At 48.3% G+C, this 120,777-nt stretch overlaps 3 protein-coding genes across 7 annotated transcripts; 2 read left to right on the forward strand and 1 right to left on the reverse strand.

Moving 5' to 3' along the window:
• Window positions 1–2,403: 2,403 nt before the first annotated feature.
• Window positions 2,404–94,338, forward strand: GABRA3 (gamma-aminobutyric acid type A receptor subunit alpha3). 5 transcript variants are annotated; one of them, XM_048959592.1, is made up of 10 exons: window positions 2,404–2,431; window positions 37,450–37,572; window positions 40,492–40,613; window positions 58,995–59,062; window positions 61,654–61,874; window positions 69,974–70,056; window positions 81,260–81,403; window positions 82,558–82,710; window positions 84,953–85,164; window positions 92,836–94,338. In XM_048959592.1, the coding sequence occupies exons 2-10, from the start codon at window positions 37,490–37,492 to the stop codon at window positions 93,163–93,165; spliced, it is 1,416 nt and encodes a 471-aa protein (XP_048815549.1). In that variant the 5' UTR covers window positions 2,404–2,431; window positions 37,450–37,489; the 3' UTR covers window positions 93,166–94,338. The 5 variants fall into 5 exon arrangements, with proteins under 5 accessions (XP_048815549.1, XP_048815550.1, XP_048815551.1 ...); XM_048959593.1 differs by lacking the exon at window positions 2,404–2,431 and adding an exon at window positions 17,432–17,452; XM_048959594.1 differs by lacking the exons at window positions 2,404–2,431; window positions 92,836–94,338 and adding exons at window positions 29,658–29,798; window positions 86,025–87,907.
• LOC125699746 (heat shock transcription factor, Y-linked-like) lies at window positions 75,118–76,624 on the reverse strand. The gene has a single exon (XM_048959595.1). It carries the CDS (start codon window positions 76,079–76,081, stop codon window positions 75,329–75,331), a length of 753 nt encoding a protein of 250 aa, XP_048815552.1. The 5' UTR covers window positions 76,082–76,624; the 3' UTR covers window positions 75,118–75,328.
• A 13,247-nt stretch (window positions 94,339–107,585) lies between the features above and the next one.
• LOC125699927 (heat shock transcription factor, Y-linked-like) lies at window positions 107,586–108,697 on the forward strand. The gene is made up of 2 exons (XM_048959973.1): window positions 107,586–108,227; window positions 108,440–108,697. Exons 1-2 carry the CDS (start codon window positions 107,721–107,723, stop codon window positions 108,695–108,697), a joined length of 765 nt encoding a protein of 254 aa, XP_048815930.1. The 5' UTR covers window positions 107,586–107,720.
• The last annotated feature ends 12,080 nt before the right edge of the window (window positions 108,698–120,777 follow it).

The following is a 120,777-nucleotide window of genomic DNA, read 5'->3' on the forward strand; positions in this document are numbered from 1 at the left end:
CTAGGGAGCATCCAAAATGAATCTCTACCAGTACCACTTAGCTGTGTCACCTCTGGCCCTGAGGAGCTGTTGTGGCAGGGGGAACAAAGAGCTCTTTCCCTTGCCATCACAGTTATCAGCTAAGTGCCACTCCTCCCCAGGGTTTGCCATCAAGGTGGAAAATCTTACTGGTCTCCATGCACTGCTGACAGGATGGGACAGGGCTGGTCCTTCTGTCAAACCAGCAGCTCCCCACAGAACATGGTTATTCTCCCAAAGCAGAAAAAAATAATCATCAACAACAGCAATAAAAAAAACCAAACCCAGTCAATGACAACAACAACAACAAAACAAGAATCAAAACAAGAGAAGAGAAAACAAAGCAAATTGGACACAGAACCAGAAGTGCTACTGATCTTCTTGCACAGAAGACGAAAAACACCCTGCAAATACATGAAGTATACTTCATGATGTGGAAATAGGGAAGGGCAGAGGTAAGGGAATGTTTCCTGCCTTGTGTAGGACATGGCCTTTTCTTCCTGCATTTGCTGCAGCTGCACCTAGGCCTGGTCTCAACAAGACAGAAACCTTTGGCTGTTACATCTTGTGGGTTCCTAGCAGAAGAGGTTTTCTTCAAGCCCTTCCACAGGACAAAGTTTCTACCAGCAATTATAGTGCCACGTAATCACCTTTGTATGTCGGCCCTGGATGAGAAGACCACCAGTACTGATGTTGCTGACAGAATCAACAACTGCTCAAACAGCTGGGAGCATCATTTTTTGGCAACTATGTGTCCTTTAAGCCACAAATCCCAGCTCACATCAGCCCCAAGAGTGTGCACACACCATATGCTAGATGCTGTATATTTCTAAGGAAATATCCCAAAGGCTTAGTATATATCCAGGGTTCCCCATCTTTGCTGAGTTAAAGATCCTTCATCTTGCACTTCTGCAAGATAGTGCAGAATTCTCAAGAGCGAGCGGAAATGTTTGCTATTTTTAGGAACTGTGAATGGGTGAACTGGTGAGCTGAGCTTTGCATGCAGCAGTGCATCTTGCCTGTGCTCAACTCTCTTTTACCAGAGGATGGAAACTGTGGTGGGAAGGCAGGATGAATTCTCAATGGAGGGGAGTTCACACACTGCCTTCCATTTCAGCTGTCCTTTATTACAAGCCTGCAGACCAGTCTAGTTTGAAAAATGGTACAACCAAAGGGAGGTCCTTCAATTCTGGTTGACAAAGTGCTGGGATAGTTGTAGTTATTGAGAAGCTTTAGCTGCTACATCTATGATGAAAGAACAGCCCTACGCATGGCAGACTGCCTATGCCACAGCCTCTCCTGCCATGCCTGCTCCATGGTAAAGGCCTACTCAGGTTTGAACTTAGCAAATCAAAGGCTCCACGTTTAATTTCTCTCACGTTTCCACAACTGCAATTAGGCACAGGAGTGATGCCCTTTGGGACTGGCATTTCTGATTGTATTACAACTGGCAGTGTAAAGGGCCCAAGGCAAGGACAAGGAGCTCCAGCCCATGCAGACAGTTGAGTGCAAAAAAAACCCAAACATCTCCAAACTGATTATTGCTAAGGGTGGAGATCTGTGAGTGTCTCTCGTGAGGCTCCCCAGTTTCGGGTCCTGTGGCACCCCTCAGTGCTATGGATGTTTCTTCCCATTTAAGCTGACAGACAATTCCCCTTCAGAATCAAGCCTCCTAGAGAGACAGCAGAAGGTGCTGAGACCAGTGGTGAAGAGGACTGCAAGGAGCCCTCAATAAACTTTCTGATGACACCATGCTGGGAGAAAGTGTTGATCTGCCTGAGGGTGGTGGAGTCATATCCCTGGAGGTGATCAAGAAAGGGGTAGATGTGACACTGAGGGACATGGTATAGTGGGCATGGTGGGGATGAGTTGACAGTTGGACTAGATGATCTTAGTGGTCTTTTCTAACCTTAATAACTCTATGATTCCAAGATCTAGATTTAAAAAGTGCCTTTGAACTCCATAGAGAGAGCTGGATGGCTTCAGCAACTTTTTCCACCTCTATCCATGCAAATTTCTTGCTTTAAGGTCAGTTGAGAACAATCACCAAGGAGGAAGGAAAAGACAATAAATCCAGAACCTGGGCCCCATTGGCCACAGAAGCAGGGAGTTTCTAGAGCAAACCTTGAAGCTGTCTCCTCCAACTTAAATGTTGATGGGCTGAAGCCAATGCAATAGTAGAGATCGTTCCTGCCCGTTGCAGTTGTAGTGGAAATGCAAAGTCACTGAATTAGTGACTGAGCACCTGGTGGGAAGGCAGGGCCAACCCAGAGGAGCTCAGGTGCATGCAATGTACCTCAGTGACCAGAAAGGTGGAGCCAGGATCCAACCCTTCCCAATCCTCATTTAAGGGTTGGCAATGGAGGTAAGCATTTCTTGTTGGTGATCTCTCTGTTTCTGAGGCTTTCTGAAGGTAAGCAGCTTCTTCCCTTTATTTTTGTGCTCATGACTGTTGTATTTGAACAAACTGTTGCTTGCTGCAGCCTAGGACTTTGCTGTTCTGCTGTCACTGCTGTGCTTTCCATCGTGTTATAGCAGGGTACCCATTTCTACCATTAGCCTGATGTTGATCAAGTCCACATCTGCTTCAGCCTAGGCACTCTGTATTTTATCCCAAGACAAAGCTCACAGTGGTCTCCTTCATGGGCTGGAACCACCTCAGCCAGGAGATCCTGTTTATTTCTGCACCTATGAAATGCTCTCCAGCTCTTATGTTTTCAGTCATTTCTTATGCTAGAGCCCAGCATGGAGCTCAGGCCCCAGCAAGGGCTAACTGGACCCCAAGCTTGAAGTTTGTTTGTAAACAGTGACCATACATACAGGGCCTGTAAGGGTCATCTAGGCTCAATCATGTTCTGGAAATAACAGAAAAAGATGACCTTTACTGTCTCAGTGTGGAGGACAATGGTGAGTGATAATATCAAAGAGGGCATGCACAGGAGGTGTCTGAGTAAGAGCATTACTAAAGGGAGGATCACAAAGACTGAGAGCTTCAGAATGACAGCCAAATTCATAAAGTCTCCTGGCTGGAAGATGACAGACACTGGTGTTACACACATCAAGGTGCTCATCTTGCCTTTCTAATCTGAGTAGAGATAAGGAGATAATATAAAACTGCTTTCAAACTTTCCAAGATTGTAGAAGGAACAACCCTACTCCTTTGTGTGTCATAAATTTCTGTTTTTATTTTTCAAGTGGGAAATTGAGGCAGATATGTGCTTCTTCCATGACTGCTCCTGACTGGAATGGGGACTTTGTAAAATGTTCTCACTGGGCACATGATGTGTGCTCCTCGTTAACTCAGTGTTTTATGTGAGATAATATTCATACGTGCTTTCCCATGGCCTTCAGCCACTCTAGTGGTTCCAAAGGGCTTTATCTGATGGTTCTAAAACAGGTGGCTGAGACTGAGTGACTTTTACAACCTGAGAAGGGTGATAATGGTGCCAGAACTTGCTCTCAGGAGTGTTATATTGCTGTCATGAAATGCAATTTGTACATTATAGAATGGAAGACAGTGCAACATGTATCTTGGTCCTGAAATAGGACTGACAGTCCATCAGTCTGCTGACAGCTAATAAGCTCTGGTCATGCCTCAACTTCTAAGTCATTCAAGCATTCACTTTGCAAGCATGAGAGCAAAACACCTGTGTAAGCCCCATATTTGTGTGCTAGGCATACCTCTGCCATGGAAAACAACTTAGATGGGTTCTGTGTTCCCTCTTGCACTGGTGAGAAACAGCCCTGAGTAGAACTAGATTATTCTGGATTTGAACCAGGCAGAGCAAACAGTGGCAGCTGGGGCACCTCACTGTCTTGGCTGCACCAATCCAATGTCTATGAGGTTCCTCTCTGGATAAGCAAGAGGAGAATTCCCTGTATATGCACTTCATTTTGGAGATTGAAAGTGAGATGTGTGTGACGCTGTGTTGCCTGGCAACAGGCTGGGAGCGATGGAGCACAGGGCAGATCTTACTGGGGGCTGTGCTGGAGGGAAGCATCTGGTGCATATGGCAGAGGGAAGGGGTGAGTGCTCCAGCAGAGAGGAATGTGCTTGGAGCAAGGTGGAGACACGAAAGTGTGGGAAGGACCATGGGGGAGATGGAAGTACAATTGAGGAGGAAAAGAGAGAAGATAGAGAGTCACCTTTGGTGGGGAGTGGAAGGTGGAAGAGGTGCTGAGCTGTGAGAACTCATGGCCATCGCCTTCCAGGGAGTGGCTGAGATCTCTCTTCAGATGTGTTGTGGCTTCAATCCAAAGAACAGCAGAAAGAGGCAGTTTTCCTCTGAATTGTGTCTGTTCTCCTGTAAGGAAGTCACATACTCCTGATGCTCTTGTGATCCCTGGATACTCTATGCAGGTTTCAAAGTTGATTGCAGTGACTTTTTCTGAGTGACAAGAATCCACACAAGGCTTCACTGGGAATAACAGCACCTCTCTGACTAATCCCAAAAGGGTCCCAGTCCAGCTGTCCTGAGGGACCACACTCAACTGGTCAGTTTGGTCAACACGGCAAGAATCTGTCCTTCATTTCCTTCACTTTAATTGCTTTCAAATTGCAATTGGGGGAAAAAAAAGAGTTATGTAGGATTGGAGGAAACAGATGTGAAAAGCAATTAGTTTCCATCCACAAGAAATGTTCTTGGTCTGGGTATCCCCCCTCAAAGTCACAGGTCTCCCTGGACCTCTGTCCTCCCATTTGCATCCACAAGGACTTTTGGCTGTGTTCTCTGCACAAAGAAAGGAGGGGATTCTGTGCCCTGGCTTGGTTGCAGGTGAGGGAGGCATGCAGGGCACCAGCAGCCCTTGGGGAAGACTCCAGGGAGACCACTTCCCCCACTGTTGGAGCAGTGCCAGCTCCTCTCTCATTGGGAATCCTTTCTGGGAGGTCCCTCCTGCATTACTACTGACCCCGCCAGGCAGAGGACTCCCCTATCTGGAGCATGGCACATTGAGTCCTGCCTGCAGACCTCCACCCCCAAAGAAATTCTTGGGGATGCTGTATTGTCCTATGCATGAGTCTTCCTTATTTCCTGCTTTTATTTTAGTCCATGTGCAGCACTGATTTGGGCAGGTGATAGAGCTCAGCCTTCTGCATCTGTCCCAGCTGCCATGCAGGAGTGTCTCTAAACACAAGGATGTCAGCCGACGTTCTGGCTGCTTGCTGTCTTCCCCCTTTTGCTTTTTCCAATAAGCACACCACCTCACGGTGTTCTCAGGAGGAGGCAATCATCCACTCTGCCTCTGGGACACATAAAACAAGCTATCATGTTTGCTCTGACACAGCAAGCCAGTAGCAGCGATGCAATGGACTGTGGTTTCCCTGTACTCTGGTCTACAGTCTTAATAATTAAGATAAACCTTTTAGGTCAGTTCTTTCCATCTTGATACTTCTCCATCTTGACTGAAAGCAGCTTTGTAACAGGACTGCCACCTGGCAGAGAATTCCAAAACTTGTCCTTGATTTATCCCAACTTAGGAAGAAGAGCAAAAATACTTTTCCAGACCACAGCTACTTCTGAGATGTGCAGGATAAAGTTTTGTTTTGCCTTTCTTGTCATTTCCAATATCATATGATACTATATTTAAAATGACAGGGACTGTGACACTTATCAGAACAAAATCTATCCATGTCCCCTATGCAGGGCACAACATGGAGGAGCTGTGAATCCTTTCTAAGCCTTCCTCCTGCCAGGCCTTTCACTCCATTGCTCTTTTCTTAGGCAGGAAAATCTCTTCCTGGGAAGAACTGTATATCATGGCAGCAATAGCAGAAATACTTGATTTCCACCAGCCAAAACCTCCTGCTGCAGCTCACACCAGCTTAAGGTGTGTGCAAAGGCAACACTTGAGTAGTGTGTTAACCTTGCTTTATGCTGGTGCCAGCTGCTGCAGAAGGTAGCATAAAGTGAGTTGAAGCTAGCACAAGAGCTTTGGGAAAGCTATTGACTTAAATTCAGGCTGTATCTGGCATGTTTTGAACAAAGCCATGGTAGAGGGGCACAAGTTTTTTCAGTTTACACCCATTCTTTCTCCACCAAGGGAGAGAAAGAATTATTATGGAAAGGATTATTTTTATTCATGTTCCCAATTGAAGCTTTCTTTGCTCACCAAATCTATTGGGGAGAAATGTTTTCATGTAAAGGAAGCCCAAGGCGAAAATTAAGTTTTCCAAGGAAACTGCAGAGAAGCAGGAAAAACAAAGCAGCTGGAAATTCATGTGATGCTGTTGGAGTACAAACCTCCACTGGGAGGAAAGGCAGTTTCCAATGTGAATGGGAAGAGCAGTGGCCACAGTGCTCAGCATCTTTGTCCATGCAGGCAAGGAGCAGCCCAAGTGAGCACGACTGCAGGCTGTGCTGTGCTGGGACCATACCGGGCTCTGGCTGGTTGGTGCTCCCATAAGCTGATGTTTGAACGTGAGCTCCCTGTTCCTGGGAACTTCACCTTTCTGTGCTGTTTCCTTATGACCCTCATTTGAAAATCGAAGGGCTGTAGGAGGTGGCCTAGGCTCACAAATCCTACCAGGTTCAGAGCTGAAACAGAACCCAGACCTTCCTTTCTTCCCTCCTTCCCTTTCCCCTTTCACTCCTGCTGCCAGCTTGCTGCACCTATTTGCATCTCCAGTGCACCATTTCTCTTCTCTGCCAATTTGGTGCACCCTTCCCTCCTCCATCCCTGAGACTTCTTCAGAGCCAGCAGCCCAGCACTGTCCACACTGAGGTGATGTAACCTGTATTTCTGCTACTTCTTTCTTCCAAACTCTGCTGCCTAAAGCCAGGGCCACTTTTCTTCCACATTTGGAGAGAGCAATGCACTTTGCTAATGTAACCTTAAATGACATCTGAGCTGGATGTGTGTCCCCAAGGCACAGAGGGCTTGGCCAGTAAATTATCTAGTCTGCCAACCCACTCCCACCATGCCTGCTAACCTGTGTTCCCCTGTGCCACATCTGTTTCCTGAACACCTCCAGGGACACTTGCCTCCACCACCTTCCTGAGCAGCCTGTTCCAATGCTTTACCATTCTTTCAGAGAGAAAAAAATTTCCTAATATCCAATCTGAATATCCCTTGGTGCAACTTCAGGCCATCACCTCTTTGTTCTATTGCTAGTTACCTGCGGAAAGAGACAACCCTCACCTCGCTACAACCTCCTTTCAGGTAGTTGTACAGAGCAATAAGGTCTCCCCTGAACACTGCTTACAAGGGAGCTCTGGAGATCACATTGTCCAACCTCCCATTCCCTTGCAAGTAATCCATACCTTGTAACAATCACAGCCCTGATCTAAGGGGATTCACATTTTCTCAGATAAATGCTGTCTGCCAGCGTGCTCTCAATTTCTCTTCCATTGTAAGTCCTACAACCCCTCCCCAAATTGTCACAAGGACATTTCTCCCTCCAGGGAGGACAGCCTGGAATGTGCTGGGGACTAGATGACAGCCACTGCTTTCCCCCCTCCTCAGCTCCTTGGGGGGAGGATGCTATCTCCTGATGCAGGCTCAGATCTACAGCTGCAATCCTCTTACCAGCATCTTCAACCTGATGGAGAGAAGCAAAGATCATCAAACTTTGTTTCCTGTGTGGCCCTGCAGGACGTCTGCTTGACAAGTTTTAAACGCACTCTAAAAGAACCCATGCTGGCACAGGGCCCCTCAGCTGCCCTGCACTGTAGGTTCGCTCCAGCCCTGCATGCTCCCTTCAGCTCTGCCTGCTCCACAACAGCAGTGCGAGCAGGGAGGTGGTGTGATGTTGCAGGGAGCGAAGAATTGTTTGCTTTGCTGTATCTGATTCACAATGGAAGTGCAGGGGTCAGGAGAAGGCTGTTTATCATGAGAAGGTGTCCTGATTAAGTCAAGCAATGATGATGGCATCTTAAAGGAGCAGATGAGAGGTAGATCATCGCCTGGGACTGGAAGATCCAGGGAAAAAACAACCCCAAAATCCCCTGGTGAGGGGTCAGCATCAGTTGGGCATGTTGCCAGCCTGTGGTCCCCAGGAAAGCAGAGCATTCTTTCACTATGCGGGGATGACAGCCTCTGTTGGCATGGCAACATGGGATGCTGCAGTGGGGATGGCCGGGCAGGAGTTTGCAGTCGGCAGAACGGGGAAATGTTTGATAGATTAAAAATCCACCAGCCGCACGCCATCGTCCTCCCTCACTCGCTCCACCTTGTGCTGCCAAGTTGAATAACTATGTTGTTATGGTGGGAGAAAAACAGCATAATCTGAGCCCAGGCTGTCAGGGAGGAAGGAGCGAGAGCGTTTTCTGCTGATATCCTCTCATTTCCCTCTTTTCCTTCCCAGCACTTCTTTTGGGGAAGCAAAGCCAAGCAGTGAACAAGTGGGAGACCCAGGCACTGTTTGGGCTGTGGTATCCCACAGATCTCATCATCACCCTGCACAGCTTTAACATCCTCACTGCAGGTTGCACTCTAAATTAGATTAAAAAAAAAAACAGCAACAACAAGGTTCAAGCATGAGGTAATTCTTGTTCACTTAGAAAGCCTGAGGAAACAAAAGAGTGAAGAAGTAGAGGGGTTAAAAAGCACATCTGCTTGCATGGCCAAACCTTCACTGTTTCCATGCAGAATCTCTGAAGTACTGGTGAGGATACCAGGGTTTTCTGTGCAATTGGCAGTTGCAGAGCTCCCTGCTCCCACTCTGGATGTGATGTGACTCACAGGGGTTTGCCCATGCACCCTGAGCAGGAAGGTGTGTGTGAACCTCAGGCACATAATTTAGGATAATTTCAATTATTTTGGATGATACCAGGCTAAATATTTTGCTGTCTTTTATTCAAGTATCTCAAAGGGATGTTCTGCTTTCTCCCTGGCTGGGTCCTCAGATTGGTCCTGGTTGCACTTCAGGTCTCTTGTGAGGGTTCAGTGAGGTTTCCCCCCATCTTCTGAGCACCACCCAACTTTCTGAACAGCTCTGCAAGGCTTTTATTTCACACCTGCACTTTGCATACTGCTGCTTCCTGAACCACAATAGCATAAACCAAGAGATGACAAAAGGAAAAGTCACCTGTGACAGCAAAAAAAACCACAACCTCAGGACAGAGCAGCCTCTGGGGAGTTTTGTCTCATGATGTGGCAGCTGTGCCAGGATCACGAGTGCACCACCAGACACTGACTGCCCCAGCCTGCTTCACCTGGGGCATCCTCCACACACTCACACCACCCATTGGGCCATGGCTCCATTTAAGCTTAGGCTCATGCACCCACCCTTTGCTTTGGGCTATGCTGTAGCTATCTCTGAACGTATCTCTTAGATGGTACCTAGATGTGCTTTGCAATCTTGTCTCTGGCTGGGCATTCTGGTTCTCATTTGTGACAATAGGTAGGACGGTGCTCAGGTACAATGGAGCTGTACACCCTGGTCTCTTTGGTTCTGGCCTTATCCCTTCGTGTGAGGCAGTTCTGCTCTTGCTTCCTCCTTGATACGGAGTGGGGCAGCCTGCTGAGAACCCTTGTGTAGCCTGCATCCAAGAAAGTCAGGTACCAGAAGTATAAGGAGGTGCTTAGCTGAGTTCCCTACATCCCATTTTCTCTTTGTAGTTGGGCAGAGCCTTTCATGGGGCTAGACAGCAGGAGATCATTTCCTAAACAACCCTTAAGGTAATAAATTAAGGGCTTTCACTTAAAATGAGGTGCTACACAAGGAGCAGGGGTCCCAAGGTCACTCAGGAAGTCTGTCAGAGAAAATCAGTGATTAGTTGTTAAGATTCAACTTGAATCTAGATAGGGTTTTAGACTGTAAATTTTGCACTCTGGTGTGGTGCAGCACGATCATGAATGCGTGTGTGGTGTCACAGCTCCTTTTTAAAATGAGGAAAGCCATAAGGGCTGGGCTGTGGGAAGCACAAAGAACAGCGTTTGCGTCTCCGGATCTGCTTTGCTCGCCCCTGCTGTGCATGCAGGAGCACGGCGCCTTTGCAAGGCTGCTTGGCGCTGGCTGGGGCTGTCCTAACAGCTGCAGGATGGGATGCGTTGGTTCTCGCTGAAGGCTGAGCGCCCAGCACGGAACGGGGAGAGAATGCCGCTTCTCTGGAAGGGAAAGTCGGGGGTGAGGCTGCTGTTAACCGTGCATACAGGGAGAGCTCCGCTTCAGCATCTTTTCGCCGGCAGTGGGTGGCGGAGGGAATCCCTATACAGGAGGAGCACGGCTGAGCCCAGCTCCTGGCAGGGAACCTCCCCAGGGCCCGGTGAGCTGCGCCCTGCCGAGCCCTCTCCGAAGGAGTCTTTGAGCATCCGCTCCTCTGTTCTTTTCCATCTCCCCCAGCACATCCACCTCCCTCTCCTGCATTTCTTCTGCCTCGCTCCACACCGCTCTGCAGCTTTCTCTGCTCAAAATAATTTCTGCTCAGGGAATTCCTCTCCCTCCCTCTTCGCTCTCCTGCAGTATTTCTCTCTGGCCTTTGCCCCGGGATATGTAGCTGAGCATTAGCACAAACATCATCTCTCGCTGGTGATCTGGAGCAGACAAGATGACTTTAAAGCCCAACGAAAAAGCCTTCCTGTGAAAACATCTTGTTGCAAAAGCAGGGCATTAGCGAGGAAGGCACTGCTCTCCAGGTGGGGTGTTTGCTGAGGAATTATTCTAAGCACTCATCGTCTCGGCGAAGTGCTGCGTTCACCCAGGGCGCTCACAGCCTGAGCAGGAACAAACCCCCGGCCTGGCAGCGGCAGCCCTGGGCGCTGCTGCCAGCATCCATCTCCTGTGCTGCCACCGGGAGGTGCCACCTCCAGCAGCGCGCCGTGATGGTGGGGGGCAGCCCCGCAGCCACCCCCAGACTGCAGCAAAATCTGCACTTAATCGCCGGCTGATCTCAATCGGGGCACTTACCGATTGTAAACGCTGTGTTTTTGTGGGAGGTCTCACAGGTTGGATTTGTTTTGTCTTTGTGGTGGGGCTGCGGGGTAGAGAGGAGACCTGGGTCCGTTGGTCTGTCTGCAGCCTGTTCTCATTCGGTGCTGTTCCCTGTTTCAGCTTTTCATTTCAGACTTCTTCCTTCTGCACTTCCATCTGCTGATGCTTTGTGGTTCCCCTGCTAAATGCTGAGGGGACCTGAGCAATTACTGCCTTATGGCACACGTTATGTCTGTGGTAAACCTATTTCTTCACCAAGCCTTACAGGCACAACTGTTAGGGCGCTGTGCGTGCCACAGTGTGTTTGCAGCAGTTGCTGATCAGAAATTTCTTGAAGAGAAGAAAGCTGTGCCTGTAACCTTCCTTTTAAAATAGAACAGTCTAACCTGAGTGTGTGATGGGGTTAGAGGGGCTATTTTTAGCAAAGTGCTTCAGGTGAGTTGGAACTTTCCCTTTTGCCTGTGTCTTCAAAACACTGCTTCCAGCCTGGAGAAACAAGGCCAATAAGGTTCTATTGCTTTTCAGCTCTCCTCGTGCTGAGTTTACCGTCTGATATGCTGCTGAAAATTTGGGCATGGTCTTTCAGCTGCAGCCTGAATTGCTCTGTGTCACAGTGTTAAGTAATAAAATGAAGAGAATTATCGTGGGTATGCAAGGTTTGCCAACCTTGTGGTCTTTCCTTGAAAACAAGCTAGGATGTGTTAGCAGCTGCTCGTCAAGGTTTCTAAGGAGAGTGACCTGCATGAGTTTAATATATTGCAAAAGGAGGTGATGTTAACACTGTAGCCAACAGGAAGATGCAAAGTGTGCCCTTATCCTGCTGGGGTAAAGCATGGAGGGCTGGGGGTGCCATCTGCCCAGCTGGTGCTCCCAGCCATGGGGAGAAGCTGTGCTGGTAAAGGACCATGATTTCAAAATGCATTAGGCAGCACTGAGAGTTGTGTAGCTTTTTCTAAAAAATGCTTTCCCCCGCTGACTGACAGACCAGTTCCTTGGGGAAAGTCCCATCTAACCCAGTTCTATACCCTGCACTTAACACAATGGATCTCCTTGCTTTCCCAAAAACTCCTCACTTACAGCAAGCTCAATTGGCACATTCCTGGGTCAGACATATCTTTTTTTTTTCTTTTTTTTTTTTCCCCAAAAAGTCGTGCTGTCATGCCTTCACTGGGCTGCTCTTAAAGCTGGCACAGATAGCAGCACGGAGAAGAGCTGCCATGAAGTTTGCATTCAGTTAGTAAATATTCATGCTGACTTTCTTAAGGTGAGTGGCTTAGCAGCTCAACCCTCAATAAGAGTGCAAGGCTTCAGCTCTTGGAGCTTGAGGCTAGAAAGGCTGATTAAATAAGGTCTGTATAGGGGGTCCTTACATTTTGGATGACTGACACTCCTCATCTGATGAGCCCAATAACTTTATGTGGATGAAGGCAGAGTATGTTTGGCAAGGCCAGCTTGTTACAGCAGCTGCTTTGATTTGCAGATATCTTGTCAACAGAAGCTCCCATGCAACCAGCTAAATTAGGAATGCAGTTGCAGGGAATGTAATATTTAATTATCCTTGCCATTAAAAGTGTTGTATTTGATTTCTTTTCTTGGCTATTTCAAACCACGAAGGTCACTATTTTTTGGCAGAAATGAGGCAAGCAAATCTTGTTTAGCCATGGGGAGAACAAGGGGTGAAACTAAGTCAACTTTTTACTGCTGAATGTAGAGCTTTGTATTTGAAGCTTGGCAAAGGTGAGTGCTTGTGGTCCAGCACAGTGCCAGGTGTAGGAGTTGCTTAGCTGGGAGAGCGGGTCTGTAACTCACGGAAGTGTTTATTTGGCATTTAAGCTCTCCTCACTGGTAGCTGATAAGGATGTCCTGTGTTGGACCTGAAGTCCAGGGGATTACAAATGATCCTGAGGGAGACTGAGGGTGAATGCCAAGTAGTCTGTGCTGTCAGTGTGATGGGATATTACAAATGCAGCTTATCCTCACTCTGACTGTCTGGGGCATGATGGGTCAGGTAAGCACAAAGGGGCTGAGGAAATCTGTAGCTAAAGCTTTAACCAGAAGGCAGATGCTAACTGTCAGGGCTGCCACAGAAGCAGGTCCTGACCTGTACCAATTCTGGGACCTGTTTGCAGTGTCCTTGTCCCAGCTGGGCTAGTTCTGTTCTGCCAGAGCCTCCTGGGGCTGCAAAGTAAGGCAGGAGGTACTGCTTATGTTAAAGGCAGCCCCTCAGCACTGCCTGCTGGGGTGCAACAAAGCTCTCTGAGCTGGTCTCTGCACCAGGGCAAAAGTGATGCTTCTTGGAGCTTTCCTTAGCCAAGCACCAGGCTCCTACATGAGCACTACAGCATCTCCCTTCTGTATGCCATTACTATAAATGTATGCTTATTCAAGGCTTGCCTGCTGTTCTGCCTGAATGCAGTGGTTAGAGCACTGAGACAATGTGCTACCTGTCATGCCTTGTGTCAGCATATGGTTTTGAAGGGTCACTTAAAATATAGCTTCAGTTCATCTTATTGTGCTGGCTGTTCTGTGCCAGGGAATGTTGGGGGGCTGCACGCCTCCCAAGAGTCATCAAGTCAAATCTTCAGTCTTTCTGGTGCACTGATGTTTGGATGCCAGACCGCCAGATTGTGGTGTAAATTGTGGTGTAAAGCTTCTCCAGCTCACCAGCAAAGTATTGCCATTGAGGTAAGGATCCTGGACCAGTAGGGTTGTAGGAGACTCCTTCTGAAAGCACTGTTGCTCTGCAACATGTCTGTGGGATGCTTCTGCAGGAGACAGGACAGGAGATCAAGTAGGACTTCTGGAACATGGAATGGAAAAGACTAAGATAGCTGGGAACTGGATAAGAAAAGGCTTTCCTTTATCAGACCAACTTCTGCTTTCTTCTTTCCTCCCTCCTGTTCAGCTGAGAGCGCACTAGCATCTGGTGAGACACTGTTGTGACTCCTATAGAAAGGCATGTAATGAACACAATTTATATACCACTATCACACCTGGTAACATATAAAGACATTTAACACAGGAGAAACCGCCCACTCCATGGGGATTGAGGACTGTGTTTGGCAAAGTAAGCACTCTGCCATAAAATGAAGAGATCAGCTATGCTTGCTGGAGCCAGCAATCCTCTGTTCTGTTTAACCCAGCAGTTTTCACACTGTGAGAGTAAGTATGCTCTTTATATCTCATTTCTGAGCTGGATGCCCTGTTGCACTACAGCTGTGACAGAGGTGATATGTTTCCCATTAACACCTTTACAGGCTGCTTAGTGCATCCAGGGCTCCTAAAGGGTGGGAGAGAGGGAGATAGCAAAAGCCACTCTGGAACCTGAAGCTGCTGGCCATGGCTTATAACCAAGCTCTTCTCCCAACCCTGGTGGCCTGACATCTTTCCAGCTCTGCAGGTAGTGCAGAAGAGTCAACATGTTGAGTTCACTCTTGGTCTTTGGGAGTGTGGCAAGGCACTATAAGAAGGAGAGGAAGAGGCACAGGCTGCACAGAGAGGTGGGGGAGTCACTGTCCCTGGAGGTGTTCAGGAAACATGTGGATGTGGCACTGAGGGACATGGTTTAGTGGGTATGTGGCAATGGGTTGGTAGCTGAGCTTGGTGATCTTAGTGATCTTTTCCAATCCTAAGTGGAAGCTGCCAGGGAAGTGTGAGCAGACCTGGAGCGTGGAGACTTGCTGGTGGCTGCTGCAGCTGCCTGTATGGTGTTGAGCAGCACAGGAGATTGGGCATCACTCCCTGCTCCTTCATCCCTAGGGCATAGCAGGTTCAGAGCAGACATGGAGGGAGAGGTAAGGCAGTAGGGTCTGGAAGTCCCTGTGAATGGGGTGCTGCCCAGATGCATGCTGCAAACAACATTGTGTGTCTTGGCTGACAAGGAATTGCTATTTGAGAAATGAATTTGGGGCATGGGGTGAACATGGGGGAAATGCTGGCAGTTTCATTTCAGGTTAATGAAAATATGATTAACAGTTGTAATTAACTGATGAAACAGTGGCTAGTTCTCTGCCCCCTCCTGATGATTTATGAGATGCAGAGGTTACCTGTGCCCATGGTTTCTGCTTATGGCAGCACTTTGCAACATCTCAAACTTTCTGCCTTAAAATCCACTCCAGGCACAAGTTGCTGTGGCTTTAACTCCTGAGATGCGTGTGGGGATGTGCTGCACACCCAGCATAACTGCCTCTGATCCCAGTCCTGTTGTTGGGAGGCTCAACAGCAGAGCCAGAGGCTATGGGTGTGCTGAGAGAAGAGTTGAGAAAGGGTTACAATCTGAAAGAGTAGCTGCTCCACAGCAAAGCTGTGGGGAAACTCAGCCTTGATCTCAGATGGCTGAGAGCTGAGCACCTGGGAGAAGTGGGTGCTTTCTAGACACAGGAGATGCCTTTCAGCCTTAAGTATATATTTAAATATCTAGGTGGACTTGTACAAATGTGAGATCTTAACTTAGGGGAGAAAGAAGCAGAAAAGCACTGTGTGCACAACATCCTACTGTGAACAGGACAACTGCATGAGTAACAGACAACTTCCTTTGGCGTATTCCAGTATGAGGGCAGCATTTGTCCCTATGATGGAGACAGATGGCACTTCTGGTGTGTGTGCCCAAGGCAGACAAGAAAGCAATCCTCTGTCCCATCTGATCAGCTTCTGCTTTCTTTGGAGTCATTTTTAGGGATGTGCTTTTGGCTGTAGGGAAGAACAGGTGAGCTTTGCCTTGTTTGTCTGATTGCATATGCGTGATCTAAAAAAAGTGACTCCATTTCTCTAAGGATACCTGATGAGCATTAAAAATACAATTGCAAGAATAATCAGGTCAGACTTCAAACAAATGCAAGGAAGCAGATCTGTTGAAGAAAGAGATACCTTGTTATGTCATTTTCTCTGAGCAGTTCTTAAAGGCTGATCTTTCTCTTGGAGATCAAACTAAGGTTCTTCAGCCCAGGGTTGGAACGCAGTACTCTTGCCTACAAGCTGTGGGCAGATAAGAAGTCCCAACGTGAAAGATTAAAAAATGAAACAAACAAACAAACAAAAACAACAGAGAGGGATCTCTCCGGGGTTCGCAGCAGTGTAGGACATGGCAGGAGTAGACTTCTAGGGATGGCCTGTGCCTCTATGGTCTGTGTGTGTGCAGACGTGGTTGGGAAGCACAGTGCACTGGGAGAAGTACCCTGAGGTCAGTGAATTGATCTGCTGGACATGGGGCTCTGCCAGCTTTGGGGGACACCTGGTTTGTGGCAATTTGAAGCCCTTGGAGAGGCATGAGGCTGTTGCTGTGAGCCCACGGTATCACAGAACCACAGAATGTCAGGGATTGGAAGGGACCTCAAAAGATCATCTAGTCCATCCCCCCTGCCAGAGCAGGAACACCTTGGTCAGGTCACACAGGAATGCGTCCAGGTGGGTTTTCAATGTCTCCAGAGAAAGAGACCCCACAACCTCTCTGGGCAGCCTGTTTCAGTGTTCTGTTACCCTCACTGTCAACAAGTTTTTTCTCATTTATGTGGAACCTCCTATGTTCCAGCTTGTATCCCTTGCCCTAGAAAATGTTCCATTCCCTTAATTATATTGGTGGCTCTGTGCTGGACTCTCTCAAGCAGATTCCTGTCCTTCTTGAACTGAGGGGGCTAGAACTGGACACAGTATTCCCCATGCAGTCATACCAGGGCAAAGCCTCTCTACCCTCTAAACACACCCTCTCTCATACACCCCAGAATGCTCTTATCCTTCTTGGCCACAAGAGCACAGTGCTATAGTGGTTCCTGGGGTTGTACTTGCCCCTGTTGTTTTTCATTATATTTGCCCTTGCCCAACTCTCCAGCCTGTCCAGGTCTCACTGGATGGCAGCACATCCTTCTAGCAGCCATTCCCCCCAGTTTTATGTCATCAGCAAACTTGTTGACAGTGCACCCTATTCCCTCATCCAAGTTGTTGATGAATATATTGAATAGTACTGGTCCCAGTAGTGACCCTCAAGGAACTCCACTAGATGCAGGCCTCCAACTAGACTCTGTCCCATTGACCACAGCTCTCTGGCTTCTTTTCTTCAGCCAGTTCACAGTCCACCTCACTACCCAACTCTTATCCTTGATGTGCCTAGAGACAGAGCCATGGATAAGTTGTTCCATCACCTTTCCAGGAATGGAAGTGAGGCTGAGTGATCTATAGTTACCTGGGTCCTCCTTCTTGCCCTTTTTGAAGACTGAAATGACATTTGCTTTCCTCCAGTCCTCAGGCACCTCTCCCATTCCCCTTGACAGTACGTCTATACTGGTATAGTTGGAAAAAATCTAGTGTTAAATTGCTGTTTGGTTGCAGCGGAAATGCTGAGTCATGGCTTGAAGCAGTGATTGAGCACCTGGTGGGAAGGCAGGGCCAATCCTGGGGAGCTCAGGTGCATGCAGTGTATGTGAATGACCAGAAAGGGTGCAGCCAGGATCCACCCCTTCCCAAACCTCATTTATGGGTTGGCAGTGGAGGTGAGGGTATCTTGCTGGAGATCCCTGCCTACCTGAGAAACCCATGATTTCCCAGATGTCCTGAGATATTGAGAGCAGTGTAAGCAAGGAACTTCTGCAGGTCTGTGGTTGCTGGGTTAAGAGGGCTGGCCAGAGTTTCTGTTGGCTTTGGCCCTAATGCTGATAGGTAGCTTGACAGTCTGAGGTCTACTCTACCTGGGTTAATGGAGCCTATAGTTGAATCCCTGAGTCTCCCTGTAGGAGGGAAAAACAACTTGAACAGCTAACCATAGCTCAGTTTTTGTTGTTGTTTTGTTTTTGTTTTTTTAAGTCTGGATGCAAAAGTATCATCTCATGGTCACTTCACCTACCAGAGGGATGCTTTCATGCATCCATCAATGGGATGCTAACGCTTGAATAAGCCTGTGTTTAAAGTGGAAGTTCATCTGAGAGAGCTGTCTCCCACGGATGTTTCCAGCTATGAGAAATGCACTCGCTGACCTGAATGGCCGTGACATGTGTGCAGGTGATATTATTTGTCTACAGCCTCCCTTAGCACACGTGCAACCTTAGAAAAGCACTCAGAAGCATGTGTTAACGGCTGCCAGAGGTGCTGTGTGTGAAGGGTGGAGTGGTCTCTGAAGACAAGACGCTCCGTCTAACTCAGGGCTTGGGTTTTGCTGGAGACCGGAGAGCAAGCACTTCTCAAACCGTTCTCCTTCCTCAACAATCGGTGGCCAGCGATTCCCAGTGGGCGCTCGTTCCTACGAAGGAGCGTCCTGAAGGCTTCTCTGCGGCCGCAGCTGCGGCGCTTCCTTCGCACGGCTGGCAGAGGGCAGCAGAAGCCACGGAACCGGCGGCGGAGGCGGGGCGAACGCGGCGGCTCTTCCCGCGGCTGTGGTGCCCGGGGCAGGGGGGCTTTTCCTCCGCGGGAGCGCGGGGCTCATTCAGACACTGAGCTCGGCAGCATCTGTTGCGGTTTGCCCGGCCGCTTTGCGGAGTTCCTTCACTGTGTTCGTGTTGTGCGTCCGTCCAGGCTCCTTCCCTAGGCAAGCCTGCAGGCAGCGCTGCGGCTTTAAGGGCGTGGGCATAGGTTGCTAGTTAGAGCGGCTGTGGCTGAAGCCCGAGCAAAGGAGGGAGGAGAGCGGAAGGCAGATGAACGGGAAGAACTTGCTGCTGCGGTGAAGGGATTTGGAATCTCCCCCGATGAACCGCTCCCTCCCCATGAGCCGTTTGGGGCTCTGGGACACCCCTTCTTGGCCCCAGGGTGGTGCACAAACGGAGCCCCGGGCTTGGCTTTGCACAGAGCTTTTTCTCTCCAGAGAAGTGGAGTCCAGCCTCGCATTGATTTCCATTTGAGTCAGGCACTTCTTAAAAGCCCCAGGGGGAGCTTGCACAGCATCTGTGTCTCTGACGTTTCCAGAGAGAGCATCTTGCCAAGTATCTCGGTGTGTCAATAGCTGAGGGAATCCCTTGGTAACCTCCTTCCTGAGAATGCTTCTCTCCAGGTCCTCTGAAACAGGGCACTCTGGTGCCAGACGTTCCCACAGGAACTGCAGCCCTGTTTGGAAAGAGGCCGTGATGAACACACTCCATGGCCGCTCTGGATGTGGCTCTCCTTCCCTTTGCATTTTAGGAAGGCTCTTTGCAAGCAGGCGTAACCTCATGATATCTGAGTGACTTACACAGGTGTTTAACCCCCTGTAGAGCTCCTTCTGCAGACAGTGTTGTTCTCTGACCCCATCCTGGGTGGCACCAGGGTTGCTCCTTGCAGTGCATCCATCTGCATGCAGCACTGCCTCCTTCTTGGGGCTCGGAGCTTTCTGTGAGGGTGAAGGCAGCTTTGCCATCTCCACACAGCGCATGACTTAATTCTGTAATGTTTTACAGTGATGTGATTATCAGCCCAAGTTAAAAATATTTTTACCAGCAAGCACTAAGCCCTCTTCTTTAGGGGAATGTCTTGGCAGAGGAGTTGAAGCAGTTTTAAATAGGTGGCTTCTAGGTGAGAAATAACCTTTCCCTGAATTGTCTCATCTGTTTTCACCTGACAAAACTTTCTTTGTTCTGGTTTATTATTATTATTATTTTCTCTTGGGGAAGCTTACCAGGCCTTATCAGCTTCCCCAGCAATGGAAAGCCCACATTGCTTTTCGAGGTAAAATGAGAGTGGAGAAAGAGATTAAGGCAGAAGCTACTGAAAAATATTCTGACTTCTTTCTGATTCAGGTGGGGATGGAAAGATGAAAAGGAAGCAAATTTCCCTCTGAAAATTTCTTACTGTTCTATCTGGAAGAGAGCTTGAAGTAGGAATGCAAGTCCTTAAACAAAAATTCGTGTTCTTAAAAACGTATATTTCTGAAGTCACTGAGGTGCCACTTCTTCTAAAAGGTGATCTATTTTGATCTCAACAGGCTGCCACAACCCGTCCTTGTATCTGGTTCCTGCTAGCAGGGCAGTGCTGGAGCCCGGTGCAGCTGATGCACAGTGAGGTCTGTTTGGTTCCTGACCAGTGGCGCCATCCTATGGCTGCAAACAGCTGCCCAGTGTCTGTGGTGAGAGCTGAAGGGCGTTTCCATGGTAGGGAGGTTTAGCAGTGCTTGGTGAGCATGTCTTGGATGGCTTTTAGGATGACTGGAGTCTGACAGCTCCACTTTCATGTATGTTTTCCTACCGAGGGATAGAAACCTCTCCCCTGCTCCCTCCCCTTTCTCTCTTACTACTGTATATGTGGTACAGTGCTGTGTTCTTTCACAGCTTTCCTTCACAGCTGCAGTGTTTAGTGAATGAAGTACTGTCTCTTCAAACAGCCTTCTTGAGAAGCCATGCTTCTTTGTGAGCAGCCAAGCTATTTTGCAAGCCTGGTCAACTCTATCTTGATTTCACTGGTCTGTCTTCCCGGCCCAGTTTTTTTTCCTTGGCTTCATTTCTAACTTTCTTTGAGCAAGGCTTCGGTATTTTGCATGCTGATGTTAATGAAATGTTCAGGCAAAGAAGCCTAATCTTTAGGAGCTGGAGGAAGAAAATGAAACCCACATCTCCTTACCTTATCCTCTCCCCTGTACTGTGCATTTGCATCAATATATTGCAATTATCCGACCTCCCCATAGATCTCCTCTGAAGCACCTCTGCCTCACTGAATGCATGTGATATCTGGTGCTTGCATTCAGTGTGGCTCTTCAGTCTTTCTTCTTTTGCCCATTGTAGGATCTGCTCCTTTGCCTATTCAGGTGCTGCACAGTAGTACTCACCACCATTGTATCTGACTGATTCACACATGGTAATGAACTTAATTTCACACCACCACTACAGGGAGTCAGGTTATTTTTATCTTACATTAGTGAAAATTGGCATGCAGTTCTTCAAGAAAAAAAAGCAGTGAATAGTTTTGGCTGTCAAACTGAAGATATATAGGGTCGTGATTTTGGAATACTTTACTCCCAGAGGTCCCTGCAGTGAAGCTTCTCCTGGGTAATAGTGGCTGCCCAGCACACCTGTAAGGCAAACTCAGGACATCTGTAAAGCAGGATCTGCTGTGCTTCATTGTGCTAATTCAGTCTGGCTGTGAGGTGGAAAAGAAGTTGCTGCAGTGACTTTTTCTGCTGCAGCTTCTGGCACTTCGGCTGGCATCAGATCTGCAGTCCACTGAACAAGGTCTGCTGGGCTGCTGGCAAAGCACATGGCCATGCACCATGTGTGTAAGCTGACTGCAGCCTCCTGGAATTAGCAAAGCTTTCATTTCTTACCTTTCTGATCACCTCTGCAACTGGAAATTATCAGGTCTTCATCAAAATCTTGGTGCTTTGGATGTGGAGAAATTTCTGCTTATGGATGAAAATGTCCTTTTGGAATCCTCTGATTGGAGACCTTTCAGACTTGCTCCAGAACATGTGCTTTTCTAAACCCCACCTCCACATCCTCCCTCCAGCCAAGGGGAGCTGTCTGGTGGTTGCATATGCGATGCCCAATGCTACCCCTTTTGTCTAAGAAATTAAAACAAAGTAACCTGATTAACTAGGATGGAGGGAATTAAGCCTGTGTTTGTGGAGATGAGGATCAACAAGGTAACAAGGTCTCTTAACAACACTTGTTACTCTGGGCTTCCTTTGATTGGCATATCAGCAGCTACATGCCATAAATTACCCGGATGGATTCTCCTGTGCATCTGAATGCAGAAGTGAGGCAAAGTGTTATTTTAATTAATATCTGGTGCGTGGTTTTCCAGGTGCTGTGCAGCTCCTATCTTGACTTGTAAGCTCTGTTCTTTCAATTCTAAAGTCCTATCTGTGCTAACAGTACTGCATGCCATCCTTGAACCTGCTCCTGGCTTTCTGTTGCTCCCGTGTCCCTTGACAGAGACCTTTCCTTAAAGTGAGTATGTTTGTGGTGCCTTGAGGAGATAGGAGGGGCTTAGGGACTGAGTGACATGATCTCTTGGCAGGTTCTAGGAGTTCTCCCAGGTGATGGGCTGGAGCTGCTGGCATGGATTCTGGAGTGAATTAGTTTGAGAAGTGTTCCTGGATGCCTGTGGGTCCACAGCAGAAATCTTGGTGTTCCCACTGTATTCCATTAGCAGCAAAGTGTGAGGTTGCATACCTTGGATTAGAAAGCACTTGAGGATGTCATTTACTCGGGCAGATTTCCCAGCTGACTGAGCATTCCTATTCCACTAATTATGAACCAAGAGGGTGTTGTATGCAGTGGCACCCAGACAAGAGGAGCTTTCCTCTCTAATGGGGGCAGGTTGGGAAAAAGCATAATGGATATGCTAATTGTTATCCTCTCCCATTATGTGCAATCAGTTGGAACAAAGTAAAGCTTCCTTTGGTAGCTCCTGAGAAATGTGGCGCTCAGATGCTGCAGCTGGCTCCTTCCAACAGCTGGCATCCGAGTCAGCACTGTTGATGAAGTGTATCAGGAAGGGATAGCTCAGAGCCAGGACTTGCTGGAACTGGCAGGTTTTCTGAAGTCACCTGGAATAGCCAATGCAGGACTGTGTTGTTTTGTTTCTAGCTGGTGTGGGTCACAGGAAGATGAAGTTGCTTTTTCAAATTTCCCAGAACTGAAGTTTGGAAAGTGTAGGGCTGAGAGGAAGCAGTGACCTCAAAATCCTACCAACCTCTGGCTTCCCTCTGCGTAGGGCTGCTCTCTGTCAGGTGGTTTGATCTCACTCCTGCAGCTTTGGGGCAGTTTACAGCATCCCTCTTCTCAACTCGAGTGTCCTTTAAATCCCCAGGCCCGTGTTTTCCTATTTGGCATTGCCAGAAGCTGTGCATCCCCATGCCAGGCAGCTGATAGCAGCAGAACATCTGCCTGCTTCTGTGCCCCGTGGATCTTCCTCCTGAGCATAGCTGCCTCGCTCTGCCATGTGTCTTCCTATCATCAGATGCACAGCTCCTTTTGCTGGCTTGCGCTGTTTGTCTCTGATTTAGTTGCACTAAAAACCCTCCTGAAGCAGATAGGTGCTGGAAGGGCCTTGCCTGTTGGTGGTGCATTTGTAGTAGCAACTGGCAGATGGATCCTCAGTGCTCTGTGCAGGAAAAGGTACCAGATCCTGCCCTGGTGCTTAATGCTGTCTGCTGGTGGGCAGCCTGGTAGGGGGACGGGATGAAGGGAGGCAAAGAGGACTATTTAAGCCTCCACTTTGCCCCAGTTCTGACAGGCAGCTGGTGTTGTGGTTTCCAACATACATCTGAAGGTGTTTCTGAGAGTGGGAGTCACTGACGGTGGTAAGGAATTAGGGATGAAGTGAACTGGAACTAGTGGCTAAGCTGTCCTCCAGCATGCTTCCACCCCTGGTACTAGCAGTTGCATATGGCAGATGCATGAGGAACTGCCTAAGTGCCAGGGAGATAGCCGTGGGCATGCTTGGGGCTGGAGCTGTCCCTTTTTTGGTTGCTTCGCTGTTTGCCAAGAGAAGGTTATCACAAACCTTTCTAAGCAGCTCCTTCTCTCATTAAGTGAGCTCTGGCTCAATGTTGCTTCCCACGGGGCTGCTCCAGGAGGCAGAGATTGGAGTGTCCTGTCTCCTGCAGCCACCACTCACCTTAATCTCATGAAGAGCTCTTATTACCTGAGTCTCTGCTGTTTTGTTTCAGCTAATTAGTGTTGATGAGATCCACTCACTATTAGGCAGTCTCCTGTTCTTCAGCTTCCTGCAGTCCTCATAAAGTTTACCAAACATGGCAAGATATTAAACCTTTCAGGCACCATAGCACAGGCACTGCAGTGGCGTTTAGAGTCCTTGTTAAAGCAGCAGATTCAGCTGATGTCTTTAGGAAGAGTCTTTAGGAACTTCTTCTCTCCTGCTGACAGACTCCATCTACAACAGAGTTGTGTGGCTAACTATCCTGCCTGATGGAGAGGATCCTAGAATTGCTACTTCAATGAAAGTACAGCCAATCTCTAATGCAGTAAGTTCTGGATTATGTCAGAATTGATACCTCCCTTGGAATTTATGGTCTTGGTGCCCAAAGCTCAGCCACATCTTTGGGCCAGGAGGTTTGCTGCTGTTTGGTGTACAACTATGAAAAGGGCTCAGTTTCATTAAGCTGTGATGGGACCAGTTTCTTTAAAAGGAGAGACTCAATCTGGCATAGAAAGCTGAGGAAGGTGTTTAGAGGGAAGGTAGGACATGGGATAACATTCTGTGTAATTTGAGCATATGGCATTTTCCTGAGACTTTGGCTAATGCTGTCAACTCCTGCAATTTAGTGTGAATCTCCTGTTGTTTGGCTCTGTTTCAAGCTCCTGGTTTTGGCTTAGTGTCATGTCACTCTCCACACAAAATAAGTTCAGTTTTCTGGGGCCCAGAAGGATCCCAGATCAGAAAAGCAAGCCAGCAGCCATCCTAAAGCCAGCCCTCCCTAAAACCAGCCTTCCTATGCAGTTGATTTATTAGCGTTATGCACCTAAATTGCTTAAGCATATTTGGATTTCACAGGCATACACAATGTTAGAAATAGAAATGCTGAAGCATCTAAAACCTCACGACTCCACAGGGGGTTTTTTGAACTGATGCTGCTATTGTAACTGCAAAAGAGATGTGCCTGTGTCTAGGTCTTTCTCTCCAGGTTCAGTTTTGCCCTTGCCAAGGGACTGCAGGACAAATACAGTTTCTTTCAGGCCCATTAGTTTTTATGAATTTGTTCTACTGCCAGCTTATATTTCTTGAAATTCAAGATGATGAGCTAGCCCTCCTAAAAGAGCTCTGGTGCTTCTCCATGTAGCTGGGTCTGCCTTCTGGATTTTTGGATGGATGCATTCTGTCAGAGAAACAAGGCTCCTGCTCTTTGCTCTTACAGCATCTGGGGGCACAGACCTGGAGCTCAGCAATAGTGTGTAGGAAGCTTTTTAGCTCTTTGAGTTGTTGGGTGGATGTATGAGCTGAGCATCTATGTAAGACTGAGATATAGCCATCCCAAAGGCCATATGGATTTTATTGTACGTGTTTGAATATGGTAAAACTCCAGATACACTGGGGTTCTTATCTGAAGCAGCAAGGATTATGTGATGCTGTAGTGTTGTGTAGCACCTTGGGCATCCCTTGGCATTCCATGTAGATCAGCACCTTTCAGGTCTAGGAAAAGCAAAGGTAATTTTCCTCAACCTTTCCACACTCCCTGTTTGCTCAGTCAAGGCTTGCCTCGGATCTCAAGTGAACCATCTGAAAGCTATGCCCTGGCCCATTGCCCTCCTGTTTCCCTCCTGCACACTGCTGCAATGCACCAACACCTTCTACAGGCGGTGCTTCCCTTCTTGACTGCTTTGCCAGGTTTATGGAGACAGCACTCCTGGTGGTGGGAGCCACCTTGGCATTTGATTCCAAGGTTAAGCCCCACCATTGAGTTCTTGAAGTGTATGCATGAAGTGACAGACTACATAATGTATGTTGTGGAATATAAAGGTAAAGCTGTCTCCTTTCACAAACCCTGAGATTTAGGGTAGGAGACTTTCAGTGTAGGAAAGTTTGTTTCTTATAGGAACCAGAAGGTTTTTAGCTCCACCTGCTTCCAACCACCCAGCACAGGAGATGCCAGCCAATGGGTTTACTGGTAAAGCAGTACTCAGAGGGCAGTCCTGCTGGAATAAAGCTTTGAAGAGGGCTACCACTTTACACTGTGCTGGGGGAAAGATTGTTCTTAGGTGTTTCTGAGGCAGCAGGGAGAGCAGAACGCTTTAGGTGGCTTTTGTCCCCTTCAGGAGTTTCACTGTGGACATGCTGGAGTGGAGAAGGGAGGAGGATTGCTTACCATGGAAAAAGTTGTTACCTTTTTACCTCAGCCCGGTGCTGTGCCTGCTTGCTAGGTTCTGGCCAGTGGTGCAGCCCTTCCTGCACGCTGCATACAACTGAAGTTCTGCATTACTGCAGTAGCAACCCCAGGCTCTTCTCCCTGCACAAAGGAGGAAGACTTTATACGGGTGGCTCCAGTTTGCCTGCGCACTGGGAAAACCAACATCATTTTGGTTCTGTTCCTTTGCGTCTCTGCTAGACTCTGCTTGAGGGCTGCAGTGTGGTGCACAGCACTCTGCCTGTGTGGGACAGCCCTGAAGGTTGGGATGGCAGTCACAAAGCTGCCAGCGGTGTGCAGGATGAGCCGTGACCCCCATCTCTGACCGAGGTTGCAGGCAGGTGGCTGATTTATGGCCGTGGTGAGATAGGGGTCTCTCAGAGTTAAGCTGTAGGCGAGTTGCCATGGAGACAGGCTAATAAAGCACCAGGCAGCAGCCGGCTCTGACGATGGAAGCCCTGCTACGGGTGCAAGGAGCGGGTGGGTGGAGAGAAGGAGCAGCTGGTATGGTGGGGATGGAGGGTGAGCACCAGGAGAGTGGGACAGGAGTTGGGTTTTTGAGATGGCCCTGGATGCTCTGAGAGGGAAAGGGGTGAAGGGAGAAGAGATTCTTCTTCCAGCCCTTTTTGGGAGGAGTATGTCAACATGGTGCTTTTCGGGGTAAGCCGGCAGCCTTTGATGAAGGAGCTGGGCCTGTGTGCATCGTGGAGCATCTCCTGTTTTTGCATTAGCTACTTGTTTGCTTACTGTATGCAGGTTGGTTTCTTTCTCAGCAGCTCAGAGGGCCTCAGAGAGGATGAGTGGGGGTGTCAGCTTGCAGAGGCCACCCAGTACAGGACTGGTGCAACAGACTTGTGGCCACGCTCATGGCTAGATTGTTTGTAGAGAAAATGGGACTTGCCCCATGCCAAAGTGGGTGCCTGCATGCAAGAACCACTCTGACTGGAATACTCTTCTAGTGCTGATGAGCCTTCAGCCTCAGAGCAGGTTTCCAGCACCCAGCAACTCTGGGGAGCCACATGTCACTGGGTCACATCTCCATCAGCACACTGCTTCTGCCCTTTGGTGTTCCTTGGATCAGCGCTGTACCCTGACTGCTGCTATGTAGGAGCTGCAGCTCCCTTGAGTGCTGGATCTGGGTGTCAGCTGGAATGAATGCGGATGGCACAGGCTTGCTTCAAAGAGCTTGGATGTGCCAGACCTGTGCTGCACATCCCTAATCCCGTGATCCAGCCTGTACCTTCAGAAAGGACCATCCAGTCTAAATGCTTCACTAGGCCAGCAGTTATTAAATCTGCAATCCCTCTCAGTGCAAGGGCACTGTAGTATAGATCTAAAACTAAGCACACTTCTATTCTGGCTGGTTGAACAGGGTGGCAGAAGTGAAAGGCTTAGCTAATTATAAGCAAGATATTCCCAGGCTGCTGTACTTCCATTTTGAGAGATTACTCTTCAGTAATATGGTGACAGCCTGAAAGTTTAACCTTGATCATCATAAAAAGGGTTTTGCCTCAATGCCATCTCATTCTGGAGTGTGCCAGAGTTCAGGTAAGCATTTCAACAAGTAAAGGAGAGGGTTTTTTTTCAGTAGTATATTTTAAGAAGGATATAAAGCTTTATGATGGAGGGATGCATTAAAAGATAATTGATCACAGGTCTCACATGATGTTTTTATGCCTCTGAAATAGATGGATGTTATCTACAGAGACTGATTTTTAGGGTAGGGCTGTATTCTTCCAAACAGAGCAAAGGTCAAGACAATTCTGGCTGACTATGAGCAGCTATTGATAACATTGCCTTCTCTTTCAGAAAAGGTTTTCTAAAGCAGGGCTTCCTGAGCTGGTTAATGCCATCTCCCCTGGCCAGAGTCTCAGCTCCCCTGTTGATTAAAGTTATCATGTGCTTCTGCTGAAGACCCTTGTGTCTTTATGTCACTATCCAGATGACAGGAGTACTCTCCTTCTCTATGATTAGTTGGAATCTTCACTTGCTAGGATGAAAGAGGTCTATTTCTTCCATTAGGATTGGAGCTTCCTTTGATATCCCCATTGCGAGGAGGGCTGGCCAGCCCTCAAGGGGCACAAATCATGCAAGGCTTTGGAGCCTTTCCAGGAGGAGTGGTGTCTGTGACTTGGCTGGTAGAGATTCTGATTACTGCTGCTTGGTTGGCTGGTGGTAGACCTTGCTGTGGGGCACAGGTTCCTGCTCTGCCAAGGGTCTGAGTGTGATATGACCTGGATCCAGCGCATCTGGAAGGATGAGAAGGGTGCAGTGTGCACATCCACTGACCTCCTTCTCACTTATAGTGGCTTTAGGTGGGGTGCCTTTTGCAGTGCTGACAGCTGTCACTGCTCATGTGACAACATCCTTCAGCTTGTGCTTCTTTCTGCCTCTGAGAGGGAAAGGGGTGAAGGGAGGAGAGATTCCTCTTCCAGCCCTTTTGGGGAGGAGTATGTCAACATGGTGCTCCTCGGGGTAAGCAGCAGCCTTTCTGTCTGACCCCAGTTATGGCCACTTCCCCCCCTTTTACAAAGGGAGTCTACTACATGTTATGGCTGCAAAGGGAGGAATTTTGTATAATTTTGGACTTGTTAGGAAAACTTTTTCAATAAAGAGCTTCATGCCCAAGACTATTTCAGGCTGCTGGCAGTGGCAGAGGAGACCTCTCAGTGAGCCAAGAAGGCATCTGGGAGTGGAGTGAGCTATGCTGTTCCTGGGGAAGTCTGTATTGCTGTTGCTTATGGATGAACAGGCCTCAAGAGAACCACATTCTCTGTTGCCTGAGACTATTGTTAGCGCTACTTAAGCCTATAAATCTTGGAATGTTCTTCAATGTGAGCCATTTAGGTCTTGAGTCACTTGTCTCCGGATACGCTCATCTTGCTGATTGTGTTTCATGACTCTTCTTCTACCCAAGGCAGCTCTTGCCAACAGCTGAGTCAGTTTGGAAAGGAGGAAGGACAAGCATGAGGGCCTCCTCTGCTCTGATCCTATAGGGAATCAATGCTCCTGAGTTATCAGGGTCCTGTGCGTTGCCCTACCCCTGGGAATGGTTCACAGCAGTGTTTTCCCATGGAGTGTCACTTCCCCATGGGAAGGTCGTAGCTCAGGTCTTCAGGACTCTTACTTCTCTGTGTGTTGGGCCTCCTGCTGCGCTCTCTCCTGTTCCCTTGCCAACACTTATTTACAAGCGTATAAATTAGGAACAGAAGGAGATGTGCTGTGGAAGAAACTCTGAAGTAAGCAGAAACTTGGTGTCAATAAGTATGGCTGGCTTTTGTTGTTCCCTGGACTCTTCTGTGTGCTTTGAGTGGGAGATGGGACTCGATGATCTGAAATCTCTTCCAATGTGAATTTTCCTATGTTTTCCCACCATTGTGAAGGAAAAAATATAAAGGTCCTCTACTGCTGCACACATATCTCACTCTTCTCTTGAGTAATGCTTTAGATTCTTCTGGGAAGCAAGGATTGGGCTATGGAAATGCAGAGAACTGATACTTGGACTGGATTTAACTGTTTACATGCTCTCCTTCAGATTCTTGCCACAACATTTTTAGTGCTCAAAGGTATTTTGGAGAAGGGAGTGATACTTATGGTTATCATCCTTCCTCCTCCCAGACCCTCAATGGCAGAGCAGTGGTTATGTGCCACAAAGTCACAGCTGCGGCTGAGTCCTGCAGAGTGTTCCACAAGGAGAGCTCTGCAGGGACAATATATTTTGAGTGCGCCTTACTGTCAGCTGTTGTCTGCCCAGCTTCAGCTGTGGGGCTCTGCAGAGCCTCCTGATCCCAGCTGGCTCTGGCCGGTGCGTCCTGCGTTGCTTTGTCTGGCATCGCGCTTCCTCTGGGATCCCCTCACCGCCACTTCGTCCTTGCTTTTACTGCCTACTCCTCGGAGCATCTGAACCTGTCTTCCTTCTCCCGCCCTTCCTCTAAGGGAGGAGGAACAATCTGCGTTTGTTTTCCTCTGCGTGCCGTTTTATTGCAATATAAACCTCCGGCAATTCCAAGTTGCAGTCCCAACTTTCCTGCCAGGATTTGGGCCTTGCGGGGACGAGGCAGCAGCCTGATAGGGTTCGGGGTACAGCACCCTTCGGGGTGCCGGCTGCCTCCTTGCAGAGCCTCAGCGCCTCGGGGAGCGCCCACACTTCAACAGGTAGGTGCTGGGAGCAGCCCGCTGTGCTCCGCTCGTCCGGCGCTACGGAAAGGATGCTGGGCTTCAGCGGAGGGCTGTGACATCGCTTGGGGCAGGGAGGGCGGCGGGGTAAGGGAGCAGCCTCCCGCTCCGATCCGCGCAAAGCGGGTGGTTAAACCCTCCTCCGGGCCGCGGGGAGGAGGAGGAGGAGGAAGGCGGGGGGATGCTGCTTCCCTCCCTCCCTCCCTCTCTCCCTCCCTCGCCGCGGCCGGAGGATCGCGCAGGCGGCGGCTGGCAGCCCGGGCACGGCGGGCTCGGGGCCGCGGAGCGGTGCGGGCTCCGGCCCCCCCCCTCCCCCCCCCGTCTGGGGCAGCCGGCGCGGCGGTGAGTGCTCCGCGGGGGTCCCCGTTTTGTTGGGTGGGTATCCCTCGCCGGGCGTGGAGATGGGCGTGCGGGGAGGGGCTGCACCCCCGGCTATTGTCTGTTGGCCGGTGAGCGGTGGGGGGAGAAAGGAAGAGGACGGGGCGTTGAGAGGGAGCATCCTTGATGCCGCAGCAACTCCGGAGCACGTTCGTCCGGAGCAGAGCGGCAGCCCGAGCTGTGCGGGGGACCCCCGGCCCGGCCCACCCGTGCGGGGAACGGGGAGAGAGCAAATGCCTGAAGGAGAACGAGATGAGCCCGGGTCCTGGAGCCGGACGGCATATACAGGGGAAGGGCTGAACAGAGAGAACAACGTAGTAAAGCAAAGTCAAATTTCCCCCTGAATCCCATAGCCAGGCCTAATGGGCATCGATGCTGAGTTGGGATTGGGATGAGGAAGAAAGGGAAGGAGTGGGGTGGTCTCTGAGAACACTATAGGAGGGAAGGGAAAAAGGCTCCAGATACTCCTCCTGCAAATTAATGGGACTGAGATATGGATCATTTAAAAGGAGCAGCGTAATGCAATTATACATTAGGCAGTTCTCACTGCAACGTTTATCCATTGTTCCCTGCTTCGCCTTCTGCCAGAATGATTCTGGTCTGGACGAGGGGAGTATAATTGAGGAAATAATTCATCTCCCTGGCCGGTTGCAGCCACAGTCTCTCCTGAACCTTCAGGCTACCTGTATTTGCAGCAGAGTCCTCAGACAGAGAGGGGGATCTGGGACCCTCAGTGAGGCTGCTGCTGCCGTGGGCTGGTTGGTGGGAGCAGCTCTGGTCCCTACTCACCTGAGCAGCTCTGACAGTGGCAGCGGCGCAGGTTTGTTCCCTCACCTCTCAATCCTTGCACTGAGTGAGAAGAAGAAAAATAACAGGTGGTGAGGCAGGAGCAGCCTGCAATAAGAGATGCTGTGTGTGCTTCGGGCAAGTCCTCTTTTTTCTGTAGTCTGTCTTTTAACTCTCTTTATCCCAATGGATAAAAGATCTCAGGCTGTTTTGAGAAGACGCTGTTGTGGAGGATGGAGCTCTGTCTGCTGCCCTTCCGCCAGTGTCTGTGGTGGCTGTCTGCCCTGCAACGTGTGCACACAAGTGCAGTGCAAGGAGAACGCAAACGTGCCGCTCCTGCTTACATCCAGAGATGGGAACAGCTGGGGTGGTTGTGGCTGCACCTGGGCCCTGTGGCACACGCTTGGCTGGGGGCTGCATCCCTTTCCATTCGATCTCCTCTCAGTTCACAGCAGCGCTCAGTGCTGTGGGTATGCACACATGCATTTGCTGCACCGCTGCACTGGGGGGCTGCTGCTTTTGCTTCTGGAGCTTTTATCAGCACTCTGCATCAAGCAGCTTTCCTCCTCCTGTTTTCTCCTCTCCTTTCTTCTTTGTTTGAAGCTGCCACCTATCCCACTTCACTGTCAGCTTCCCCTTTGCCTTTTTCTGCTTAATTCATTCTTTCACCTTGGTTTCTTTTTCACTAAACAGACCTCTTCCTCTTCACTCTGCTCCCTCTCAACACTATAGAAGAAGCCCAGCTCCTCATCTCAGTAGGAGTATTCCTGCCAACTGTTTACAAAAAGTAGCACAATACCCAGGCTGAATACTGACATAATTACATACCCAGCCAGAGTGTAGTAAATAATCCTGCTTTCAAGCTTTTGCCCAGTGGAGAGTCTTTTGCCATCTCCTTTAGCCCAGGGGTGAATGTATTCTACTTGGCTGCTTTTACTTATATTCTGGAAATAAAGTCAGTGCAGTCAGTGCACATATATGGTATTGCCATATAAATTTCTCATCTACGCATTACGTGTCTGAATGTGCATCGTACATCTCTGCTCCTGGTGCGGGCTGTGAGAATAGTGCTGGGCAAGCATGAAGTCAGGGAAGGAGCAACTGCTGAGCTGTGGTTATTGTTCTATCAGTTAGGAAAGATGGCTGTGGGGTGAAGGTCAGGAGCGCGGGGTTGGCTGGCTGCTTGGTTGGGGTGCTGGCTGGTTTCCCAAGGATTTGTGTACGTACAGTGTGAATGCTGACTGTGGGCATTGTCAGCACAGTTGTATTTCCAGTAGTGCTCTGAGCCCGAGTCTGTCTGCAGTTGCTCTGATTGTGAGTCAGTCTGTCTGCAGTTGCAGTAGCCGTGAATCAGTGTCTGCCTGTAATTGTGTGGGTGAATCAGTGTTGGCTTGTTACACTTGTGAGTGCAAGTGGTTTCCTGTAGCGGCTGTGGGTGTGAATCACTCTACAGTCCCTCTGGATGTGTTTTCAAGTGGAGAACTGCAATACTGAGATTAGTTTTGTTTTGATGAGAAACTGTCAGGCAGCTCCTTGTTTTGAAAAATTAAAGCTAAGCTGGGAGTTGGACATGGAGCTCGCTCAACTCCATCACCAGCCTTCTGCAGCAGGGACCCAGATCAACGCTTGCTTTTGCGATCTGTGTTAATCTGAACCTTTAAATTTCCTTCCCTTGTGCCTCTGGTTTCAAGTGTCCCATTATGCTGGTGTCTCTTGCAGAGCCGCAGACATGGCATTTGGTAACCATCACGTGTTCCTTGTACCTTGCATGGCAGATTGATGGGAAGGTTGTTTATGGCCTGTGCGGGGTGTGCATTGATAGGGACTGCTCAATGCGCTCCTCTCGGGTGGAAAGCACAAACAGTTTCATGTCTGAGCTGAAAACTGTGGTTCCTCTGCCGTGTGCAGCTTGCTGTGAGCCAGAGCTGTTCCTCTGAGATGGTAAACAGCAAGTTTGATTCAGGTAGGCAGGGGTACTGCTGCCTTCTCCTTGTTTTCTGATCCTTATAAATGCTCTGGTAGCTGTTGGGCTTCTGGCAGCATCTATTTAGCACAAAGCAGAGCTAAGCAGAGAGCCAAGTCAGAAATCTGGGCTATGTTAGATGATGGAAGCAGAGCACTCCCGTTGGTCCAGGCTGACAGACAGCCTTCCCTGTGCTCGCTAGTACAGGTGGAGTGGTGCTGGTGGGGCTGGAGTGCTTCCAGTGCTGGCTTGGTGTCTGCGCTGTGCAGGGTGTGTGTGCCTCCTGGTTAGCTCATCTCATAGCAGGGAGCCTGTCAGACAAGAGTCTTGTGAAGCATCATGCTTACTCCATTATTTCCAGGCTCCCAGACAAACAGTGTCTGCTCACTGCAACCCCTGCATCTCCCCCAAAAATAGTTTTATTCAAAGAAACTCTTCTTTTTCACTGAAGCTATTGAGAATTGAAGTGAAACCTTCCCAGCCGGGGACACAAGGCAGCATGTGTATCATCTGCCTTTATTGCTGCTGCACCGTGTGCTCACTGGCTGCCCGTCCCTGCAGAGAGCTCCAAGCCTTCCCCACAGCAGTGATGACCGCAAGGCTGGTGTGTTGCAGAGGATTGTGGCCAGCTGTTACGTCTGAACAGCTCTGCGATTTTTGAGGAATGTCAGAGGACCTCTCCTGATGACTGGGACCTGGTTTGAAAGGCTCCAAGGCAATAAAGAAGGGCTCTGAGGAGCCACTTGTGCAGTGTGAATGCACCTGATCTGGAGATAAATATGCAGTTGTTGTGAGGTCACCTGCAGTGCTTGGCTGTGCTACTGTGCAGGTGGTGGATGTGCTCGGCACCAGCCGGGTTGAGATAACACTTTTCCCCCAATGTGGGAGTGTTTCTATCTGAGCCTTTGGATTATGGATGCCTCTGCTTCCCAGCCTGTTTTCCAGCTGGCTTCCCAGCAGTAGCTCCTCTTTGCACATACCCCCTGAGATACCTGATTTGGCAGAGATGCAGAGCAGCTGCAGGTCCTGGGGGCTGTGGACAGAGTGGGAGCTGCAGTGCTCAGCACTCCTCCAGCTGATGCGACTGATAAAGGTATGTGGCACATGGGCACGGCAGCTCAGTGACACTGCAGGTACACCGAGACTCTTGGTGTGGTAACGGTGGGCAGATGTGTCCTATGGGCTGTTGCTTCATCAGTGCCACCTGCATGATGAGCCTGGCTAAGTGAATCAAATTGCTCCCTTGGCTGTGTGTGTTTCAAGGAGGTGGTAATTTGAGGAAGATGCCAGTGTGACTCTTGGAAATGTACCTGTGTGGTTTTGCAGGGCTCTTCACTCTCTATTTGCTCTCCTTTGCTTGCATTCTCCCTCCCTGAGTTGTTCTCCCAAGGTTTTTTGCAAGCTGTACCTTTCATTCTCCACCTCCAGAGCTCTTTCCCTTGTCAGCATGAAACCTGTGCTAATCATAATTTCCTAGGAAAGAATTTCAGAATATTTAATGGCTTCTACGATAAGGAGTGCTTGAAAGATTAGGCCCAGCATGCAGAGTCAGGAGATCCCCATTGTTAACGTAGCTACATGGAGATCCTGCTGATCCAAAAGGTGCCAGAACCCTTTGGTTCCCAAATCTCATCACAGGAGGAACCAATGTATCACTGTCTTGGGGAGAGGGAAGCTTTTCCAATTCCTCCTTCCAAAACTGCATATCCAGCAGGAAAGCTCTGTTTCTTGGGAGTGTTGTTTTGCTATGGTGCTCTGGAGATTGGGCACGCAGCATGTGTTGGAGAGGAGTGGGCATATTTATGATGCCTTTAGGTATCTGGCTATAAAGAAACCTGCCAAAACCCCGAGTGCACTGAATTGTACTTTAAGTATTGCCGAATCCCAGCTGCAAAATGTTAGCGGGGCTCCTTAGAAAATCTGCATTTGATTCAGCTGTGGAGGTTACCAGCAACTGCAGAATTAGTGATGAATGTGTTTGCTAAGCGTGCCATTAAGAAATGAGCCATGGGCAGATGGAGGAAGGAAGTGCAGAGCTGCTTTGAGCACTTCCCATGCTAATAGAGAAGGTGCTGGGAGCTGCTGTGCCATGGGGATCAACTGGGCTCTGGCTAAGCACTATTTAAAACTGTACATTTTAGGGGAAGGAGGAGTGAAGGCATCCTCTGCTGAGGTTTCCTTGCGTTCTTCAGAGATGCAGTCCTTGCCTGGCAATGGGGTGATGAACACCGGAGCTGGAAGGAGACTGCTCCTTCTGTGTCTGCCCCAGTACTGCTTGGCTCAGCATCTTGAGGCCACCAGGGTTCACCACCAGCAGCCCCTCTGTCAGTCAGGAATACCAACCATGATCTTTCAGACTGGGTCTGCTTTGCAGTCCATGTCTAAGAAGTGTAACAGAGCCAAAGAGTAAGGAAAATGCAGCATAGTCTCTTCTGTCCAAATCCCTCAGGCAAAACATGAAACAAGAACAAACAGAAAGAGTTAGAAAACAGTGCCAAGCTATTTCCCATGCTGTGCAGTCCTTCCTGAGCCCATAAGAGCCTTCTCAGTGAACCAGCCATGCATGTGCTCTCATGCCCTATCTCAGGGGCATCCTGTGTGCTAGAACACTGAGCTCTCAGAACAGGGGGCTGGTGAGGACAGATATTCTCTTAACGCAGGTGTGCAGAGCGGTTTCTGATCCTTAAAATGAGACTTGAGCATTTGTTTAACTTGATTCAGGAAGCCCTGCTATCCTTGGCTAGCACCTTCAGCGGAGCAATCCAAAGTACAGAATTGACCATTCATCTCCCATGTAAGGAAAACTGCATCAACAAGTGGAAATGTGGTTGTCTTGAACTTCTTGGTTCAGACAGCCATCAGGTGGCTTTTATCACTTCTCCTGGCTTTATCTTTTCCTGAATTACTTCAGCTGCCCTGTCCCAGCCTTGGTGCATCATCTTCCAGCCTGTGGTCTCACCAAATCCAGGAGTTCCTGCAAAGCTGTGAAGCATCTGCTGTGAAATGGGATGGTCCTGATTCACGTGGATAGCACTGGTTAAAAATGCTGGCAGTGCAAATTCTGCCAAAACAAACAGTTCACTGAAATCTGTTGAATGGGAAAGCGATTTCAATAAGGTTTCTTTAGCGGTGATGTGGGGAAGGGAGAGGGAAGCCAGCAGTGGGTTTTTGCTTTTGGCTGGTGATTGAAGTTGTCTTAGGAAAAAAAAAAAAATAATAATAAATCCTATTGTATAATCTTCAAGTTAAAGAGAAAGGAAATCTGTTGAGGAGCTGCTAATTGAAGGAGTTCTGAATTTGCCTTGTAAGAAACATCAACACTTTATCTGTCCTTGTTCTGTTTTGGAACAAGCTTCCCCAAACTGATGGAGTTTCCCACAGAGCAGATGTTCATTCCCTAATTTGTACTTCATCAGCAAATACTTGAAATCCAACCTGTGTCCCTGCTCAGCTGTAGGGTGGCAGGAGTCAGAAGATTGATTTCAAAGCAGGGCTCATTGCCTATGATGGTGCAGGTGTGCCCGTGCCAGGACAGCTTCCCCCAGAGTGTTTGCTTACTGGTAGTGGGAGGGTTGTGCTCCACTTGGTAGCCTTCCACTTGAATAAGGCCCTGAACCTACAGCCAAACTTTCGGCTGCACAACATCAATCCATGCGCTGAGGCAGAGGCTTTAAATGAGTAATGGGGAGGAAGACAAAGGTAACATGTGAAATATGCTCCATGCAAGGCTGTGGTCAAAAGGAGTCCCTGGCTGTGGCTCTGGGCTCGTGGCTGTGCCTGGCTGATGCAGCACCAAGCCACCCGTGTGTGCCAGGCAGGAGCTGTCTGTCGGGCAGACGTCATGACAAGCTGTATTTATCCTGGCTGTTGCTTGGCAGTACTGTTCTGAGGTGCATCAACATAATGAGATACATAAAAGGGGAAAGGCAGTTAAATGTGTAATTGCATCACAATAAACATAAAACTGAACATTAATGAAAAAATCTGAGCAGGCTTAGTGTGGTACAGTTGAACACTCCCACTACCTCGAGCCCTGGTACCCTAAGTTTATGATAATTTCTGGTGATGTCGTTAGCAGAATTAAATGAGTGTCTAACTGTCCAGAAAGACATCAGAAAGAGAAAAAAATGGGTTTTGAGACTTGTGGGTGTCCCTGGGCAGCATGAGTTGGGGGAGCTGCTGCTGGGTGATGCCTGAGCATGAGAGGTGAGGAGAAGGAAAGGATGGGTGCAAGAAGCAGTGTGATCACTTTGGAAATGGAACTGTGCAATGACTGGGAGGGATCAAAGCACCTGAGGGGCTGCTGGATGCTCAATGAACATGTATATGTGTACGTACATTCCTGGCTCTGACCATACAGTGCTGCCTCTGGTCCAACAAATGTGACACTCTAGAAAGCGTATAACGGCTGACATGGATGAACCACTGGAAAAAAAATGGAACCAAATCAATTGCTTTCCTCCTAGTAAATTAAATCTTCTCTCTTCTGTGCCCCCATGGCAGGTTTTGGAGGCTCGCTTGCTGCTCGCTGTGCATTGAGGCCATGGCACCGAGGCTCACTGGAATGGCATCTCTCTCTCTTGCTGCCCTTGGACTCCTGCTGTCAGCTGTCCCTGCTGATGCTGGGTAAGGTGGCAAGAGGCAAGGCCTTTGGCCAAGGCTGCTGTTCTTTCTCAGTGCTTCAATATACCTGCGCTGGTACCTGCATGAAGCAGTTCAGGGCATAATCCTAAAAAGATTCTCTGCCGTTTCTTTGGTTGTGCTCCTGGGCAGCCTTTGTAGGCATGTAACACAACAGCAGTGACTGCTGCCAGTGCCTCTGCTCTCAGCCCTGTGCCTTTCACCCAGTGACTGCTCAGTCTTGCACAGCTGAGCTGACTGATTACATTACACTAGTTGAGCTGTTCTTGCTAAGGATGGTTGTCAGCATCTTTTGCAACAAAACCAGTTTTCAAACATAGCCTTTCTGCATTTCAACTTTGGGTGAGGAGTGTGCTTGGATGATTTTTAACCTGGAAGTGACGCACACACCTCTTTCCAGCTCTGATTTTTTAAAATACTCTTTAAAAACAAGCAATCTGGAAAACAATACTGCTTCAGCAGTTTGGCTGTTTATAATGTAGGGAGAACTGTGCACGTAGGATCATAGACTCATAGAATGGCTGAGGTTGGAAGGGATCTTAAGCCAATCTAGTTCCAGTGGGGATGTAATGACTTTTTTCCCCAGCCTCTCCTAATTAAATGTGCTGGATAACTGTCTTCCCTGCCTAAAGGCTTTTAATTCATCCCTCCTTGGAGTGTTGCACTGGCTCTGCAGTTTCCCCCCCTGCCACTCCCCTGGTGCCTTCCATGTAGATCCTATACAGCTCGCGTTGAAGTCAAAACCTCAAATGTCAGCCTAAGTAAAACCACTTTGAAATCTGTAAACTCATTTTTCCCCATTGCTACTGAGTCTCTGTCAGGAGTTCTTTCACAAAAATCTGTCCTCTCGCTCTTTATATTATGGGTAATTTTTAAAGATAGCTTATAAAACATTAATGAATGAGCTTTCACGAGCGTGCTAGCTATTCATAAGTTATAGATGGTTATATACCCATCAGCAGACACGGTTACAGATTGCTTTTAACTGTGACATCCAGTGAAAGCTGGCACAATTGAAACCTCGCTAATTACAGAAGGCACTTGTTAAATTCCTCAAAATCCCCTTTACCTGGGGGAGTGCAGGTATTTCAGATTTCCTTTGTGCTCAAGTCCAGGTGAAAACCAGAACCACTGTTTTGGTTCAGATAAGTATTAAAGGCTGAGATGCTGAGGGGTTTTGCTGTTTCAGCATTGTGATGTTGCATGGGGCTGAGGGATGCATCTCAAGTGCTTCATGGCTTCGTGCAGCTGCTGGAGGCTGAGCTTCCTGCCTTGACCACTGCTCCCATAAGAGCTGGTATTGGTTCACTACAAATCAGAGACCAACAGCCCTTGTGAGATGTGAGATCTGATCCCTGGAGAAACAAACCACAAGTACTTGAAAGCCAATTTCCCACTGTCTTTGGTCACTGATGCAGACAGATTAATGTCAAAATTGCTCAAAATGAGATATTTCAATTAACGGCGACATGCTGAATAACATCGATTCAGCCTCTCTCTAAAAATAACTACAACAGTACTTGCTCTTTTTTTTTTTTTTTGGTAGAAATCAGATTTTATTATTCCTTTATCTTACAGGAAAGGGACTTTGTGTTGGGGAATCATTTTGGTACAAAACTCCCAGCAGCTCTGCTACTTGTCATCCTCTCGACCCTTCCTAGAATCTTTACAAGTGGACTCATAACGTCAGAGGTGGCTCATCTAACCAGACGGGATGCTGCAGGATTATGCTTTGAACAGCTTCATTGATGTTGCACCCTTCCTCTTCCTCTCCCTTTTTTTTTTTTCCCCATTCCTCCTCATAATGATTTCTCAATCCTTGCACTTCATTTCTGTGCTCATACCGAAGCCATGGCTGCACCCCATGAGCTGAGCAGAGCTTGATGGGCTGAGTGAGCCCTGTGCTGCTCTCTGGGGCTGCTCCCACCTCCTGAACAGAATTCTAGAGCACTGGTTTGATGGCATTGACCTTCCTTATGCTTTGCACCTAGGAGGAGTTTGTTGGGCTTTCTCCAGTGTTATGCCACGTCCCTTATTTTTTTATTTTTATTCTTTAGTATTTTTATTCCCTTCTCCATCTTTCCTGCATTCTCAGCATCTCTACTGAGTTTTGTTTTGTTTTCTGTTTCTTAGTCTTCTGCCTTTCCATTAGTTTTGTTCCTACCAGTTATTTCTGCTGGGAAAAGCTGTGCTTGGAACTTCAGCACTGATAGATACCCTGTGCTGTTTAAAATCTTTGAAGCAGCCGGTTTTGTGAGGATTCGTAGGCTTCTTTCTGTTGATTGAAAGGGAGACGCAAAATGCAAATGTGCGATTTGAGCCCCTTGGGCTTGCGAAATTGCGCTGGATATTTTGTTTGGTGATATGAGTTTTGTTTGAGAAATGCGCTGCTTATTTTGTTCCACCTGGGGCAGAAAATGCCCCAAGGAAATCATCTTATTTGGGGCTCCTAGGCTTCTTGCATTGAGCGGAGATAGGAGCATGAAAACTCATTTGATTTTATAAACAGGGAAAGTTCAACAAACTGCAGAAATGGCTCACATAGGGTTTTAATGGCAGACTCAGCCTCCCAGCCTGCTTTACTGATTTCCTATTTTTCTGCCCCTCTTTCCTTTTCCCAGGGAAGAACGCTTGGAAATGGGCTGATGTGGTAAATAACTGGCAGCACTTGCTGCGTGCTCCCACAAGGAGAAGCCAGCACTTGAATAACCCTCAGATTCCCAGAAGCTCTGTTCCTCCAACTGCCTTTCATAGGGGCAGGAGAGGGACACCAGCACAGGGTACTCCTAGTTGGGCCAGGACACGGATAAGTGTCCTTTCATTTCCATACTTAGAATGTATAAAGAGTATTTCTATTCTGATTGTGGCTTTTTTCCTCTCTCCTCTTTTCCCCAAACACACCAGGCTTTCTCAGAAGCATGTTTCAGACGTCGTCGATGACAGCAAAGACAACATCACCATTTTCACGCGCATCCTGGACAGGCTGTTGGATGGCTATGACAACCGCCTAAGGCCTGGACTCGGAGGTCAGTTGGTTGGAATGATGATGTTCTCTGCATCTGTACAGCTTTAGAAATGAAGGGCTGGCTGTACAGATGACTTTTTGACAAAACTGATGGTTCTGGGAGGAAAGCCAAAGCCAGTCTCTTGTTGGTTGCGTTGTTTTGGGTCCGTTGTATCTCGTTGTTTGGTATTTTGTGAGAAGAGAGGCACACGTCTCTACAACTGTTGTGGCCTTCTGTGACATTACATTGGTAGGCCTGTAGATGGAGCAAATATAATTTTATTTTTTTCTGCTACTTTAATAGGCAGTATCATGTCCTAAATTATGACACCACCAGCTTGCAGAACCTTCCATCCACACTGGCTTTGCTTTTTAGTTGCTGAGTTTTGCTGCAGAACCTCTCTCTTTATGTCCTCTCAGCTGCTCCCCAGGTAGCTGTTATCTGGGGGGATCTTCTATGTGTACTGATCTGGATAGCATGCACTCAGCCGGGCTCTGCTATCTCCTGAGCTTCCTTCAGCATTGCCATTACAGTAGCTACTGAGCTCTTCTCCAAGCACCTGCAGATGTTCAAGTGCTTTAGAAAGCAAAACCCTAGATAGTCACCTTCCAGTGCTCATGGCATGCATCTAGCATGCTGTATGGAGGAAGAAGCAGCAGGGAGATGTTCCTTCCTACTGGAGGAAATGCAGTTCCTACCCAGAGCCGGACTTGCCATGCATCTGTCATTCCCTGTACCTCTCACTGCTAAGCTTTCTGTCTTCCTGCATGCTGGTTATAAAGCAATAGCCAGGAATTGCACCCTGTGTTCCTCTGCGCACCCCCTTGTCCCCACCTTGTCATGGCCTTCTTCTTGTATCTCTCCTAGAGAGCTATGGCCCTAAGAAGAGGCTATGGAAAATCTGGAAAAGAGGGGTTTCTCCAGAGAGCATCCTCACTGCAGATGGGCTGCCATGCCACAGAGCCCAGCTGGGAAAGGGTTACTCTATCTGCATAGGCTATCCATCAGTTTTATTGCTTTTGTTGCTTGTTTCTTTCCCCCAGAATTAACTGCGGTCCCACTAATAGCTTTGCTTCCTCAAGTCTCCCCGATGGCTCTATTGATTTAACTCAAATGATTCTGAGAGGGGACTGAGGGGGCATTTATGTTCACCGTAGGCTCAGTTGCAGACAGCCTGTGCTAAGTATTAACAAGAGGACTCCCAAGAGCCCCCTTGCTGGGAAAGTTAAAACCTTTCTTGGAATATCTCTGCTCTGTTGCTTTAGATCCTTTAATAATGTGCTTAACATAATAAATTGTCTTTGGAATCTGAGCCAGACATTGCATGCTCAAAGGCTGCTTTCACCTCTGACTTTCCCTCATGGAACACTCTGGCAGATGCAGATAGGAGGTTGTAACAAAGGCTGTGGGTTTGGGGGGCTCAGGCAGAAATGGACCTGCTGCAAACTAGGAGCCATCCTGGGGTGACTGTCAGCAAGAGATGGGCTTCCAATGTCCAAGGTTACGCAAGAACCAGTGGATAACCAGACAGCAGGGCTTGCAGGCTCACTTCTTGGCCTTGTTTTCCTCACCTTGTGTCAGATGTGTTCTTCTGAACCCCCTTGTCAGCACATGGGAGCAGTATGGGGCTGGCTGTGCCCAGGCTCCTGCCCCCGCATCCAGCAAAGTCTTTTCCGTGCCCACTGGGAACTGAGCAATGTTTGTTTAGACTTTGGAAAAGGAGTCTGTGTAAGCAACAGAGTGTTGATGTGGCGACTTCTCCCCTCAAGATAGCCTCTTTGTATTTATTTTCTTATCCCCTCTGCTTCCACCATCTGGTGCCACCCACTCTAATAGCTGCCATGCCAAAGCTCCTCTTCCCACCAGGATGCTGCAGACTCAGACTGAAGCACAGCAGTGCTGAGGCTGCTTAGCACCCAGAACTGCAGAGATTGTGGCCCCGTGCCTGCATGCTACCCCATCCCTGAGATGTGGCTCAGGGCATCCTCTTAAGTGAGGAGTCCTTGCAGTCCTGGTGATTCTTGGATATCTGGGAGCATGCACCAAGCCATGTTGGAAGAAAGGCTGAGGGGAGAAGTGTCTATTAGATCCCTTCTTCAGGAACACCCACGGCAGTGGGGACACAACCACTTGTGTCAGCAAGAAGTCTTCCATGCCTGGTAGGAGGTTTTTCCCCTGTTTCTGTCATGTGCCCTGGCAATGGATTACTCCAATGGGCTGAGTCCTCTGTTCTGTCTGACCCCATGACCGCTGAAATGGTCTGGGCTTGGGAAAGGAGTAGCTGCATAAATGGATCATGTTATGGAGCGTGGAGAGGAAGGAACTTTCAGCAGATAACCTGTCTTTCCCCTGGGTAAACACAGTGCAGATGGGTTATTAAGTCAGAAGAGGAATAGAAATGGACCCTGAGGGAATGGAGACATCTGTTGTCACGGCCAACCTTGTGGGAGAAGAAAATCTCCTGCAGAGTGAGGTTCTATATGGGCAGCTTTGGCCTCCCCTCTCAGTCTGGAGTAGTGGATCACATGGATGCTCTGCCTGGCCCCTCAGGGCTGGTGAGGGGCATCTATTTATAGCTCACAAATTCTCTTTGCTGCAGGGGCTTCCTGCAGAGAGGGCCTCTGCTTTGAACCTGGTGTTTGCCTTACTGCAAGGGTTGGAATGGAAAGTTATGGCCAGGAGAAATGGGTCGGACTGGCTGACGAAGGGAGAGATGTCATACACCTGGACAGGAAGGGTGTGAATGTGAGTGATGGGACACTGAGTAACACTCTGAGAATGACTGATGCACACATAACTCTGTGGGTTCTTTGGCTGCTTACTGTGAAGAGTGATGTTCTGCAGGCCTTGCACGGCCAGCTGGATGCCCACAGCATCACCTCAGAGAGCTCACAGTGCCTGTCCCTGGGTTGTTTGAGGTTCAGCGATGGTCCCTGTGCAGCTCTCACCTCCAGCAGCATTATTTCCATCTGGTGGTTGTAGGGTTTGTTCTGTTGCAACTTAAATACATCGATCCTGTGAATGCCAGGGGAGGAGTAGAAGGGAGGTTTCCAGACTTTTCACAGACTTTTCCTTCCTTTTAATGCTCTTTGGCAATACCACATGGAGAGTTTCAGCATTTCTTTCCTTTTCTATCAGGGAGAAGACACAGGGGCTTTTCTATAGCTGTTTCCAAAGCAGGGGAAGGATTTATCCCATCTCACCCTCCAAAGCTATCTGCTTTGGAGGAGATGAGGGAGCCTGAGGTGCTGCTCAGTGTAAGTGTGAGGTTCTGAGTGAGTCTGGAGCAGCGTTGGACTAAACTCCCATACTGGGTGGTCAGAGAAGCCTGCACTCCAGAAAGCTGCTGGCCTTTCCTAGGGGCTGCCAGGGAGGGCAGGGTTTTGTCACAAGGAGAAGGTCCATGAGGACGCAGTTATTAAGAGATGGACTTTAAACTTTCCGGATAAGCCAGTTTCTCCAACTGCAATTTAATTGTAATTTGTAGCATGTTAAGCAGCTGGTCTGGTCTCAATGGCTGTTCTCCCACCTGGATGCAGCATCACCTTCAGGGTAATCTGTGGCATTTCCTTGGAAAATCTCCTACTTCATCACTCTGGAGTCCCCAGATGTCTGTCCACACGCTGCCCCATCAGCAGGACCAGGTCAGACATCTTGCTGGTCTGTGTCCCCATGATGCGATGAGAGTTAGGAGCCTACTGCAGGGCAAGGGATCAGCAAATACAGGCAGCTGGATTAAAGCAATGCCATTCCCTAAGAGCAAGGTACGTGGCCCTTATGATCTCTTCTCCCCTGGTGGCAGGGCATCATCCTCAGGGCTGGCAGCAAGTGAGTCCCCCCAGGCAGAGAGAAAGTCCCAGCTTGTGTCCTCCCAGCTGGGGATATTGATTGCCTCCTCTTCCTCATCTCCAGTGGGATGTTGTTCTTCATGCCTTGCTGTCAACATCTTCGTGCTCGCAGTGGGCTCAGTGCAGAAACCCTTTGGCTCAAATGGGTTTCAGGCTCTGCCTCTTGTACAGAACTCAAACCAAGAATGCCCAACACAGGCACCCCTGGTGCCTTTTATCTGGGCTTGCTACATCAGCTCTGCCTTGCAATTGGTTTTGATCTGTAACCTGTTAATATTTATCCTGCTAATAGATTCTCTTTATTCTTCTCTAAGTGAAGTGCACCCCAACTGGAGCTTTCCCTGTTTTCTTTCCATGGTTCAGTGTTTTTTTCTGTTTGTTTTACTGATGGTGCAGTTTGGCATGATGTCTTCTGAGCAAGCAGAAGTCTGTATCCCTCTTTAACCACCCATGTGTCACCGACTCAAGTGCTGATGGCCAAATGTTTTGGTCTTGGGTTCAGAGTGGCTCCATCTGGGTTGACACACTCCTGTGAGCCACTCAGTGCGTTACACCCAGTGCCTCTGTCTTCTTGTCATGACCTCCTGCAGGTAACAGCTTCTCAGTTATTACGTGGCCATTCAGGCAGAGGGGCTGAGATAGAATGAAAGAATTACAGAAGTGCTCCCTGCAGCTGATTCCAGGAACCAGGGGGGCTGGGCTCTGTCTGCCCTCCAGTTCCTTTTCTCTCCAAGGTGCAGTTTTTCCCCTGTGTGTCATGAAGGTACCTACGACTCGTGTCATAAACATTATCTCGATCTGTTGTTTGTGCAGGAGAAGCATTAGATGACAAGCCCAGCGGTCCATTGTGTTTTGTTATGATTTCCAGGATTTCAGGGCTATGCTTAATCTGTTTCTCTGCCTCAATATTCCACCTCTTCTAACTTCTCATCTTTTCTCTCTGATCTGACTTCATGCCTTGCATTGATTACTCCGGGGAGGAATTTTCCTCTTTCTTAGAGGAAAATCCATGTCTTATCTCAGCTTTTTGTCTTTGTCTGAGATTCCTTGATGAGTTTTAATTTGAAGCTGAGACATTGCCTGAGCAGTGATTTCTTCTATTTACCTTTCTGGGCAACAGGGACCCTGCTCTGCCTTGTCAAATTTCTGAAGTTAAGATCTATGAACAAAAAAAAAAATAGAAAAAAAAAAGGTTGTTTTCCCCTTGAGTGCAGCTCTCTGAAGGCAGCTTTGCCATGGATTTGCACAGCCCCTGATGCTCCCCTCTCTCATGCAGAAATCCCTGGTGCTGCTGTTTAAACCCCTGATGTAGAGGGAGAGGGAGCTCAGTGTGTAAAGGCATGTACACATCAGAAGGCGAGTGAGGAATATGGGCTTGACAGCTGTGCCTAAGGGTGAAAGTCTTCTCTTAAATAAGTTATGAATTTGCTTAGGGCAACAGGCTTGTTATCAGAGCTTCAGGGATATCACAAACACTCCGGAGGGGTCAGAAACCCGTCGTGAAAAGATTCATTGCTGCCAGTATGAAGCAGCACCTGAGCTTTAGGTGAGTGCCGTGTCCCTTGGGGGCAGGGGCAGGTGGGGCAGACACCGTGTGGGTCCCTGCCAGCAGCCCTGTCCAGGCAGTAGCTGTGCAGCTGAATGATCCCCAGTGATTAAGCTGTCCTTGGTCACCTCGGTTCTTCATGGGGGAGTGACCAAGCCTTCAGATTGCAGGCAACTGGAGAGGGTAAAGGTGTTTTTCAAGCTGCTTTGGGTGCCTTTTTTAGACAGTACCTTAATTTACTGTGTTTGCAATGAGGAGTGTGTCCCAAGCCACTTACCCCACTGTGCATATATGCATGTTAGCAAGATTTTCCTAAAGGTTGAGAAATTTTTCCAGGAGAGTAAGTTTTTGGAGGACTTTTGATCCAACTCATTTATACCTCTCAAAGCTTCAGTCCTAGACTTGTCCAAAGCAGTGCTGAGATCAGGCAGCTTGTTTCTCCCCACAGGGGAAACTGTGGATATGAGGTAGAGATAGGATGATGCCATTTGTGTTTATGATGACTCTGGAAGGCATGAGCTGGTGTATAAGCATGCTGAACATGTGTTCGATGGTTCTAAGAACATTAGTAGATGGTGTTATAGATGGCTATAAACTGCTTACAAGGATGTCTTTATTGATCTGTTGGACCATGGCAGCTAGACATTTATTAGAGCTTCCATCCGTTCAGTTCCATGTAAGGGATTTGTAATGTGACTTTAATTCTGATTGTGAAATAAGATTTTTTCTTTTTATTAGCTTCTACTGAGTTTAAAAACAACTTTAATTGGTTAATTCTGGGAAATTGGTGTTGAAACAACTGGTCAGATATTGAGGAAAGAGCAGTTATTTTATTCATTGCACCAGAAGACAAAATGCTTGCAGCAATTCATGTATCTATACAGAGGCACCAATTGTGTCTGCTTGATGAGGAAAAGTCACTGATTGTGCTGGTGGTGGATTTCAGACCAGTTTCATCTGGAAGGAGAGTTCAAATCACATCTTCACAGCTCCTTGTGACGAGGGGACTGATGCTGCTGATTTAGACCAGTTAGCGTGTTAATGCTGTTTTGTTTGTTTAAGGGTTATTATCTGATTAAATCAAACTATTGGAGTGTTTATGGGGCTTTGGGAAGTGAATTGCTACAAGGCTGTGTGGGCTGAGCCTATGGGTTCCCTTAGCCAAGCTCTGCTGCAAGTGAAATTCTCACTTTGTTGTCGGTGAAGAGCAAAACTCTCACTTAGTCTGTTGGGGCCAGGAATTTACCCTGCTGATTTATTTGTCCCTAACCTTCAAAAGTGGGACTCCGAAAGACATACAACTAATGGTTATTTTAAAAAAAGAAATGCTTCTGTGGTGTACTGCTAATTGCAAACATGGGGCATAGCTTAGTTCTGAGTCTGCAATTTGCTTTGTGAGAAAAGGACATCCTGTTCACTTTACTTTCTAGAATAGCATAATTCAAACCAACAACATGTTTTTTTTTTTCCTCCAAGTCGACTGGAAAATCCCATTGATGACAAAGTTCAGATTGAATCAGTGGATGGGATGATTCACGGCTGGAGCGAAATAAATTGAAAATTCAGGAGGCATTATTTCAACTGCAAAAGTAATTTCAGGTGCTTCTTTTTTGAAAGGATCAGTTGCAATTCTGGTAAACTTTCTAAGGGAAGGGATGCAGTGACAATAAAGAAAAGAAAGAACCTCCACACAGAGCAGTTTGCAAAGGGGGAATATGGCAAAGGCTCTGCATTGAGGAAATGATCTGCATTCACACACACCAGGTCAGCTTTTTGCAGTCCTGAATTCATGCTTACCTGAAGACACGTCTCCTGTAGTGCTGTGAGTGCCGTGTTAGTCACTTAACAGCCACTGTTCTGCCAAAAATGAGGTGTAAACTTCTCTTTCCAGACGTTTTGTTTTCTATAGAGGGACTTGCACATGTGGGAATTAAATTAGAGGTGTTCCAGTTAGAGAGATCAGAGCCCTTCCCTCTGGAGAGATGTACCTGTTCTCATGCTGAGAATTTGGAAAAATCTTTTCCCAGAAAAGGATCCTGCCTGTCTGTGAGAGCCTTAAGGAACAAAAGTATGAAACCTCAGCTCTTCTTCTCCCATCGATCTCACTGTCATTACAAGAAAGCTTTTCTGATCACTTTTCTTTGTCATGTAACTCTAATACCATTAGGTCCACTTTGGCAAGGAAAGCGAGGTATAATTAATTTGCACATCAGGAGGGTAGCTATGTGATTTTTGTACAAACGAGAAGCTCCTCAGATGCGGAAGGCACTGCTTGGGCATGGCCATGGTGTAGGTGGGAACCTGCCTCTACCCAGGCAGGGATGGGACTGAAGGGAGCAGATGAGAAGGGAGAGAAGATGGGGTGGGTTAGGAGCGTGCAGTTGGTGTGAATGTGTGCTGAATGGTTGTTTGAGGCAGGTGGAAGTATTTTCAAGCCTCTGCCTCCATCCACTGTTTTGTTGGTGGTTGTTTTTTTGTTGTTGTTTTTTTTTTTTTAATCCACAGCTGTATTAGAATTATTATTTTGATGCACAATGCATTAAAAAGGGGAAGAAGAAACCCCAAACCCTATCCTGACTGATTTGTTCCCAGAAAGATGTTTAATTTTGTATGTATAATTGAAAGGGGCTAAATGTAGCTGTATTAATATTTATGGGCCTGCTGCTGGAGTCAATACAAGAGTTGCTGTTCAAGGCAATTAAGCTTTACCTTTTCACGTCCAAGATTTTGGTGTTTGGAGATGACATTAGATGTGTGACCTGCATCCAAGAGAGAATAAACTAAAAGCATGCCATTATCTGTTGAATATGATACCCTGTGTTTAATGCTGTTTGCTGACAGGCATTTTGTCTCCAGCACAGGTGATCTCTTGGAAGGACACCTGCTTGAACAGGAGTGGATCAGTAGGCTCAGGGTTTTGCGGGACTGTCCCCAGATGATGTGGATAAGGAGGAACTCAGTGACTGGACTCACATAGAGTTGGAAAGTGGGCACTGTTCACCTCTGGGGATAAGGGGAAGGAGTTAGGGTTGCAGTTTGTGGGCTGTATTCATCTCCAGCCTGGAGCTGGGGCATTGGAAACAAGGTTGTCGCTGCCTTGGGAGGGCAGGGAATGCTCTTTGTACCTTTTTCTCAGTCCTAGGCTTTCTGGGGCTAGTCACAGCCTTCATGTCACGAAAGCACAGAGAAAGCAAATCCTGTCCAGAGATCTGAGCCGCTGTAGGGAGCGTGTGCACGGGGAATTAGGTCGAGGCTGTAACGATGAAAACAAGTCAGTTTGCGTTAATAGCAGAAGCAAAATGATGATGCACTTGATTTCCAAAGAACTGCCTTTCAAGAGAAGGGTATCACTAGGATAACGTGACAGCAGTCCTGGCAGCAGCTGAATTGCCCTGCACTGCTGCTTTTTGGAAGCCGCAGCTCCTCGCAGCTCCAGTTAACAATGAAGCTGTTAGACACCGTACAAGTCCCACACTGATAAGGGCTGTCTGGATCCTGCCTTTCTACTAAATTTGATCAATGTGTCAGGTTTTACTTGCTTCCATCTGGATGCTAATAGCTGCCTCTGAGGGGGAGAGCTGCAGGAAGGAGCCTTGGGCACTGCTGTCCTGCAGCAAGGGGCTGCCCCAGGGTGAGTGCTGGCTGCAAGTGCTGCAGAAGAGAGGTGGTCCCCGTGGGAGTGAGCCTGGTGCTTGGCTCTGCTCCCAGCCCTTGTGCCCTGTGCATTTCGAAGCGTTGTGTGGGTGTGTTTCACTGCTGTGTTAGCTTGGTTGCTTTTCACCCCCTTCAATAAGCATCCAGGAGAAGAATTTCCCATGGCTTTCATTTGCTTTTGGAGCACAACAGTTGCTTAAACAAGGAGGGAAAAGCATAAATCAAATGGCACACCCGTGGAGGTAGAAATGGCAGCCACACTGTTAGTGGCTTAATGTGAGGTTTCCACTCCAGGTAGTTCTGAATCCTGAAGCTGTGGTTCTGGGGATTTGCACCAGGTCACAGTGACCCCAGCAGACTCATCATACCAATGACAGCATCCTTGCCAAAAGGTGTCAGCCTGAAAGCAAGGCACTGCTCCTTGGTATGCCACCAAGCGCCCTGAACAAGGGCAAGCCAAGCTTTATATTAAGGAGCATGGGAATTGCACCAGTTAATTTTAAAAATCTCGTTTAGCTAAAGCAGCACAAGCCTCCATGAATATTTATCTGGTGTTACAGAAGCATGTGGACTCCCACCTACTTTATTAAATTGATTTTCAATAAAAATGCCAGTGGAAGACATTTGATTAATGGCTGGTGGGACGGCACAATTAGTGTGAAGCCTGGAGTCAGCAAGAAGTGTCCCCTGGTCTGCATGTCCCTGCTGGAGGCTGGGCTAAGAAAACATGGAGCAATTTCTCTGGGGGAGAGTGGTAACATTTATCTATATGGTGTCTGTGATGACGTGAGCAGGAGCTTTACTGAGGGCTAGTGGGGCCTGCTCCCTATTCTCTGCCTTGTTTTGTGCTTTCTGCTCAGGCTGCATCCAAGAATGGAGCAGAGCAGTGAGCTTCAGTGGTCGTGTAGGGTCTGAGTGAGGCTCCCTGGGTGTTTTCATTTAAACGTGTCTGGGATTAGCTCTGTCAGCTGGATCCTTGCGGCTCCCAGTGATTTGCCTGCCTGGATTTGTCTCCTGGTGGCAGGCAATTTGAAGCTGCGATGTTACAGCTCTATTAGGGAGCTCTGATGTGGTTTCCTGCCAGGATGCCCTCCAAGACCAGCACTGCCTGTGTGCTGTGCACTGGTGGGAGGTGCTGGATGTGGTGCAAGCAGGGGTCACTGACTGTGATACAGGGCAGAGCATCACCACCAGTGGGGTGGTGCATCAGGGCCAAAGCAGCTGGGAGCAGAAAGGCGACTAGAGCTCCTGATGCTGCTCCACCCTCCCTTCCAAGGCTAAGGGACTGTTGCAATAGTTTCTATTTTGCAATCCTTTTTTTTTTTTTATATTTTTGCTGTTTTTTTTTCTTGTGTAAGTGTTCTGAGGCCTGCTGTAGTGCTATTCCTGCAGGTGAAGACGGGATCTCTGGATATCACTTGCCATGGGAATGCAGCTTTCCTTGGAGGTTGATGCTATGACTCTGCCACTGCCCTTTGCTGCATCAGAGCCTGAGAGAGATGGGTACAGAAAACTGTGGGATGGAGCCTGGCTCAGCTCCTGCCCAGTACTGGGTTCCTACTGTGTGTTTGCAAAACTCACAGGCAACCCCTGTGTCAGCAAGGAGCTAGGTATAGGGGAGTGATGGGAACAAGGGACTGAGGGGAAAAAAGGAGACAAGACAAAGCAGGTTCTGGCTTTTATGTGGCAAGTAAAAAGAGAGAGTCTTTGCTGAAAAAAGGCAGAGAAAAGGCAGCGTGGCAGCCAACATATTCTGGAGACAGCTCTCTCCATTGTAGGCTGCAAATCGCCAAAAAACATGTCAGTAAAGAACACTGGCATACACTGCCTCTAATAAATATATATTTGAGAAAGACATTTCTTCAAAACTTCTGCGAGGAGATGTCTAATTCTGATGGGATGGGATGAGAAATGACATCTAAATGGAAGCAGGGAGTTGCTATGGGAACTGGGATGCTTTGAACGCATGTTGCTAAAACAAGAAAACATTATCCCCAGCAAAGGAAATTAAAAATCACATCTAGAGGCATCTGCCCTCTGTACTTCTCTGCTGGGAGTGTTGTTGTGTGGTGCAGCACATCGTAATTCATGTAGTGGGCAGGACTGAGAATTTGGTATTTACTGCCCTGTGTAACTGCAGTGAGCAAAGAGCCTTCCTGCCCACGGGGCAGGCAGTGCTGTTGTCTAAAAGCTGCTGTGGAGTGGAAGATTTGGAATCGTGATGGAATCTCCTCTCAGAGGATTTTCCTCACTTGGGGGTAAAACAGCAGCTGAGCTGACCAGGGCCAAGCAACGTGAATTTAAAAGTTTATTTGTACCTCATATTGGTATGGCTACCAGCTAAATGAGCAGTGGCTGTGTAGCCAAGCAACCCATGCATCGGAGGGGAGAGACAGCACCTCAAAACCTTGCCTCAGCCTTCAGAAAGGCAAAGGCAGTGCTGGGGGCTGTGCCACTACCTCGAGAGCAATGAAGGATGCTCGCAGTGTCACCAGCAGCTCGCTGCTGCAGAGGCTGATTGAGTTCTCCCACTGATGGACATGCCAGGCAGGAGCTCACAGGGGAAATAAGGGAGCCAGCGTGCAAATTACCGTGCTGCTCCCTGCTATGGTTTGCTTGTATCTTTCTCTCTGTACCTGGCGCTGGCCTCAGGGGACATGCTTGAGAATTAAATGGACTTTTGCTCTGAGCCATACAGCAAGCCCCAGGAGCTGCCGCCTTTTGCTTTTGCTGCTTTTTGTGCACTGCTGTCCATCACCCAACCTGAGGCAAAGTACAGCCAGGGACACGGGAAAGCACTGCTGAGGCAAAGGGACATGGGGAAACTGAGGCACAGCAGAGATGTGTGTCTCTTCCAGGGCAGGTTGGCACTGCCAGTGAGCTCAGGCTCAGCCTGCAACCCACATGCTCTGGAGAGTTGTATTGTTCTCTCTCCCTCTGCATTGACATAAAATTAATGTAATGCAGCAAGTCTCTGTATTTTTTTTCCTGCTTGTTTCCTAGTGTTTCAGCCTTTCCACTGGTTTTCTACATCTCAGTGATTATCAGGTTAGCAATAGCAGTTCTGTATTTCACCCTTGTGTTATCTGTTTCCTGGAACTCTGATGAGTTACAGACCTCAGCAATCAGTACAAAGCTGGGGATTCCACTGGCACTCCACTGGCTGAGGTTTTTGCAGCTCATATCTGAGCATGTGAATGGTTTCTGGGGGCCAGAGAGGTGAGTTTGTGTTAAAGAAGGGCTTCCTAGCTCTGAGCTAGGCAGAGTGTATGACAGCCCAACGGGGCTGGGGCAGAAGGGGCCAAACTGTGCTCATGCCAGGACTGCCTTCCCCAAGCACCCCTGGCTGAGCCATTGAGGGCAGATATCAGTACTGAATTTGTTGTTATGTATTCTAATTAACATTTACACATTTTCTTGCTGTTCTTATAATATTTAACAAACATGTTTGTATAGCATCTCTCTTCCATTACCACAGGGTTTCAAAGAGCTGGAGCTCTAAAAGCACACTCACACATACATATTCCTCCTCTGTCTTTACAGCATCTGAGGGTGTCCTGAGTCCTTAAAATAGAAACTACAGTAGCTTTGTTCATTCTCTTGTTTCTGTCTGTAGCAAAAATAGCTCAGCTAATTTGTAGTCACTGTTTGTAGTCTGGATGTGTGAGGATGAGGGCTGCGTGTGAAGCCTCCATGACTGCACATCCTCGCACCTTGCTTCTTCTGACTCTTCTCTGCATGGATATTTTAATTTTTATATATATATATATTGCCAAAAGCTTGCACCGTATACTGATTCTAGCCTCTGAGCCTGTTTTTGATGTCACTCATTTAATGCAGTAATATGTGCATGTCTACATGGAGCAATGAGGGGAAGCTAAATTAAATTACATGAGCCATGCGTGTGGTTCTGTGAAGCCTTTTTGGTAGTTCTTTCTGCCTGGGCTCCTGATGGGGTGAGGTTTATCACAGCTTGCTTTCTGTCTTTTGTTTTCTGAAAGCTTCAGAGCTGATTTGCCGATCTGAACAAAGGCTGGCAGAAAAGCAGGTACCTCAAAGATGTTAAGTGCCTGCAAGACTTGTGAAATTATGCAGATGAATGGAAAAAGTAAGAGAAAGGGTTGCTGGATGGGATCAGCTGGTGTGAGGCACTGGAACAAAGAGGCAGGGAGGCTGCTCTGTTCCAAAGGCTGAGCTGACCCTCCCCATGTAACCTGCAGAGCTTGTGCCCAGCAGGGGTCCTTGGGGATGAGCATCCATAGGCATGGAGGTGCTGTATGTCCTGGATGTGCTGTGCTCAGGTGGTGACTGGCTCACCTCTTGGTCCCCTGTCCAGTTCCTGTAAAGGACACTGGATGCAGCCAGCTGAAATTTCAAGGGGAGTGACCAACAGCCTTGATTCCTTTACATTTGTGAGGCCTGTTTGATTCCAGGCCTTCAGAAGTCACCAGGAGTGTAATGGAGAGGGGTCGGATCCCTTACATGGGCTGAGTTATCTCCACTTTGTGAGACTGTTTCTGAAAGCAAGCTAATGGCTGAGCAAACCACATTAGACAAATAGCTGATGACATATAGGCAGAGCTAGATACAGATCTGATCCAAACGTCTCATTGGCAATCCCCTGCAGGCTTTTACTCACCCCTGCTTTTGCTGAGATAAGACATTTATTTCAGACATTTATATTGTTTCTTTCCTCGCTCTGTGGTTTATTTTGCAGAGAGCGAGTTTTCCTGTGCACAGTCCTTGGCTGACCCCACTCTGCAGTGGGTGAGCATCCCGTTGTTTTTAACCCCACTGCCCTTTATAGGTGGGAGCATGAGGCTAATGCCAGCCTTCATCCATGAGACCCTCAAACTCCTCTCCTTCTGTGCTCATTAGAGAGAGGCAGATGCCACCAGAGGTGGCAACTCTGGGTGGCACAACTGCCTCCAGGATTGCCCTCCCTTTGGAGACAACAAACTTCATCACATAGCTCTCTATTGTTCGTGTTCTTCATGGAGGTGGTGGCAATTTATTCCTCTGTGAAGGAGGCAGATTAGATGACCAAAGTATCTTATGTATATTCTTGTTTTGCTTGGCATACCTGTACATGCTGCCATCCAATTTGGGGAAAGATTCAGAGGATGAATTTGTGAAACCTGGGCACGTGCATGTAGTGTGAGAGTGGCCACTGCTTCTGGACAAGTCATTTTGTATTCAAGGATGCTGAGGCACTAAAGCTGCCAAATGGCATTTGGAAACACAGACGCTGAGTTTGGTTCAATGGGACCGAGGTGCCAATGAGAGGAGGGGGCTCAGGGTGAGGTGTGGGCTGCAGTTACAGCGTGCCACCTCCGAGGGCGGTGCAGCCAAGGGCAGTGGCATAGGTCAGCTCTGTGTTCCTCAGAAGGCTGCACTCCTGGGGCTGCAGCACAGGATGTGGGAGGAGAGGATGTCCTATTCCTCCTGTGTTCCACAGTCTGACACTGGAAGGAAATTAAATCCCCACAGTAAAAAGCTGAGAAAATGAAGGTGAAGACACCCAAAAAGCAACTGCAAAAATCATCTTCTGCTGCTTATTAGTTAGCGAGGCAAGAGCTTTGGGGGAAGGCAGGAGGTGGGGCTGGCTGTACTGACTGCCCTTCTGTGTTTTTCCCTTCCTGGAGATGCTGGCTCCAACGCACCGTGCCGCCCGGCACAGTTGCTCTGATGTGCTGCAGGGATGGCTGTGCCATCCCCTCTCTTTGCACGGTGATGCTGCCCTCACCACACGCATCCAGAAACTGTTTGTGAGCAGATTTTGGGCTGGTACCCTTGGGTGCTGCGACAGCACCGTCTTGCTCTCTGCTTGCTGCAGTTATCTCAGAAACCCCCGTCCTTCTCTCACCCAGCTCCTCGGCGAGCTGAGGCTGCGCAGCCTTCCCTACGTCAGCATGGAAGCCCGGAATCCCCAGCACGGAGCTGCTGCGGCTTTGCCCCCGTTTTAGCAGCATGCAGCAGCGGGGAACCTCCGGTGCATCACTCTGCAGACTGACGGCACGGCTTCGGGAGCCCCGGCTGGGAAACGTGACCTTGTTTGGCACATCCAGAGCCAAAATGCAGCCGGACGAGTTGGTTATAATATGGGTGAGATTCTTAAATAAGCAGCACTCGATGAGCGCATCAAGACGTTTAGTAAGAGCCTTCATAGTCGTTCCCACCCCCGCCCCTGAGCCCCCCTGCAAGCGCTCGAGGCAGCGCTGCCATCCACAGCCGAGAGGAGAGAGGCGCAGTGATTTGTATTCCGGCTCTGCCTCTGCTCCCAGAGCAGAAGCGAGTAAAAATAGCACTCAGTCATTTGGTAAATAATAACCATCTCCTCACGGGCCCGGGGAGCCGTGAGCACTTAAAGGGGGGAGTGCAGGGAGGGGGATGCCCGCCTCTCCTGGCTGTGTGCAGAGAAACCAGGGCTGGGAGGGGATGGGCGAGTGGTTGCTGTGGAATGGGAACCCCAAAGCACTGCTTTACACTGCATATGAAAGGGAGGCAGCCCACCCTGCTGGCATGGGGTGGCAGAATCCAGCCCTCCGCATAATGCTAATAGAGGGTTTGTTGCTTGCACGGGGGAAGTAGCGAATTCCTGAAGAAAGAAAGGAGCGGCTTTAAGGAGCAGGCAGGTGTAGGGAGTGCCATGGTAACGCTGTGGGAAAGGATGTTGCAGCATTTGTTTTACATTTGCATTGCAGATCTGCCCAGCAGTGGAATGTGAGCAGTGGAAGCAAAGCGTTACCCACAGGGAGGCACTTTGTGCCTGGGAGAGAAGGGGCAGTGCTGATGGGTCGACTGTTGGACTAGGTGACCTTAGTGGTCTTTTCCAACCTTATTGATTCTGTGGTACTAAATGGCTCAGGAGCAGGACATACCACCTGGCTGCCTTAACTCTGCCCGTGTTCAACAATGCTGAGCCCAAAAATCCCTTACTCTTCTAGTCCCATTGCTGTTTCTAGGTGCTGTCTTCTATTCCCAGTCCTCAGGTGGCGGCAGATGGGAACACAGTGCTCCTACATGTTCTGCAACAGGTCTGGTGATAATGCCTAACTCTCTGCTTAGTTATCATATCTGTTGGCAAGGCAGCTGGCTGTGGGCTGGGAAGGAATTGGCGTGTCCCTGCTGTACCTCTGAAACCAGGGCAGGCAGTTCTGCTCTGATGCTGCCCGGGTGTGTGCAGATCCTTCTTGCTGGGGATGCAGGGGCAAGGAGGTATCACTGTCATACGGCTGTGAGCTGTGCAGACACCCTCAGATTGCAGCCTCATGCAGGAAGCAAATCTCAGGGGCTCAAACTGCTCTGCTGGTGTTTTCATCATCACAGGATTCTCCTGCTCTGCTAAAATCCCTGCTTGCTCAGGAATGGTTCCATTTTAGAAATCCCTTTGGATCCTGGCCAGTTCCTGCCCTGCCTTGATGCACTTATTAATGGAAAGGTTCAGTCTGGTTTTTGCCACGAGGGGTGCAGGGTGCCCAATTCCCTCAATTTTCTGGGGCAGATCAATAACCCGGTGTCTGAGCCCAGAACCCCAGCATGTGGCAGTGATGGAGCTGCCCTGCAATATGCAGAGCTCCCACCAGGCTCACCTGGCTGCTGCATTGCATGGCCAGCCGTGGAGCTGCTCTGAGATGTACAGCTGCAAATTATTTATGGTGAGCAAGCTGAACACCAGAAAAAGAGGAGGGGAGGGAGAAATATTGTGTTTTCTCTGAAGTATAATGAGTTTTCTCTCGCAGCATACGTTGAAGAGCCTCGCTTCACTGGAGGTTTCTTCTCTGCTCTGTGTCTCATTTGGGGACTAGCTTGGAGGAAGGTGGAGAGAATTTCCCGAGTATTTAAGTCTTACAGAGCTCACTTTGCTCAGGATGCTGTCTCATTTGCTTCTGGGTGTTTCAGAAAGATATGTATTGCATACATATTTCTCTTTAACCTTCTTTTCATCACATCCAGACAAGATCAAGGGTTACTTATATAGCACAATAATACCAGCCACAGGCTGTGTCAGATGCTCGCCAACCATAATAACTAAAGACATGTATATGTATAGTTGAGCCATTAAGGAGAAAACCCTGACAGAATGCATTATCTTATTTTTGGATACAAAACTTTGAAGCACAAAGCTAAGCTTCATAATACAGCAAAATAACTGTCAGAGGATGGAAGGATTTCCATAGCTGAGCTGAGCAATGGGCCATCCAGGCTACCTTCAAAGCTGTTGCAGTAGCCACAATGGGACACTACAGATAAATATATATAATAAAGCTCTTACTTGTGGTTCTAAATTGATTCTTCCATTGGGAAAGTAGCTCCCAGCCAGCACTGTACAAAAGGAGCACAACTGCATGATCTATCCCTAAAGCAGAAAGGATTTATGTTAGCATAGTGCTGAACTCATCTCATTCATCATTTTCCAGTATAACCCAGTGGGCAGAGAGCATAGCGATGTGAATCCAGAATGTCACCCACTTGCTGTGCCTTGTTTTCCCTGCAAAATGGGACAGCAGCAGAGATTTGATTTAGCAAACAAGCCAAGATTGCAATGAAGGCAGTCAAAATGAGAGCAACGTGTGTGCTGCTTGGCGTGCACGATGCCTGCTGCTGGCCCTGTTCTGGGCAGCACTTCAGTTCTTCTCGACCTGAAGGCACATGAGTAACGCTGCCCCAAGTCTTGCTGCTCCAAGAAGGAACTGAGGCAATGGGCAGTGTCTGGAGCTCAGCATCCACGAGGGCAGCACACTGGGGTGCAGCTGTTTGTGTGATGCATGGGGACAGCAGCTTTGCAGGAGCAGTTGCTCGTCAGGAGAACAGCAAGCACGGTGTGAGAAAAAAGGCAATCCGAATATTGATTCTTTTTATGTACAGACAAGCCTGAAGCTGTAACAAAACCCAGGTTTCCTAAAACTGGTAGAACATTCCTCGGCTGTTTATCAGGCTGGGAGGCACAAAGGGATTGCAGATTAAAAGGCATTTCAGCACATACCTCTATATTGAAAATGGATCTGTACTGTGTTGTGTATTGAGTAGCTGCCTGCGTTTCGTAAGCACACAGCATCAGGCTGTGTGGGGCAAACTCATCTTGGTGTAACTGGAGAGCAGCGGAGCTGCTTAGAGATGGTTTTGCTCTATTGCAACTGATAAAGGCAGCTATTGTGCTGGATGCAGTAGGGACTGTGGTGCCAGTTCACCAAGGGCTTTGACAGGGTGGCATCTGCCATGAAAACACACCACACCAAAACCCAACCTCCTTCTTGGACAATGAACTCTACAATATAATTGCTTTTTCCTCTTTCTTTCTTTGTGTGTTTTGTTTTTGTTTTTGTTTTGTTTTTGTTTTTTGTTTTTTTCCAGACAGCGTAACTGAAGTCAAGACAGATATTTACGTGACAAGTTTTGGCCCCGTCTCAGACACAGACATGGTAAGTGCCACTGGGAAGCTGCCTGACAGGGGAGGGTTGCTTGGTCCTGGGAGAAGGGAGGACACTCAGACCTGGCCTTTGTGGATGACAGTGCCAGGGGAGGATGGATTCCTCCAACAAACAGTCCCCAGTGCTTGAACCAGAAAGGAAGCAAAGCAGAAAAAAGAAAAAGAGTGAACTGACTGCAGTATTTTGACATGTTCAGGGAAAATTATTAATGAAAAGGCCTGAGGTCTGAATCTAGGCTTGTATTCCCACATCAGTTTGTCTTCTAATTAAAGCAGGACTGTGGAGCATAATTAATGGTGAGCTTTCTCAACAGCGCTTCTTGCAGCCTGCGCTCCATGTGCGCCCTGCTGCACAGGAGCTGCCTGGCCATAGCTGCTCAGCATTTCAGGCTGCCACGTGAGGACATCCCGTAAGGCTTGGACCCTTCTGCAGATGGGATCTGACTACTGGGTCCAGATGATGGGAAGTGCTGGGCTTGGAGAGAGCCGTTGCCTTCTCCAGTCGGGCCAAGCAATGTCCTCCAGCCTCTTGTAGCCCCTCCGAAGAGGGGAAAGTTTAATTTTCTGTGCTCACATGGTTGTGAGCATTTCTTTGGCTGCCTCACCAACAGTCTGGTGGAGAACTAAGTCTCTCTGCAGTGCTAGCTCCACCACATAGCCCCATGTGTCTTTGAAAAGATCAATTCTTCTGGGGTGAAAAGTTAACTTAATGTTGAGTATGAATCTCATCTGAGTTCTCTCCATTTCTCTCACTATCCTGCTGCAGCAGACCCATAATACATTCAGCAATCTTAGCCTGTGGGGAGTATCTGATAATTACTTCCAAGGTGGAGCATATTTGATTAAGGGAGCGTGTATAATGAACTGTGAAGAAGAAATTTGAGGTATTGAAAAGAGGAAGGTATTCTCCGTGATGTGATTTGACAAAATGAATTTAAAATTAGAGAGACAGTTAAAGAATAATAAATTATTTCCCCCGCGCATGCTTTGGTTCCTTGTATTTTACAAATGCGTGGCGAATGTGTTTGAGCGTGCCGTTCTGGTGTTAAATGCTCACAGGGATGTGTGAGAAAAATCGCATCTCCCCTGGAAGCGTGGGGAGAGCCCCTTCCTCCGCAGGGGTTCCTTTCATCTCAGGAGCAGGGAAGTCCCTCCCTCCCAGCTCACTCTGCCCGATGAGCTGGCTCCGTCCCTCCCACAGCCATTACTCATCGCGATGGAAAGCTGCTCTTGTGCATCGTGATGCAGACACAGACTGTAATTACGATGATGGAGGAGAGGCAGGTAGAGCTGCTGTGCAGCGTGGAGGACAGCAGCTGGTAACGAAATGCGGAGGAGGACGTGTGTGCCTTCTCCAGGAGATGCTCTGAGGGACTTCTTGTCTCATTTTCAATCTGGTTGGGAAAGAAGGGGCTGATGGGACCTGACATACGCCCAAATCGTCAGTAGTGACCTCCTGCAGCTTGGCCTTAGTCCCTGGGAAATTTGGAAGGAAAAAAAAAAAGTAATTTCATGCTTTGGATGGAATCAGGAGAAGGACTCAGTCGTCATGTGCTCAGTTACTTCTATAAGGTAGAGAAGAACATGCCGTAAAGCTAGTGTGTTCCTTGGAAGGAATGACCTGGAAATGATGCTCTTGTGGAAGGAAGGATAAAAAAAGAGGGAAAGAATATCTACATGGTATCTCTTTTCTTTGGGAGTGTTTCCTTAGCTTTAATAGGGATGAAGGTTTCTAAATAAGATAGGTTTTATCCCAATAAGTACTTTACCAAACCTACCTCCTATGGCTGGATACAGACTCATTCATTTGGACTAATGACTTTACTGAACTTAGGACCACTAAGGGCAGGTTATTGTCTGTGGAGGGGCAAAATATCCCCTATGAGTAAGAGCCATGGGACCAAAGGGTTCACTCTTTCTCTCTTCATATTTGAACAGAACGGCTCTGTAGCCAAGGAGCGAGGCTGAATTTCTTTACTGAGATGCTTTTGCTTAGCTTCCATCTGCTGCAAAACCTGTAGGTATTTCTGTGACCTATAAGAAAGTGACGTGCAGCAGCTTTTAAATGCTGCTGAGAAGAGCTGCAGGAAAGAAATCACTCACAATGATAAGTTTAGTTGGTTCTGCAGCCTCCAGGAGCCCATAAATAAAGTCTATGAAACTTCAGCGGCAGGGGAAGAACAGCTGGGACAGATTTTCCAAAGGCCCCTTCTCTCTCTGAAAACCTTGGGAACTAATGAGATCCTTTGTTAGCAGGACGAGGCGGGTGTCACAGAGGTGAGCAGTGCAGCAGCTCATGCTGATGGAATCAGGCAGTTCCCTTGAGTGATACAAGCCCAGAAAGGGCACGACGTGGCGTGGCTCAGAGGAATGGCAGCCCATGTGCAAGTGCCACATACTATAGTCATTTTGCCTTGGGGTCACCACTGAGCTGTAGGGTTTCTGATGCTCTGGTCTGACTTGTGGCTATCTGACAGGCTTGTAGATGACCAATGGTCCCCCAGCTTGTATCACTGACTGTGAAGTATTAGAAGTGTTGACAGAAAAGGGTAAGACTCACTTTTCTATCCTTTCTCCACAAAGGAATACACCATTGATGTCTTTTTCCGGCAATCCTGGAGAGACGAGAGGCTGAAGTTCGATGGTCCCATGAAGATCCTTCCTCTGAACAACCTGCTGGCAAGCAAGATCTGGACTCCTGATACCTTCTTCCACAACGGGAAGAAATCTGTTGCCCACAACATGACAACACCCAACAAGCTGCTGCGCCTGGTGGATAATGGCACGCTCCTGTACACGATGAGGTGAGTTCGTGGCTCTGGGCCAGGGTATTTCAGGTACACATGCAAGCTATTACGGGACCAAAGGGTATGTAACAACTGTGTGGACTCCTACTGGCTGTTAGCATAGCAGAGCTGCTATCCCTACTATCCTTATTTCTTAGCTTTGTAGCATCACTGGTCCTCCAGCACATTTGTGCAAGTAGCTTTTTTCTCATCATTCAAGTAGACTTTTTTCTTTTCTGTGATGAGGTGAAAGTATTTAATTCTATAGCTTAAGGAATTTCTTTGCCACTGTGGTTATTTTTGTTCCTGATCTCTGATGGGATATGAAGTCAGGATTTTGGTAATGGTAGGAAACATTAGGAAGGGAGAATTAGATATTCTCCAGCAGCTTGAGAACAGATTTGAATTTGTTCAGCATATTACCCCAGAGCCCTGTGGGGTTTGCTTGTGAGAACAGGGGTTTTCTTCCTACTTCGTGGAATCCAAAATCCCAACCTGTCTAGTCAGTGATCATCTCTAGGAAAAAATCACCAGCTTTTAAAAAATGGTCTCCTGCAGAAGTCACAGGGCAGCCAAGTGCAGCATGAGTCCACAGACTGCCTCATTCTGCTGTGAGCTCCAGCAATGGGGCCTTCCTTCCGCAAATGGGGGGGTGCAGGGAACCATGCTCGGCATCCCTCAAGAACAGGTTTGGTACGTACACTTATCACAGACTGCAACAGGTGGAGGTTGGGTTAAGTATGTGTTCATTCTTGTTGAGAGGTTCCTGTATGCTTGATAGCTATTCACCCATGTAAGTAATGTTTGCCACCTTGGAATGATGTGCTAATCCACTTTCCAAGGTAAATAGACCTGTAAGTGAAGCAGCAAGCTACTCATAGATGCACAAAAATGGTACTGAGGTGTTTACGGAAAGGTGTACATTTTTGTCTTAAAAAATTATTTCCTCTGCCTCCACCTTCAAGCCAACCCAGTCTAGTAACATGCTTCTCTGTGGGTTTGGTTGGCTGAGATGCTGTACTTTCACCTCTGCTTTTAAGAACCAGATAGGATTTCATCTCTTCATAGCTGCACTGGCTGCTGATCTACAATGTCAGCAAGTTTTACAGCCTACATTGATAAACAATGCTCTGCTTTTGTGCAGCAGCTCTCAGATATGAGCTAATCCCACCAGTGCCCTGGGGGTTTGGGTCTCTGAACATCAGGGATCTCATGTTACCGAGGCAGATGGGGTAAATGAAGAGAGAAGCCCAATTTGACTTGAGGGCTCAGTTCTGTTCTTGGCTGTCTGACCTGCATGTGGATGACTAACACTCCCCCAGTTTGTATCACTGTCTGACTGTACAGTATTAGAGGAGCTACTGGCATAAGGCAGAAAAAAGACCCAATTTCAGGGTTTTTATATCACTTCACTTGTTCTTTATTCAGCAAACAACCATTACCTTCAGCAAGTTTTGTGTGACAGAGAAAGTATTGAATTTGCTCTTCCGTTTGCGGCTGGGCAGATGCCAGCATCACGAGGCTTTTGGGAATCAGCTTCTTGAAGGAAGCAGAGTCACAGGGGCTTTTAAGTAAATTCAGCACATTCTTCAGCTTAGCCCATTCTCATGGAAGGAGGGATGATGAAGGAAGTGTCACCTTTGTGTCTGCTCTTGTCCATCTTATGTATACGTCTGTGCAAGGTGAAGACCCCACTCAGGTGAGGACCAGATATCTTATCACACACTGTATTGCCCATCACTGAGAAACATAGTGCATGTGGACCTCCTGCTGTCAGGATAGACAAGCTGGGCTGTCAGGGCTGCATGCTGCCTCTGGCCCAGGCAGCCCCTTCCAGGTTCGGTCAAGACTGGAACTTTGCCATGCAGTTTGACTCCTGAGACATATCCTTTACCTTGTACCAGGCAATATCCTTGAGGGATCAGCTCTGCTGATGTGCAATTAGAGATGTGTCTCTTGCTATTTATCCTGCTGTGAAAGCCAACTTCTCTTAGTCAAGGCTTACATTTATGGATGAAGTTGCTCTGGTGGAAGAGAACATCTGACACATGCATCCAGCAAAATTACACCTGAGTGACAATATTTATAACTCCCAGAGAGAGCCTCTTTGTCACTGATCTGAGCATTGAGGAGTCACACACCCACTGTAGCCGGGCATCCAGAAACCACCCTTAGTTCCACAATGGGAACACAGCCCACAGCACAGCCTCCTCACAGATCAGTGCAGTGCCACAGTGCAGACATCTGATCCCTGGCTCAGGCTTGGCACCGGGGTGATGAGATGACTTTTGTGATCACAGCACAAAATTGTGTTTCTCTATTCCCTTCCTTCTGGCTGCTGAGCCATGGACAGGGTTACTGATTCCTCAGCCTCTTCCCCGTTGCTCCGGCTGTCTTCGAGGGTGTAGGAAACACAGCCTTACCATGTAGCCCTGCCTCTGCTGTCTTGTTTCTGGAGCTCCTACACGATCTGAGTAGCTCACAAAGCCCAGCTAGGGCCTCAAAGCTCTGGTGTCAGAGCTGAGTGCAGCAAACCAGGGATTGTGCATGGATTTACATAAGGCACAGACAAAAACTCAGCTACTGCAGCGATCTCTGGATGTAATCTCTGCCTCAAATTGTGTGGGGCACATTGATAATGTTCTGGTTCTTCCTGGCCTTGAAACATGAAAACGGAGAAAGCTTGATGCTGTGCCGAAGGGATTCAACTGTGTGAATCCAGGCTTTAAAGAGCTCTTCTGCTCTTCAGAGGGGCTGTCACAGTGGCATGTGGAGGCTTTGTACTTATTGTCAGAGTGTTTCCCAGACAATATGTGCTCAAGTTATGCACTCAGAGGATGTTTTCTTTAACTGTCGGGCTGACGCATACAGCTGTGTGCCTCAGGAACCTGTATTGCTAAAGGCAATGTGCACCTGGAAAGGAGAAGTGAAACCTTGGGTGAATTAGGGGCAGAGCAGGAGGGAAAGCAAGGCACAAAGGTGTGCAGGGCACATGCAGTCCTGCTGAGCCATGGCCCTGGATAAACAAGCCCCACACCTCACTGCAACATGCTTAGGACTGGTGACACCCAGTCTGCTGTTTGAAGTCGCAGGGTCTTGCAGGGTCACTCCCAGCCAAGCCTTTGTGTTGTCTTTACTGTCTTTACTCCACATGATGGAAGTGCAACCATAATTCTTTGCCAGAGAAGCGGCTCAGACACTACAGAACCAGCTCCTGTGGGCATTTTGGACTATTTGACAGCTCTCTGGCTTCATCCCTCCTTGGCCTTAGCTGTAGACAGCAGCACAAACAGATGCAAGCAGACCAATGCGCACAACTGATTAGATGGGCTGAGGTTTGCAGAGCCAGTTTGAAGCTTTTCCCTTCCAGACTGTTTCCAGAGTGGATCCAAAATAAAAAAAAACGACCTATTTTTCAGGCTTGGTTTTCTGCAGGCTGTCCCAAGAGGGAGAGATCTTCAGAGATCACCTCATCTCCCTGCATTCCTGCCATCACGGGCTGAAATCTCTGGGGACTGCAGAGTGAATTTGGTGTTCTTCTATCTAGCACAAGGATTCCAGTAGCAACATGGCTTTCAAACTCAAACCCCAGCAATTAAACCTAACCTAGATTTGAGCACAGCCCAAGCCATGAACCACCTATCTGTCCTGACTGTGGTTATTAATGACTCTCCTGGAGGAGAAATCAGGACAAAACTCAAGCAATATCCTCAGCATAAACAAAGTTGGCTTTGCTGTGCAGGGTGCTGTCATGTTTTTGTGCCACGCGTACACCGAAGGATTATTACATTTTGCGTCCCAGAAATTGGACCACGGCTCTCGCTCATCCTGCAGCACAAGGCAGGTAACGACAGGGGCTCTAATGACACATCAAAGGCTTTGCTAAGCTGCCGGTAACCATGAGAACACAGCTGAAGAGGTTTGTTGTACTGCCAGCCCTGGGAGAGGTATGTTTAGCTTGACTCACGCTTCTTGCCATTGTGTTGAGCAGTTCAAAGGGCTTCCCGTGACTTTAAAGAGGAAAACATGGCTTCTCACTGGGTGTTCCATTTTTGGTGCTGCTGTGGCAACAAAGCAGAGGGAAAACACGAGGGGTCTGCAGTTCCATTTCCAGACGGTTCTGAACAAGTTACTGCTTGTGGCTGGGACAGAAGAGCCAAAGGATACACCAGCTGGAGGATGTGGTTGCTGGCTGTCCAGCTATTTTTCACTTTCTGGTTAGGCTTTTTGATGGCTTTTCAAGGCTCAGATGTCCAGACCTGAACCTGAGTGATGAAGCAAACCTCTGTGGCAAGCTGGTACAGGGTCAGGGGCAAAGATGAGACTTTCTGCAAAAAACTGTTCTACCCAAATACTGCAGATGCAGTGGTAATTGTCTGGGAAGTGAGATACATTCCTCTTAGTCTGACATTTTGACGTTTCATTAGGCAGAGCATATGGTGCTGAGGAGTCTTCTTCTAGCAACAAGAGGTGGCAGGAAAGGCTGGGGGGGAGGGGGCGGGATGTGGGCACTCTGCTAAGCAGTGATTGATGCCTCAGCTCACCTAAATACTGCTGCTAATTAGTGCTGTGAAAGATGAGCGTGTGCTGGAGCGGGCATGGTGAAGGGGGGTGAAGGATAGCCAAGGGGTGCAGAGGGGTGGGAAGGAGTGAGCAGTGCCCATGGGGTGGTGGAGCAGAGCTTCTCAGGGAGCTGGTGCACATGGGGCAAAGGCAGAGGCTTCAGGCCAAGGAGATTATCTGAGAACAGGAATGATGCACTCCTTTTCCCTTCAGCAAGCATTGTCTGCGAACGTGCTGACTTCAGGCTAGCTGAAATTGCTGAACCAGACTCATCTCACTGGGATGATACAGTGTTTTCCTTTTTATTTAATTTCAGGAGACTTAAAAACCCTCCTCCAATTGTGGGCGGTGAAGGTGGAAGATTAGGTTGCTTTTTCAGTAGTTTGTTGATGGATTTATTGTATTTTGTTTTTTCTTACTGACTCAGCTATTAAAACACACTTCAGATGTAAAATGTGATCGCTGTTTTCCCACACAACTAAAGTCATCTAGCACTGTCATAAAGTTGTCTCCTTCCCTTGACAACAGTTGCTTATGTTGGCTGTGGTCTGGATTGGGCAGCAGGGTATGGCCAAGGCCAACTTGTGCCCAGATCTACTGCTGCCTGGCCCCCTCTGAGACTCTTTCTGGCTGTTCTGAATGGCACTCAGCCACTGGACTCATAATCTGTGGTCCCTTGAGTTAGTGTTCAGCCTTATCCATAGCCATGGATCACAGCCAAATTGTCATCCAGTACAGTGGATGAAAAAGGCCATTCTGCTTTTGGGGGATTCAGGACACATCAGAAGTAAAGCACTGAGCAGGAAGAAAAGTCCTTTGGAAAAGCTGGCTTTGAGAACACCCAGTTAAGAGCCTTTTGAAATAATAAAGCAATTGGTGAAGCCAAAGAAGTATCAGGAGGGTTAAAAGGAAAAGTCTTGTGTGGCCTCCTGAGGGAGACAGGTGGAATGCTAAATTTTGTGCATCAGCATTTCCTTTATGCAAGTGACAATGACAAATAGTAGAAGCAAAAAGTCCTGTGCAGTTGGAAAGGAAACAGAAAGAATGGAGTGATAAAGCTAGTGAGGACATGCTTGCAAGCAATGAAGCTCTCCATCTTCAAGCTGGCACATTTCACAAGAAACAGAATGAGAGGAGCAGAATGACACAAGCAATGTGTGTCTAACCCACACCTTGCTACCAGGTTTTTATACCTGCTTCATGAAGTCTTAATTTTCATCCAGATTGCAAAAAAAGAGACATTAAAGTGAAGGAGCAGTTTGTTGGTAGCATTATTTGGGTCCTCAGAAGGAAATCATTGCACCACTGTGCTCATACGCTTGTCAAGAGCTCTGAATTTGCCTGGGTTTTGTACTTCACCATAAACATCCACTTGTCTCCTCTATTGGTCGTGGAGTCTACCTGCACAGCTACACTAAACCTATGACTACTTGGCCAGAGTATGCAGCCTTGCATCAACCATGGTTGGGCTGAGAGCCCAACATCTCTGTAAGGGTGTATGGGGCCATGTCCCACTGATGCTCAGTTAGCTGAGAACTGCTTACCAGAATTGAGCCTGCCCTGACTGTGGGAGATGCTGTTTGTATGGTTAATTCTGGGGTGGATGTGCCCGTTGGAGACAGGACAGTAGTACCTGGCACTGAAAAACAGCAGAAATGAGCGTTTACTTTTGTTGAAGAGGTACCATTGACCTACCCTGAGGAGAGATGCAGAAGGTCACAGGAAACCACTTTCCTCACCTGTTTCCTTTGCCATGTCATACAAGACTAAGACGTAGACTGCAATGGGGCCATGTGCCTGTCCTTGCAGAGCTCTCCTAAGGATGGATTTACTGGATTTTATAGCCATTGTGAGTGCTTCTGGGGCTCCTGTTCATGCACTTTGGCCACCCTACTCCAGCGAAATTGTGGCAGCTTCCAGCTCTGCTCCTCCACCTCTTTAGTGCCTCTGCTGGGGATGCCAGCTTCTGCACATCCTCTAAAAGCAGCAAGTGAGACTGTAAATGGGTCCAAAATCAGGTTCCTTCCTTCACCCAGCAGAGCAAACTTCATAGCTGTCAGGGTGTTTCCATGGTACAACAGCCAAAGTGAAGCAGCTCTGCTCCCTGCTGCTTCATCCCTGGCACAGAGCTCACTCCTGCCTGTCATCTGCCATGTGCAGTCATCATCACCACAGCCTCTGTCCTCACTGAGTAGCCCTGGAGCCCCACTGGCCCCAGACCACTTTCCCTCTGCTTGGTTTCCCCACAGAGGTGCCTAGAGTTCTGGGAAGTGTTTGCTTCTGTCCAAAAAAATACTTCAATGCCAACTTTAGAAAATAATCCTAATTTTTTTTTTTCTAGAATCATTGATGAAAGCAACTGCTCTTTACTTTCCCTTTCTTTTTCTCTCTTTTTAAAAAAGGTTTTTTTTTCTTCTTTCTTTGTCTTTATTTCTTGCAGGCAAAATCTGCACCCCTTATTTTTTCTAGGGTTCGAGCCTCAACATTTTCTGTGGAAGGTAACCCCAGCATTTTCTTTTTCTTAGAAGACCATTTTGCAGCTAAAGGAATATGTCTTGCTGGAATATTTCCATTGTGACTCTTGACCTGAGTTTTCCACAGGCAACCTTTACCCTTCAAGCTGTGCACTTGTCCTTTGAATCCTTCTCTTGCTTCTGTAAGAGGCTGCTTTTTCTGAGACATCAGAAGTGGGTCTTTTTTAGACCAAACTGTACCACCAAAGAAGATGGTATTAGAAGTCTCCTGGGAAATCATCTGTTCTGGCTCTCCCTCCTAGTCTGCAGGCTTTTTAATACTTCAAGAAGGAAGAGTTTGGAGCTTCCTTTTTTAGAGCCCTTTATAATGGATCCTTTCATGCCTGGCCCTGTGTTCTGCAGCATGCTGTGATGATGGCTGCACCACCCTTGTGAGGCTGTTTCCTGACAGGGCATCCTGCTGGGAAATGATGGACGCCTAAAGAGCACAAGTTGTCCTGCAGTCTCACAACAGCCCCAGGATGCATGATTCTGCATCTGCTGTGTGCATCTTCTACAGTGCCACTGTCTGGGGACGTGAGCTGTGGTGCCCCAAGTGCATGTGGCTCTGATTTTGTTCGGTGTACCTGAAGCACACTGTGGCTTCACTGAATAATCTGAGCTCTCAGCTTCTTCCAGGCCACTGGGAAGAAAAAGCCACGTTAGTTGTCCCTGGGAAGCACTTTCCCTCTGTTTCCCAGCATGGTCCATAAGATATCCCCTGGCACCAGGCATTAATGAGCTCCGTTTGCACAGTTCATAAGCAAACAAAAGTCCTGTGCTTTGGCAGATTTTCTGATTGCACTGAGTGGATAAACTCAGTCAGTAGGGCTGAGTTCAAAATATGAAATGTGGCCAGCTTGGTGTGCCTGCTGCTCTCAGCAGCTGATGGCCTTCTGCCCAGAGACCCTTAGGTTAGTGACCACATCGAGGCCTTTGTTGCCTCTGATGGATGCAGCGTAAAGATGTCATGGCAGAAGGGCCAGGTGGGATCCACTGCAGCCTGGTATTTCTGATCATGCCTTGTGTTCTGTCTTGTAGGCTAACCATTCATGCAGAGTGCCCCATGCACCTGGAGGACTTCCCAATGGATGTGCACGCTTGCCCGCTGAAATTTGGGAGCTGTAAGTACCTTGATCAGTCTTTATAAGGAGGTGGCTTCAGAAAAGAAGTATCCATCACCTGGCCAGTGCCTTCCAGTGTTTTAGAGATGGTGTTATTAGTTACAGAATAGTTGATGATGGGAACACAACCAAAAATTTGTTTCTGGTATATTGCACAAAATTCCTGTTGTCATCAGAAATGAGGAACATCGTCAGGCAGCCTGCTCTCAACTGAAGAGCAGGCAGACTAGGAGTCTGAGTCCCAAAACCAACCAAGTCTTGATTTAGGGAAGATTTGCAGTCTGTTGATCACATAAAGGTTGCTCCGAGGCTTAAGACTAGCAACTGCTCATCTGCTTGACAGATTATTATCTCTGTGGCTCCTCTGGGTATTTTTGACTGATTTCTCCTCTGAATGTTCAGAGGTCTGACACAAGCAGCTCAGAGAGCTGTCCCTGATTACTGCCAGAATGAATATTTCCCAAGTGCCCACCTGTGTGGCATCTGAGCTCAGCTCTGATGTTGGAGCAGGATTCAATCAGCGTTTGCACCAGCAAGCTGCCCACAGCTGGAAGCCGCTCCCTGGCAGGAAGCTCAGCATGGCTCGGGTTGGTGAGCAGAAGGGCAGTGCTGCTGCCAGACACATGCTGCTTGCAGGACAGCCGACTTCACCTCCGTGACCACCAGGGATCCCCACAAGCTGAATGGCTCACTGCCACGGTGGCATCCACCCAGAGAGCACAGGCAGAGAGGAGGAAGGGGATCGGGTACCTGAGGCAGCTCCAGCTCACAGCCCGTACCTCCCCGCTCCTGCCGTGTGCTCCCAGCATTGCTTGGCCCAGGTGAGAGAAATGAAACCTCCCTGAAGTACCCCCCACCCTTGGGCACAGGAAGAGCCACCGTCAAATGCGGAAACAGGACAGGCAACTGGAGAATATTTAGGATGTTTATTTCTGGAACTAATCTACTCTGTTCACTTGGAACCTAGGATCTCTATCTGCTATGGCATGAATTGTGCTGATGTCCAACTCGGTCGCCTCCAGCTCCGCTGTTGCTAGCGGCGGGCTCACTGCCCGCTGATGCTGCAGGGCCTCGCCGTCTGTTCGGAGGGCTGCTCACGGGGCCCTCCTCAAAATCCAGCTCTGGTGGGAATGCAGCTGATGCTCTCCTTCGTACGCCAGCGCTCCGCTTGAACCATTTCTGCAGACATGGGTACTCTTTCTTGAAACTGGGGTTGTAGTAGCAGAGCAACTGCAAAATGCAGAGGAGAAGAGTTAGATGCCACCGTTTCCAGGTTGGAAAAGACAAATCTACTTTAAGTCATAATCAGAAATTTTAGGATTGTCAAAGCAGGAAAGCGGGTTTGGAAACCCAAATACCACCAGCTTGCAGCCCCTTCAGGTGGGACCGGCCACCAATGCAGCTGTCCCGAGAGGTGTCCTATGGGCAGGGGGACTGCGTACCTCACTGCAAACAGACGCGGCTGCGCCTGCTGGGCGTCTTGCCCAAGAGGCAGCTGTGGGCAAATCGCTGTCCACAATGAAGAAGCCGTGCAGGTGGAGCTGGCGAACGAAGGCTTTCATGCAGCCGATGCTGAGGTTGTGTAGAGGTCCTGTCCTTCCCAGCACTTCTGTTTTGAAGAGGGTTTCCTCAATCACAATGGTGTTCTCATCGTCGCCCCACCAGATGGACTGGAAGCAGTCGCTGTCCACAATTTTACGGAGCTTTGTTAGAAAGCAGCAGGCCGAGTCATGGGCTTTGCAGGAGCCCTTGGTGGAAAGATCAAGGCGTTGTCTTTTGGCACAGGATTGCTCCTGTGAACCCTGAGAAGTGTCTTCTTCTCGTGTCGGTCCTAAGGCAGCATCCCGAGCTGTTCTTTTACCCCGTCTTTGTGGGACGGAAGGAGCCGGGTCTGCCGAGCCAGCATTTGGAACAGAAACTCCAGGAGTTTCTGATGAAGATGTCTCCATCTTAATTATTAACTGTTTGCGCTGACAGAAATTTCTGTCCGCAGCGATCTCCCCGGCCAACCAGGGTCGTCCTGCCAGCAGCAGGATGGAGCGCAATGGCAGCCGTGGTGTGAGGCGTGGGGAGTGGGCTGGGATGGTCACAGACGTCACCGTGGTGACCGTGCTGCACGCCGATGACATCACAGACCGGTGACTGTTTGCTGGGGAAATGGGGGTGGCGGCATCCTTGTTAATTATGGAAATATGCAAGGAAATGTGATCCAAGCTATTTACGCTACCTAAAGTAGTAGGCAGAAAGAGACCTATAATTTCCCCAAGGAAGACTTTTCCAGCAATGCCTTCATTGGGTCAGTTTCTGCAGGAAGTTTGTTTCCCCCTGTAAACCTGACTAGGACTAGTGTTTCTTCTTTAATCTGCTTGTAGGTGACCGTATGCCATTGTGAGATGCTCTCAAATTCTGCTAAGGATCTCTCATTTAACTAATCCGAGCCACTGACTGAGCAATGCTTATCTGAAAATACCCAGGGCGCTTGCTGCTTCCTGGTTCCGGTGTCACAAGCTCTTGCCATCTTCCTCTTGGCATACAGGGGTTTAATTTGGGGCTGGAGCACCTCTGCTGTGAAGAGAGGTTGAGGGAACTGGGCTTGTTTAGCTTGGAGAAGAGAAGGTTCTGAGGAGACTTCATTGTGGCCTTCCAATACTTGAAGGGAGCGTATAAACTAGAGAGGAAACGGCTGTTTACACGAGTGGATAGTGATTTGACCAAGGGGAATGGTTTTAAAGTGAGACAGAGGAGGTTTAGTTTGGATATTAGGAGGAAGTTTTTCACACAGAGGGTGGTGATGCAGTGGAACAGGTTGCGCAAGGAGGCTGTGGATGCCCCATCCCTGCAGGCATTCAAGGCCAGGCTGGATGTGGCTCTGGGCAGCCCAGTCTGGGGGTTTGGTGACCCTGCACACAGAAATGCATTGAAACTAGGTGATCAGTGTGGTCCTTTTCAACCGAAGTCTTTCTATGCTTCAGTGAATCCATGAGTATGTTTGCATACTCAGATTTCTTATCCTCAGACCTCATGTTCTATTATCAGACGGCACTGCAAGGCACTGCTGTGCATCCTCTGCTATGGCTGGAGCTCTTGGGTCAGTCAACACTGCCCTGTTGCTGAGTCTGACAGAATGCAGCACTGGTGACTGGGGCCTTTGGCTCTCCTGAGCTGGAGCAAAACAGACAACTGACATTCCCCTTGAGGGAGCCGGGATGGTTCAGTCTGGAGAAGAGGAGGTTCAGGTGAGACTGTATCGCTCTGCCATGAGCTGAAAGGAAGTTGTACTGAGGCGGGTGTTGGCCTCTTTTTCCAGCTGACAGTAGAACAGAATGAGAGGTAATGGCCTTAAGGTACACCAAGGGAGGTTCCTGTTGAGCATTAGGAAAAACTTCCACTCTCAGAGAGCGGTGAGGCAGTGGCACAGGCTGCCTGGGGTGGTGGGGGAGTCACTGTCCCCACAGGTGTTCAAGAACCGCGTGGCTGCAGCACTGAAGGACGTGGTTAGTGGGAACGTGGGGACATGCTGGACTTGTTGACCTTAGTGGTGTTTTGGAACCATTTTGGTGCTGTCATCTGGTTACCTAAGGGCACAATACTGGATCTGCAGTCTGTTGGTGAGGTGAAGGCTGCTGCCAGCCTACCAGGCCTGCAGCTGCTCATCTGCCTGGGCTTCCTGTCCCCTGCCTGGAAACAAGGTCTCTTCTCTCTCCAGTGTGCAAGTAACATTGCTTCCACTTCTGTTCTGAAATGAAGCGTGAACCAAATTCTGAGCCACTGGTTTATCGTAATGTAGACATACGTTTCCTAGTCCAGCTCTGCATGGAGCCTCTCCCACATCCTACAAAGAGAGCACCAGTCTCTCTCTCCATCTGCACTAGGTGGAAGAGGTAACTACCTGCACCTACAGAATGAGCCCCTACCACTGCTCCCTCTCTTGGACTCTGAGAAAACAGAGATGTCATAACTTTTCCAAACGGATACTTCCTTGCTGTAACCATCTGGGAGAAAGCTTAGGGGAAAGTTGAAAAGTGTGGGTGACACCACAAAAACTCACATTTAGCATGTGCATCTGCCCCTTTGCCACATAACCAAATACGTTCTTGAAGTTAGATTGTTTGCAACTACTGTGATGAAGAAGAAATTTCTTAGGCGGTCCCTAACAAGTACAGAATGAGTGGCTACAAGACATCACACTAAGGCCAGCAAACCAACACGCCTTACAGAAGGGTGTGCTTATTTCTGATAGAACACCCTTTGGGGCTCCTCTGGGTATTTTTGACTGATTTCTCCTCTGAACGTTCGGAGGTCTGACACAAGCAGCTCAGAGAGCTGTCCCTGATTACTGCCAGAATGAATATTTCCCAAGTGCCCACCTGCGTGGCATCTGAGCTCAGCTCTGATGTTGGAGCAGGATTCAATCAGCATTTGCACCAGCAAGCTGCCCACAGCTGGAAGCCGCTCCCTGGCAGGAAGCTCAGCATGGCTCGGGTTGGTGAGCAGAAGGGCAGTGCTGCTGCCAGACACATGCTGCTTGCAGGACAGCCGACTTCACCTCCGTGACCACCAGGGATCCCCACAAGCTGAATGGCTCACTGCCACGGTGGCATCCACCCAGAGAGCACAGGCAGAGAGGAGGAAGGGGATCGGGTACTTGAGGCAGCTCCAGCTCACAGCCCGTACCTCCCCGCTCCTGCCGTGTGCTCCCACCATTGCTTGGCCCAGGTGAGAGAAATGAAACCTCCCTGAAGTACCCCCCACCCTTGGGCACAGGAAGAGCCACCGTCAAATGAGGAAACAGGACAGGCAACTGGAGAATATTTAGGATGTTTATTTCTGGAACTAATCTACTCTGTTCACTTGGAACCTAGGATCTCTATCTGCTATGGCATGAATTGTGCTGATGTCCAACTCGGTCGCCTCCAGCTCCGCTGTTGCTAGCGGCGGGCTCACTGCCCGCTGATGCTGCAGGGCCTCGCCGTCTGTTTAGAGGGCTGCTCACGGGGCCCTCCTCGAAATCCAGCTCTGGTGGGAATGCAGCTGATGCTCTCCTTCATACGCCTGCGCTCCGCTTGAACCATTTCTGCAGACATGGGTACTCTTTCTTGAAACTGGGGTTGTAGTAGCAGAGCAACTGCAAAATGCAGAGGAGAAGAGTTAGATGCCACCGTTTCCAGGTTGGAAAAGACAAAGCTACTTTTAAGTCATAATCAGAAATTTTAGGATTGTCAAAGCAGGAAAGCGGGTTTGGAAACCCAAATACCACCAGCTTGCAGCCCCCTCAGGTGGGACCGGCCACCAATGCAGCTGTCCCGAGAGGTGTCCTATGGGCAGGGGGACTGCGTACCTCACTGCAAACAGACGCGGCTGCGCCTGCTGGGCATTTTGCCCGAGAGGCAGCTGTGGGCAAATCGCTGTCCACAATGAAGAAGCCGTGCAGGTGGAGCTGGCGAACGAAGGCTTTCATGCAGCCGATGCTGAGGTTGTGTAGAGGTCCTGTCCTTCCCAGCACTTCTGTTTTGAAGAGGGTTTCCTCAATCACAATGGTGTTCTCATCGTCGCCCCACCAGATGGACTGGAAGCAGTCGCTGTCCACAATTTTACGGAGCTTTGTTAGAAAGCAGCAGGCCGAGTCATGGGCTTTGCAGGAGCCCTTGGTGGAAAGATCAAGGCGTTGTCTTTTGGCACAGGATTGCTCCTGTGAACCCTGAGAAGTGTCTTCTTCTCGTGTCGGTCCTAAGGCAGCATCCCAAGCTGTTCTTTTACCCCGTCTTTGCGGGACAGAAGAAGCCGGGTCTGCCAAGCCAGCATTTGGAACAGAAACTCCAGGAGTTTCTGATGAAGATGTCTCCATCTTAATTATTAACTGTTTGCGCTGACAGAAATTTCTGTCCGCAGCGGTCTCCCCGGCCAACCAGGGTCGTCCTGCCAGCAGCAGGATGGAGCGCAATGGCAGCCGTGGTGTGAGGCGTGGGGAGTGGGCTGGGATGGTCACAGACGTCACCGTGGTGACCGTGCTGCATGACGGTGACATCACAGACCGGTGACTGTTTGCTGGGGAAATGGGGTGGCGGCATCCTTGTTAATTATGGAAATATGCAAGGAAATGTGATCCAAGCTATTTACGCTACCTAAAGTAGTAGGCAGAAAGAGACCTGTAATTTCCACAAGGAAGACTTTTCCAGCAATGCCTTCATTGGGTCAGTTTCTGCAGGAAGTTTGTTTCCCCCTGTGAACCTGACTAGGACTAGTGTTTCTTCTTTAATCTGCTTGTAGGTGACCGTATGCCATTGTGAGATGCTCTCAAATTCTGCTAAGGATCTCTCATTTCTCTAATCTGAGCCACTGACTGAGCAACGCTTATCTGAAAATACCTAGGGCGCTTGCTGCTTCCTGGTTCCGGTGTCACAAGCTCTTGCCATCTTCCTCTTGGCATACAGGGGTTTAATTTGGGGCTGGAGCACCTCTGCTGTGAAGAGAGGTTGAGGGAACTGGGCTTGTTTAGCTTGGAGAAGAGAAGGTTCTGAGGAGACCTCATTGTGGCCTTCCAGTACTTGAAGGGAGCGTATAAACTAGAGAGGGAACAGCTGTTTACAAGGGTGGATAGCGATAGGACCAGGGGGAATGGTTTTAAAGTGAGACAGAGGAGGTTTAGTTTGGATATTAGGAGGAAGTTTTTGACACAGAGGGTGGTGATGCAGTGGAACAGGTTGCGCAAGGAGGCTGTGGATGCCCCATCCCTGCAGGCATTCAAGGCCGGCTGGATGTGGCTCTGGGCAGACCGGTCTGGGGGTTTGGCGACCCTGCACACAGAAATGCATTGAAACTAGGTGATCAGTGTGGTCCTTTTCAACCGAGGTCATTCTATGCTTCAGTGAATCCATGAGTATGTTTGCATACTCAGATTTCTTATCCTCAGACCTCATGCTCCATTATCAGACAGCGCTGCAAGGCACTGCTGTGCATCCCCTGCTATGGCTGGAGCTCTTGGGTCAGTCAACACTGCCCTGTTGCTGAGTCTGACAGAATGCAGCACTGGTGACTGGGGCCTTTGGCTCTCCTGAGCTGGAGCAAAACAGACAACTGACATTCCCCTTGAGGGAGCCGGGATGGTTCAGTCTGGAGAAGAGGAGGTTCAGGTGAGACTGTATCGCTCTGCCATGAGCTGAAAGGAAGTTGTACTGAGGCGGGTGTTGGCCTCTTTTTCCAGCTGACAGTAGAACTGAATGAGAGGTAATGGCCTTAAGGTACACCAAGGGAGGTTCCTGTTGAGCATTAGGAAAAACTGCCACTCTCAGAGAGCGGTGAGGCAGTAGCACAGGCTGCCTGTCACCATCAGGGAGTCACCGTCCCCACAGGCGTTCAAGAACCGCGTGGCTGCAGCACTGAGGGACGTGGTTAGTGGGAACGTGGGGACATGCTGGACTTGTTGACCTTAGTGGTGTTTTGGAACCATTTTGATGCTGTCATCTGGTTACCTAAGGGCACAATAGTGGATCTGCAGTCTGTTGGTGAGGTGAAGGCTGCTGCCAGCCTACCAGGCCTGCAGCTGCTCATCTGCCTGGGCTTCCTGTCCCCCTGCCTGGAAACAAGGTCTCTTCTCTCTCCAGCGTGCAAGTAACATTTCTTCCACTTCTATTCCTAAATGAAGCATGAACCAAATTGTGAGCCACTGGTTTATCGTAATGTAGACATACATTTCCTAATCCAGCTCCGTATGGAGCCTCTCCCACATCCTACAAAGAGAGCACCGGTCTCTCTCTCCATCTGCATTAGGTGGAAGAGGGAACTACTTGCACCTACAGAATGAGCCCCTACCACTACTCCCTCTCTTGGACTCTGAGAAAACAGAGATGTCACAACTTTTCCAAACGGATACTTCCTTGCTGTAACCATCTGGGAGAAAGCTTAGGAGAAAGTTGAGAAATGTGGGTGACAACACAAAAGCTCACATTTAGCATGTGCATCTGCCCCTTTGCCACATAACCAAATACATTCTTGAAGTTAGATTGTTTGCAACTACTGTGATGAAGAAGAAATTTCTCAGGCGGTCCATAACAAATACAGAACGAGTGGCTACAAGACATCACACTAAGGCCAGCAAACCAACACGCCTTACAGAAGGGTGTGCTTATTTCTGATAGAACACCCTTTGGGGCTCCTCTGGGTATTTTTGACTGATTTCTCCTCTGAACGTTCGGAGGTCTGACACAAGCAGCTCAGAGAGCTGTCCCTGATTACTGCCAGAATGAATATTTCCCAAGTGCCCACCTGTGTGGCATCTGAGCTCAGCTCTGATGTTGGAGCAGGATTCAATCAGCGTTTGCACCAGCAAGCTGCCCACAGCTGGAAGCCGCTCCCTGGCAGGAAGCTCAGCATGGCTCGGGTTGGTGAGCAGAAGGGCAGTGCTGCTGCCAGACACATGCTGCTTGCAGGACAGCCGACTTCACCTCCGTGACCACCAGGGATCCCCACAAGCTGAATGGCTCACTGCCACGGTGGCATCCACCCAGAGAGCACAGGCAGAGAGGAGGAAGGGGATCGGGTACCTGAGGCAGCTCCAGCTTACAGCCCGTACCTCCCCGCTCCTGCCGTGTGCTCCCACCATTGCTTGGCCCAGGTGAGAGAAATGAAACCTCCCTGAAGTACCCCCCACCCTTGGGCACAGGAAGAGCCACCGTCAAATGCGGAAACAGGACAGGCAACTGGAGAATATTTAGGATGTTTATTTCTGGAACTAATCTACTCTGTTCACTTGGAACCTAGGATCTCTATCTGCTATGGCATGAATTGTGCTGATGTCCAACTCGGTCGCCTCCAGCTCCGCTGTTGCTAGCGGCGGGCTCACTGCCCGCTGATGCTGCAGGGCCTCGCCGTCTGTTCGGAGGGCTGCTCACGGGGCCCTCCTCGAAATCCAGCTCTGGTGGGAATGCAGCTGATGCTCTCCTTCGTACGCCAGCGCTCCGCTTGAACCATTTCTGCAGACATGGGTACTCTTTCTTGAAACTGGGGTTGTAGTAGCAGAGCAACTGCAAAATGCAGAGGAGAAGAGTTAGATGCCACCGTTTCCAGATTGCAAAAGACAAAGCTACTTTAAGTCATAATCAGAAATTTTAGGATTGTCAAAGCAGGAAAGCGGGTTTGGAAACCCAAATACCACCAGCTTGCAGCCCCCTCAGGTGGACCGGCCACCAATGCAGCTGTCCCGAGAGGTGTCCTATGGGCAGGGGGACTGCGTACCTCACTGCAAACAGACGCGGCTGCGCCTGCTGGGCGTTTTGCCCGAGAGGCAGCTGTGGGCAAATCGCTGTCCACAATGAAGAAGCCGTGCAGGTGGAGCTGGCGAACGAAGGCTTTCATGCAGCCGATGCTGAGGTTGTGTAGAGGTCCTGTCCTTCCCAGCACTTCTGTTTTGAAGAGGGTTTCCTCAATCACAATGGTGTTCTCATCGTCGCCCCACCAGATGGACTGGAAGCAGTCGCTGTCCACAATTTTACGGAGCTTTGTTAGAAAGCAGCAGGCCGAGTCATGGGCTTTGCAGGAGCCCTTGGTGGAAAGATCAAGGCGTTGTCTTTTGGCACAGGATTGCTCCTGTGAACCCTGAGAAGTGTCTTCTTCTCGTGTCGGTCCTAAGGCAGCATCCCGAGCTGTTCTTTTACCCCGTCTTTGCGGGACAGAAGAAGCCGGGTCTGCCGAGCCAGCATTTGGAACAGAAACTCCAGGAGTTTCTGATGAAGATGTCTCCATCTTAATTATTAACTGTTGGCGCTGACAGAAATTTCTGTCCGCAGCGGTCTCCCCGGCCAACCAGGGTCGTCCTGCCAGCAGCAGGATGGAGCGCAATGGCAGCCGTGGTGTGAGGCGTGGGGAGTGGGCTGGGATGGTCACAGACGTCACCGTGGTGACCGTGCTGCATGACGGTGACATCACAGACCGGTGACTGTTTGCTGGGGAAATGGGGTGGCGGCATCCTTGTTAATTATGGAAATATGCAAGGAAATGTGATCCAAGCTATTTACGCTACCTAAAGTAGTAGGCAGAAAGAAACCTATAATTTCCCCAAGGAAGACTTTTCCAGCAGTGCCTTCATTGGGTCAGTTTCTGCAGGAAGTTTGTTTCTGCCTGTGAACCTGACTGGGACTAGTGTTTCTTCTTTAATCTGCTTGTAGGCGACCGTATGCCATCGTGAGATGCTCTCAAATTCTGCTAAGGATCCAAAGAACCATTTTGTTTCTGGTTACCTAAGAATACAATCAACAACAAAATAGGAATTGAGAATTTTCCATAGTAGGCCTGACGTGACCCGAGGCAGAGATGTCTTAATGCAAGAATCTGGTTGTACATATGAATGAAAAAATTCTTGTTAAAGCATTTTGCAGATGGTGACCTTTGTTCTTTCCAAGATCAGTACTGCAAAGTGGGTATGGACAGGAAGCTTGAGAATTATGAAGTGTCATAGCGCCTGGTAGCATGTGATGAAAATTCATTTCTAGATACTGTAGGACTTGCAGCATTGAGAATGTGGGGGTTTTGTTGGGAAAGGGAGTAGCTTTGGGGAAGCAGACTTTTGGACAGAAAGGTTTCATGAAGACCATGATGACCGTGTTGGTTTTAGAGAAGTGTTGGACAAACTGGATGGAGAGTGGATCTCCCAGACCCCTGGAAGGTTGCCCTTGCTCTGAGCCCAGTACTGCCGCTTGCAGCAGTGCAGTAGCCCTTGCCGGCTGTCCCTGTTGCAGTGTGGTGTCAAGCTCTGCTCAGCAGTGCTCTCCCTCACTGCCAGGAGGGCTGCCTGCATTCTGGCAAGCATGGGATCATACAGTGGAAAAAGCAGATTGGTGGAAGGGCACACCCCTTCTGGAGCTGTGAGGCTTGGAGAGAGTTCTCCTGAAGGTAAATGCTTTTAATTTTTACTTTTAATTGAAGCAACAAAAATATCAACCCTATCTGTGTGTTAGCTGTCTTCACAGCCACTCCCAGCTGGTCTGTCACAGTCTTCGTCAGATCACGGTGGGGCTTTCCCAAAACTGTAGCTCCCTTTGGCTCATTTGATTAGCAGCTGCTGAACTGCTTTGGTCTCTGGCCATGCTTGGCTGTGCTCAGCCATGTGGCTCTGAGGAATGCATAGCAAGAATTAGTTTGGCCGCAGGCTAATTTTGGTGTATTTTAGGTCAGCCAGGAGCTTGAGCTCATTCTTCTTTTTCCTCCACAGATGCCTACACAAAAACAGAGGTAATCTACACCTGGACCCTGGGGAAGGATAAATCTGTGGAAGTAGCAAAGGGTGGATCTCGCCTGAACCAGTATGACCTGCTGGGCCATGTTGTTGGGACAGAGATGGTTCGATCCAGCACAGGTACTTGTGGGACCATATGATGCACAGGTTGAGAACACTGTAAGGCAAGATGGACCCATAGGCTTTGAATGCCACAATTTGGCATAATAATAGTAGTCGTACCTGCAGGCTGCGAGCACCATGGTGCTGTTGGAGAATGTAGCTGGGAACATCTGGGGCAGTTACTATAAGGCAGTAAGTTGTTTAGCTTTTAGTGCTTTCACCCATACTCTGTAGAAATGATGTGTTGTGTGGAAAATTTGCCCCATTTTGCCCAGCTTGTCCTTGGTACTGCAGATTCATTTGTCTTGGATCCCTTTTCAGCCCCTCAGGAGAGCATTGCAGGCAGGGGAGGCAAGTGGAACATGATGATGTGTGATTTTCACTGCATCTGCTTACACAAATATTATCGTAGCTAATAGAAGATTCTCCCAAACAATTGCTTCCTCTGATTAATGACCAATATTAATCATCTTTCTCTCCCATCTGCTCCTCCTCCCTTTCCCTCTGAATTCAGGTACCAATAGCTTCTGTTATCTTGTGTGTTTCTCTCATTTCTCCCATTTCTCTCATTTTCTTTTCTGTGCTTTTTTTTTTTTTTCTTCTGCTGTATGCACCAGTAGTTCTCTCATTTGAGAATATTTCCTCTCTGGTGCACTTGATTTTAATAGTGTCTGTCTGTAACAACTCGTATCACTTCCCTTGGGGAAACGTAGGGAGTCCAGGGGACTAAATGTCATCATATCTGGCCCATCTCTCTACTTAAGTTGTAGTAAAATGTACAGATGAATAACCTGAAATGGCAAGAAAGCTGCTAAAGGCTCTTGTGTGTAATGACTTAGCAGAGCCATACTCACAACAAAAAGGCACAATAACCCAGCAAAATATCCAAAGCTTTGGTGCGTTTCTTTGAGAGGATGAATAGGGCACTGAGGGAAAATAGAGACAGCTGCTCTTTTGGTCTACAGCCCAGACCTTGAACCACAGAACTTGCCCTATTTCTGAGATTATTAAAGTGAGGAAAAGCAGAATATTTTCAGGTTTGTCACAGAAAACCTAAGAGTTTGCAGGTTCACTCAACACAGACCTTTATTGCTTCAGAGATGGGCTAGCACTCAGTTGGCCCATCCTGGAACACCCAGTGGATCTGTGCCTCTAACTGGTTATTTCCCTAGGGGAGTATGTTGTCATGACCACGCACTTTCACCTCAAGAGGAAGATCGGGTACTTCGTCATCCAGACCTACCTGCCCTGCATCATGACTGTAATCCTGTCCCAGGTCTCCTTCTGGTTGAACAGGGAATCTGTCCCCGCCAGAACAGTTTTTGGTGAGTCTGTGAGCATGGGGGTCCCCAGACAGGCTGGAGAGAAAGGTAAATGATGGGAAATTAGCCCTTTGTCTAGATTCATAGGGCAGAACAATTTGGTACATGCAACAGACTATCTGCCTCCAATATCCCTTTGGCAGATGAACAAGTTCAGTGCCTACTGGAGCCAGCTCCCCTTGCCTGAGTGACCTGGGGGTTTCCAGGGTGTTGGCCTGGGCTGATGGGGCTGGTGGCATCTGTGGTTCAAACACCAGTGTCCACACCCACAGAGAGGAAGATAAGGCAGTGTATAGGCTGCTGCCTTCCAGGGAGTTTCTGACTTGGGACCCCAGTGGATGGTTTCTCCTTCCATGGGATGCCTTATTAATGCACAGCAGGCAGAAAAACCCAAATTGTCGAGAATCCCAATTTCCAGCACACATTGGCTGCCATGAGTTGAGTCAGCATTTTCTGCTTGGAGCAGGTCTCAGCAGGGGAAAAGAGCCAATGGGAAAATATGGAAACGGGCTCCAGGGGATGGCTGAGAAACAAGAAGGAAGGACCAGCCATCACAGCTAGTCTTCTCCAATCTCCAATTCACTGGCATTGATGAAGCTGATGTCCATTTCTCAGAATAGCACTCAGTGTCTTCCTAGTGCTTCTTCCACTATATCACTGCAAAAATATTCCTCTCCATGTTTTGCTACAAGCCAAGTCATAAATATTAACAGTAATCAAGGTATTGATCATCTAATTATATGTATTTGACTGTGTCTGCTTATCTGTATTGGCTTTTGAGTTGAGGAGAGGATAGATACATGGGGAGGCAGTTAATGCACTACCTTTGAAGTTGCTAATGTGCCCCTGGTCAGACCTCCATATAACAGGCTCCTGAGCTGAGGCAGTATAACTACATGGTAAATATATTATTATTTTCTTCAACTGGTTTCAGATTCCTTCTCTGAGGCAAAGTCTCAGGCATTGCACTTACATTAATAGCTTTCACAAATATATAACAGAACTGCTCTGTGCTTTTCTGCCAAGACCTTGAGTTCAGGATTTACACCTCATGCACATAAACCCCCTGCTGTACCCTGCTGCCTGGGGGCAGGCAGAGCCCTGGTGCTGGAACACCATCCCAGGCATCTGTCCTTATACCCTGATCTGCTGATGCCAGAAGGAATGTTTCCTGGAAATAACAGTGCCCTGCAGATACAGCCTAACAGAGCATACTGCACAAAAGTCACCAAACAGAGAAGAGGTTTATATCTTAACCACTAGCTCATCTTTGACAGAGAGTGGTGTGGTTTCCAACATCTCAAAGCTCAGACAGATATCACAAGGAAAACAGGACCAGTGCCTGCATGAAGAAATGCACTGATAAGCTTTTCCAACTCACCTACCTGTGAATCATTTGTAATTTGCCCCTCCAGAGCCAACACCCAGGTACCACAGCTTGTCTGTGCCCCAGGTGGGCTCCCACATCTGCACCAGCTCAGGGTGTGTCTGCTCTCCTCTCCCAGTGCCTGGGGCAAGACCTTCCCTGAGGATATTTGATTCCCTTTTGTGTTATCCTGATTTTTGCAATTAAAAAGGTTTCTTCAAGTAGCAACTAGGATTCAGCTAGGAAAAGGCTCATTGAAAAATTAAAAGCTACCTTTGTGAAAAATGTCTGAGCTCCCAAATTGCTTTGCTTTGCTATTAAGAAAATAATGAGAGTTCCAGTTGTTTATTCTTTTTTTTCCTCTCTGAAAGTATTGCCAACAATATTATTGAAATTCTTCAATTACCAGAAGTATAGCTTAAGGGAAGTGAAATTTAGTCAATATTTTTATAATGTTTTTAATGCATTTTTAATTGAAAAGCATATTATTGGAGAAAATGGATAGCAGTGGCTGCTTGCTTTAATGAAAAAAGCTTTAAAAGGCATTTTGCTGCAGATCGTTTTATAAGATAAATCCTAGTGACTCTCATTCTGGCATCTTGGGCCACTGATGTGTGCCTGGCCATGTAGGCAGGACCTGGAGTCCCAGTGTCCATCCGCTTGGGCTCCTGCCTACAGTTTTTGTCTCTTTGTCCATGCGTGTGGTGGACAGAATCTCCCCGTTTCTGTGGAGACAAACATATCCGTGGGCCAGTGTAGCCCATGACAAGTTTTCTTGCTGACTCTTTCCTAGGAAGGACAGAGGACAAGCATGCTAGGGATGGGTGACTGCAAGTGCACGGTCTGACAGCATCCTCATCTTCTGCTGTGTTTCCACAGGTGTCACCACTGTGCTCACCATGACCACGCTAAGCATCAGCGCAAGAAACTCGTTACCTAAAGTGGCGTACGCGACGGCCATGGACTGGTTCATAGCCGTCTGTTATGCCTTTGTGTTTTCTGCGCTGATTGAATTTGCCACTGTCAACTACTTCACCAAGCGCAGCTGGGCTTGGGATGGCAAGAAGGTGTTGGAGGCCCAGGAGATGAAGGTGAGCCCCGTGGCCAAGGCCAGGGTGGAGTGACAGAGAAGAAACGCTGCACAAGAGAGCTGCGCTGGGACCAGGAGTGGGCAGCATGCAGCTCCATAGCACTTCAGGAGGCTGGATGCTACTTACTGGGGTCCCCAGTTCAGGCCTTGACTGGAGCGGTTCTTGAGTTGTGATGGAGGAGGGCTGGTCACTGTGCTTAGATGGAGAAAAACACCCAGATTGAATGGCTGCTTTTCCCTGTGTGCTTCTGCATGACCATTTGCCAGGGGAAAAGGAAATGCATGCATGTTGTGGTCTTGCTCCACTGGTGATCTCCTTTCTCTGTCTCTCTCTATCCTGCAGTATGTTGCCTGCATGCTGCACAAACACACGTATACCACGGGATACCAACCTTGCTGTGTCCCTGCAGTGGGTACCCCTCGCTGTAGGTCTCCCTCCACATGGACAAGCATGGTGCAGCAGTGGGGAGCTCCTAGCACTCATGTTATTGACCACAGCTGTTGCTTTGTAAGCTTGGGCAAAGAGGGTGGGTGGGAAGCAAGCAATCGGAAACAGCTACTGGCTGCAAATTAGTGCCTGGCATCACCCACGTTTTCCCTTCAGCCTCTCTGGTAGCATCCTTCCTGACAGCCATCACCATTCCTGCTCAATCCCCCTCCCTCCTCACTGACTTAATCTCAGCTGTGCAGAGAAATCGCTTACTGTAGCATGCTGCTCCTTGCTTGTATTTATTGAATCAATTTGAAAATCATATTTGTCCTTGTTCTTGGTTCTGGAGCCTCTATATTTTTCTCCTTTGCATTTTAATGTGTTGTTTATAATTGTGAAGCTCTACCTGGCAGAATTGCATTAACTTTTAGGAGGACAACAGTCAGTCTTCTCGCTGGTATGGAGGTCCCAGCAAGAGGACAGAGGCCTTATGGAGAACCACAGCCATCACTGGGTGCTGAATGCCTTTGTCTTGTATTTCTTGGACTCTCCATCTGCTTATGCAGCTGTGGTCTGAGCACCAGACTCATGGCAGAAAGGCTCCAGAGGAGGCCTGCTGGTGGTCTCCCACCTCCATCACATACAATAACTGGGTCTCTAGAGATGGGAGGAACTTTTGTCAGAGATAAGAGGAACTTTTCTGGGGTCATTGGCATGCGTAAAGAACCAAGCAGGTCCTCAAAGCAGCTGTGCCCCTTTCAGTGCAAAGTCAGGATTCACACAGATGTGGGCAATTCGTGTGAATTGAGCACAGTCAAAAAAGCAGCAAGGGCTCCGAAGGTTTTGATTCATCATAAAAGTGGCACTCTCCTCAATTTATTTATTGACCTGACACTGTCAAAGTAATCATGCTGAAACAATAGGGTAAAAGTGTTTGCACCTATGGTGATTGAACAAGAAAACAATGCAGGACCAGAAATGTTTCAGAGGGAGCACTCCTTGTGAGAGTTTGCTGTCAGATGAAGAATCAGGAAGGACTCCAAATCTATAGGTGCTTTTTCAAGCCAACCCTGTTCCTTACCTGATCCAAAGTCAGACAGCTCACCCACTCCTGGTCTCTGCAGCTCAGAAGCTCCGACTGCCCCATTCTCTCCGTCACAATTTTATATGTGCTACAAATAGTCACATCTGACAGCACTCCTTGAAGGAGAATTCCCTGACCAGCTGTGGACTTTCAGAGAGCTTGTGAATATGATGCGTCACCATATTTGCTTTCATCTTTATTCTACTGAATATTTCCAAGCAGTGAATTTGCTACAGAATGAAGGTGCCTTGTTGGCCCAGCTCCAGCCTTTAATTAGCTCTTCTTGAAACAATTGACAAGCCAGGTGGTTGAAACCACAAAAGAAAGAGGAGGCAAAAAAAAACTATTGGCGTTTTTAAGCATTGGTACGAGGAGTAAAACTGCCAGTGACAAGCCCACGCTGAGCTCTGGTCTCTGGAGAGCCTTCCCCCAGCCAAAGAAAGTGTTCTTCATTGATGGGATAGCAAGGATCCTCACTCAGTCCAGGTTTGATTGTTTCCTTGCGTGGATGCGAGCAAAATCAATAGGTGTCAGCCCTGCTCTCACCTCAAATGCAGGCACAGCAGCAATGCTTCTCTTCTGATTTAAAATAAATCAGTGCCTTGCAAAAGCTGCTGGTTGCTGCCAGGTGCTCCAGAGCTTCCAGTTTCTCAGGGCTCATCCTGTTCTTTCTTTCTCCTCTTTGTCCATTCCATCAATTTAGAGGGAGAATTCTGTGGGGAAAAGCAGGTTTTGGGGTGTATAATATAAATGGTGGGCTGATCTTGGTGAGTCACTGATCTCTACATCATAAATGATCATGCTGTGGCTACAACCACAGTTGGGTTTTGATTCTGGCTGGGAGCTACTCTGCACATACTCTGCAGTCCTTCTCTCATGCAAATCAGACAGATATCACCATTGATCTCACAAAAAATTTCTTTTAATGCACACTTTAATATGATTTGACTAATACTTCTTGGGCCCAAATATTTTCCAAGCTTTTCCTGTCCTCTACTACTACTTTTTCATTGTAGATGATTCTGTATTTTTGTGTGCATAGCAGCTTCAACCAACCTAGAGGTGCCAATTGAACTGGAAAGAGTATCTGAATCCAATGCAGAAAACTTCTTTATTAGGGATGAATTTTAAGAAAACATCACCGGGAAGAAGACAGAAAACAATAGTAGTTGGGGAGAAGTGAAAGGCCAAAGAGATTGGCTCCAGTAGTCAGTGAAACTCCCTATCTCCAGCATCTTCACCCACTTCAGGACAGAGGGACTGTGTATGAGGCCCTGCTGCACTGCATCCATCTCAGCCATGGGGGTGGCTGTCTTTGGAGCCAACAAGGTCTCAGGAAGCTGAGAGAGGCAACCCTTAATGGTGATTTCTCCATTGGAAACTCATGAACGCTGTCATCTCTCCCTCATGTTGGAGCATACTTGGAAGACAGTAACCTAAATCTGTTTCCACTGGCAATGTCACAGCTGTGCATAAAGTCCATTTTAGCTCTGTATCTGTGCAATGCTCTGCAGTGATGCTTGGTGGAAAGACACAATAAAAACAATTCAATTAGCTGCACTCCTACACATGAGAACAAGTAAGAATACACTTCAAATGGAGTGAAGCCAAGCTTTTTGTCCAACCTACCCTTTAGCAGTTCTAAGTCTGCCCCTTGACCATGGTCATCTGAGAATCATTAGTTTTTCCCCTTTGTTTCTTTCTACCCATGGCATCTTTGTTTCAGTTCCCTCCTTCCAATAGAGGAAGAACAAAATTTCATAGGCCTCTATCTTCAACCAATTTACAGACTCACAGAGTGGTTCAGACCCATCTCTCTTTTTTTTTTTTTCTGCTTAGTTATGATAAATATGTTTTCGATGGGACTTTTTCCTTTTCACTGCAGCCCATGTCTCCTTCTTTGTCCTACCACATTCACACGTGACCTGTGGCTCCCCACAGTACTGCAGGTGATTCATGTTTTCAGCATCTTCACTAGACTCCACACATCATTCTTCCACACCATTTCACCCTCTTTCTCTCAACACTATCCACGTGGCATATTGGGCTGACCAAACTTCTGAGCCTTTGTCTGCACATCCAGAGATCATAAAATCATGTCAGTCACATAATCAGAATGAAGGTGAGATGGGAGAGGTGAGTGATGCACCACAGATACTGTGTTCGGTTTTAGGTTCAGTTTCTCTCATTACAAGAAAGACACTGAGTTGCTGAAATGCATTCAGAGAAGAGCTGTGAAGCTGCTGACGGGACTGGAAGACAAAATGTTTGAGAAATGGCTGAAGGAACTGGGGTCGTTTAGTGTGCAGAAAAAGAGGTTGAGAGGAATCCTCGCTGCTTTTTCTAATTAGCTGAGAGGAGGTTGTAGTGAGATGAGTGTCGATCTCTTTTCTCAGGTGACAAGTGCTAGAATGCAAGGAAACATCCTCTAGTTGCACCAGGGGAAGTTTAGATTGCATGTCAGGAAGCATTTCTTAAGGGAAAGGATGGTTAGACATAAAATAGGCTGCCCAGGGCTGTGGTGGAGTCGCCATCACTGAATGTATTTAGGAGATGTGTGGATGTGGTGCTTAGGGACATGGCTCAGCTGTGGACTCGTAGTGGAAGGCTGATGGTTAGAGTTGATGACTGTAAGGGTATTTTCCGGTGTAAATGATTCTGTGATGCCAGGGGTCACACCAGCAGGTGACAGTATCCTGACTTCAACACAGACTGCTTGTTAGTGCAATATTACATTGCCACAAGCCCTTATCCCTTCTCAGTCTGTGGACATCTCAATGTAAAACACCTCATTCCTCAGACACAATCAAGGTTCTGGCACACTCCAGAGGGGAGCTATGGCTGGCATGAGGGAGAGGTGCCATGTTTGCTGGAACATCAGTTGCAGTTATAGAGTACAAATATGCTCCAGACTGGGGCTACTTGGAGGCATTAAGATGACTTTTCTATGCAATAGCAGGAGGCAAATACATTGCATTTCTCCAGTAAAATCCATGACCCAGAGGTGATGGTGACTCTCAGTGTCCCATCAGGGCAAGAATGCTTCCAACCCAAACTTCTAAGCAGGGAGCAGCTGCAGAGAGCTAAGTCTCCAACAGGTCATCAGCAGAACCAGTAATTCCCACAATTGCAGGGCTTTATCCTTTAGCTCCTCAATAGAGGGCCTGGGAGACAAGAATATCTGACAGCTGCCATTGTAATCCAGCGTGTGTATTTGTGGAAGAACTTGTCAGACTACAGTATCCAGGGAACATGTTTATCTTTAGACCAGGTTTCACAGCTTTTCCCTCAAGACAGCAGCTCAGACTTGGTCTCCCAGAGCCCAAACTGGGCCACAGAATCAGTAAAAGCTTTTCAGCATAGATGTGTTAACTAGGACAAGTTTTCAAATGCAAATGTGGGGTTTCCTCCTGTTTTTCTATTCTTCTGTTCCGGGCTGACATGGAACTCCTTGCAGATAAGTATGCAGGGGGAAGCAGAGGGCTACTTTGCAGCTGATAAGCACATTTTGCTTTGTTTAATTATCAAAATCTTGCCTGAAACACTTATTTACAAAATGCAATTTAGTGACTTCAGGCTGAACCATTCCTTCCAATACCTCAGGAGCCTGTTTTCTCACATGTGTGCCTTGATGGGAAGCTGGTACCCTGGAGGTTTAGCAAAGGCTCCCAGCTCTGTCCAGGGCAGAAGATAGCTGTGGACAACTGGAAAAAGTCACTCTAAAAGTTCTGGAGCAGAAAAGCTAGCCGAGGCTGAGAATGTCATGTCACTTACAGACATCTTATTCATGTAATGTGGCTGATTAGTACTCAAATAATCACAGTGCACTTCAAATTACATTCTGCAAACAAGTGTTTTTCATTTCGTTACTGATTATTAATTATTGTATTGCCTCCAGTAGCTATGTTATTAACTTATCGTACTAAAACATATTTGAATGCTTTAGAAAGTAGAGCACCTTTTGTCCTTCATTTGCTTCTTGTCAGCTCTTTAGCAGGAAAAGTTCACCTCCTGTATAGAGGGTAAAGGCTGACATGGTTCCAACAATTGCGGGAATCAGTCACTCAATTAATCATTAAAGATCATAACAACCTCTTCCACATTATCCATAAAGGAGTATGAATACGGTCTGATCAGTGGTTTAGTCTGATCTGGACACTAAAGACCTCATTCTAACAGCAGGTTAATTTCTGTAATTGCTGTAATTACTGTGAGGCTGCAGTCCGAGCTGCGGTGTTATTGGAGAGGGATTTAAAGATCGCACAGAAGTCTGCTTTTTCTAAGATAACCAGAAATATTCCTGGTGGCTGTGGATGCATTTACAACAGAACTGCAGCCTGAAAGCTAAAACCCTTGGAGCATCTCTACAGGACGGATGGTCAATCTGCCTTTCCAGTTCCCTGTGCTACCCAGAGGTACTGCTTGCTACTGGTTCCCAGGCAGGGAGGCTGAGATGAACACGTCCTGCTGGCTGTTTGCTCTCCCCTTCTCCTGGCTGTCACGTTGCGCATGGCTCCCATGTGCTTACATGCAAGACCGTACCAAGCAATTCTAGGGAATGGTTGGATGGGCCTAATCTTGTTTTCCAGTTGTTTTTGAATAGAAGATGAAATCCATAATCACACTTTGTTCTGAGTTTCCATTTTAGATTCCCACTCTGATTCATTGCTGTGTCTAGCTCTGACTCTGGGTGTCATTACAGTGGACACCATATGGATGCTCAGAGGTGTTGGGATGTGTAGGATGTCTGATGTCTGCACATGAACAGACTTCATTCAGTGGGCTTTTCCCAATAGATTTGAATTGTCTCATACACTATAGCCTATAGTGCATCTGGTCCCAAGTCCCTGACAGTAACAGAAAGATCTCCAGAGCAGGGGAAACATCCATCATTATTTCTAGCTCTATCTTCCTGTCCACTCATCTTCACTAACATTGGAATTTTCTGCCTTAAGCATTCTTCTTCATCCTTCAACACGTTACATCAAACACGTAAGTGCATCCTTTCCGTTTCTTATAGAAGCTCTCCACCCTTCAGCACAGACAGCATTGATGTCCCTGCAGCCTGTGGCAGGGCTGTACTTATCTGCCTTGATTTGCAGCAATCCTTAGATATGAAGGCAAGATGAAAGGTTTCTCTCCACTCCTATAGCATCTGAAATCCTCAAATCCAGGGCTATGGCAAACGCTTCCTGTTGGCTCTGTATTGTACTTAGGAGGCCATGCAATGCCCTAAGGAATCCCAGAGGCATTTTGGACATCATGATGTCCTTGTGAAATACGCAGGCCACCAAGGCAGTGTAAGATAGGGCCTTTTAGGATCATGGTTCAAAAATACTGCAGTGCAGTCAGACACATTATTAAGGCCACTGGCTTCCTGCTTAAAAAAAAAACAAAACAACAACAAAACAAAAAAACATAATTGTCAATGGATGTTTCTTTTTCTCACCTGATTTGGGAAACAGACTGGCAAAGCAGAAAATCAAGTTATTCTCCTAGGATGACCACAGTGGTTCTCATTCCTTTCTAAAGAGTGCATTCCTGATTCATCTCTCCATGGCTGAACCTTACATGCAACAGAAAACAGAACCCAACTGAGGTAGAAATCAAGGAGTTTGTATATAGTTTGAGCTTGCCTTCACTTCTACTGACCTGGCAATATGAAATATAGACTTGGCAGCACTCAGTCAACCAAAGCAAAGGATCACCCATCTTGGGCAGATCTTGCTGAAGTGCAGCTGCACACAACTTCACATATCACAGCCCTGATGTAAGGAACTGCAAGGAGGCTGCAAACATAGCTGTGTGGCTACAGTTATAGGACCTGAAGCCAGACCTAGCACCTAGCTGCTAGGCCAGGACCTCTTTGCACTCCATGCTTCATGCCAGGCTTACACAGAACAGGTGATGTAATTGAAGGAGATGTGGTCCAGCACATCCCTCTGCTCCAGCAGCCCTTGTGGCAGATGTCACAAGTTCTGGTCACCTTCTCACCACATTCTCCTTCCTTCCACAATGCTGCCTTCTCAGTCTCTTGCTCCTTGCATCCTTTCCCACCTTCTCAACCAGTCAGGCAAGTGAACTCAGAGGACAAAATGTTCTCTGTGCAATTCTACAGTCACTTCATCTCTGTTATGTTCTTCTTCCACCTTCCCTAGAAAAAAGAGCCAGTGGCACTAGCGAAGAAAACCAACAACACCTACAACATAGTTGGCACCACATATCCCCTCAACATTGCCAAGGACCCTGGCCTGCCCACCATCTCCAAGAGTGCTGCTGCCACTGCTACTGCCACCAACGTACCCCCCAAGATGCCCCGCTTAGAGGAGAAGTTCCCAGAGAGTAAGAAGACATACAACAGCGTCAGCAAGGTAGACAAGATGTCCCGCATCGTCTTTCCAGTCCTCTTTGCCATTTTCAACTTGGTCTACTGGGCCACCTACGTAAACCGGGAGTCGGCTATCAAAGGAATGATCCCCAAACAATAAAACGAATCAAACAAACCTTCCATCAGTGAGCACCATCCAGGCAGGAATTCTCCAGGGCTTTCTTCTTTTCCTGTTTTGTTTAATTATTATTGTTCATTTGAAATTAATACTATTATTACTATTAGACCGTTCTTTTATAATGTAAACAAAACTGTGATTTTAATTTAATCCTGTATGTGTCTATTTTTGTTTTACTTTGATGATAAAAGGAAAGGAAAAGGATCATAACAAGTTGTGCCTCTGACATCGTGAGTCTGATGTCCCCCATCTGTCCAAGTCACCCTGCGCTTCCATCTCTCCCACTTCCTGCCATCTGCATGATCTGCACAACACTGCCATGCCATGCTCCACTCCACTGGGGGCTGCTACTATTGCCTCCCTCCTCTTCTGTGATGGACTGCCCTAGCGTGGTGGATTCTCCTAGTGGCTTGGACTCAAGGACATGGAAGCCTTCAAGGCAGTCTGCTAGGCTGCTTTTTGGTGCCCAGGCTGTCAGCAGAACCATGGCAAGGGTAGAACAGTGTGATAGTATCTTGTAGTTACCTATAGGGCTTCCTCTTCTCTGTCACCACCAAACCCAGCTGCTGGTTTCCTCCATGTCTCTTCCCAGACGAGAACAGGTGAGAAAGGTCTTGTCCATTGTCCTGTATTCTTGGGGCAATCCATCTTAGAGGATGAGATGTTTTCTGCCAGAGAAATAATTTTTCTGAGTCATTCAGCAAGTCTGATGCCTTGGACAGGATACAGTAGCTTTAAGGCCACATGCATTCAGCCCCAGGACTGGAAGCCATAGAGATCATGTTCAGATGTTCAGATGATTTATCACTTTCTCTCTGTCCACTTCCCCTTCTTGGCATCTCCTGTGCTCCCCATTCATTGTCCTTTGGTTATTCAGCAGCCCTCAGCAATATCTCACTGTTTGAAGAGGGATTTAGGCATATAAGCCCATGCCTTTCAGGAGAGCCTCACCAACAGAGAGGAGCACAGCTGTGGTGTGTCCCATGGTACATTCTTCTCTGATGCCCTAGAGCAGCAGCAGTGGTGATTCAGGCCCTTTCCTTCCCTGGCGCACCATGAATCACTTTGCCATCTGTGGGAGATGAGGCTGCAGTTGATCCCCAAGAACCTACCTGTCCCCCATGAATACAGCTGAGCTCACGAATACATGAGCCCATGAATACAGCTCACTACCCAGGGAGAACAGCAGAAGGGGTCCTTTGAAACAGCAGGGTGATGTTGCTGTCCAAGAGAGATGTGTGAGTCAGGTGCCATCCCACAAAACCACTGAGATGAGACCCAGCTCTAACACCTGCAAACTCTTCCAAGAAAAGCCCTCTAGTACTTTCTGCTGCCCTTCTGACCACCCCCTCGACCTGCCCCCAGCACATTTTGGGTCCATACAGTCTGCCCAGGGACTCGGAACCCCCAGGTTGATGTCTTCAGCATTGCTTTGAGCCTCTGCACCTAGCTCAGTTCTCCATCTGGTGCATGAGCAGGGCTCACCCCACCTGGAATATCCATGGGGACAGTGCAGGGCAGAGCAGGATGCTTTGTCCTGTGGTATGTGCGGCATTGATGGTGTCCTGCCTGTCCCTTACCTCTCTTGCTGGCTCAGCAGCAGTGCACGAGGAGAGGAGCTCAGAGTCATTTGGCTCAGCCCCTGGCATGGTCCGTTCATGAGCACATCCCCACCAGCAGACAGCATGGGGTGAGAGACAGCACATTCCCAAAACAGATGCTGAGGAAACTGCCTCTATCCCCAGCATCCGCACCCCAAGCTGCCCATGACATTTCTACAGTGCCTTTCATTCCCAAGGGCTGTGAGGAGGGAAAAGTCCCAGCATCAGGTTGGAGGAGTGAAGGGAGGGTGCACCATCCCCAGCTCTTCTGCTGGACAGGAGGCACAGCCATGCTGCTTTCAAGCCACCTGAGCACTGCTCCACACCCATTGCTCCCCTAGGACCCTCCTGCTCTCCCCATGCCGACACCATCCTCTCCAGCAGCGAGTACCACTGCTGCTGCCCTCCGTCTCCTGGGCTCCCTGGCAGTCACTGCTGCACTAACTGCCGTGAGGCTGTTTGGTTTGTACTTGGATGTCATTTTCTTAAATAAGCTAGATGAAGTGTATCTCATAAAACATTCATGTCACTATAATACTCAGGCCTAAGTGAATGAAATAGAAACCCTATAAAAAGCAAAACAAACACAATAAAATGGTAACAAAGAGTATACTGTGTTTACTAATGGAATTATGTTGAAGGCAAGCCTAAATATGAGATCCAGTGACTTGAGTCTCCTCGTTAGTCCCCTCTGCTCCCCAGGCAATCCCCAGAATCCCCTCTGCCTGAGGGTGATCCCGCCTGGCTCACTGCACTGTCAGGTGCATTTCTTCTGCCCTCCAGTTGCCCAAGGCTCTCATTCCTCCCCAGGATGCTGCCCTCCAGTGCCACCCACCTGCTGGCCTGCCTTTGCTCTCCTGACTCTGAAAACTTTGCTCTCTGCTGGGTAAAATCTCCCTCCCTGGATCAGTGTGAACGCGCCTTGAAAGCCAAGCCTGTTCCCACCACAGCCTGGCACTGGTGCTGAGTCTTCCTGCCAACTGGAAGCAGAAGTACCGGCATCCTTTGGTTAAAGACAACAAACCAAACAGGATTTGTAGTTTGGCTTCCAAGCAGGGAAGCATTTCAGGAAGATAGTTATAAATAAGTGGTTTAGCATCTCCTGCCAGCAGACATCACAGAGAAGATAATGTTCTTTTTTTAAAATCTGTCAGAGGCTCAAATTGGGATGTTTCCCTCCCAGCTAACATGAAGCTGCTGATGGGTCCTTTTTCTACAGTGCTAGCCCAGCACCAGCTACTGGGGTTGGATCCTCATTGTGGCAGCAGCTAAGGGATCTGCTTTCATAACTGGGGCCGTGCAGGAATGGACCTGCATACAGCCACCACTAGTTTGCTCCACAGAAAGATAGTTGTGCACGTCAGTGCTCCAATATTTACTTTCTTTTGGCAAGACCCAAAGCCCTCTGACTTGAGGAGAGTCTCCCAGGAAGGAACTGGAAGTCCATATAAGAGGCCAAAATGATCTGTTATTCTGCACCCCTGCTCTGCAGCCTTAGACAGTGCAGTTCCAACCTGCAGCTACATTCCTCCTCAAAATGGGAGGTGGATGTCTTGGCATTCATACCTTGCCTCTCCCTTGCTCTGAAACCACATGTAGGCACAATCAGTGTGTTTTTGGAGTGCTCTGTGCTCAGGAAGGCAGGGGCTGGCTGGGCTGAGGCCATCCAGGCAGGCAGGAGAGGCAGTGCATGCTGTTTGTGGTGCAGGAGGGAGGGGAGAAGTAGTCACTGGGTGCCACTCACTATAAAGGGCTGATAGAGATACCTCCATGTGATTGCTCTGAAAATCTTGAACATCACCAAGCAGGACTGTGACACTTGAGTGCTCCTCCATGCACCAATTCAATGTGAGCAAAGACAGCTCCACCACTCTCTAAGTTGTACAGAAAGTGTTGAGGCCAACACAGTTCATCTTCTCCTGACCTCCACCAGCCTGGTGGCACTGGTGAGGACCCAGTTCATTCATTGTAGGACCTGGCCAGTATGAGCACACCCCGTGCTTGCTGTTCCCAAACACAAACCATGTAGCCCCTTTGTGCATGCCAGGTGCTTGGGACAGTGGGCAGCCAATATGTGGCCATAGCAAAGGTCCATCGCAGCAGGGCAACCCTTGCTGCAGTCCTCTTCCCTAAACGCTGTGTCTCTCTTGAACCCACCCGATCCAGTATCTACACGGGCTTTGCAGCCTTGAGAGAGACATTTCCCTGCCTCCTTGGTGGTAGGGAGGGCTCAGCCAGGGGGAGAGGCATATTCATGAAAATGTAAATGCTCTATTAATGCTGATGTAGGGGAAAAAGCATTGAACAGTTCACTAAGCTTCTCTCTGTATCAAGCTAAGCTACCCCAAAGGCATTTTTGGCTAGATGCCACAGCGCAGATGGGATTGATGGCTTCAAGGTATAAATATTTACTGTTTGACCTTGTTGTTGTTCAGTCAGCCAAGGTTTTTATACATATATATACGTGTGTGTGTGTGTATAGTTATGCTCACGAACTCTTTATATCTAAAAGTCACACTTCTTTCTCTTTGGAAGGGAAAACTGCCACTTTAAATTGTTTTACTTTATTCTCATTCTCTTTGCTAAATCTTCTGTAAAGAGATTCATCTGTCTCTGCAGATCTTCTGATGGCTTCGGGAGGCAGAGGGAGTGAGAGGAGCAAGGCAGGAGAATCTCTGCACTCCCAGCCCTTAATGGAGACATGCTAGCTGAGACCAAGGTCACTGCTGGCAGCATTGCTCACACCTTCTGGGAAAACTTAGTGCTGCATGTCACAATTTCTTTAACACAGCCTTTTTATTCCTGCCCCTGACGCTAGGGAGCACTCAGGAAGGCAGCACAGCTTTTTCAGCAGATGAATGCCACGAACCTTTAGCTCTCCCACAGCCACACAACCTGGGTGCGTGCAGCTGAGGTGCTGCAGCAAAGGGCTGCAGACTGAGCCCGCTTTGGGAGGGAGCACAGAGCCTGGCTGGCTCCATTTTTGTCATACCCATGGCCAAAGGAAGGCTGCAGGTAAGAGGAGCACCTGAGCTTTTAAGATCCCATCTGCCTAGAGAGGGAAGCGTGGGGCCACGTGAGCCAGGATGCTCTCACTGTCTTCGAAGGCTCTTAGCTCTTCACTGCTGCCTGAAGGTCCTGTCAGCTTGCTAAGCCCATTGGCTCGCATTATACTGCTGGCAGCACTGAAGTCTGTTGTTTTCTTCAGTGTTTTTGCAGGGAACCAGCAAACATAAAGGCAATCATATACTGAATAACTTGATTTTGCAACCACAAAAGTAGTAAGAGTAGAGTTGGGAAACCTCAGTCACTACCAGGTTGCCTTCGCCAGGCCGTCTTTGGAGTGGAAAAATTCCTCTTGGTTGGCACAAGGCAGGTTCTGAGCCCAGCAAATCTGGGGGTTGCCACAAGTACCCCCACATTCTAGAATTTCATCTAGAACCCTGGGGCACACGCAGGCCAATGTCCTCTCTGAAGGTGAGATACCTGCTGCTTATCAGCTGAAGCCTTTGTGTCGCTGCTAGGAACACTGCATTAGCATCACACTAGGGCAGCCCATGGAAAGAAAGAGCAACAAAATGCCAGAGGTTTTGCTCGTTTTCCCTGCCTCAGGTTGAATCCATGCTTCTGCTTTGTCTTCTGTATTGTTTTCCATCTTGTGAGACTCTTTTTATTCCACTATGAGAAAGAATCTAGCTGGCAGCAGATTAATGCATGACAATCCTGTTATTACAGCTGTAAATAATTAACAACTAGAAAAAAAAAAAACACAAACATTTTAAAATCTTTTGTTGACTTTCTTTTCTCTATTTACTATCTGGTAGCCACTTTCTTAAGGGATTTCTCATGGAAACTGTGACTTTCCTCTTTCACTCTGTTTTCCCTTTCTTTTTCTCTCTCTCTTTCTGAGGTTTATGTTTCAGATGCTTTTTGGTGCAATGTTCAATGCCTGTTTGTATTTTTGAACCGTATTTTTCAACCTTTGCTGGAAAAAAAAAATATATATTGCCCATTCTAACGAGCAGGATTTTGAGTCCTGCGATTTTTTTCAGCTTTTAGCTTTTTCAGCAAGTTAAAGCAACAGAAAAATGTCTCAAAAATTACAGTGAAGTTCTGAAAAGAGATTAGAAAACGTCAGAAGCAAGAGCTATGTGAATGACATCAACAGGCTGAGTGGATGAGGAGGACTCTTCTGACCACCTACTGAATTCCTGACCTAACAGTAAGGCAGGACTAGACCTTTTCACTGAATGAATTCACTCCGCTTTTCCACTCTACCCACTCTCTTGAACTCTGATCAACAAATAAAAATTCATATTTTAAAAAAAACCCCACACCTCTGCACTGTTGTTTTTTGTTTGTTTGGTTGGTTTTTTTTCTAAGGTCTGATTCTCAAAACCAAAGAGAGAGAGTCCTCCAGGCTTCAGGCAGCCTGCGCAGCTGGAGAGTTTGTCCCTGAGATGAGCAGGAAAAAAACCCCAAGTATTCCAGGGGAAAATAAAAAGGCATAAAAATATGCTATGGTTGCCACTGTACCATATTTAAAATGCTTTTATTTCCAGTGGCAGGGGAGCACAGAGCACAGTATACATTCAAGGCCGATTGGCTGGAGAGAAGCCATGCTACTGTGCTGCTCAGCTGTTACAACAGCCAGCATCACTTTGGTCACTCATGCAGCTTCCAGGAGTGATTTAAGACTTAGCGTAGACCAGATACCTTTGCATCAGTGGGTTTTGATTGTGGCTGCCCTGGTTCTAGAGAATTAATTGTAGCTAGCTGATCATGCCACAACACTCAGCCAGAATTGGCACGTCCAGGTGACTGTGCTGTCTGCTAGCAAGGAAATTTAAGGTGTAGGGACTTCATTTGGATTTCCGATCCCAATTTGAGTAGGAAATAATTCCAGTATCATCATTAGTTTTCTGCACCTGAGGAAGTGGAGCTCTCTTCCCTTTCCCAGAGCACCATCTGGAAGCTGCACCAGGGACTTGCTGGCGGGACAGTATCTCCAAGCATATTGCAACCTTGAACAGGAAAGTTGCACATTTGAATTTGCTGCTTTCAGCGGAATCCTCCTTCTTGCTCAGACTCGGATGACAGAAGAGGCTCAGGAGCAGCGGGCTCGCAGCTGCTGTGGCAGATGGATGGTTACCACAGGTCTTAGCAGTACAGACTGCATATTTATGTCTTCCCAAGGAAGGAGCATAGCTCGTGACCTCAGTGAGAGCATATGAGGAAGGAGCCCACTATGTTTTCAGTGATTAAAGCTGGAACCTGGAGCTTTCACCCCTTTCCCCGAGCCCTCCCTCAATCAAAACAGCACAGGATTGCACCCAGCCTGAAAAGATCTTCCTGACTCAGGAGACAAAAATAAACAGCGATGTAAAAAGCTTCCCTGCATTATCACTTCTCTATTTGAACCTGGAACAAGGGCCCTGAAGAGGAACAGACTGTAATTGCAGTGTCCACAGAAAAGAAATACTAATGAAAACAGGCAGAGCTGGGAGAATTCACGAAGAAAGGCAGAGCAGAACAAGTATTTATTACTCTGCCACTTAGCACACAAGCTGACAGGTGTCTTAGGGAAGCAATAGCCAGCTTTTATTATTAGGTGCTTATAGCACAGCAGTGCTCAGGGAGGGAACTGTTGATGTGCGGCTCCTGCAGTGCATGATATTGGGAAGACAGAAATGTGTCCTTTGTGCCCAGACAGCCCCACAGCCACAGTGCTGCACACTGCCTCCTCATGGGGTAGGGGGAGAGCCCAACACCAGCCTTCAGTCAGCTTTCATGCATCCATGTGCTGAGATCAGAAACCCAACATAGCGTAGGGTTCCCTCTCTCATCTCTCCCCTCTCCCTGTAAGACAGGTAGGGCTGATGCTTCAGGACTCCCCGACTTATGGGGCTCTTCCATTTCTATGCTTTCTTCTGCAAAGTCCTGAACAAACTTGTCCATCAGCAGCTTGTTAGCAAGAGCATGATCTAAGCCTTTGCAGTTGCCCCACTGCATGGAGTACATCCGCGCTTGCTGGATTTATGGCTTGCTGGAATTCACTCCTCCTTAAACTTTCACACATTGGCAGGCTGCAGGAGCCTCACAGGGAGCACCAGACTTTGACACCTGAAGCACATCCTCCTGGGAACTGGAGGTAGAAAAAGGCTGCAATTTCTCCCATGCTCCATCCCAACCTCCTCTTGTCACACTAGTCAGACAGGTGAAGTGCTAGCAGCAAGGCACACTGCTTCCCAGCTCCATCTGTGGATGCTCACAGTCCTTCATGGGGATGGAGATGTCCTCCCCCACCTTCACACCAGCATCAAGCAGTGGGCTGCAGGGGGGTTGGATGGTGCACCTGGAGTTGTGGCTATCAGCCACAGGAAATCTCCCTCCCTGCTGTCAGTGGGAAACATCACCCTCCTGGTTGCCAGAGAAAAAACATCTGATAAACAGTACTGGGTGATTTCCTTTGGAAGGGAAGACATGTAGGAACTGTCTGAGCATTAGGCATTCAATAAAAGCACTTTGGAGTCCTGGATAAATAACAGTCTAGGAATGGCCAGCCATGGTTTGAGCAGAGGTATTGCTGTAGCCATGATAGTCTAAGGATGTAAGTGAGGAAAGGCTGGTAGGAAGAAGCAATATATTTTTATTATTCATGTAACACAGACAGGGAAAAGAAGCCAAGTTGTCAAGATCACAAAGTCCTCTTCTGATGTGGTGCCATGAAGGAGTGGGCTGGGCTGGGCTGTCTTCAGTAATGAGGCAATTGGAGAGCAAAGGCTCCTCGCTCCAAGCAGCACGGCAAGTCACTTACAAGGGAAAAAGTGTTCCTTTGGGTTTGTGAAGAATGAGGGAGCACAGGAGACTAAAAAAGAAAAAGAAAAACAAACAAAAAAAACCCAACCCACTGTTGTGTTTATTCAGAGAAAGAAAGAAAACCATGCAATATTCATGATGGAAAAAATAATAATAAAAGAGAGAGAACATTACATGTAGTACAGATACCTCCTCTGACATCAGCACATAATTTTTCAGCATGTGCAGGGTTTACATTTGCAAGAGGAGCAGTAAGGCTCAAGACTGGTCCCAGCTCAGCCATGTATCAGCCCAGCCCTGCACTGGAAATGACTGTAACTCATCAGCCCATCTCTCAGAGCTCAAGGGGAGCTGTTTAGGATCCTCTTACAATTTCTCTTTGCTGTTGTGAATCTTTAAATATCTGTGCCAGACTGTAATCCCCAGTTTGACCATAAAACTAGCCCTTGCCTTTATGCTGCCTTATTACACCATGCTTAAATTATGAGGGGTAGTGAGACAGGGTTGATAAGGAGGATTTATTAAGCTTGAATAACCATCTATAGCAGTGTAACATAGTGCTGAGAGATTTCCTTTCCCCAAGAACAGCTGCTGTCAGAATAAACTTGTTATCAGTTAGGAGCCCTCAAGCAACTGGTGCTGCAGGACCTCACTCAGGTCCCTCCAGGAGGGGTGGTGGGATGAGGCCAGCTTCCTCAGGAGGGTTTGAAAGATATTACTGATCAGGATTTGGGTGACATTACCTTTCTTAAGTTGAGGGTAGTTGCTGTGTTCTTTGTTGGGAGATCATTTGCATAATTTTGTTAGCGCCCAGCTAATAATGACATCACCTTCATTCTGCTGGACTGAGTGGGCTCTGTTGTCCTGGTAACCTTGGCTTTGAAGACTCATAGGAAGGAGGCAGGTAAGTGCTTGAAATTGCCATGTTTCAGCATGGCTTCAAATGCCTCTGATGGCTCAAGCCAGCTTTCCATAAATGAATTGGTAAACAAAATTCATTTGTTGCCTGAGGAAAACTGAGTGGAATTCAGTTAAAGAAAATACTTGTATAAAAAGGAAGGCTTCGTGAAGCACTTCCCCAACGACCTGGAGCATAACACAAATGAGATGTTCAGTGCTTCACCGCTCCCAAAGCCCTCCTTCCCCTGTGAGGGACGTTGGTCCCACAGCCAGGAGAAGGGATCTGTTTGTGTGCTGCAGGGCCTCTGGAGTTATGGAGAGGAATGGATGCATGTCTGATAAGAGAAATCTTTAATTACTTTCAAGTGCAACCCCAAGTGTGCTGTGCTTTACTCAGCCTGGATCAAAGAACCTCTCTGTTCCCAAAATTCGTGTTGCATTAGCCAAAGCACTTTGGATGGCACTGTCAGAGCTCGAGGCTTACCTGTTTATAATGAACCATTCTGACTGTGAACGCTTGTGGATTCTGTGGAAATCAGACCCATATGGTGTTAGTCCCTCTTCAAGGCCAGGTGGTATGGGGCCCTGGTTAGCCTGATCTGGTGGGGGCAACCAGCCCACAGAGGGGGCTGGAACTGGGTGGGTTTTAAGGTCTCTTGCAACCCAACCGTTTTGTGATTCTATAATACGAGTCAACCAGGTCTGGGCTTTTAGAGGTGCTTCCAACTGGGAAGCCCTAGCATTCTGATGGAAGATATGCAGTTTGGGGATGCTGTGTGCCATCTACAAAAGCTGTATCGATCTGATTTCATTGCAAAGTGAAAAATCACTAATACCGTGGTCAGGGGCTTTGTTTCTGCAGTCCCTAAATATTTTCCATGGGGGCACCCGAGGATCTGCAAGCAGAGTTATTTGGAAAGGCCACAGCATGTCAGGAGTGGTTGGTGTGCTACTGTCAGTAGGAAGTGGGTTGCAGCATTTATCCAAACCCTTCACAGTGTAACTGGTACCTCCCTGAAACTCTGCATCTCTTCACTTGCCTGGAACAAGTTGGTCATATGGAAAGATATTTCCTTCAAAGCTGAATCATTTGGCCCCTAAACAGGGGGACAGAAAGACACTTTTTTCGAGGCACAGAGAAAAGCAAGTTTCAGCTCCGTAATCTGGCATCTCCAAGACAAAGAGGACCTTGTTGTGAAGGTTTGGGCAGAGCTGGCATCACCTCCTGCCCATTGCAGGTCCTGACCCAATCTGATGGATGCTCAGAGCAGCTCCAGAGAACAGCCCTGGCTGCTGCAGGTGAGAGCAGAGCTGGGGAGGGAGCCCTGAGCGCTGTAACCCTGGGGAGAGCAGGGAATGGGGTCTGCATTTCTCATGCTCACAAAACGTCTATTGCTGGTGGATACAGAAAGTGCCTGAAATAGAAGTATTTTGGAAATAGTGAAAAAGGAGATTTCGGAAGGACTCCAACCGTTCTCCATGTGATTTGCTCAACCCTTCAGAGCATTTGTAGCTTTTTTTGGTGGTGGAAGCTATTCAGGGAATCTGACCTGGATTTTTACATCACTTTGGATGCCTGGAAATTGCACGTATTTAAAGCAAATAAGCCATTTGCTGAAAAAATATTACCCAGCTATGTGTAAGGGGAAAGCAGGTATTAAGAAAAATTAAACTAGCTTTAGTGCAGGTATTTTCTGGGCTCACAGTTTCCCATGTGTCACTGGTAAAGTGGAAGCACTAAAATTCTTGCCTGAAAAGTATCTGCTTCCTGATAGTAGTCAAATAGCAGATACATGAGAGGCTAAAATGCATGAGAGCCTCCGTAGTCACAGAGCCTCTAGCAATCTGTGGCTCAGGGATTTGCCAGCAGAAGTCCTTGTGCTTAATAGTTCTCAATGGATTTTGTGCTGCTGTTCTGTGAGTTGGTCTAGCAGCTCCTTAAACTCATACCTGTGTCCACATCTTGCTGAGGGGAGTTTCCCCACTTCTTTTGGGATAAAGAACTTTCCTTTAGGACTGGGGACTATGTTTTTTCCTTTTCATTAGATGGCCATGGGTGAGCTTGCATCAGAACAGAAGCCCTGGGTCCTCACCCATCCTTTCCCTGCCTCATGTAATCATGCAGTTAGCATTTGTGCTAGTATTTAGCTTTGTGCACTTTGTTTCCATGTAAGCATCTCTTCAGATGAAAGAACTGACTTTGGGCTCCTTGGAGTGCCTCCAATGATGCCTTTTCCAGCAAAGCACCCAGGACCCTGTTCTTACATGCCATGTTTTCCCTGTGACCAGTGGGATGTGCAGTGCTCCAGAGCACAGATGGCTTCTATGCTCCAGGGCAGCATTTCCAAAAGTCAGCCTAGGCAGCCCCAGAGCATGCTGAGACCTACAGCATCCAGGCTCAACCTCCTTGCTTCTTTTATTTCTTGTCCTCTGTAAGGACTGCAGCTCTCTAGTGGTCATGCCCCAATGGTGGTATTCACCTGGTGGTGCAAAGTGCCTTCTCAACCCACACTTACATAGCAGAAGTTGACCAGAGCCCACCGTGCAGGGCAGGGATCATATCTCCCCACATCCTTCAGTGTTCTCCACCCCTGGAAGATGCTCTGAAAGAGCAGAGCCTGTTTTGCAAAGCACTGCTGTTTGCCGAAGCCCATTGAATATGTGTTGGCAGACTATAGCTCTCTGCTTGCAGCACTTGAAGTAAATGAGATTGACACAAAGGACAGATGGACCAAAGCTACATGTGGGCAGCAGAGTGCGTGGAACCATCGCCTCCAAGCCCCACCCTGCAGCTCTGCCCTAACCCAACCATCCCTGCCACCAGGGCCACTAATGGTACTGCTAGAGCTCCAATGAGCAGCACCCCAGCTATTCCCACCATCCCCTCGCCCTTGCCCTGCCCTGAGAGACACTTCCATCTCATACCAGAGGACTATTGACCACTTTGCTCCCGGCTGCTGCCTGCCAGAAGCACCCAACAATGCTGGGGAGATTCAATGATGTAGATAAATATTTCTCAAGAGCACAATTTTCTTTGTTAGCGATCAGGACAGCTTTTTGAGGACAAAACATGGATTTAGAGCTTAATCCGTGGCTCTCGCTGTGTCACAAGCACTCTCTAACCTTTGAAGAAACCATGGTCGTTTTGGAGTTTCATAGTTAGACAATACCTTTCTCACCCTCCTTGTAATCACCAGCAAGAGTTCTGGGGAACCCAAGACTCAGATGCAAATGTGTCTCCCTGCCTTGAACCTGCTTGCATGGCATGTCTCCAGTTCTCCTGAGCTTGAGCTGGTCAGAGAAGTTCAAAGCAATTGCAGTCCCTCTGATACATGGATATGTTACAAATAAAAGTGACGATGCATTTTAGCATAAATAAATATTAATTTGATTTTTTTTTCCCACCATTTCATTTATTTGCCATCTGTGGTTCTCCTGATTAGAAAAGCATGTCATCATTTAATCAAGGACAGGAAAGGACGAGCTGGGGCTTGCCTGGCTGGTCCTGCAGCACAGGGATCACCTTGCAGATGGATGAATCCAGTGGTTAATCCGTGGCTGACATTGCTCATTAAATTACAGGGCAAGGAGTTAAAAGTTTGCTAGGGTGAGTTCAAACGATGCAGTTCAGCTGCAGAGCAGAGTTAATGTGTTTTTTAGCAGTAGGGATTCAGATCCAGAAAGCCCTGGCTGTGGATTGCCAGCCCTAAATTTCTGGAGATATCCTCCAAACTGAGCAATGAGGTGTTGGAGAGAGAGGGGAAAACACAAAAGGCAGCCAGTAAAGTAATCTGCAAAGGGGAAAAAAACAGTGGACAAAAGGCTTTGCTGTGCCAGCATTACAGCCACTCAGGCAGCCACAATAGAGTGCTTCCTCCCCATTCTTTGCACCCCAGCCCCAGACATTTGTGGTTATTATCTTGCCTGGAACATATGGATGTTGACAAACAAAAATGCAGGTAGTTCTGATTTTTCTTCTGTGTGTGGTCAAAGGGACAGAGTCATCTGCCCTTCAGTGTCTGATTTTTCATTGTCCTGGCACTGCTTTATTCCCTCTGCTACACAGTATGAAACAAAGACCTGAATTATGGCAGAAGATAAATGGAGGCTTTGAGAAACTATTAGAACGATTAGGCACTGAGGAACAGAACGGGGGGAGAGCAGAGGGCTTGCTGCTATGAAGGCCTGAGTGTTAGGAGCACTGGGGAGGTTTGGAGCTGCTCCTCCAGATGGGAAGAGGGAGAGAAATGCAGAGAAAAGCCTGAAATGGTGGCAGCTACTGCCAGCAGCTGCGCTGTGACCGGCCACTGAGGTGAGACAGCCTGACAGCAGCCCGAGTCTGAGCAGGGCACTGCCATGCCATTTCTGTGGCTCTGCACCTCCTGTATCACCTCTCAGGTCCTGTATCACCTGAGCCAGGGTGAGAAGTAACTCCCTGTCCCACCAAGACAGAAGGGCAAGCAGGAGACTGGGAAAGAACATGGCCAAGGGGCAGCTCATCACGGGTGAGTTCTGGGAACATGGAAGCTTCTCCCAAAAAGGAAGGAAGACTCCATATACGTGCGCCTTTCCTCAGCTTCCCCTCCAGGTGGCTGCTGGAGATGGTACTTGGAATTACCTACAATGGCCCCTTCTAGAATTACAAAATTTAGGTAGCAAAATATGACAAAGATCACCATGCCCAGTGGTCAACTCATGCCCCCCATGCCCAGTGACTGTGTCCCTCACTGCCACTTCTCCATGTTTCTTGAAAGCCTCCAGGAATGGTGACATCCCCATCTCACCAAGCAGCCTGTGCCAATACATCACCACTCTATTGGAAAGGAAATTTGTACTAATATCCAACAGGAACCTCCTGTGGCACATCTTAAGGCCATTACATCTCATCCTATCTCTGTTAATGACAAAAGAGGCTGATCCCCCTTTACTACAACTTCCTTTCAGGTCAGTGTAGAGAGAGAGATAGTCCTTGCATATTTCCATAATTAACAAGGATGCCGCCACCCCATTTCCCCAGCAAACAGTCACCGGTCTGTGATGTCACCGTCATGCAGCACGGTCACCACGGTGACGTCTGTGACCATCCCAGCCCACTCCCCACGCCTCACACCACGGCTGCCATTGCGCTCCATCCTGCTGCTGGCAGGACGACCCTGGTTGGCCGGGGAGATCGCTGCGGACAGAAATTTCTGTCAGCGCCAACAGTTAATAATTAAGATGGAGACATCTTCATCAGAAACTCCTGGAGTTTCTGTTCCAAATGCTGGCTCGGCAGACCCGGCTTCTTCTGTCCCGCAAAGATGGGGTAAAAGAACAGCTCGGGATGCTGCCTTAGGACCGACACGAGAAGAAGACACTTCTCAGGGTTCACAGGAGCAATCCTGTGCCAAAAGACAACGCCTTGATCTTTCCACCAAGGGCTCCTGCAAAGCCCATGACTCGGCCTGCTGCTTTCTAACAAAGCTCCGTAAAATTGTGGACAGCGACTGCTTCCAGTCCATCTGGTGGGGCGACGATGAGAACACCATTGTGATTGAGGAAACCCTCTTCAAAACAGAAGTGCTGGGAAGGACAGGACCTCTACACAACCTCAGCATTGGCTGCATGAAAGCCTTCGTTCGCCAGCTCCACCTGCACGGCTTCTTCATTGTGGACAGCGATTTGCCCACAGCTGCCTCTCGGGCAAAACGCCCAGCAGGCGCAGCCGCGTCTGTTTGCAGTGAGGTACGCAGTCCCCCTGCCCATAGGACACCTCTCGGGACAGGTGCATTGGTGGCCGGTCCCACCTGAGGGGGCTGCAAGCTGGTGGTATTTGGGTTTCCAAACCCGCTTTCCTGCTTTGACAATCCTAAAATTTCTGATTATGACTTAAAGTAGCTTTGTCTTTTCCAACCTGGAAACGGTGGCATCTAACTCTTCTCCTCTGCATTTTGCAGTTGCTCTGCTACTACAACCCCAGTTTCAAGAAAGAGTACCCATGTCTGCAGAAATGGTTCAAGCGGAGCGCTGGCGTACGAAGGAGAGCATCAGCTGCATTCCCACCAGAGCTGGATTTCGAGGAGGGCCCTGTGAGCAGCCTTACAAACAGACGGCGAGGCCCTGCAGCATCAGCGGGCAGTGAGCCCGCTGCTAGCAACAGCGGAGCTGGAGGCGACCGAGTTGGACATCAGCACAATTCATGCCATAGCAGATAGAGATCCTAGGTTCCAAGTGAACAGAGTAGATTAGTTCCAGAAATAAACATCCTAAATATTCTCCAGTTGCCTGTCCTGTTTCCACATTTGACGGTGGCTCTTCCTGTGCCCAAGGGTGGGGGTACTTCAGGGAGGTTTCATTTCTCTCACCTGGGCCAAGCAATGCTGGGAGCACACGGCAGGAGCGGGGAGGTACGGGCTGTAAGCTGGAGGTGCCTCAGGTACCCGATCCCCTTCCTCCTCTCTGCCTGTGCTCTCTGGGTGGATGCCACCGTGGCAGTGAGCCATTCAGCTTGTGGGGATCCCTGGTGGTCACGGAGGTGAAGTCGGCTGTCCTGCAAGCAGCATGTGTCTGGCAGCAGCACTGCCCTTCTGCTCACCAACCTGAGCCATGCTGAGCTTCCTGCCAGGGAGCGGCTTCCAGCTGTGGGCAGCTTGCTGGTGCAAATGCTGATTGAATCCTGCTCCAACATCAGAGCTGAGCTCAGATGCCACGCAGGTGGGTGCTTGGGAAATATTCATTCTGGCAGTAATCAGGGACAGCTCTCTGAGCTGCTTGTGTCAGACCTCCGAACTTTTAGAGGAGCCCTAAAGGGTGCTGTAGCAGAAATACCACATCCATCTCTTTTCCTTACCGAGAAAGTAATTAGATATAAGAGTCATCTGCCCTCCTGAACGTCTGATAATAATCCCAAAGTTTAAGCCTTAGGTCTGAGATTTTATCTGGCTTGGGAAGAGATTGTATTCCCCCCAGATCAGACTTTGTGGCAATGGAAAATGGGATCATGACTCTCCTGCTGGTAGAGTGGTGCGTAACAGTGTTGATATAAAAAATTTGTAATCTCTTTAGAAAAGAAAGGCCTGGTTTTGCTTGGCAGGTGTTATTTATTTTTCCTAGCAGAGGGTGTGAGAAGCTGCAGTTGGAATTTCTGGTTGGCTTCCCAAGATACTACTGTGACATTTTAATGATGTAATTCCCCTCAAAGGTGGCATTTTCACTTGTTCTCCTGACCTATTGCTGTACATTTGGTGTGAAACAAACTGCATTGCTATCAGCCCTGACATCTCAGGCCCAGTGAAAAAAATAAGGCTGCGATAGTGATGCAGTGAATGGGCTCTTCATCCTGTTAATCCCTATCACGGTGCCGAGGGATATCTTGCCAGCACACTCCAGAGCCATGGTCTCTTCAGGTGAACACAAATGTGATGCTGTTCACCTTTGCAGCTCCCACTGGCAGAGGTCCTGATCCAAGGAGCAATAATTTGGTGATTGCTGGCCTGATTAGATCTTGCTCCTGCAAAGCTGCAGGTGATATTAGTGCTGTTTGGACCCTTTTCTCACCTTGCTTCGTCAGATGAGATGCACCAGGGCATAATGTGGATGCAAGTCCTTCCCATGCATCCAGCTCTCAGAAACACCCTGGAGACATAGGAGGTGCCCAGCGGAGGAACGGGCTTTGCAGGATGTCCTACAGCCAACACTCTGCTTTCTGCTCTCCTGGGACAAACCAGATGATGCTGGTGTAAAATGCATACGATGAATAACACAACTGCAGCAAAACAGTTTATGTAAAGCACTGATGTGGGAGAAGTTTCATAAGAGGTTTCATACCTCAAAAAGGCCTTTTGTCAAAAATAGAAGCATTTTCTCTGAGGAAAAAAAAAACACGCAAGAGCTTCTTGCAGAGCGCTCCTGCTGTGCTGGTGCAGAGACCCTTTTTGGGAGTGAGAGACTCTGTGACTTCTCCCTTCTGAGCAGGTTAGAGCACAGCCAACCCTAATGCTCAGGCTGGGGACACGGAGCTCCCACCCCAGGGGCAGGGCAGTCGTGGTCACTGGGAGAATCCAGGCAGAGAATCCAGGCCATGGAAATCAATGCAAATGACTTCGCTTGCAGAGTTTCAGCCCATTTGCTCTGTAGGAAGCAGGGCTGTCAGCAGGGACAGGCAGTGAGAGGGGTGGGATCTCACAGCTTAGGAGAGGAGATGGGGAAGGCAGCAGATGAGGGTTTTCTGCCTTTGGAGAGGATGTCAGCTCTGAGCAGGCAGGCTGGGTGTGATAGGGACACAATGAGAGTAGCCAGCACATGGGAACAGGGAGCAGTGCCCCCAGATAGGCTCTGTACCACAATATTTGGACTGGTTGTTTCCAGTCCAAAAAAACTCCACCTGTGTCTCCAATAATTATTTCTAGATGCTTTAAAAGAACAGCACTCCCTTTGGAGAAGGGCTCTGTTTGCATTCATAGCTGCGTGTGATTAGATGCATGCCACAGCTACCACTGTCATTGTAGGTTAATTATCGGTAGTAATTAATCATCACCGCTTCAGAAGGGTTTTCCTGCTGATTGGCATTCTCAGTTTTCCCCCTGCCAGTGAAGCTTCAGTTTGGCAGGGATTTCTCCAGTCCCAACAGGTGCTGGGAAGGTGGCACGGGAAGCTGGGTTGTCCTTCCTGGGGGATTCTTTAATTCTTAATTTAAATATAGCCAGCTGACATCTCTCCGTGCTCACATGAAGCTTTACACACAGTCTTCTACAATAAGTCTTGCTGACTTTCTCTGACTGAGGGGAGATCTTCTTGCTCTCTTCCAATACCTGAAAGATGATTGCAGCAAGAGTGAGGTTGGTCTCTTCTCACTGGTGACAGGACGAGGGGAAATGGCCTCAAGTTGCACAAGAGGAGTTTAGGTTGGATATCAGGAAAAACGTCTTTACAGAAAGAGCTGTTAAGCACTGGAATAGGCTGCCCAGGGAGGTGGTTCAGTCACCACCCCTGAATGTGCTTAAAACCCATTTGGATGTGGTGCTCAGGGGCATGATTTAGCGGGGGTTGTTAGAGTTAGGGTAGTATGGTTTGGTTGCGGTTGCGTTTGATGATCTTTAAGGTCTTTTCCAACCTGAGCAGTTCTATAATTCTAGGTAGTTAAGCAGCGGGAACAAACCCTGTGAAATATCTATCTGGTGGTAGCATATCAGTTCTCAAACACCTGTAGGCAACGTCAGCTTAGAAGAGGAAGAAGGAGGTATCAGGAGGATCCAGGAGGCCACCCCAAGGATGGAGAGCCCCCAGGAGTGCTGCTGGCTGTAGGGCAAACAGACATGACCATGGCCACAAGCATCCATGCCTGGCAGAAGACACTTCCAGCATCGGCCTCTCCACAACACTTTGGTTTTCTTTCTTTTTTTCTGGCAGATCCATGTGCTGGATCCTAAAATGGGGTCAGACATATGGGATGGTGGTGTAAACAAATCCAACTGGCTCGAGTTCAGGTTCATAAGAAACTCAGTTGCCTTTTTATCTTTTTCGAACCAAATCTCAAGCATAAATGACACGGACGAGGCACCTCCTGGTGCCTGCAGCTGCTCCCCAACATTGCCTTTCCCATCCCTGTTCCTGCTGGTGGCAGGGAGCTGCCAGCTGAACGCCAGCCCCCCCGCAGCCCCACTCACATCCAGCAGCAGTTCAGCCAACTCAGAGCGCTTCAGACTCAGTGAATTATTTTCTGACAGAATGTTGGTTTATTGGGAAATTTCCGGCTGGCTCTAATTGGGACAGCTGTTGAGGCGGCAGTTTTCCTGAGAACTAAAAGTTGCTTTCAGATGAGTATGGCTCCTAAAATGGTGCTGCTTTGATAGCTGCTCACTGCCTTTCTTGTCTGATTACTGAGCTTAGCATCTCCTTGCAAGCTTTAAAAAAAATCCACTTTGCCTGTCTGATCTTCCTTTTCTCTTTACTAAACATTATCTTCGGTCCTCCCTCCTGCTTCAAGGAGAACCTGTCAGCTTCCGTTTTATCCTAAATTTGAGCTTTGCAGAAATTAACATGAATAGCATTTCACGTTAAGAGAATTTGCATTGTTTTCTATTTTTATTTTTTAACTCTGTAGCAGAAATGCAGAGTCACAGCCTAAACCAGTGATTGAGCACCTGGTGGGAAGGCAGGGCCAACCCAGGGGAGCTCAGGTGCATGCAATGTATGTGAGTGACCAGAAGAGTGGAGCCAGGATCCACCCCTTCCCAGACCTCATTTAAGGGTTGGCAGTGGAGGTGTTGATGTCCCACTGGAGTTTTGTCTCTACCTGAGGCTTTTCCAAGGTGAGTAGTTTTTCTTCCTTTGTTCCTGCATCTGTGGCTTCTACAGATTTGGGCTTGTCCTCTTTTGCTGTAGCCTAGGGTTATGCCATCCTGCTATTATTGCTGTGCTTTTCATCATGTTATAGCATTGCATACCCCAAGCTTCCTGGTGTTCACAAACACTGTCAAAAAAGTCAAAGCAAGCATTTGCATTGTTGCTTTAGTATGGGAGATCCTGCCAAGAAAATTAACGGGGCCTGTCGCCACAAAGGGAACAAACTCATCTCAATCTGCTGATGGTATGAGACACACCGCCTGCTAGCTTCTGTAATGACTTGCTTAAAAAAAAAACATAATTGTTTTTTTCTTTTCTTTCCCTCATAGACGCTTGCCAAAGTTGAGGAGTTGGATAAAGGTGTATGAAGGCTCCCAAACAGCTCATCGGTCCCATAAACTCTATTTGTGTGATGAAAGCCTTTGATAAGACAGTATTATGAGCATCGCCAATTTGTCGATAGTGTTGGGGGAGGTTCAGGGTGGTACTACTGAGGCAGTAGCACAGACTGACCAGGGAGGTGGGGGAGTCACCATCCCTGGAGGTGTTCAAGAATTGTGTTGGTGCCTCACTGAGGGACATGGTTAGTGGGCACAGTGAGGATGGATTGAACTTGATGATCTTAGTGTTATTTTCCAACCTTAATGATTTCATGATTCTGTGATGTGGAAATTTTTCCTATATGGATTTTCAGCAAAATAGAGCAAATAAGAAAAAATTATCTTTGTATTTTGTTCAAGCCAAACAGTGGTTCTTTCTCCGTTCTTTTATTCAGAGCAGGTCACATTTTAAACGAACATTGGTGTGCTGAGGTGGAAGAACTTGAAGCATTTAATTTAGAAAATGGATTGATGTAACACTTTGGCATTCTTAAGCAAAACACTTCATTTCAAAACAGTGGCAAAAAAAAGAAAGTGTTTTGATTGCTGCTCTTTATTCTTGGATTGTGATTTTTGTTTGTTTTTCTTCTAGCTTAAACTAATTGCCAAATTCTGCCTAAATTTGCTAATTGTTTAGATGCCGCAGGACTCCGTTGTGCAGCTAAATTTGTGATTCATTTTGAATGAGAGATGTTTGACTGCAAATCACACACATACAAGGAGTTGAAGGGGAAGTTCTTATTTCTGGGTCCTGATGCACGGTTCTGCGTTGCTTACACCAAGAACGATTACCTGGCAGCACCACATCCTTTAATTCCCCACAGGCAATGCAGAGTGCTGCTCCTGTTCACAAAGGCTGCTGGAAAGTAATGCAGTGCCAGCGCTGTCTCCCTGGGCTCAGTACTGCTGTGTGGCCCTTCCTCATGGGTGAAGAGCCTGGCAGCCCCGTGGGGGCCATGTGGTGGTGGAGGGCCCTTTGTTGTGTCTGTGCAACCTATGGGATGCACACAGCACCTCACGCTGCTGCTGACCAACAGTTGGTGGCAGCAGGAAGGGATGCAAGAGGAGTGAAGTTTATATTTAGAGCCCGAGGATGCTCCTTCATCAGATTACAGCAGTTTTAAGTAGGTCAGGCTGGAGACCCGAGAAACCCGAGTCCCCTTCAAAGGCATCCGTCCGTCACTTATTATTCCAGGCATTTCCCTTTCGCTCTGCCTTCCTTTCACAGCCCTTTGTCACTGCTTCTGGGCCGTGCTGGCTCTCGCCGTGCTTCCCAACACTTGCTCCTTTCATTGCTTTTCCCTCTTACCCCCTCCCCTCCCAAGCCCTGGTTCCTCAGTGCTGGGACACTGACGGCACTAAGCCAGGGGATGCCTGTGGGTGCTGTTGTGGATGCAGTCCTACAGCTGTGTGCATGGGGTGTTCTGCAGCACCACATCCTTTCCATCCAGACAGGAACACTTTTGGGTGACAGAAATGAAAGTCTGCTTTCCCCTATCTCAGTTTTCAGTAGGGTTTATTTTATTTTTTAACTCCATGCCTCCTTCGAGCTAATCACAAGGGAACGCTGAGTGCTTGTTTTTCCATATTCTGACAGGTGCTATTTTGCTATTTGCTTGTGATGATTCAGGACATTTGCATCTCTTTGTCCTTAATTAAAAAGCACTTCACCCTTGCTGCAGGGATATGGCACATTTCTCTTGATCTATTCATTTTTGGGGATTTTTAATCAACATATCCACTCCATCAGCACGGATGCATTTCTGACAGGGCGGGGGGGTGAAGCTCAGTGCAGTGTGTGGAGAGCTGTGTGGGTGTAATTATGGCTTGCTCTTTTCGGGGGGATTTGACTGCTGTTGGGAGGCATTCTCTAACAGCCTCCTGGGAGACAGAATCCCTTGTCCACCAAACTCATAGGCGATGAAAGAAGGGAAAATTGCTGCCTGGCTCTCCCAGGAGCCAGTGGTTTTTGCTTTGCATGCTGCTCTCTTTTTGGACCCCCTTGGACTCCATTCTGCTTTGATGCATCCCCTGCACCTCAGTCTCTTCACTACATATCCCAGAACTGTGTGCTGAATGCATGCAGCTGCCTAAGGGGTGCTCCCTGACCTTCATCCCAGATGCACTTTCAGCAAGGTGAAGAGAACTGCCTTTGGGGCAGAGCCTTACTGAACTGCAGTGCATCGCCTGAGGCTGTTGGATAGATATGAGTACCTATGGCAGCAGGAGGTGAAAACACAGGTTCTAGAAGCTGCATCTGTCAGAGTACCTGGGCAATGGTTGTATGGAGGGGGGAGACCCCAGTGCTGTAGCCCATGTGTGTTCCTGAACCTCTTTCCTTTATATCCTACAGACCCCAACACCAGGAACTCCGCTCCCATTGCTGTTCCCTGATATTCCAGCCTCAAATCTCTTTCCTCCCACAGTCTATTAAGCTAAAACAAACCTTGTGAGGTTCCTGCTGCTTTCACAGTGTTTATCTGTGCAGCTCTTCCTGGCCAGAGTGTGTGGGTTCATGGGAACCTTTGAAGATTATTACTTTTCCATTTTTTGAACAGGCTTCAGTCTCTTCTCCAATCTTTTTATTTCACCTCCTTTCAACACATCGGCCCGATTTTTGCTGAGACTTAACAGCGACAAACAAGATTAAGACTGGAGCTTAGCCAGCATTAGGGGAAGATATCTCCTTCCTGATGTGCTGGCAATTATTAGACCCCGGTGCCAGAATCCCTCTCCAGAAATGCAGGCATTTCTGCCCAGTTGGTTTTGCAGTGTGGAGGCTGCAGGGCACCAAGCATGGCTCTGCGTCAGCTTCTCTGTGCCTCAGCTGCCACTGATTGCTTTTGGCAGCTGGAGGGGCTGGGGTAGTGGAGGAGAGCACCAAGAGGGTCAGCATGGATGTTAGGAAAAAATTATTCTTAGAAAGTGTAGTGAGGCAGTGGAACAGGCTGCCCAGGAAGGTGAGGGAGTCACTGTCCCTGGAGGTGCTTAAGGAAAGTGTAGATGTGTTACTGAGAGTTGTGATATAGTGGGCATGGTGGGGATGCACTGATGGTAAGATTGGGTGATCTCTTCTCTTCAGTGCTCCAGGTGGGAGCAGATGGCCCTGCAGAGAGCCCATCAGAGTGCACTGAGGTATGGCAGGTCTCATCTGCCCAAGAGCCACCTCTTTGGTGAGCTCTCACCAACACAACTGTGATGGGGGGGCACCAGGGACTGCAGCATCCCATGAGCTGCATCCCTAGCCCGTGGCAGAAGCCAGCCCCTCCAAAACATGTTCCCGGGGTCCTGTACTTCAGTGTGGACTCTTCCCTCCTGCTGGAGGGACACCAGATCTTCACGAGGGAGGGAAGTAAAGAGACCCTGAAATACCTCACAGCTTCCAAGAAGAGGTGTGAGAACATGGGCTAGTTGCAGGCATCTGTTGCAATTGCAGCAGCTGAGCTTGGCCACAGATGAGCAGTTAGCATTATTTACTATTGTACAAACATTCCTGATACAGCATGGAGAGAAGTCATTGAAACCCTGCAGCTCCAAGCAAAAATGCCTAAAGACATTAACAACAAATAAACTGTGCTCCTCCTTTAAGTCCTGCTAGGGAGGCCAGTGGGTTCCTGAGGAGCTGCAGTACAGAGACAACTGAGCACTGTTCTGGCTGGCTGCATCTCCCCATGAGGTTTTCTGATGAGCCACAGCTTGTGCATGTGCAGGCTCTGCCCTGAACTCAGCCATCCCCTTCGGAGAGCTGTAAACCCACCTATTTCCCAGCTACTAGAAAGTCACAGTGTGAAATGTTATTGGCATTCCAATCCCAGTGTTTATCACCTTCTTTGCCTTCCTGATTCCTTTTCCCCTATGCCGAACTATTGTGACAATGGTTGTCAAGGAGCCAGCTTGTTTGTGTCCAGGAGTAGCCACACTTCTGTAGTGAAGGGGAGCAATTGCTTTTGTTCCTGCAGCTGCGTGTCCCCAAAATTTACACCAGGAATTGCACACCTTTCAGAACACGTCCTCTTTGGGAGCGCTGCTGTTGTCTGCACACCCAACCACAGTTCTTGGTCCTGTGACAGACATGTGACATCCAGTGCATGGATGGCATAGCTGCAAATCCCCCTTTGAAACTCCAATGGAGCTCCTGCTGCTCAATTTGCTGTGATTTTTTTCCTTTTTCACCAAATGCTGCCAACTCTCTTCACCTCCGCACTCTTTCCTACGTACGTGTTCTCTTTTTATGTATTGATCCCGAGGAGGAATATAGCATTTTAAGCCCCAAGCTGGGGAGAGAGCCAGAAGAACAGAACCATAAAGAAAAAAAAAGCCAGTGATGGCATCATTCCCATCGCCAGCATGACAGCAGGAACCATTTTGACACCCAGGATCAGATCACGTATCCACTTGGTGATCTCTTCCCACTAACTAGCTTGAAAGAGGGATTTTTCACACCGGAAATGGAAGGGAGACTCCTTCAGGCCCTGACTGATGTAGTAGTGGAGGCTGAAAGCAAAGTTCTTGCTTCCATCAATGCCCCATGGGACAGCTTGCATCAGCTCTTGGCCTGGGCTGTCCTCCCTCACCCTTCATTCTCCTTGGAAAATCTTCATGTCACGTTTCTTCAGTCTCCAAATGATTTTATTTTTTTTAATCCACGAGTTCACTCCAGCACCTAAAAATCAAACCATGTCCTCTCTGCTTCATCTATCATCACTGTCCGTGATGCTGAAGACCAGCTGGAGCAGTTATTGATGTCATGTGAGCCCAGATGCAGCATCTGCTGCTGTGCCCGGTCTGCCTGGTGAGCCTGAACAGACAAAACCTGGATGTGTTGAACAAATGCCCTCCGAGAGGAAACAAATGTCTCTACCATGCAGGACATGCCCCAGCTCAGAGAAGAGAGTTTAGGCTTCCGGAGGGGTTTTTCATCCTCTGAGTTTTCCAAGTGCACTCCTTGGACCAAGCTTCTGAGAAAGGCTCTGAGAAACGGCAGGGAACCCACATAGCTGCCAGGTCACAGCGTGGCCCCGTTTTATTGCCAGGAGGAGAGCGAGCATCGGCAACGGCGACTCAAACCCTCCTCCGTCGTCCGACGGACGATGTGGAGCAAGGACAGGAGGCGGGAATAGCAAATGCCCCTCCGTGCCGCCCTCCAGAGCCTGATTTTTCCCATCTCCTGACGCCTCACCTTAATGCTTCCCACACTTCGGTGTCCGCCCGCCCCCCCCCGGTTTTCCATCAGCGCAGCCCAGAGGAGCGGCCGCTGTCCATGGTGCTGCCCGCGCCCCGAGCGCTGCGGAGCGGAGCGCTTCGCCTTCCGCCCCCCCTGCGCCGCCGCACAGATTGCGCGGCTGACACTGCAAAGGAGATTCGGAGGGAGACCGGCGCAATTCAGAAGGTGCTGCACGTGTGCCTAGATTTGCACAGGGCTCTGCACAGGGTTATGGGGCGGCTCCCACGAGAATCCCGCTAGCTCTGCACCGTAGGGGAGACCAGGCACAGGGCTGGAGCTGCCTCTGCTTCTCCCAGCGCTGTTTCTGCAGCCCCTGCGCAGGCGGTGAGGAGAGCACGAGCAAAGCCTCATTCATTGTGGCAGCAGAGTCCCCTGGGCTCTGTGTACGTGAGGACTCTGTAAATAATTGGTTTTATCAGTTTGCCAGCTAAACCATAATACCAGAAGGGACGAAAAGCTACTTGAATGAAACATTTCATCTCCTGTTTAAGTTCGGATAATCCCACAACAGAAGACCTCAAAACAAATGTCTCTTCTAAGTGGAGAACAGGGACTGTTTCCTCCCAACTCGCTGGTGCAGGACATTTTGTGCTTCTCAGCATTCAGACTGAGGGTTGTTTCTTTTCTGTTCAAAACCATTCACTGTGAATTTGAAGAGGCTTCTTCCTGCTTGAGCCTGCACTGTTGGTAAATCAGGTGTTGGAAAGGCAGTGCTCTCTCCTTCCTCTCCTATGCACAGCATCAGCATGCTTCATTCCTACCTTGGGCACAAGTAATAGAGCAATTGAATGAAGAAACCACCACAGATGAAGAAGAGCAGGACAGGCAGTTGCTCAGTGCTCCCAGTGCATACAACCACCTGAAAGGGCATATGTCCCCAAAACAGCAGCACGCTCTGCTCCCCAGCCTCTGCTCAGGCCACCCCCAGCTCTGTGGGCACCGTGCTGCCCCAGGTCTCCATGCTCATGTAGCAGAAGAGATGGTCAAACAAGTTGGTGCTATGAATTTCCACACGTACCACTTCACATCCTGCGTCTTGAGGGGGAGCTGAGAGCACATGTATGAACCCCTGGATTTTCTGTGATCTGTTCAAGCCTACAACTACTCAACAGCTGCATCCTCCTGTTGCGTTTTTCCCCACTTCAGCTTCATCTGGGTCCCTGAAGGACTTCTGGGGCAATCTGGTGCCTTGCTTTGAAGTTGAAAGAGCTCTTTTCACCTTCGCTGTTGCTTTGATTTTCATTATTTACTCTTTTGACATGTGCTTCCTATAAATCCATCATCCCAGAGTGGCTTCTGTGCATGCACTAAAAGCAACATCAGCTGCAGCTGCTCAGTTACAAGGAAATTCCATCTTGGAGCTGCGATGCTTGCAGCTGCCTCCTATGGCTTTGATGCTGCTCAGATCTCATGCTTGAGGGTTGAGGTGATCACTGCAAGAATCAGCAAGGGAGAGCCTGCGTAGGAAGAGCCTTGCAAAATCTCCTGGGTGCACTGCTGTTATTTACTGCTGTGCTCCTGTAGCCCCTCTCATCCCCATTGAGACTGGTCCTGGCTGGAAGACATGGAGTGAGCACGGGGAAATGACATACCCCTGTCCTGCCAAACTGAGTCAGTGAGACAGTGGTTACCAGCATGCTACCAGTGGGGAAGGAAGAAGAGATTTTCCTGTGTCTGGGAGGGAAAGGCTATGGCAGAGCTGAGGGAACTCATTGCCCACAATGGCAGTTCATCAGATGGCATCAAATTGCAATTTGTGGTCTTACCAGAGGGCGGTGAGGCACTGGCACTGATGCCCGAGAAGCTGTGGGCACCCCATCCCTGGAGGTGTTCAAGGCCAGGTTGATGGGGCCTTGGGCATCCTGAGCTGGTGGGAGGCATGGCAGAGGGTTGGAACTGGGTGGGCTTTGAGATCCTTTCCAACTTAAGCCATCCTGTGATTCTGTGATCTCTGCAAAAGGCAGGAGCAGGCCCTTTGAGGAATAGGCTCCTGCGTGTCATGAGCTGTTACCACTAATGAAGGATAATTATTTTTCCTGCATGTAGCTGTAACAAAGTTGATTCCCAGTAACTTGGACCTACAATGTGCCAAGAAGGAATCTGTTACTCCTGTTTACAAGGAGAATGCCAGCAGCAAAAATAATACCCGAGATGCTTGGCAAACCAGGAGAGCAGGAGCGAGGAGCAGCAGAACAAAACCCTCAGCCCCTCATGCATCTCACAGCTTGTTTTCACAGGGCAGCAGCCCAACAGGTGGAAGAGGACCCACTGTAACACCATATGCCTTGCGTTTTTGTTTTCTTTTTTTTATGATGATGACCCACTCTAAAAATAAAATAAAATAAAA

This window comes from Lagopus muta, chromosome 13, assembly GCF_023343835.1.
Source record: "Lagopus muta isolate bLagMut1 chromosome 13, bLagMut1 primary, whole genome shotgun sequence".
NCBI lineage: Eukaryota > Metazoa > Chordata > Aves > Galliformes > Phasianidae > Lagopus > Lagopus muta.

Bases quoted from the DNA above. Each gene is read 5' to 3' on its own strand.
- GABRA3 (XM_048959592.1), top strand. From the start codon at position 37,490: ATGGCACCGAGGCTCACTGGAATGGCATCTCTCTCTCTTGCTGCCCTT. The intron at 40,614-58,994 runs GTCAGTTGGTTG...GTTTTTTTCCAG, and splicing joins CCTAAGGCCTGGACTCGGAG to ACAGCGTAACTGAAGTCAAG. The intron at 82,711-84,952 runs GTGAGTCTGTGA...GTGTTTCCACAG, and splicing joins CCCCGCCAGAACAGTTTTTG to GTGTCACCACTGTGCTCACC.
- LOC125699746 (XM_048959595.1), bottom strand. From the start codon at position 76,081: ATGTCACCGTCATGCAGCACGGTCACCACGGTGACGTCTGTGACCATC.
- LOC125699927 (XM_048959973.1), top strand. From the start codon at position 107,721: ATGGAGACATCTTCATCAGAAACTCCTGGAGTTTCTGTTCCAAATGCT. The intron at 108,228-108,439 runs GTACGCAGTCCC...TGCATTTTGCAG, and splicing joins CCGCGTCTGTTTGCAGTGAG to TTGCTCTGCTACTACAACCC.